The sequence below is a fragment of the Staurois parvus genome, unplaced genomic scaffold, assembly GCF_062004578.1.
Source record: "Staurois parvus isolate SC_StPar_1 unplaced genomic scaffold, SC_StPar_1.0 ptg001505l, whole genome shotgun sequence".
NCBI classification, from domain to species: Eukaryota; Metazoa; Chordata; class Amphibia; order Anura; family Ranidae; genus Staurois; species Staurois parvus.
This window is the reverse complement of record NW_028319301.1, coordinates 555-144,733: the sequence shown is the minus strand read 5'-3', so window position 1 is coordinate 144,733 and position 144,179 is coordinate 555. Positions and strand designations below refer to the sequence as shown.

The 144,179-nt window shown below is 44.6% G+C and overlaps 1 protein-coding gene across 1 annotated transcript; it reads right to left on the bottom strand.

The window, feature by feature from the left end:
• Positions 1-39,584: 39,584 nt before the first annotated feature.
• Positions 39,585-106,729, bottom strand: LOC149435475 (natural cytotoxicity triggering receptor 3 ligand 1-like). Its single transcript, XM_089662624.1, has 6 exons — positions 106,612-106,729; positions 84,577-84,939; positions 68,743-69,051; positions 55,279-55,368; positions 40,794-41,051; positions 39,585-39,652 (listed from the first exon to the last, which is right to left on the bottom strand). Exons 1-6 carry the CDS (start codon positions 106,667-106,669, stop codon positions 39,585-39,587), a joined length of 1,146 nt encoding a protein of 381 aa, XP_089518750.1. The 5' UTR covers positions 106,670-106,729.
• Between the last annotated feature and the right edge of the window lie 37,450 nt (positions 106,730-144,179).

Sequence of the window (144,179 nt, the reverse complement as noted above, 5' to 3'; positions counted from 1 at the left end):
AAGAGCAATCCAGCCCCCACCTTTTCCTAAAAATGGGCTGGTATACTTGTAGTCCCACAAAGATAATTGGAAACAGATGTGTGTATATAACAAACCTCCAGTCTACTTCTCCTAAAGTCTGAGCGTAACCTAAGAAGGCCTAGACATTCCATCAATCAGAGTAAATTAGATGTATTACACACACACATATATATATATATTCTCCAAAAGTAATCTTGCTAAGAGTTATCTTATATATAAATATCGTAATCTAGAAATATTACAGTATAAACCTAACATGTATGAAATATATTTTTACAATTCTCTAGTTAGTGAAACAATCTCTTACATAGATGGGGGAGGATGGATAGACCAATTGCTACCACATGTGTGGCTTGAATGTAAAGAAAACCCAAGATATATGTTCATATGTATATTCACAGACTATGAAGTCTAATTACTTACTTTTCCCAATCTAGAACAAATATAAATATAATAACTCAATTATTCTATTAAGATCCAACTCATTCATACATGTTAGTACTGTTAATAAGAAGATATTAGATATTAGGTTAAGGAAAGCTTCTAACATTTCCCTCTCAAAATGATCGATTTTATCGAATCTTAATCATTTTCCTTATCTTAATCCATTAATACACATTCTCGTCACTTTCGTATCCATTCATGCGTTTTTGGATCTTAAGATAATTGATCTGAACATATCTTTAATTTGATTCTATAATGGGAAAACAAATTCTTTGATAAACCTTTTGTTATGTATCACATAAAAATATTTTTACCCTTATTATTTTCCTTTTACCAAATAATTCATCCCCTTAATAAATGTATAACTGTAACATTATAGTACAATACTTTAAAATATGTCACTTAAAAAATAGATGTTTCATATTTTCCCTCCAAAATGTGTGTAGCACACAGTTCTATAATCCACTACATCTTTTCAAAATACCTTATTAACATTTAACCATAACATATGTTTCCTAGCTTCAATCCATACATGTATATCAAATGATTTTTTTTTTTAAAAAAACATACATATAACAATGTAAAGCTTGCCTAAGTTTTTCTATATGTACCTTAGAAAAACTTATCTCTAGCTTAATTAACAGCAGATGTTCTGACTAATTAGAGTGACTCTGTTGTAACAAAAGTTTAACCCTTTCACTTCTGAAAATACATAGTGTGTGATTGCAAATGTTCATGTGAAAACTGATCTCATCTTGATATGGTAAACATATCATGTCAAAATAAAATGTACACACAAAAAAACTAATATATCTGATGAATGAATTATTTCATCAGTAGTCAAAAGTCAATTGTTTTATAAGTTCTTCCTCTATGAGATGCCTTGAGATGTCTTGTCTTCTTCTAGCGCTCTGTAAAGTTAAAATAACTTTATTGAACATAAAAAGAACAACAAAAACTATGATGAATGAAATTCTTGTTGCAAAGCTTCTTCCAGAATAAATTTCCTTCTTGGAAAATGTATTATCATCTGAAAGGTTTAGAAATATTTGAGTTTTCTTCCTTTAACATTTACTCTTAGGTCATTTCCTGTAACAGAAATGCAGTATCGTTATTTTGGCATTGATAATTTTACATGGATTAATCCTCTTACATTTATCTGTTAATATTACATATCATAATCACAAACATTTCTAGTCATGACATGGAAGACATATTTTGATTATAACACTTCTTATTGACTTGTAGTGTTCTATTTTAGAATGCGGGCACTTCCGCCTAACAGTACTAGGGTCGCTTATTCAAATCCCAACCATGGCATCACCTGCCTGGAGTTTGTATGTTCTCCCTGTGCTTGCGTGGGTTTCCTCCGGATACTCCGGTTTCCTTCCACACTCCAAAGACATGTTGGTAGGAGAATTGGCTCCTATCTAAATTGGCCCTAGTATGTGTATGTATGACTGTGAGTTAGGGACCTCAGATTGTACACCTCTTGAGGGTTAGGGACTTATGTGAATGTACTATATATGTAAAAAGCACTACATAAATTGACAACGCTATATAAGTACCTGAAATAAACAAAAATAAATATAACAGGACGCTACATCTCCATTATTGGTCATGAGTCAAAACCTTGGTTTCAAAACCAAAGAAAGGTTTTGTATCAACCCAGAGATGACAAAGGATTATGCCTTTGATCTTATCTCTATAAAATTGGAAATATGCGTAACTGTTTGTTGTGTTGGCTTACTTCTTGTAGCGTAAGACTGATCTGCAGTAATACATACTGGTTTCAAACTTTTCTCAGTTCCTATGTTGAAAACATGAGGTACAAACTTCTCACCTACAGCTGTATAAACATGTGTTGGTATGTTTTCCTGAAAATGTCTTTTTGTTACATCTATCTGAATGTGTTTGGATGACAGTGTACCATATAAGATAATTTTCACAATAATTTTCTGTTGAACCATCTTCCTCTAGGAGTTTCAGTGATGAATCAGGTGTCTGTAATATAATCTTACTTGATCTAACAATGTGTTCAGTTACCTTGACTGCAAAGAAAACACTTAACAATTTTTTCATATGTGCATCAAAGTTTTTCTCCATATTTGTCAAAGTTCTTGAGAAGAAACCTATTATTTTCTGATTACCTTCTTTTAATTGTGACTAAGTTGCTGAGATTGCATTATTGGAAACATTGGTTTCTAAAACAAAAGGAATTTTACTACAAAACTCAACAGTATTTAATGTAGTAGCATTCTGCAAATCCCATTTCAATAGTTCAAAAGCTTCTTTCTCAGTTTGATCCCATTGATCGAACACACCATATTTTTGTTTTAAACGATCAAATAATGATCTAGACTTCTCTGCAAAATTGGGTATAAAATCTTTACAATGATTTACTTCACTCAAAAACTGATGCAAAGCCTTGCGATTTGTTGGAATTGAATAAGCAGAAATAGTTCTAACTTTTTCTTGCAACAACTGTCTCTGTCCATGACTAATTTGCATATGAAGGAATTCCACCTGTCTTTTCATCAACTGAACTTTCTCTGTATTCAATTTCAATCCTGCTGTTTGTAACAACGTAAATATTTCAGACAAAAGAGTGATATGCTCAGTTCTATTTTGTGTAGACAAGAGAAGCTTGTCTACATGCTGGACAATACATTCTGGCCTAGAGAATTTAGATAATATTTTTCCCAAATACTCATGAACAATTCCATCACTTATATCCATGCCTGGGGCTAATCTTGTGAATGTATACGTTTCTTTGTTGAAGCTAAAAGCAAGTTTATATTGACAACTCTTAGCTAAGGGTACTGACAAATGGCTATTGGCGATTTCAAGTACAGAGAATATTTTTGCCTTGGCATCCAGATGTGACATTATGTTACAATCAGGAACAATAGATTTGTTATTTGTGATGCATTTGTTCAATGTCCTGAAATCAACTGATAAAGAATATGAATTATCAACTTTGATAGGCCAAATAAAATTATTCACCACTGATTGTACTTTCTTTAAAATTCCTTGCTGTAAAAACTCATCTACAATGGAAGAAATTGGATTAATTGATTCTAATGGCAATTTGTATTGAGGTTGAGGCTTAGGGTCTCTACTAGAGATGAGCGAATCGAACCAGGCGAAGTGGAATTCGATACGAATTTCAGGAAAAATTCGATTCGCGTCGAATCCGAATATTAGCCTACTTCGGGTGCGTGAATCGGATTTTTCCCGATCAGCCGGCAAAAGTGTCCCTGCAGAGAGCTCCGCTATTTCTGACAGTTCTCTGACAGTTCCTTCGCATGTACAGCGGTTGAAACATTGTATCTATTTGTTTCCATTTAGGATACAGATGTTTTTATTCGGAAACAGATACAATGTTTCAACCGCTGTAAATGTGAAAGTCAGAGAACTGTCAGAAATAGAGGAGCTCTGCAGATACACTTAGCGGAGCTCTGCAGATACACTTTTTGCCGGTTTGGAATTCTTCTTATTTTCATCCTACTTCTTCTTCTTCATCCTCAGAAGAAGAAGAAGAGGATGAGGATGAGGATGAAGAAGAAGAAGAAGTAGGATGAAAATAAGAAGAATTCCAAGCCGGCAAAAAGTGTATCTGCAGAGCTCCTCTAAGTGTATCTGCAGAATAGAGGAGCTCTGCAGATACACTTTTTGCCGGCTTGGAATTCTTCTTATTTTCATCCTACTTCTTCTTCTTCTTCTTCTTCTTCCTCTTCATCCTCATCCTCTTCTTCTTCTTCTGAGGATGAGGATGAAGAAGAAGAAGAAGAAGAAGTAGGATGAAAATAAGAAGAATTCCAAGCCGGCAAAAAGTGTATCTGCAGAGCTCCTCTATTCTGCAGATACACTTAGAGGAGCTCTGCAGATACACTTTTTGCCGGCTTGGAATTCTTCTTATTTTCATCCTACTTCTTCTTCTTCTTCTTCTTCTTCTTCATCCTCATCCTCATCCTCAGAAGAAGAAGAGGATGAGAATGAGGATGAAGAAGAAGAAGAAGTAGGATGAAAATAAGAATTCCAAGCCGGCAAAAAGTGTATCTGCAGAGCTCCGCAAAGTGTATCTGCAGAGCTCCGCTATTTCTGACACTTCTCTGACATTCCCTCCATACAGCGGTTGAAACATTGTATCTATTTGTTTCCATTTATGGAAACAAATAGATACAATGTTTCAACCGCTGTATGGAGTGAATGTCACAGAACTGTCAGAAATAGGCTATTTCTGACAGTTCTGTGACATTCCCTCCATACAGCGGTTGAAACATTGTATCTATTTGTTTCCATTTATGGAAACAAATAGATACAATGTTTCAACCGCTGTATGGAGTGAATGTCACAGAACTGTCAGAAATAGCCTATTTCTGACAGTTCTGTGACATTCCCTCCATACAGCGGTTGAAACCACTGTATGGAGTGAATGTCACAGAACTGTCAGAAATAGCAGATACACTTTTTGCCGGCTTGGAATTCTCCTTCTTCTCATCCTTCTTCTTCTTCTCATCCTTCTCCTTCTTCTCATCCTTCTCCTTCTTCTCATCCTTCTTCTTCTTCTCATCCTTCTCCTTCTTCTCATCCTTCTTCTTCTCATCCTTCTCCTTCTTCTCATCCTTCTTCTCATCCTTCTCCTTCTTCTCATCCTTCTTCTCATCCTTCTCCTTCTTCTCATCCTTCTCCTTCTTCTCATCCTTCTTCTCATCCTTCTCCTTCTTCTCATCCTTCTCCTTCTCCTTCTCCTTCTTCTCATCCTTCTCCTTCTTCTCATCCTTCTCCTTCTTCTCATCCTTCTCCTTCTTCTCATCCTTCTCCTTCTTCTCATCCTTCTCCTTCTCCTTCTTCTCATCCTTCTCCTTCTCCTTCTTCTCATCCTTCTCATCCTTCTCCTTCTCCTTCTTCTCATCCTTCTCATCCTTCTCCTTCTCCTTCTTCTCATCCTTCTCCTTCTCCTTCTTCTCATCCTTCTCCTTCTCCATCTTCTCATCCTTCTCCTTCTCCTTCTTCTCATCCTTCTCCTTCTCCTTCTTCTCATCCTTCTCCTTCTTCTCATCCTCCTTCTTCTCATCCTTCTCCTTCTCCTTCTTCTCATCCTTCTCCTTCTCCATCTTCTCATCCTTCTCCTTCTCCTTCCTCTCATCCTTCTCCTTCCCCTTCTCCTTCTCCTCATCCTTCTCCTTCTTCTCATCCTTCTCCTTCTCCTTCTTCTCATCCTTCTCCTTCTCCTTCTTCTCATCCTTCTCCTTCTTCTCATCCTTCTCCTTCTTCTCATCCTTCTCCTTCTCCTTCTTCTCATCCTTCTCCTTCTCCTTCTTCTCATCCTTCTCCTTCTTCTCATCCTTCTCCTTCTCCTTCTCCTTCCTCATCTCCAAGGGCATTTAAATTAAAGGTACAGTGTTCTGCACTAATTTAAAGGCTCTCTGAAGCCTAGAAACCCTTTTTATAAGTTAACTTCGTAGCGAATAAATTTGCATCGAATCAAATTTCTTCCTGAAATTTGGCAAATCAGCCGAATTGAATTTTTGAATAATTCGCTCATCTCTAGTCTCTACCTTCAATGTCAACTTCAAAATCCTTAAACAAACCTACATCATTTTTGCTTTGACTCCAAAGATCTTTATGTGATCTAACCAATTGTTCCAATTCAAGATTGGTTCCTGTATGTGGCCATTTATGATCTGAAGACATGTCAGCAGTTGCTGTACAAATACTTCCAACATTACAGTACATGGAAGAATCAATTGATGTTGATTTGGGCCTTCCACTTTCATCCAATAAATGTGGAGCAACATATTCCAACGGTAAAGAAGAAGAATCTTGATTTGATCCTGATTTAAATTTCGGCAATGGCAATAAATCATTCCTATTAATGACAACAGCACTGTTTACCATATTGTTTAAGCTGTTGTTGACTCTCAGTGAACTGATCTTTTTAACTTCTGAGGCATAAGGCAACTCAGACAGACTATTGTTGGAACACGGAAGAGCAGATTGTTCAGAAATTATATTTTGGTCTTCTAATTCCAAAGCTTTTCTTTGTAAATCTAATTTATAATGAATACAATCTCTTTTCAAATGACCAAATCGTTTACAATAGAAACAAATAGTATTTCCTGTCTGCTCTGAGACTCTCGTCCTGCCTGTGACGTATTCATCATCATAACTGGGTGTGGCTAAGCACATGGTCTCTCTCTGTTCTCCATTTTGAACAATTAAACTTTCCTTCTTCTGATTGTTTAATTTAAGTTGCATTCTAACTGTATTTATAACTTTGGCTGCTTGATCTAAATAATTTTTTCCAGTAGCAATAATAAAAGATGCTGGATCAAGATACTTGAATTTTTTAACAAAAGCATTTACCATAGAAGGAGTCTCATTGTCTAAATTAAATATCATTTTGTATACTTTCGAAAATTTATTTTTAAAATCAAAAGGATCATCATTAATCGTAGTTCTTAAGGAGTCTAAGATTTCCAAAGAAGGAGTTTCCTCTCCAGTAGTAAATATCAATAATTGACGTAGTCGGTCTGATGTATTGCTATGCATTTCCTCATCATCTTCAATATATGGCGTTTTGATTAATCTACATGCCATAACGCTGGGGAGCCATAAACAGAATAGAAAATTTCTTTGCTCCTGATTTAAACAAAAAATATTACAAAAATTTTCATAAACTTCCATGTTATAGAAAGCATCAGAATCCTTATCATAGGCTGGCATATCCTTCAAAATTTTCATGAGCTGATCAAGGATTTTAAGATTAAGTTCTGCAGCTTTATCCCTTAATTTTCTCTTACACATTTCTTCCTGATCTATAGGGTCTCCTTCTATAGACTGGATCTCTGGTACAAAAGATTTTTGTTTCTCTGCCTTAGTATTCACACAAATTCTTTTTACATCATTCTGCAGGTCAGATAACTGAATGTCTTTAGTTTGAATTACACTTTGCAGATCATCTATGTGCTCAGTCAAAATCTGGCAATTAGCACATACACTGTTCTGATCTTGCTGCATTACACAAACAGCAGTCTTAGGAACATCAAAAATCATGGCGTTAAAAACATTAACTAACTTCATTACATTTCTAACTTGTTTGCTCAGTTTCTTAAAGGAAAACTTAGATTTTTCTATCTTAATATTAGCCTGTAAGCACTCATTATACATGTACCGCCAAAGTTCATCATCTTTAACAAATGTAGACAGATTCTTGAATTCTAACTTACTCTCTCTAGATAATTCAGCAATAAAATCCATTACTTACCGATTAAGAAGGTCTTTCTTTACATAACACGTCTTTTCTCTCTTGGCGGGAAATGACATCACCAAGGAACAGCGTTTCTTGCAATTGCGCAAAATTCTCACCAATTCTGCATTTAGGTTCTCGATTATGCCGACGATTCATCTGTTGAAGACTTTTACTTCTCCTGAAAGCTTGACTTCATATTTTGTTGACTTACAAACATCTTCCCTCTCATCAAGGTGAAAGAGAAAAAAGTCAAAAATAAGCGATCATCGGTGTTGTGGGCTTTTGAAATTATGTCTCAAAAACATGATTTTATCAAGACATAATCCTATATAACATCAAGTCAGCATAGCCGGATGTTAAGGGTTAATTTGTCTTGGTTGGAAAGTCGAATGACCATCTGGCTGGAGAGATGTAGATGGTGGGTGAAGGGATTTTTTTTTTTCATAGAGACAATACTATTTTGAAGTTCTACAGGTGGTCAAACACCATTATTCAGACTTCAATAAGCAGGTAAACATATACAAGGTCTGGACATGACAATAGAGGAACCAAACTGATTGTCTGAGAGCTTACCCAAACCTTGTAGAGTGTGATAAACCAACAGACCTCTGAAAGTATCACAATATACTATTGTCCACCAAGGGTGAAAGCATTAACAGTTGTTTACCGTGATTCCAATACAAGAGCCAGGCAAACAGAGAGTTTTTCCCTACACATAGAAAATGTTGGTTCTAAAACAAAGAAGTGAAATTCAGGACATTTAAGTCTAAAAATTGACTGTATATAATTACAAAGATATACTACAAAAACATATTATAAATGAGATGTTATAGGTTTTACACACCACTAAATATTCAGCAATGGGAACTATATATCACTAACTTGAGTATTGAGATGATGGAAAGTAAGATGTATTATAAACTAGCATTAGCTACATGTCTTATCAGGAAACAAACAGGATGGTATTTCAAGAAGGAATAACTGAATATACACCTATATTCCATGGTCCCTATTTAGAATATTATAGGTATGATCACTTATATCTGGAAAAAGACGTATATTTGATCCCTGAAATTACCTTAAGATTCCACCCAAGGTGAGTCATCTCAAATACTCAAATTGTTCTATGATACATGACCGCCACCTGGCGGGCAGGTGAGAAATAGCTTATGTACACACATTTCTCAACTAGCCAATCAAGAAGCCTGGTGGGAAGGTATCTTAGAACAATGGATTAGTTGGTATAAAAGCCCTTGTACCTTTATGAAGAAAAACCTCATCAAAAAAAAACCTCATCAAGAAAAAACTCATCAAAAGAAAAGACCTCAGCAAAAGAAAACCTGACTGAAGAAAGACCTGATTCTGAATAACTACTCTTCCATACTTTCAAACTTCCTAAAACTTTACTAAACTTCTAAACCTCTATCCTTATAACTTCCTACATTCTCCCATACTAAATATCTATCACTTGCCCTATAATATCATTTCTAAAGGCGTTCCACTGCCAGCTAAATCCACGGGAGAGTTGCCTAGTCTGAATGCCGAGTGCGGTGAGATTGTTTATTTGATTTTGTATTACCTATTTTCTCTGTTGTGTGGAATCATAAAATTACCTTAGTGTATCACAACAATATTGGGTAGTTAGATATATGTAGAGAGATCCTGTTTTACTGTTAAAAAATTGTTTGTTGCCATATTATAATTTTTTTTTCATATTTCATAATTTATTGAATATTAATAATCAGAGTATAAAATATCAAGGGCTAGCTTCTTGCAATCCTATGGCCACGGCTTGTGAGAATATAACCTTTGAGATACTCAAAATTATTAATTATTAATAAATTTAATAAATAATCAGATCATTTAAAAATTTGTGATATTGATGTAATTAGTTAGAAACCTTATTATTGTATATTACATTGGTAGGATATATTTTTGATTGTGTGTACCAATATTCATTTATCACCAGTCTTTTGCGTTTTGTGTTAATATACATATAATTTTTGTACATAAATAAATTTTTATATTTATCTATTATAAGGCAAATTTTGTGTGTATGGTACGAAATCATATTGGCTAAAAGAATTCAAGGTATAATAATAAGTGGTGATCAAATTATCAAGGTGTCCAAATTATTGGTTTACTAAATATTTGCCGTATTTTAACGGCTGGAGGCACTGTAATATTTCATCTAAGGGAAAGGGACACGCCCTTTATAATTAATATATATCCTTACATAAACCACCACATCGGAAACAAATCGAACTGGAGGCTTGCCACTGTAAAATATCGTATTGACTCGATATTTTATTAACTTGTATTGATGAGAAATGTTCAGATAGAAAGTCCTTCCACTTCTTGCATAAACTCAAAAAGATGATTTAATAATAATGTTGCATAAAATTAGAAATAAAATATTGGCATACAGAATGTTTAAATAATGTCCAAAAAATATAGTTAAGTTCTTGATTAGAGATGAGCGAATCGAAGTAGGCGAAGTGGAATTCGTTTCGAATATTGGAAAAATTTTGATTCGCGCCGAATCTGAAAAATAGCATACTTCGGATGCGCGAACCAAAATTTTTCCTAAAATGGCGGCGACATGTGCGGTGACGGAGCGGGGATGTCTGGGAAGGCGCGCAGACAAGGCGCGCTGACCCATAATGCATTCATTAATGACATGTGATCGCATTAGCCAATCAGCAGCCAGCCAGCCAGCACTGTGTAATGGTCGAGCTATAAATGGCGGCCATTTTAGAATTCTCCATTTGCCTCCAGTCATTCAAGAGAGGCAGATCTCTCTGTATTAGGGACAGAGTTAGGGCCACAGAAACGTTACTCGGACACAGAATTGTTACTGAGGGCCATAGAACCGTTACTTAGGACCACAGAAACTTTACTTAGGGACACAGAATTGTTACTCCGGGACAGACACAGAATTGTTACTCCGGGACACAGAGGGCCACAGAACCGTTACTCAGGGACACAGAATTGTTACTGAGGGCCACAGAACCGTTACTTAGGGCCACAGAAACATTACTCAGGGACACAGAATTGTTACTTAGGGCCACAGAATTGTTACTCAGGGACACAGAATTGTTACTGAGGGCCACAGAACCGTTACTTAGGGCCACAGAATTGTTACTCAGGGACAGACACAGAATTGTTACTGAGGGTCACAGAATTGTTACTGAGGGCCACAGAACCGTTACTTAGGGCCACAGAATTGTTACTCAGGGACACAGAATTGTTACTGAGGGCCACAGAACCGTTACTTAGGGCCACAGAATTGTTACTCAGGGACAGACACAGAATTGTTACTCAGGGACACAGAATTGTTACTGAGGGCCACAGAACCGTTACTTAGGGCCACAGAAACGTTACTCAGGGACACAGAATTGTTACTGAGGGCCACAGAACCGTTACTTAGGGCCACAGAATTGTTACTCAGGGACACAGAATTGTTACTGAGGGCCACAGAACCGTTACTTAGGGCCACAGAACCGTTACTCAGGGACAGACACAGAATTGTTACTGAGGGACACAGAATTGTTACTGAGGGCCACAGAACCGTTACTTAGGGCCACAGAATTGTTACTCAGGGACACAGAATTGTTACTGAGGGCCACAGAACCGTTACTTAGGGCCACAGAATTGTTACTCAGGGACAGACACAGAATTGTTACTCAGGGACACAGAATTGTTACTAAGGGCCACAGAACCGTTACTTAGGGCCACAGAAACGTTACTCAGGGACACAGAATTGTTACTGAGGGCCACAGAACCGTTACTAAGGGCCACAGAATTGTTACTCAGGGACACAGAATTGTTACTGAGGGCCACAGAACCGTTACTTAGGGCCACAGAATTGTTACTCAGGGACAGACACAGAATTGTTACTGAGGGACACAGAATTGTTACTGAGGGCCACAGAACTGTTACTTAGGGCCACAGAATTGTTACTCAGGGACACAGAATTGTTACTGAGGGCCACAGAACCGTTACTTAGGGCCACAGAATTGTTACTCAGGGACAGACACAGAATTGTTACTCAGGGCCACAGAATTGTTACTGAGGGCCACAGAACCGTTACTTAGGGCCACAGAAACGTTACTCAGGGACACAGAATTGTTACTGAGGGCCACAGAACCGTTACTTAGGGCCACAGAATTGTTCCTCAGGGACACAGAATTGTTACTGAGGGCCACAGAACCGTTACTTAGGGCCACAGAATTGTTACTCAGGGACAGACACAGAATTGTTACTGAGGGACACAGAATTGTTACTGAGGGCCACAGAACCGTTACTTAGGGCCACAGAATTGTTACTCAGGGACACAGAATTGTTACTGAGGGCCACAGAACCGTTACTTAGGGCCACAGAATTGTTACTCAGGGACAGACACAGAATTGTTACTGAGGGACACAGAATTGTTACTGAGGGCCACAGAACCGTTACTTAGGGCCACAGAAACGTTACTCAGGGACACAGAATTGTTACTGAGGGCCACAGAACCGTTACTTAGGGCCACAGAATTGTTACTCAGGGACACAGAATTGTTACTGAGGGCCACAGAACCGTTACTTAGGGCCTCAGAATTGTTACTCAGGGACAGACACAGAATTGTTACTGAGGGACACAGAATTGTTACTGAGGGCCACAGAACCGTTACTTAGGGCCACAGAATTGTTACTCAGGGACACAGAATTGTTACTGAGGGCCACAGAACCGTTACTTAGGGCCACAGAATTGTTACTCAGGGACAGACACAGAATTGTTACTCAGGGACACATAATTGTTACTAAGGGCCACAGAACCATTACTTAGGGCCACAGAAACGTTACTCAGGGACACAGAATTGTTACTGAGGGCCACAGAACCGTTACTTAGGGCCACAGAAACGTTACTCAGGGACACAGAATTGTTACTGAGGGCCACAGAACCGTTACTTAGGGCCACAGAATTGTTACTCAGGGACACAGAATTGTTACTGAGGGCCACAGAACCGTTACTTAGGGCCACAGAATTGTTACTCAGGGACAGACACAGAATTGTTACTCAGGGACACAGAATTGTTACTCAGGGACAGACACAGAATTGTTACTGAGGGCCACAGAATTGTTACTGAGGGCCACAGAACCGTTACTTAGGGCCACAGAATTGTTCCTCAGGGACACAGAATTGTTACTGAGGGCCACAGAACCGTTACTTAGGGCCACAGAATTGTTACTCAGGGACAGACACAGAATTGTTACTGAGGGACACAGAATTGTTACTGAGGGCCACAGAACCGTTACTTAGGGCCACAGAATTGTTACTCAGGGACAGACACAGAATTGTTACTGAGGGACACAGAATTGTTACTGAGGGCCACAGAACCGTTACTTAGGGCCACAGAATTGTTACTCAGGGACACAGAATTGTTACTGAGGGCCACAGAACCGTTACTTAGGGCCACAGAATTGTTACTCAGGGACAGACACAGAATTGTTACTGAGGGACACAAAATTGTTACTGAGGGACACAGAATTGTTACTGAGGGACACAGAATTGTTACTGAGGGACACAGAATTGTTACTCAGGGCCACAGAATTGTTACTCAGGGACAGACACAGAATTGTTACTCAGGGACACAGAATCGTTGAATTAAAGAGTATGTCAGACAACATGCAGAGGAGTGGCAGAGGAGGCAATGTTTTAGGAGCGAGCAGACATGGCAGCAGAGGAAGGGGTCGAGGCAGCACTAGTCGCAGCCAGAGGCCAGTGCTCCCGGTGTCATCCAGCGGTCGTGTCTCCACCGACAACCCTGCCGTCATCGATTGGTTGGCTCGGTCGTCTTCCTCTTCCCAGGTCACCTCTGACACCTACAGCCAACGGTCGGTGTGTACGTCAGACACAACCGTTAGTTGGCATGGCCCGGGAGCAAGCCCACTGAAATCATGTGTCCTCTACCTGCCCCTGTCCTTTGCTGTTCCCTCACCAAGCGAAGTATCGCATGCTGTGGGCTCAGCCCCACTGTACAGTGAGGAAGAGCTAACAGAGGGCGGTCAGGAACGGGGGGAGACATCCGCCTCTTCAGCAGCCAGGCGAAGAAGTACTGGCGAGGAGAGTGGCTCGGTAGCCGGTCTAGAGACAGGTCTGCCTCCTGACCCACACGCAGCCGAGGGGGCTAGTAGTGAGGCGGAGAGCCTACTTGATGATGAGGAGGTTGATCACACTTGGCAGCCTCGTCGTCATCAGGCAATTTCTTCCGCATCATCAGGAGAAGAGGGTGCCAGCTTGGCAGCGAGCGAAACAGTCGGTGGGTTGCCCAGGAGGCAGCAGGGTCGCAGCAGTGTCAGTGGAGCCAAACGGCCACGGAGTAGAGCACCAGCTCCACTGCAGCCTACCACCACGGCCAGTAGTGGTGCCGGTGTGCATGGAGGAAGTAGCAGTCAGCCAGTGAGGAGTAGCGGGGGCAAAGTTTCCTACTCGGCGGTGTGGCAATATTTCGTCAAGCCGCCCGAGGAAGTAAACGTAGCCGTATGTCGACTATGTGGCCAGAAAGTCAAGCGTGGCCAGGGGGCCCATGTTGGGACTACAGCGTTGCGTCAGCATATGCAGCGTCGCCATTTGGTGGCCTGGGAAAACCGTGATAAAGATACGGCGGTTCTGCCTGACCCAGCCCCAGCTCCATCACCCGCTCCGTTACTTGCTCCGTCACCCGACGTCAATCGCCCTCTATCAGCCAGTCAAGGCTCCAACACCTCTGCTGAGAGGGAGTTGTCGCTCGTTGGCATCTTCCGCTCGTTCAGATGCTCCTTCTCCTGCTACTCCTCTTCACGTATTCCGTCAGCAGTCTTTTTTGGAATCCGTTTCCAAGAGACAACAGTTTGCGAGCACGCACCCGACGGTGCAAAAGCTGAACGTCCTCCTGTCCAAGTTGCTGGTGCTGCAGTCCCTCCCTTTCCAACTGGTGGACTCAGCACCTTTCCGAGAAATGATGGCTTGTGCCGCGCCGCGGTGGAGAGTGCCAAGCCGGCATTTCTTCGCCAAAAAGGCAGTGCCAGCCCTGCATTCACATGTAGAAGAGATGGTGGGCCAGTCTTTGAGCATGTCGGTCTCTGCCAAAGTGCACGGCAGCACCGACGTGATGAGCTGTAACTACGGTCAGGGACAGTACATGTCATTTACGGCCCACTGGGTGAACGTGGTGCCGGCACAGCCGCACCAGCAACTTGGACAGGTCACAACGCTTTTACCTCCACGTTTGCACGTCCTTGGTCCAGCAAACATGTCCGCCTCTACCACCTCTTCTTCCGCCGTGTCCTCAGCCGCCACCCCCGTGCCAAGTCCCATTACCCGACCGGCATATCACATGTGCAGGGCGCAACGGTGTCACGCTGTGCTGCACCTGGTATGCCTTGGCGAACGTAGTCACACAGGGGAGGAACTTCTGAGTGTAATGAACAGAGAAATCGACAGATGGCTGTCTCCGCGCAAACTGAAAATCGGAACCATGTTGACCGACAACGGAAAGAACATGGTGTCTGCTCTGCGTCAAGGAAGGTTGTGCCATGCGCCATGCATGGCTCACGTGTTCAATCTGGTTGTCAAGCGGTTCCTAAAATCCACCATCCCACTGCAAGACATCCTTAAAATGTCACGTAAACTTTGCATGCATTTCAGCCATTCCTACAGCGCAAAGCACACCCTCCTTGAGCTGCAGCGGCAGAACGGAATTCCACAGCATCGCCTGATCTGCGACGTTGCAACAAGGTGCAATTCAACCCTACACATGTTAGACCGCCTTTACGAGCAGCGAAAGGCCATCACCGATTTCCTGATGTTACAAGCGGATAAAGGTACTCCCCTGTGTAACTTCAATGTCAGCCATTGGCAGCTCATGCGTGACACCTGCCGCTTGCTCAGGCCCTTTGAGGAGGCCACGCTATTCGTGAGTCGGCAGGACTATGGGATGAACGACGTCATTCCTCTGTTGCACGTCCTGGAACAAATGCTGTTAACAATGGCTGGTCAGGGTGCGGTAGACGTGGCGCACAGATCTCAACGCCACATGACCCCTGTGGGGGCAGGACAGGAAGAAGAGGAGGAGGTAGAGGAGGACATTTGTGCTCAGGAATTATTGAGTGAAATGGGTGGTTTTTCCACTCAGCGGACAGGAGTGGAGGAGCAGGAGCATCTGGGAGAGGAGGAGGAGGAGGAGACGACAGAGGACCCAGACGCACCGTGGCAGTATGCTGTGGAGATGGAGGCAGGGAGTCCCTCGCATTCCTTGGCACAAATGGCCCATAGCATGCTCGGTTGCTTGCGTAGCGACAGCCGAATAATAACCATCAGACAGAGGGATGACTTTTGGCTGTCCACCTTGTTGGACCCTCGCTACCGTTCCAAAATGGTGGCCTTTTTCACACCTGCTGAGAGGGAGGCCAAAATAACGTACTATAAAAACCACCTATGTAGTCAGTTGGTCTCTGCCTTTCTGCGCCAACGTCCATCCTCAGACACTGTGGGCCCTGTGCGCTCGCGTTCCGCTGCCATGGCAGCAGGGGAGGGGTGGGGTGGTAGGAGCAGTGGCAGCTCCACCAGCAGCGGCTGCCTCAGTCTGCAGTCGATGATGAGTAGCTTTCTTCACCAGCGCAGTGAGGAAACTACTAACTAGCCGCAGCAGCAGCAGCAGCATCGGGTGGACCTGGAGCAGGAGCTCAAACAACAGGCTTGGGCCTACTTGGACAGCACCCTGCCAACCGAGGTAGACAATCCCCTTGACTACTGGGCAACGAAACTTGACCTTTGGCCCCAACTAGCTGAATTTGCCCTTGAAAGGCTGTCATGCCCGGCCAGTAGCGTGGCATCGGAGCGCGTGTTTAGTGCGGCAGGAGGCATTGTAACTCCGCGGAGGACACGACTGTCCACCCAAAGTGTGGAGAGACTCACGTTTGTGAAAATGAATCAGGCGTGGATTAGTCTGGATTTCAAACCACCAGTTCCTGACACAACTGACTAAATCCGCCATGAATCATGCCACAAACATGTGCCACTTTCAGGTCTCCGCACACTGCTGCTGGGTTCCATTTTGTCATAGGATGCTGGCAGATTACGGGCCTCCCATTGCTGCTGCCAGGCCCTTAATCTGCCATGGGCCCCTGTACCGCCTCCTCACGCTGCTGCAAGGTCCACAGTGTGTCATGCCATGTGCCACTTTCAGGTCTCCTCACACTGCTGGTGTGTTTCATTTTGTCATAGGGTGCTGGCAGATTACGGGCCTCCCATAGCTGCTGCCAGGCCCCTAATCTGCCATGGGCCCCTATACCGCCTCCTCACGCTGCTGCAAGGTCCACAGTGTGTCATGCCATGTGCCACTTTCAGGTCTCCTCACACTGCTGGTGTGTTTCATTTTGTCATAGGGTGCTGGCAGATTACGGGCCTCCCATAGCTGCTGCCAGGCCCCTAATCTGCCATGGGCCCCTGTACCGCCTCCTCACGCTGTTGCAAGGTCCACAGTGTGTCATGCCATGTGCCACTTTCAGGTCTCCTCACACTGCTGCTGTGTTTCATTTTGTCTTAGGGTGCTGGCAGATTACGGGCCTCCCATAGCTGCTGCCAGGCCCCTAATCTGCCATGGGCCCCTGTACCGCCTCCTCACGCTGCTGCAAGGTCCACAGTGTGTCATGCCATATGCCACTTTCAGGTCTCCTCACACTGCTGGTGTGTTTCATTTTGTCATAGGATGCTGGCAGATTACGTGCCTCACATTGCTGCGGCCAGGCCCCTAATCTGCCATGGGCCCCTGTAACGCCTCCTCACGCTGCTGCAAGGTCCACAGTGTGTCATGCCATGTGCCACTTTCAGGTCTCCTCACACTGCTGGTGTGTTTCATTTTGTCATAGGGTGCTGGCAGATTACGGGCCTCCCATAGCTGCTGCCAGGCCCCTAATCTGCCATGGGCCCCTGTACCGCCTCCTCACGCTGCTGCAAGGTCCACAGTGTGTCATGCCATGTGCCACTTTCAGGTCTCCTCACACTGCTGGTGTGTTTCATTTTGTCATAGGATGCTGGCAGATTACGTGCCTCACATTGCTGCGGCCAGGCCCCTAATCTGCCATGGGCCCCTGTACCGCCTCCTCACGCTGCTGCAAGGTCCACAGTGTGTCATGCCATGTGCCACTTTCAGGTCTCCTCACACTGCTGGTGTGTTTCATTTTGTCATAGGATGCTGGCAGATTATGTGCCTCACATTGCTGCGGCCAGGCCCCTAATCTGCCATGGGCCCCTGTACCGCCTCCTCACGCTGCTGCAAGGTCCACAGTGTGTCATGCCATGTGCCACTTTCAGGTCTCCTCACACTGCTGGTGTGTTTCATTTTGTCATAGGGTGCTGGCAGATTACAGGCCTCCCATAGCTGCTGCCAGGCCCCTAATCTGCCATGGGCCCCTGTACCGCCTCCTCACGCTGCTGCAAGGTCCACAGTGTGTCATGCCATGTGCCACTTTCAGGTCTCCTCACACTGCTGGTGTGTTTCATTTTGTCATAGGATGCTGGCAGATTACGGGCCTCACATTGCTGCGGCCAGGCCCCCAATCTGCCATGGGCCCCCGGACCGCCTCGTCACGCTGCTGCTGGGTCCACAGTGTGTCATGGGTCCCTGTACCGCCTCCCATTGCTGCTGTTTCCATCGCCACACTCTGCCATGTGCCACTTTCAGGTCTCCTCACACTCCTGCTGGTTTCCATTTTGTCATAGGTTGCTGGCAGATTACAGGCCTCCCATAGGTGCTGCCAGGCCCCAAATCTGCCATGGGCCCCCGTACCGCCTGGTCACGCTGCTGCTGGGTCCACAGTGTGACATGGGTCCCTGTACCGCCTCCCATTGCTGCTGTTTCCATCACCACACTCTGCCATGTGCCACTTTCAGGTCTCCTCACACTCCTGCTGGTTTCCATTTTGTCATAGGTTGCTGGCAGATTACAGGCCTCCCATAGGTGCTGCCAGGCCCCAAATCTGCCATGGGCCCCCGTACCGCCTGGTCACACTGCTGCTGGGTCCGCAGTGTGACATGGGTCCCTGTACCGCCTCCCATTGCTGCTGTTTCCATCACCACACTCTGCCATGTGCCACTTTCAGGTCTCCTCACACTCCTGCTGGTTTCCATTTTGTCATAGATTGCTGGCAGATTACAGGCCTCCCATAGGTGCTGCCAGGCCCCAAATCTGCCATGGGCCCCCGTACCGCCTGGTCACGCTGCTGCTGGGTCCACAGTGTGACATGGGTCCCTGTACCGCCTCCCATTGCTGCTGTTTCCATCACCACACTCTGCCATGTGCCACTTTCAGGTCTCCTCACACTCCTGCTGGTTTCCATTTTGTCATAGGTTGCTGGCAGATTACAGGCCTCCCATAGGTGCTGCCAGGCCCCAAATCTGCCATGGGCCCCCGTACCGCCTGGTAACGCTGCTGCTGGGTCCACAGTGTGACATGGGTCCCTGTACCGCCTCCCATTGCTGCTGTTTCCATCACCACACTCTGCCATGTGCCACTTTCAGGTCTCCGCACACTCCTGCTGGTTTCCATTTTGTCATAGGTTGCTGGCAGATTACAGGCCTCCCATAGGTGCTGCCAGGCCCCAAATCTGCCATGGGCCCCCGTACCGCCTGGTCACGCTGCTGCTGGGTCCACAGTGTGACATGGGTCCCTGTACCGCCTCCCATTGCTCCCACTCTGCCATGTGCCACTTTCAGGTCTCCTCACACTCCTGCTGGTTTCCATTTTGTCATAGGTTGCTGGCAGATTACAGGCCTCCCATAGGTGCTGCCAGGCCCCAAATCTGCCATGGGCCCCCGTACCGCCTCGTCACGCTGCTGCTGGGTCCACAGTGTGACATGGGTCCCTGTACCGCCTCCCATTGCTGCTGTTTCCATCACCACACTCTGCCATGTGCCACTTTCAGGTCTCCTCACACTCCTGCTGGTTTCCATTTTGTCATAGGTTGCTGGCAGATTACAGGCCTCCCATAGGTGCTGCCAGGCCCCAAATCTGCCATGGGCCCCCGTACCGCCTGGTCACGCTGCTGCTGGGTCCACAGTGTGACATGGGTCCCTGTACCGCCTCCCATTGCTCCCACTCTGCCATGTGCCACTTTCAGGTCTCCTCACACTCCTGCTGGTTTCCATTTTGTCATAGGTTGCTGGCAGATTACAGGCCTCCCATAGGTGCTGCCAGGCCCCAAATCTGCCATGGGCCCCCGTACCGCCTGGTCACGCTGCTGCTGGGTCCACAGTGTGACATGGGTCCCTGTACCGCCTCCCATTGCTCCCACTCTGCCATGTGCCACTTTCAGGTCTCCTCACACTCCTGCTGGTTTCCATTTTGTCATAGGTTGCTGGCAGATTACAGGCCTCCCATAGGTGCTGCCAGGCCCCAAATCTGCCATGGGCCCCCGTACCGCCTGGTCACGCTGCTGCTGGGTCCACAGTGTGACATGGGTCCCTGTACCGCCTCCCATTGCTGCTGTTTCCATCACCACACTCTGCCATGTGCCACTTTCAGGTCTCCTCACACTCCTGCTGGTTTCCATTTTGTCATAGGTTGCTGGCAGATTACAGGCCTCCCATAGGTGCTGCCAGGCCCCAAATCTGCCATGGGCCCCCGTACCGCCTGGTCACGCTGCTGCTGGGTCCACAGTGTGACATGGGTCCCTGTACCGCCTCCCATTGCTGCTGTTTCCATCACCACACTCTGCCATGTGCCACTTTCAGGTCTCCTCACACTCCTGCTGGTTTCCATTTTGTCATAGGTTGCTGGCAGATTACAGGCCTCCCATAGGTGCTGCCAGGCCCCAAATCTGCCATGGGCCCCCGTACCGCCTCATCACGCTGCTGCTGGGTCCACAGTGTGACATGGGTCCCTGTACCGCCTCCCATTGCTGCTGTTTCCATCACCACACTCTGCCATGTGCCACTTTCAGGTCTCCTCACACTCCTGCTGGTTTCCATTTTGTCATAGGTTGCTGGCAGATTACAGGCCTCCCGTAGGTGCTGCCAGGCCCCAAATCTGCCATGGGCCCCCGTACCGCCTCGTCACGCTGCTGCTGGGTCCACAGTGTGACATGGGTCCCTGTACCGCCTCCCATTGCTCCCACTCTGTCATGTGCCACTTTCAGGTCTCCTCACACTCCTGCTGGTTTCCATTTTGTCATAGGTTGCTGGCAGATTACAGGCCTCCCATAGGTGCTGCCAGGCCCCAAATCTGCCATGGGCCCCCGTACCGCCTGGTCACGCTGCTGCTGGGTCCACAGTGTGTCATGGGTCCCTGTACCGCCTCCCATTGCTCCCACTCTGCCATGTGCCACTTTCAGGTCTCCTCACACTCCTGCTGGTTTCCATTTTGTCATAGGTTGCTGGCAGATTACAGGCCTCCCATAGGTGCTGCCACTCCCCAAATCTGCCATGGGCCCCCGTACCGCCTGGTCACGCTGCTGCTGGGTCCACAGTGTGACATGGGTCCCTGTACCGCCTCCCATTGCTCCCACTCTGCCATGTGCCACTTTCAGGTCTCCTCACACTCCTGCTGGTTTCCATTTTGTCATAGGTTGCTGGCAGATTACAGGCCTCCCATAGGTGCTGCCAGGCCCCAAATCTGCCATGGGCCCCCGTACCACCTGGTCACGCTGCTGCTGGGTCCACAGTGTGACATGGGTCCCTGTACCGCCTCCCATTGCTGCTGTTTCCATCACCACACTCTGCCATGTGCCACTTTCAGGTCTCCTCACACTCCTGCTGGTTTCCATTTTGTCATAGGTTGCTGGCAGATTACAGGCCTCCCATAGGTGCTGCCAGGCCCCAAATCTGCCATGGGCCCCCGTACCACCTCGTCACGCTGCTGCTGGGTCCACAGTGTGACATGGGTCCCTGTACCGCCTCCCATTGCTGCTGTTTCCATCACCACACTCTGCCATGTGCCACTTTCTGGTCTCCTCACACTCCTGCTGGTTTCCATTTTGTCATAGGTTGCTGGCAGATTACAGGCCTCCCATAGGTGCTGCCAGGCCCCAAATCTGCCATGGGCCCCCGTACCGCCTCGTCACGCTGCTGCTGGGTCCACAGTGTGACATGGGTCCCTGTTCCGCCTCCCATTGCTGCTGTTTCCATCACCACACTCTGCCATGTGCCACTTTCAGGTCTCCGCACACTCCTGCTGGTTTCCATTTTGTCATAGGTTGCTGGCAGATTACAGGCCTCCCATAGGTGCTGCCAGGCCCCAAATCTGCCATGGGCCCCCGTACGGCCTGGTCACGCTGCTGCTGGGTCCACAGTGTGACATGGGTCCCTGTACCGCCTCCCATTGCTGCTGTTTCCATCACCACACTCTGCCATGTGCCACTTTCAGGTCTCCGCACACTCCTGCTGGTTTCCATTTTGTCATAGGTTGCTGGCAGATTACAGGCCTCCCATAGGTGCTGCCAGGCCCCAAATCTGCCATGGGCCCCCGTACCGCCTCGTCACGCTTCTGCTGGGTCCACAGTGTGACATGGGTCCCTGTACCGCCTCCCATTGCTCCCACTCTGCAATGTGCCACTTTCAGGTCTCCTCACACTCCTGCTGGTTTCCATTTTGTCATAGTTTGCTGGCAGATTACAGGCCTCCCATAGGTGCTGCCAGGCCCCAAATCTGCTATGGGCCCCAGTACCGCCTGGTCACGCTGCTGCTGGGTCCACAGTGTGTCATGGGTCCCTGTACCGCCTCCCATTGCTCCCACTTTGCCATGTGCCACTTTCAGGTCTCCTCACACTCCTGCTGGTTTCCATTTTGTCATAGGTTGCTGTATGGCCTCCCATTGCTGCTGCCTCCACCGCCACACTGTGGCTCCAAACACTGGTTTTGGCCCCGTGACTGGCCAAATGAGTGAAGTGTGCGGTGATTCTAAGATCGACGGCACTCATCTGCATGTCATACTGACTGACAGTATTATTTCTCTTCCCCAGCAGACTCCAAGGGCATTTAAATTAAAGGTACAGTGTTCTGCACTAATATAAAGGCTCTCTGAAGCCTAGAAACACCCTTTTTTAAGTTAAATTCACAGCGAATATATTCGACTCGAATCGAATATTTTCCACGAATTCGCCGAATCAGTCGAATCGAATTTTTGAATACTTCGCTCATCTCTATTCTTGATAATAAGATTGTATATATGTGTGTATATGTGTGTGTGTAACGCAACAAGGCTTCTAGCAAAGTGTGTCCTTAAAAAGTCTTTGTTCTGCTCTTAAAAGAGCAATCCAGCCCCCACCTTTTCCTAAAAATGGGCTGGTATACTTGTAGTCCCACAAAGATAATTGGAAACAGATGTGTGTATATAACAAACCTCCAGTCTACTTCTCCTAAAGTCTGAGCGTAACCTAAGAAGGCCTAGACATTCCATCAATCAGAGTAAATTAGATGTATTACACACACATATATATATATATTCTCCAAAAGTAATCTTGCTAAGAGTTATCTTATATATAAATATCGTAATCTAGAAATATTACAGTATAAACCTAACATGTATGAAATATATTTTTACAATTCTCTAGTTAGTGAAACAATCTCTTACATAGATGGGGGAGGATGGATAGACCAATTGCTACCACATGTGTGGCTTGAATGTAAAGAAAACCCAAGATATATGTTCATATGTATATTCACAGACTATGAAGTCTAATTACTTACTTTTCCCAATCTAGAACAAATATAAATATAATAACTCAATTATTCTATTAAGATCCAACTCATTCATACATGTTAGTACTGTTAATAAGAAGATATTAGATATTAGGTTAAGGAAAGCTTCTAACAGTATGTCTGTGTGTGTGTCTGTGTGTGTGTATGTCTGTGTGTGTCTGTGTCTGTCTGTCTGTGTATGTCTGTGTGTCTGTGTGTGTGTGTATGTCTGTGTGTCTGTCTGGGTGTGTATGTCTGGGTGTCTGTGTGTGTGTGTGTATGTATGTATGTCTCTGTGTGTGTGTGTCTTTGTATGTTTTCATGCTGGGCGTTGTGCTTCCCCTGCGGTGTAAATACTCCTGCTTGCAGCATTTTTGGGGCATGTTTGTTCAGTTAATAAAAAAGCCACAAAAACTCCTCTTCCCATTGAAATCAATGGAAAACGCCCCGAGAAGTATTTTTGGCGCTGTTTTTAACCAGTTCTATGTCGCCCTTTAGCAGAAATACAGCTACAGGGCAGCACGGGTGCGCAAAATAACGTACTGTATATACACGTGATTTTGCAGTTCCAAGTTGCGGCATCGGCTGTCAATCATCAGGGCCCAGTCGGTGATTTCTCGCCAGCACCTGGTGATCGCCAATGGAGGGAGAGACCTGTGTATAAACAACAGATCTCTCCCCTGTCAGCTCCTGCGCACTGCTTTGTATGGCTCTGCAAAGCAGCATGCTTACAGTGAAAAAAAGTACACAGTAAAACACACACAGCACACAGTTAACCCTTTGATGGGCCCAGAGGTTAACCCCTTCCTGCCCACTGTCATTAGTACAGTGTCATTGCTTTTTATTCGCACTGATCACTGTATTGGTGTCATTGGGATGTCAGTGACACCAAGTCAGTTCCCCCCCCCAGTGTCAGAATGACCACAGCAGTCCGGTGATCGCCGCCATTACTAGTAAAATAAATAAATAATCCCAGTATATACTCTATACCGCCATTTGTAAATGCTATAACTTTCACGTAAACCAATTAATTTACACGTATTGGGATTTTGTTTTTAGCAAAGACACGGAGCAGAATACATTTTGGCCTAAATTTATGATAAAATTTGATTTTTATATTTTTTTTTGCTGTATCTATGTTTAATAGCAAAAAGTCAAAAACATTGCTTTTTTCTCAAAATGGTCAGTCTTTTTTTCTTTATGACGCAAACAATTATAAAACGCACAGACGATCAAATACCATTGAAAGAAAGCTCTATTTGTGGGAACAAAAGGACATAAATTTCATTTGGGGTGCAGCGTTGCATGACCGTGCAATTGTCAGTCAAAGTAACGCAGCGCTGTATCGCAAAAAATGGCCGGGTCAGGAAGAGGGGGGAAATCCTCAGGAAGCCAAGTGGGTAAGTCACGTGTCCTTTAAAAAATGCTCAGAAAGCATGGCAAAAACATATATACACTTTTGCTGTTTTTGTGGGGTTCAGTGTGAAAGAAGCCACACATCTTAAACCAGTCACAGGTTACGATCCAATTGAAAAAATGCATCAAAAATGCAACACACCTGTGGGAAATTCGCAAACCTCCATTTACATAATCGCATGAAAAGGGAAATCACATTATATTCAATGGTGCCCTTCTAATCAACCTGGCGTAGTGCGATTTTGGAAAAGGTTCCTGGTGAGAATTCAGTCCCATAGACTTTCATGTTATCTCACAGAAGTCGCATCAGCATAGATAAGAAGCATTCCTATACACTTCCTTCCGCTGATTAGCTTTCTATGGTTGATCTCTCCTTTGTTCCCTGAACCTGGAACACACTTGTTAGCATTTGGTAGACCTGCTATTCTCTTTGCTCCGAATTGAAACTGGGACTAAATTTTCATTATTCAGAGATTCAGATATTTCCAAATTACAATAGAAATGAATTTCAACTAATCCAAAATAACGAAACAAAATTTAGTCCGAAATAATGTGAAGTGAATTTGAAAACAAATTCGAACTGTAAACATATTGCTGATTTCCTTCAAAGACTGTGTATTAGTGTTTTTGAAAAGAATAGAATAGAGTAAAACAGAATACATAGCATACTAAAATAGAATAGCATAGGAAAGAAGAGAAAATAAAGTACAATAAAATAAAAAATAGAATAGAAAGAATATAACCTCCTTCCAAAAGAATTTTAAATAGAATAGAACCAGCTATTCTTCACAATGAATTTGGATTGATTTGTTATTTTATATTCAAATTCGGTTCAAATCAATTAGAAAAAATTAGAATTCGGTTGAAAACAAATAAACTAAACTAAATGAATTTCGTTACAAAATGCAACAGAACAAAAACTATTAACTTTCCCAATCGCTCCAAAACGAAACACATTTTTTTCGTTCTTCACATGTCTAGCATTTGGTAATTTTTACTTTTATATCTTTGATTTTGTTTGTTTATATGTTTGTATATTTGTATTTTTCTTACCCGCTTTCTGACCTCCCAACATTGCTGTCCGTATCCAGTTTTAGGGCACTAACTCCCGCTGTGATTGTATAAAGTGGATGTTTGCCAGCAAGTCCTGGCCAATGATTCTTTATTTTTTGCATATTTGTCTCACTTAAATTAATCAGAAAAAAGCGGTACAAATGTGAAAAGTAATTTCCCCTCCCTTGCTAAATCATGAATGAACTATGATTAACCGCATTTATTGGAAAGCTGAGTTACATTTCACTTGCCAGGCCCAATTACTGCCAGACCTGTTGAATCAAGAAATCAATGAAATAGAAACATTTTAAGGGACCCAGGATGCTCTAGGCTTACTTGATGAGCTACTGCTGAGCATGGAGTTTACCAACCCAAAAATGTTTTGCTTTTGGTTTTAGATCATCATAAGCATGCATGTTATCATTGCTATGATCGTTGGTGAAGTAACTGATATTTCGCTGTAAAAAAAACAATCAATCAGTTTCAAAAGAAATGAACAAAATAAATCTCATGTGACATCACTAAACACCCGCCCTGTTCTGCTTCGCGTTATTGAACTGTTGTATAACACTAGTCAGACAGTCTAACAATAATTCAGAAGTCAAGAAACGTGAGACATCAGAACTGTATGTATTCTTTCTTCTGAATAACTTTGTAAAACTACAACATAAACACAAACAAAACATATGTGTCAGTACATTAAACATTATACAACAGCTTCATCCCATCAGTGAGTGTACTCATGTATAATTCCATCATAAGTCCAGGAATAGTTTAGAGCTCCACTGTATGCTGCTTGTTAGATCCAGAAGCAGTCACGAAATGGAGGATAGGAAGTTCCAGGTTAACCACATGCCACCCAGCCACTGTATAAATACGGCGGCAGGGCGGCACGGCTGGGCAAAACCAAATTTTAAAACATGTGTTTTGTAAACAGGTAGGGGGCGCGCGCGAGGCACGCTGCTGCCCTACCTGTCCCGCCGATCACAGCCGCGGATGTCAGTCGCCGGGTCACAGCCGGTCCTTACCGGCTATGTCCCGGCGATCGGCGGCAATCACTGACAGAGAGCACAGCTGCAGTAGCTATGCTTTCTGTCAGTTCCCTGACAGCTCCAGGACAAGCTGATTGGGACAGAAGAGTTTCTCTCTCCCGATCAGCGATGTCCCACACAGTACACGCCCCGCCCCCTAGTAAAACACTCCCCTCACACAGATAACCCTTTCCCTAAAAAATAAACTTAACCCCTTCCTCCCTAGTGCCATTAGTACAGTGTCAGTGGGGTTTTTTTTGCACTGATCACTGGATTGGAGTCACTGGGGATGTCAGTGACCCCAAGTCAGTACCCCCCAATGTCAGAATGTCCGCCGCAGTCCCGCCATAAGTCGCTGATCGATGCCATTATTAGTATAAAAAAAAGCTAAAAATCCCAGTATCTTTCCCGCCATTTGTAAACGCTATAACTTTCACGTAAACCAATTAATTTACACGTATTGGGTTTTTTTTTTAGCAAAGACATGTTGCAGAATGCATTTTGGCAGAAGTTTAAGACTAAATTTGATTTTTACATTTTTTTTACTGGACATGTTTTATAGCAAAAAGTCCAAAATATTTTTTTTTTCCTCAAAATTGTCAGACTTTTTTTTTATAGCGCAAAAAATAAAAAACCGCACAGGCAATCAAATACCACCGAAAGAAAGCTCAATTTGTGGGAAAAAAATGATGTAAATTTTATTTATGTACCGTATTGCATGACCGCGCAATTGTCCGTTAAACTAGCGCAGCGCTGTATAGCAAAAAAATGGCGTAAATTGCAGTATCTATACCATAGTTTGTAGACGCTATAACTGTCACACAAAGCAATCAATATACACTTATTGGGATTTTTTTTACCAAAAACATGGAGCAGAATACATTTTGGCCTAAATTTATAACCAACTTTGAGTTTACTATATCATTTTTATAGCTGAAAGTAAAAAATATTGTTTTTCTTCAAAATTTGTGGCCTTTTTTTGTTTATAGTGTGAAAAATAAAAAGCGCACAGGTGATCAAATACCACCGAAAGAAAGCTCTATTTGTGTGAAAAAAAGGACGGAAATTTTGTTTGGGTGCAGCATTGCATGACCGCGCAATTATCGGTTGAATTAGTGCAGCGCCGAGTAGCAAAAAGAGGCGTGGTCATTAAGGGGGGTAAATCCTCAGGAGTGCAAGGGGTTAAAGGTTACTTTAGCTATGTGAAAATTACCACTTCCTGTCAAATCCTGATATAACTAGGCATAATAACTAACTGACCACTAGATGGCAGCAACATCACATAACATTGCAGTATAATCCATTACAGCACATTACCTACAGTTATTTTCAACAATATGGGCAGAACACTCCCTGCCTGGAATAATTTATTATGACACTACCTATGTAACAAATCCAACATGGCACACATTTTCTGCCACAATTACTTTCAAGTAAGCCACTGCACCTATCGCTATGGCAGATGCGTCTGAGAAACTGCACAGTTCTTTCCTGCGAGCTGTTGATAGAGATATGGGAACATAGCATCTGTCTATCTTTAGGTGTTCTAACGCTTGCAAGGATTCCGTCCATTGAACCCACTCACATAGTCTCCCTTCTGGAAGCAATGGGTCCCATTACTTTTCCCAGATGACACTTCCCGAACTAAGGCCTTACCTTTTATTGTCACAGGTGACACAAACCCTAGGGGATCATAGAGGCTATTTACGGTGGATAGAATTCCTTTACGTGTAAAGGGCTTTTCCTCTGAAGACACTCGGAAAACAAAACTATCTGTTTCTAGATCCCAACTCAGGCCTAGGCTTCTCTGCAGAGGAAGGGTGTCTGTACCTAGGCAAAGATCTTTAAGGTCCTTGGCTCTGTCTGCTACAGGCAAGGCTTCCATTACTCTTTGGCTGTTGGAAACGATTTTATGAAGACGCAGATTGGATTCTGCCAGCATTTGTTTTACTAAGGATCGAAATTGCATCTTCAGGCATGCTAGCAGAAGGCAGTCCATCATCCACATAGAAATGCCTCAATACAAAGTGTTTGGCTTTTTGTCCATAGAACTCCACATTTTTCTGGGAAGCCTTTTGCATGCAGTATATAGCAACAGCAGGAGAGGGCCTGTTGCCAAATACGTGCACTTTCATTCTGTACTTGACAATTTCCTTGTCTATGTCCTTGTCCTCATACCAGAGAAAACGTAGAAAGTCTCTATGGTCCTCTCTGACAAGAAAGCAATAAAACATTTTTTGCACATCTGCTGTGAAAGCAATGGGTTCTTTTCTGAAGCACATAAGGACCCCTAGCAAAGTATTGTCTAGGTCAGGGCCACTTAACAGTACGTCGTTTAAAGAAACTCCTTCATACTCTGCGCTGGAATCAAAAACTATCCTGACTTGGTTAGGTTTGTGTGGATGGTAAACACCAAACATGGGTAGATACCAGTGTTCCCTGTCTGTCTCAATTGGTCCTGCAACTTCAGCATGATCGTTGTCCAGCATCCTTTTAATAAATTCAGTGAAATCTCTTTTCACTTCTGGCTTTCTTTGTAATGTTTTGCTGAGTGAATGCAAATGCTTCATGGCTTGCTGTTTCATGTACAGGAATGCAGACAACACAAGCTGCTGGTGTGAGGAATCATGTTGTACAACAGAACTACATCCAGGTCAGCATAGAACAGGAAGCAGGAAGTATAAGGCAATGCAATATTACCGGATACAAGTCGGGTCACAGTATTTGCATACTGACTCTATAACATCTCCCTTTTTTACATTCAATTCAAACCTTGTAAACAATGAAACTAAAACAGATCCTGAACAGTCTTGAACAAGGCATACTGTGTTACTGGTAGATACACTACAGATTGAGTCTATCTGGTGGTCTTGAAACTCGACCACTACGCAAGACCACAGGGATTTTGCCTGGGGAAATCCGTTCAGCTCCAGAAGGTGTTGATAAGGAGCTACCCTCTTTCCTGGCTGGTGTGTTTGGCAAAGAAGAACTTGACGGGATATGTGGCTGCATCATTGTATCCCAATATGACAGCAGAGTTCTCTCTGCTTTGAGTATATGGTCCAGTAGGACTCGGGGCATTGAGCACCTCAGGAGTATCACATGCAGGATGCTCATAGGCTTGTGTGGTGAATCGTTCTGCCTTTTGCAGGTCCACTCGATTGCGGCGGTAAAGACTGCCTTCTACATCCACAAGATATGATCAAGGAGCAACCCTCTGAACACAGGAACCCAGTCTCCAGCAACCGATCCTGTCACCTGGAAGCAGCTTCATGCGGATTGGCTCTCCAATGCTTAGTTCAGGTAAGTCTTTAGCAGACACATCGTATGACAGCTTGGCAATCTGTTTCCTCCGCTGCAGTTTCGCCGGGACACCTGTAACCACACAAGGATCAAGTAATATGTTGGCCACAGGCAATGAAGTCTTCAGTCTCCTAGACATCAAGCGCTGTGCAGGACTACTGTCCATGCCTTCAGATGGGGTGTTCCTCCAATGTAGAATGGCCTTCCACGGATCAGTACCATCAAACTTGGCCTTCTTACAAAGATTCTTCACTATCTTGACAGCCGATTCCGCTTTGCCATTTGCTTGCGGGTGCCTCGAGGATGAGGTAACATGCTCGAATCCCCAATCTTTAGAGAACCGTCTGAATTACTCAAATGCTAATCAAGGTCCATTATCCGAGATTACTCTATCCGGCTCGCCATAACATGCAAACTGTGCTTTCCAACGCTTGATGGTAGTATCAGTAGACAGGTCAGGAAGTAGCTCAATCTCCCAAAAGTCAGAATAGTGATCAACAATTAGTAGAAAATCCTGGCCAGCATAATTCAGCAAGTCCATGCTTACAATTTGCCAAGGCCGGGTGGGCAGCACATGCGACATCATAGGTTCTTTCTGTTGTGCCTGCGCATATTCATTGCATGCCGAGCAACAGCTAACAAAGTCTCTAATCTCGTTCTGCATATTGGGCCAGTATAGGGTATCAAGTGCTTGCCTATAGCATGCTTCTCCGCCAATGTGACTGGCATGAATACGAGTCAGCATCTCCCATCTTAAAGATTTAGGAATGATGACCCTTGGCCCCTTGTACAGTATACCATCCTGAATGGCAATTTCATCTCTGAAAGTCCAATATTCTCTCACAAGTAATGGCACTTCCAACTTGGAATCAGGCCAACCATTCAGAACAACATATTTAAGAGCCTGCAAATTCTCATCGGTTTCAGTGTGCTGTTTTATCTGAAGCAATCGTTGGTCCGTGATGTTTAAATAGTCTGAATGATTAATCTGTGACAGGACCTCCAGGTCCCGCTGAACATTGCAAACTGTGTGTTGTGCATACTCCGGTGTACCACCTGCTACTGTATCTCTGCTAAGAGTGTCACTAATGTACATTTCAGGACCAGGTTTATAGACAACATTTAGGCAATAGTTTTGTAACGTGACAACATGCTCTGTAGACGTTTGTTTGCACACAAAAGGGGTTTCTTGAAAATAGACATCAGAGGTTTATGGTCAGTTTCTGCCGTGATCTCGTCACGCCCATAGAGGTAGTGGTGAAAGCGCTGGCAGGCAAACACTATACTCAGACACTCCTTTTCTATTTGTGCGTAGTTTTGTTCGGTAAGAGTCAGTGCCCTTGAAGCAAAAGCGATAGCCTGGCCAGCTTGCAATAGGCAACACCCAAGTCCAGTTTTGCTTGCATCACTTTGAATAGTTACAGGTTTTGTAATGTCATAGTACTTCAGGACAGGTGTGTCCGTGACCAAGCGTTTGATGTCCTGCACTGCATTATCATGCTTAGGAAGCCAATGCCAAACAGCGTCCTTGTCCAGAAGCCTTCTCAATGGCTCCCTGTTACAAGGCAAGACACGTCTGGGTGTGCGAAAGGGGAGAGAGGCCGCCCAACTGTGATTGTCATCTTGGTAGGCCTCTCTATCCATAATCTGTAAGAAGGTCTTATCCTCTATAGAGAGGGCCTGTTTATCATCATCTTTAGTTTTCTTGAACACTGTAATCCCTAGATTGTCTGTCTCAATGTAGGAATTGACTTCTTCTTTGCCATATAGTGTAGAAGAGTGCCAGTGTTGTGCTGACCTGCCAAAGCTTTCCTTGAAAACGAAGCTGTTGTGACAGGGACTGAGAAGAGATGTGCGTCCATTTGTTAACACAGATGTCTTCAAAATACTAATGTTGTCAGGCTGGTGCACTGTCCCCAGGCAAACATCTCCTACAATGACCCACCCCAGGTCCAGTCTCTGTGCATAGGGGGCATTGTAAGGTCCATTGATTTGCTGGCGCACCTTGTGTACCTGAAGGATTTCTCTTCCAAGAAGTAGAAGGATAGAAACATCTGGTTCAACAGCTGGGATAAGGTGAGCAATTGAACGGATGTGAGGGTGATGATGGGCTACTTCTGGAGAGGGAATCTCTGTTTCGTCATCAGGTATCATACCACACTCTATTAGGGTAGGAAGTGAGAACTGTACTTTCTTGTTGAAGGATTCAATGGTAAAGCCAGTAGCTCTTCTCCCTGCGGTTTCAATTGTCCCCGCACATGTCCTTAGGGTGTATGGAACTGCACTTGCCTTAAGGTTAACGGTATCAAAGAAGTCTGACTTTGCAAGGGATCTGTTGCTCTGTTCATCCAGCACTGCATACATTTTCACTGCCCTTTCTCTCTTGCCAGTGGGATATACAGTCACTAAACAGATTTTAGAGCATGAACGTGCACTCCTGCCTTGTCCACATACTTCAGTGCAATTTGACATTACTGAAGAGAGTGGGGTTTCTTGTTGCTCCCTGCCCTGATCTTTCATGGGTTCTACAGTCTATAATGGTGCAGGAGCAGGGCCAGGGTGCAAAGCTGCAATATGTCTCTTACTGCCACATTCTGTACATTCCACTGGTATTTTACAGTCTTTGGTAATGTGGTAAGTAGATCCGCAGCACTTAAAACAGATGCCATTTTGTTTAAGGAAGGACATCCGCTCTGCAATAGGTTTGCTTCTAAAGCCTTTGCATTTCTTTAGTGGATGTGGTTTTTGTGTATTGGGCAATGTCTATCTGGGTTTTCTATTGTATGTACCTTATGGGTGCTTTGATAGACTGTGACTTCTGAAGGTACAACTGTTTTGTGTGTGGATACAGAGGTCTTACCGTGAGGTCTGTGAGGTCTTTGCGATTGATTGCCGCTGGTAGTGAAGGCGAAACTGGGATCACTTCAGATTTACACTTGCTGTTGGACAAACCTAGAGAACACAGAGAAAGGGGTAAAAGCGATTCCATAATCTTCTTTGAATTTACTTCCCACAGACATCCCCTTGTCTTGCAGATTTGAAGGTAGTTTCTCTACAATGGGATTAGTGCCTCTGGCCGTATCTAGATATGAAAGCCCTGGCAAGTAGCCATCCTCTTTGGCATATTCTATCTCTAGCAGAAGATCACCCAGTTCTTGTAGCCGCACGTTGTCTCTGTAGCCCACCTTAGGGAAGACTTCAAGTTTTTTCAACAGTGCTCCTTCAATTACCTCTGGGGATCCATACGTTTCTTCTAGTCTTTTCCAGGTCATGTTGAGTCCTGCTGCAGGGTTGAACAGGTTTGCTCTTCTCATCCTCTTTGCATGCTCTGCTGACTCGGTACCAAGCCATTTTATCATTAAATCAAGCATTTCTGCTGGTGATAAGTTCAGACCTCTAGTGGCATTCAGAAATGAAGCTTTCCATGTCCAATAGTTTTAAGGACAGTCATCAAATTGGAGAAAGCCTGAGTTGACCATTTCTTTGCGGATGAGATATTTGGTGACATCCACTGCACATTGTTGTTCGCACATGTAATCTTTAGGTTGAGGTGGTGGGAACACTTGTTTTTTGTTCCTAGGGGATTCTGGTGCTTCATTTTTGGTTTGCTGGTGGCCACTGACCTCTTGTGGTTGATTGGGCCTGCCCAGGGGGTCTGTAGATCTTGGCCTGAATTTCTTTGCTTCAGGTTTAAGAGACTGTTGCTTTGCATGTACAGTTGTGTTCAAAATAATAGCAGTCAGACATCACTAACCGGATCAATCATTGTTTTTGGTAGAAATGATATTTCTACATGGCAAATAATTTCCTAGCAGGTGTAGTAGAGTAATAGAAATCCAACAGACCCAACAGTCATGACATGCATGCTGCTGATTCTGTGTCATTGAATCACTCATTGAAAGGGGCGTGTTCAAAATAATAGCCGTGTGGAGTTCTATTAGTGAGGTCATTCATTCTTTGAAAAACAGGTGGTAATTATTGCCCTTATTTAAGGAAGGAAGGCAGCAAATGTTGTACATGCTGGTTACAGTGCATTTCTCTCTGAAATTCTGAGGAAAATGGGTCATTCCAGACATTGTTCAGAAGAACAGCGAACCTTGATTAAAAAGTTGATTGGAGGGGAAAACATATAAAGAAGTGCAGAAAATGATCGGCTGCTCAGCTAAAATGATGGCAAATGCTTTAAAATGGCAACCAAAACCTGAAAGACGTGGAAGAAAGCGAAAAACTACCATTGGAATGGATAGAAGAATAGCCAAAATGGCGCGGACTCAGCCAACAATCAGCTCCAGGAAGATGAAAGAAGGTGTGACGTTCCCTGTGAGGACTGTTACAATTAGAAGACGCCGATGTGAAGCCAAGCTATCTGCAAGAAGTCCCCGCAAAGTCCCACTGTTGGGAAAAAGACGTGTGCTGAAGAGGTTACAATCTGCCAAAGAGCACATTGACCGGCCTAAAGAGAAATGGCGCAACATTTTGTGGACTGATGAAAGTAAGATTGTTCTTTTTGGGTCTAGTGGGTGGAGACAGTTTGTCAGATGACCCCCAAACACTGAATTCAAGCCACAGTACACTGTGAAGACCGTGAAGCATGGTGGTGCAAGCATCATGATATGGGGATGTTTCTCATACTATGGTGTTGGGCCTATTTATCGCATACCAGGGATCATGGATCAGTTTGAATCCATCAGAATACTTGAAGAGGTCATGCTGCCTTATGCTGAAGAGGAAATGCCCTTGAAATGGGTGTTCCAACAAGACAACGACCCCAAACACACCAGTAAACGTGCAACATCTTGGTTCCAGACCAACAAGATGGACGTTATGGAGTGGCCAGCCCAATCCCCGGATCTTCATCCAATAGAAAACTTGTGGGGTGACATCAAAAATGCCGTTTCTGAGGCCAAACCAAGAAATAGAGAAGAACTGTGGAATGTGGTCCAATCATCCTGGGCTGGAATACCTGATCACAGGGGCCAGAAGTTGGGGGACTCCATGCAACACAGATGTACAGCAGTTCTCAGAAACAGTGCGACTACAACCAAATATTCATGAAGTCATTCAAAGGAAAGCAAAATCTTCAAACATTTCTCAGTTTATATAGTGAATGTTGGAGTTTGTAAAGAAGAATACAAACACTGAGATTTTTTTGAACCGTCTAATATTCACTTTTCTTCCATTTTTTTAGAGGAAGAACACAAATTTGATGTATTTTTCTTCATGTTTTGATTTGAAATAGAATGTGTCGTGTTCCCAATGCATTTGTGTGGATGGAAATAAAAGCTATTAGAAGGATTTTGAGCTTTATTCACTTTTTTCAACACACTGCTATTATTTTGAACACAACTGTACATCAGTAAGGTTCTGGATGAGTAACAAGAATGGTGTGAACCTCTTGTGCTAATATATAACACAAAAATTAAAAAACTAAAATTAAAACTAACAGGGATGGTGTGAACCTCTCACACTATTATACACCAAAAAATTAACTAAAAAGAGGAGCTGCCAACATTAAATCATATACCCATGATATAAATAGAAAACAAAATCTAAAAGAATGTGGCGCTACCAATATATCCCAAAAACACTAAAGTGAAAAAGGTCCCGCTCTATAACATCCTTCATAGAAAAATAGTATATGTAATAAACCACGTGAATCAACAATAAATATAATAGTCATCAAGTGGTCTAGGTGATCAAAAATAAAAATAATACATATATACCATAACAAAACATAGTATATAAATTCAGTGTATTAATAATAAAGTGAATAATTCTTAATGATAAAACTCATACATGAATATAATTATAATGATAAAAAACTGTGGTAATACGTGCAAATACAGTGCAAATACCACACTAAACAACAACCAAATAAATATAATGTGTACAAAATGTCCGATAAGTGGGTGACACCACTACTGCAATTCCAAACACACGTGACCACGTTTTTTATTACTATTACCGTATATACTCGAGTATAAGCCGAGTTTTTCAGCACATTTTTTGTGCTGAAAAACGGCCCCCTCGGCTTATACTCGAGTCAACGTCAGGGAGCACTTTTTAGGGGGGCGGCGCGGTGCTGCCGCCGTCCCCCCCTTCCGACGGAAGGGACATCAAGTACAGGGGTTGGCAGAGGGCTGCAGTCTCTTACCTGGCTCCGACGATCCATCCAGGAAGCGCTGCTCCTTCAGTCACTCCAGCCACTCCCTCCCTCCTGCCGCTCGGCTCCGCCTCCTCACCGGTGATTGGCCGCCAGAACTGTAGCTCAGGAAAGGCACACAGGCGGCCAATCACGGGTGAGGAGGCGGAGCCGAGCGGACCCGCGAAAATCGAGTGAGGGTAAGTGTGCAGTGCAGAGGTGCTGCTGCAACCACATATGCTGGCTGCAGCAGTACCGTACTAGAACAGGAGTCAGCAAGTGTCATTGGTGTCAGTGGGAGGAATAGTGCCCCATCATTGGTGTCACTGATACTAATGATGGGGCATTATTCCTCCCACTGACACCAATGATGGGGCACTATTCCTCCCACTGACACCAATGATGGGGCACTCTTCCTCCCCCCCACTGACACCAACGATGGGGCACTATTCCTCTCCCCACTGACGGAGTACTATTCCTCCCACTGACACCAATGTTGGGACACTATTCCTCTCACTGACACCAATGATGGGGCGCTATTCCTCCCACTGACACCAATGTTGGGGCGCTATTCCTCCCACTGACACCAATGATGGGGCGCTATTCCTCCCACTGACACCAATAATGGGGCGCTATTCCTCCCACTGACACCAATGATGGGGCGCTATTCCTCCCACTGACACCAATGATGGGGCATTATTCCTCCCACTGACACCAATGATGGGGCACTATTCCTCCCACTGACACCAACGATGGGGCACTCTTCCTCCCCCCCACTGACACCAACGATGGGGCACTATTCCTCTCCCCACTGACGGAGTACTATTCCTCCCACTGACACCAATGTTGGGACACTATTCCTCCCACTGACACCAATGATGGGGCGCTATTCCTCCCACTGACACCAATGTTGGGGCGTTATTCCTCCCACTGACACCAATGATGGGGCGCTATTCCTCCCACTGACACCAATGATGGGGCGCTATTCCTCCCACTGACACCAATGATGGGGCGCTATTCCTCCCACTGACACCAATGATGGGGCGCTATTCCTCCCACTGACACCAATGATGGGGCGCTATTCCTTCCACTGACACCAATGATGGGGCCCTATTCCTCCCACTGACACCAATGATGGGGTGCTATTCCTCCCACTGATACCAATGATGGGGCACTATTCTTCCCACTGATACCAATGATGGGGTGCTATTCCTCCCACTGACACCAATGATGGGGCACGATTCGTTGCTCTGACACCAATGATGGGGCACGATTCCTCCCACTGACACCAATGATGGGGCGCTATTCCTCCCATGGACACCAATGATGGGGTGCTATTCCTGCTAGTAGGTGCCTCATTTCCCACCCTCGGCTTATACTCGAGTCAATAGTTTTTCCCAGTTTTTTGTGGTAAAATTAGGTACCTCGGCTTATATTCGGGTCGGCTTATACTCGAGTATATACGGACGGTAACTATTAAAATGTATTTAAATTTATTTTTAATTTATTTTAATTTTTATTTATTTTTAATTATATGTTTTTGGTAATATGTTAATATATATAGATATACATATATTTATCAATAAAACATTTTTTTGGGGGCCTCTATATGAGATCAGGGTTTAAAGTATATGATTTTAATAGCATTTGTAAGATGTTTTTGCCTAGAGTTTTTATATCTAGTTCTTACTGGTCATTATAGTTCCTCGAGATAGTTTAGGGGCCGGATAGCGAGTTGCTCCCTGTGGTCTCCAGTAATATGGCCGCGGGAGACCAGGGTGTGTCTATGGGCGAGTGCATGATCCGCCTTGGGTGGAGCATATCACATCACACCTTGCATTTAAGAGAAGTTTGTCACTATGAGTGCCAGCCCCGAGGAACTCACATGACATTTTGACGCAACGCGTCGGCCTGACGTGGTGACGCACTTCCGGCGTGGTGGCCATCTTGGTGCACCTTTGATTCCTGTACACCCATGCAGAGTACATTTTAAAGCATTGGGTTGTGAAGCTGTGATTTTCGAGGATCTATGTGAGTTGCTCTTTTATGTACATTGTTGGATCTTCATTAAATCAACCTACTACACTATGGGAGATTGTGTTTATGTCTTTATTGGCACATACCCATATCCCATAAGAGGAGCCACTGCTTGATTGTCGACCCCTTGAGAAGGAGATCTGAGTATGGGGAGAGCGGACCAGTGGACACCAGTATATGCTGAAAGGATCTGAGGGTTTGATCCCACTATACGCTTTGACCCTTTCGGGTCGAAGCCTGGAGGTGAGAGGCTAATCTAGCCGTGTGTTGGAGTTTCTGCACCTGTAGTCACTTTATTATATGGTCACGTGTGTTTGGAATTGCAGTAGTGGTGTCACCCACTTATCAGACATTTTGTACACATTATATTTATTTGGTTGTTGTTTAGTGTGGTATTTGCACTGTATTTGCACGTATTACCACAGTTTTTTTATCATTATAATTATATTCATGTATGGGTTTTATCATTAAGAATTATTCACTTTATTATTAATACACTGAATTTATATACTATGTTTTGTTATGGTATATATGTATTATTTTTATTTTTGATCACCTAGACCACTTGATGACTATTATATTTATTGTTGATTCACGTGGTTTATTACATATACTATTTTTCTATGAAGGTTGTTATAGAGCGGCACTTTTTTCACTTTAGTGTTTTTGGGATATATTGGTAGCACCACATTCTTTTAGATTTTGTTTTCTATTTATATCAAAGGTTCTGGACGAACTCATTTGTACAATCTGCAGAGGATAGAGGTTATTCTGTAACCTTTGGGTCTTTATATGCTTTTTCACTTCCTGACCAGCTTGTTCCCATGTAGGCAGCGGCCTCTGCTTCAGCAACTTCAGCTGCAGTCTGTCGCTGCAGGATAATCAATTTTGATTCTAATTCCACCACTTCTTGTGCTATGACAGCTGCTGTGGCAGCTTTCATAGCTCCTATCTCCTGCATCATCATGGCTTCTTTTTCTGCGTACTGTAGCTGGACACGGGCAGCTTCTGCCTTGGCACGAGCTCTAACTGCTGAGGAACTTGCTGAGGACATCTTGACCGTGCATCATCTTGCTGGGCACTGGGGATGTTGTCCCTACCTTGCTGTGTTGGCGGTAGTGTGTCATCAGCCTGATACTTTGTTCCTGATCTTAGACTCATGCTGCAGTAATGGCGTCTCCGTTTATTCCAGACCGCCATGTGGGTGTCCTTTTACTGTTCTGCTTCGCCTTATTGAACTGTTGTATAACACTAGTCAGACAGTCTAACAATAATTCAGAAGTCAAGAAACGTGAGACATCAGATCTGTATGTATTCTTTGTTCTGAATACCTTTGTAAAACTACAACATAAGCACAAACAAAACATATGTGTCAGTACATTAAACATTATACAACAGCTTCATCCCATCAGTGAGTGTACTCAAGGACAATGCCATCATAAGTCCAGGAATAGCTCAGAGCTCTACTGTATGCTGCTTGTTAGATCCAGAAGCAGTCACGAAATGGAGGATAGGAAGTTCCAGGTTAAAGGTTACTTTAGCTATGTGAAAATTACCACTTCCTGTCAAATCCTGATATAACTAGGCATAATAACTAACTGACCACTAGATGGCAGCAACATCACATAACATTGCAGTATAATCCATTACAGCACATTACTGTTATAAACCACCTAGCGGGGCCCCTAGCAGTCCACAGGACAGGATTCCCCAGGGCGCGGAGTCTAAGTCCCAGTCTTCTTGTTCACCAGAGCCCCTGATGGTGGGGATGGGCTTGGAGCAGACAAGGACCAGGTCGCGACCCCTGAGTACCCCCGTCTGTGGCAGCGGGACCCGCCAGAGGTATGTGCAGGTAGAGAGCCTGATGTGAAGAGGTGGAAGACTGGATCCGAGCGGGATGGATGGATGGCAGAGTAGTAAGCGTGGTCAACGAGCCGGGTCAGTAACAGTGGGGTCAGCGTAGTACAAGGCGGCAGGCGGAAGAATAGTCAGGTCACTTGCAGGGGTCGGTAACAGGGGTTCAGATCAGGTACAGAGTATGCAGAAGAGAAGTCAGACTAGCCAGGGGATCAGAGCAGGAGAAGTCAGCGGAGGTCAGGTTCGGGCAGGGTCAGCAACAAATCTAGGATCACAGGAACACAGGAACACAGAGAAGAGACCATACGGCAATGGGTGTTAGTGCAGGGCAGGTTTAAATAGTGCGCCCTGCTATTGGTGCCAGGTGAGCGGCCGTGATTGCGAGTGCGCATGCGCGGCCGCCGCCGTACAGGTGTCAGAGTCCGTCGGATCGGATGGATCGGTGCTCCGCGCATGCGCAGAGTCACTTGCCGCTGCGATCCCTGACATTTACATACATTTATTTTCAACAATATGGGCAGAACACGCCCCCTACATGCTTTTAGGACTTCCTGCAGAAGGTCCACCAACATTCTGGTGTTACACCCAACTCTACTACCTGGGGCTGTACAAGAGGCCTGTTGGCTGATGCATGGCTTACATTGTATACCAGATTGTGGACATATCTGGACTTTCACAAACTTACCACCAAAATTCCTCAGGAAGTGTAATGATAAACCCAACAAGACCAATGCTGTGATGGATGATACCGTAAAGATTACCCCCAAAACAACTTTCATCCTTGGATCCAATACTGTAAAACAAAAGCACAATAAGTGTAATTGTATTCCTGAATGTCTGGAAAACAATCCAACAACATTTCTGCTTTTCCCGACTATAAACCGATGTCTACGATGTTTCTTTCACTTTAACAGCTCCGCATCTTAACCTTGTTGCAAACGTGCGCATCAGAGATGGACGCGGTTCAACCATTTTGTTAGGCATCTCCATTTTCTCCCTTCATCTTTCCCCCCTCCCTCCCTGAGAGGCCCAGCTACATGTTTTGCGCTCTCCATCTTTAGTAAATAAACCCCAGTGTTTTTACTGAGACATCTGCTTGTACATGTCCAACATAAGATGTGTGAAGGCTTTGTTTTACTCCACTTCAGATTTGGCAGTCAAGTTACTCAGAAGATCAGAGTTTAAGCTAAGCAGTAATTTTGTATTAATTTTAAAGTAGGATTTGACATTTTCACAAATGAGCGAAGAATACAACTTGTATCCACCACTGTAAGAAAGCAAGACCTTTACTACTAGTTAAATGACCCTAGATACCCTACAATCGCCTAAGCGCCCACCTCACTGACAACAAGCTCCTTGATCCACTACAGTCTGGCTTCCGTCCCCTACACTCCACCGAAACCGCCCTACTTAAAATCACTAACAACCTGCTAACCGCCAAAGCTAATGGCCACTACTCAGTCCTCCCACTCCTCGACCTCTCCGCGGCCTTCGACACAGTCGACCACCCCCTCCTCCTTACTAAACTACACTCCCTCGGCATCAGGGACTCTGCTCTATCCTGATTCTCCTCTTACCTATCCCAACGCTCTTTCAGCGTTACCTATAACGCTGTCACCTCCCCCTCTCTCCCCCTCTCTGTTGGGGCCCCCAAGGCTCTGTCCTCGGACCCCTTCTCTTCTCCATCTACACCTCCTCCCTTGGCAAACTGATACACTCCCACAGCTTCAACTATCACCTCTATGCCGATGACACAAATTTACCTCTCTACCCCTCACCTCACCCCCTCACTCTCCGCCCGCATCACCCACCTCCTAAACGACATATCAGACTGGATGTCGATCCATTTCCTCAAGTTAAACCTCTCCAAAACCGAGCTCCTAGTTTTTCCCCCAGCCCGCCCCCCCCCCATCCTCTCCATCACGACAAACAACGCCACCATCAATCCCACACGCCAAAGTCCTAGGTGTCACCCTGGACTCAAACCTTTCCTTTCAACCTCATGTCTAATCACTATAAAATGCATGCAGGCTCCGCCTCCGCAACATCTCCAAGATACGTATGTTCCTCACCCCAGACACCCCTAAACAACTCATACACTCCCTTATTATCTCACGCCTAGACTACTGCAACTTCCTTCTCACCGGCCTACCCCAACACATGCTATCCCCGCTCCAGTCTATCCTGAACTCAGCGGCAAGACTCATCCACCTCACCAACAGCTCCACTTCTGCCACTCCCCTCTGCCAATCCCTTCACTGGCTCCCGATTGCCCAACGCATTAAATTCAAATTACTAACTCTGACATACAAAGCTATTCATAACGCTGCCCCAAACTACCTCACTGACCTGATACGCAAATACCACCCTACCCGTGCCCTTCGCTCCTCACAAGACCTCCTACTCTCTAGCTCCCTGGTCTCCTCCAACGCCCAACTGCAGGACTTCTCCAGGACTTCCCCCATCCTCTGGAACTCCCTACCCCAATCCATCAGACTGTCACCTACCCTCCTCACCTTCAGGCGCACCCCGAAAACCCATCTCTTCAGGCAAACCTACCCCACTCTCACCTAACAGCTGTTCTCCACTCCTCCTACCACTCCATCCCCCTCAGCCACTTCCTCCTGTACCTCTACCCCCTCCCTCCTAGATTGTAAGCTCAAAAGAGCAGGGCCCTCGAACCCCTCGTGTATTGTATTGTCACCGTATTGTCTCATGTACTGTCCCCCCACTTTAACATACAGCGCTGAGCAAACCTTTTGGCGCTATATAAACACTGTATAATAATAATAATGTGGCCAATATGTTTGTGAGTTAGGAAGGTCACAGGAGGGTCATCGGAGCTGTAAAAGCCCCAAGAGAGTTGGAGTCTCACTGCCCAAAGAACCTGTGTAATTTCACACCTTATAAAAAAGATAACGGAGCCTTCCCAGGAGTTCAAGGCATTCCCAAGAAGCACACACCAAATAACATTTTTAAAAAGATTCATTTTTCCCCTATGTCTGATATCTTGGAATATGAGAGCCATACATAAAAGCCGGACATATCATTCGATGGACGATGAGCAGGCGAACAGTTTGATGGGTCACTTGCCTTGTCTCGGGCGCAGGGGAAAGCAGAGAAATAGATCTCATGAACCGTTTAGCATACAACTTCATAATTCATACCTGGTCAATCCTCAGAATTGTCTGCATAATAATCTACCCACGGGTGGGAGGTCCCTGGTGCAGATGGAAGGTTATGGACCAGAATATGAGTTATGAAAGATGTTGGCTCCAGTCTAGGGCTCGGCCTGACGATTCCTCCCTAAACAGGGGATTGGTCCTTGACTTCAGAACCACCCCCTGCTGGGGAACACAAAAGAGGTTGTCAGGCCTAAGAAAGTTAAATTGAAGACATCTCCCATTTTTTCCATCTTAACATAGGGAGATCAAAGCCCTTCTGCTTAATGGCTTGATGGCAAGTATCTTAACCCTTTACCACTCCCTGATATCTCTTTGCTGTGCTGCTAGTCTCTGTATGTTAATATATATATATATATATATATATCTTAGTTACATCTTTTTCTGTATGTTTATATATATATCTTAGTTACATCTTCTTCTGTAAATATTTTTATTGTACCCGTTTGACCTTTTAGTAATAAATCTTTCTGAAAGTGTTGAACTGTTTCTAAAGCACTGTATTGCAATTTATGGATCCCTGCCTCTAAAGAGAACGCTACTGTTTGTTTTAACCTCTGTATAACCGGCCTGCGGACCGTTTTATACAGATGATTATTTCAATCATTATAGTGTTATAGCTGAACGCCGAGTTTCCTCTTTCTCTGTACAAAAAGGAGGTGGTGGCAGTGTGGAGGGTTAGTTGCGTAATTAAACCGACCCAGTAACAATCGCTCAGGCTGCGGTACATCGATCTGTATCCATTAGCTGGAAAATCGTTGTGCAGGGTGCAGCTGGGTTTGGTATTGTTACGCACATCACATCGTGGTTTTAGATCGGCTAGCCCTTTGGTCACGAGTTTGGGTGAGAGGGTCTGGGGTCTGACGCCGCGGTCGTGACATATTGGTGGCAGCAGTCATGCGATCGTCACATATTGAGGGTGGCGATCGTGCGATCGTGCCAAACCTCACCAAATGTAAGGATTGGATTGTACAACTCTATATTCTCCTCAACCAAGAGGTTGTTTGGTTTTTTTTCACTTTCTGCCCCAGGATGCTTCCTGACTGGTGATGAATGAACTGGTCTGGGTTCAGATTAGACATCTGCAGAATGAAAACATTTGTTTTGTGTAGATTGTTAATTTACTAATTTTGTTTTGTTGCATTTTGTAACAAATTTCGTTTCAATTTGTATTGTTGATTTGTTTTCGGCCGAATTCAATTCAATCCAAATTCATTGTGAAGAGAAGCTGGTCCTATTAAAAATCAAATTTCAGAGGATCCTTTCCCTTTCCTTTCCTCTGAAACATGATGGATCTACAGCTACATCCTATTCTTTCATATTGGGCTGTGCAGAACCACCTGGCCACCTCTGATTGGGTGCTGCTATGAGCCTAGTGGAAATGGAAAACTTTTCTGGATTTCTCCTTCCAGTGCAACAAACTGCTCTTTTGACCCTCCTGGTTTGAGAAATCATTTTGTTCCCACATTTAGGTACTGAAAATGTGATTGCTTTCGCTTTGTGACTATAATAAGCATACATTATTCCTCATGATAATTTGTGATGTCATCAATGTCTCTTATATTTGTTTGTTGAAAGCAATCCGTCTGATAACAGGAGGCTGATGTGTGTCAGTATCGAAAGGAACAGACAAATGTGAACAGACGATTATCACTTTTTTGAATATCAATCTGTTGTGTATGTCCGGCATCACAGGATATTCTCAGCACTTTCTGGAGCCCGGGGTTGGTGGTCTGGAGGATCTTCTGGTCCTCAAACAATCTGATATCAGATGTTCTAGTATCTGAGACAGAGAAGTTCAAATCGTTTTGTTCCAAAACGAAATTTGGATGACATTTTTGTTATTCAGAGATTCAGATGTATCCGAATTTCAAAATTACCCTAGAGACAGAGATAAACATCTTGGGACACTAGCAGACTCCTTCCATAAGAAAGGTTACAAGGACAAAACTATCAAAGTACAAAGAAAAAACTGGTCACCTGCCCAGGTCTATAACTGGCTTTTTAAACATTGACCATGGAAGGCGTCACAAAGTAAAAAATAGAACTATCTAGTTCAACTTACCAGCCTACCCCAGTCTAATAATGGCTTTTGTCGGCAAGGAACACAGGGGTTTAGTTAGCACACATTTGCAAATACATACGCAAGCCACAGAGCCACATCACGTGCATTGGGCACCCTGGCTGCCGTTGTGCTACATGCTGGGTGTCAGGTGCGCTCCCATGACCTTAATGAGGGTGGGCTCCCTCAGGTTCACCTGCCCTTGTTTCTATCCATTTAAATGCATGTGCCTCCATTGTGAGGACTCTCAAGATTTATAGAGTTAGGACCACAGATACTCAGGGTGCCGTGATGTGGCTCTGTGGCTTACGTATGTATTTGCAAATGTGTGCTAACTAAACCCCTGTTTTTAAACGCATGTTCTTAGACAGGTTAATTTGGTTTTTGATAGTTGGCTAACTGGCTGGCAGTTTGAACTGGTTTTCTTAACCCCCTTTTTTGATAAGTTATACTTATCCGTGTTCCTTGCCGACAAAAGCCATTATTAGACTGGGGTAGCCTGGCAAGTTGAACTGGATAGTTCTATCTTTTACAAAACTATCAACACCAGCATAAACACAGCCTTGAGAACCCGAAGAGAAAATCTACTTCAGTACAAAGAGAAAAAAAAACAAACAACTGTGTACCTCTAGTAACCACATACAACCCAGCACTAGAAGGGGAGAAATTGGTGTAAAGAGGCAGAGGTGCTGAACATGGCGGCTGTGGGGAGCGAACGGCACTAGCTTTCGGCTAGGTCCCGCTTCCCGACCTCCCTAGTGACCCGTAGGAACCGACTCACCGGAGTCCGGAGGGCTGTGGAGTAGAGCCCGGAGAGCCGGAGATGGGAGCTGGACGCAGGCTGCAGTGACGCGCCGGCGCTTCGTGAGACAGAGATCCAAGCGGCTGGGAGGCGAGGTGACGTAGCGGGAGCATGTGACCAGCCGCGGAGGATCTCTGGGGGAAGGAGGAAGCCGGCCGGCCTCCTGATGAGACAGGGAGATGCCGGCTTACTGTTACCGGCTCCCTGTTGCCCATAACCCCCGGCTTACTGCTGCCTATAACCCCCGGCTTACTGCTGCCTATAACCCCAGGTCAGCTGACTGATCGATCCTGGGTCAGGGAGACCCGGGAGTACTAGGAGACCCACCCTGCATCCCTGGGTTTGATAATAGCAGGAGATTTAAATCTCTGTATGGACCCACAAAAGGATGCAACCTCCCTTGTGCAGAGAGAGGGGGGTAGGTCTCTGAGAGCTTTGAAAAAGGTGATCCACAAGTACCAACTGGTGGACACCTGGAGAATAATGCATATGAAAGACAGAGACTATACCTTCTTCTCTAATGCACATGAGATATACTCGAGACTGGATTACATTTTAATAGATCATCAACTCATTGAACTGTTGGTTAAAATAGAAATAGAGACAAGAACATTCTCGGATCATGCCCCTGTCATAATGAAAATAGGATGGGGAAGACGGTGGACGGGAGGCTTAGGATAGAGGTTAAATGAGGCTCTTCTCTTGGATGAGGATATTGCCCAGAAGATCGGGGAAGAGATTAAGGTATATTTTAAGGAGAATGAGACAGAGGAAGTATCGACAGCTACAGTATGGGAAAGCCATAAGGTATATATAAGAGGAATCTTGATTGTGATGGGAGCAAGGAAGAAAAAAGAAAGAAGAGAGAGGGTTAGTGGACTCCTAAAAGAAATCCTGGACTTGGAGCAGATACATAAGAAGAAAATAACAATAGAAACAAGACAGAAGTTAATGGATAAAAAAGATGAGTTAGAGAGATTGATGGAAGAGGAGAGGAGAAGAGTATATAACAAAGTATTAAGTGAAAGATATAGATGGGGAGATAGACTAGGAAAATACTTAATGAGAGCTCTGAATAAAAAGAAAAACAGGAATTATATAGAAAAGATAAAAAGTCCTAAGGGGGAGTTGGTCCACTCAACTAAAGAAATTATTAAAGTATTCACGGAGTATTATAGAAAGTTGTATAATATTAGTCCCCAAGGTTCACCAAAAGAAATTAGAGAAGGTATCAACAAAAAAAGGATATATATTTAAAAAATGCGGGATTACCAAAGCTAAGTGAAGCACAATTGAACTCCTTGGATGCGGAAATTTCCCAGGAAGAAATAGAAGTAGCATTAAGAAGTACAGGGGGTGGAAAAAGCCCAGGACCGGATGGTTATACAGTTAAGTACTATAAAAAATTTAGTTAATTATTGTTACCGAAGTTGAAGAAGTATATGAATGATTTGGGAGGTGGGATGGAGGGGAGGAGAGAATCCCTTCAGGCCCATGTCGTACTCATTCATAAGGAGGGAAAAGATCCTTCTCAGTGCTCTAGCTATAGACCAATTTCATTATTGAACACTGATACCAAGTTGTACGCAAAGGTTCTAGCAAACAGGCTGAAAGACCTAATGCCTGAATGGATCCGTGGAGATCAGGTGGGCTTTGTTCCAGGGAGAGAGGGTAGAGATAATGGGTTGAGAACTTTAATGCTTATTCAGAAAAGTAGAAAAGGGAAAGCCCCGGTGGTGCTCTTGTCAATTGATGCCGAGAAGGGGTTTGATAGAGTGGACTGGGGCTTTATGATGGACAACTTGGAAGTGTTGGGGATTGGAGAGAGAATGCGTGAGTGGATAGGTAAATTATATAGGGAGCCCACCGCAATCATCACGGTAAATGGGGAGAGGTCGGAATCCATTGGGATGTCCAATGGAACAAGACAAGGCTGCCCATTGTCCCCCTTGTTGTATGTTTTGACATTGGAACCCCTGTTGTCAATAATAAGGAATAGTGGAGCAGTAAAGGGAATCCAGATAGAAAATATAGAACATAAAGTAGCGACCTTTGCGGACGACCTATTGTTTTATGTAGGCAACCCCCGAATAACACTACCAAGTATAATGAAGACCCTGAAGGAATATGGTGAATTATCAAATCTGAAAATTAACCCAACAAAAACAGAGATTCTGAACATCAATATACCAAAGAGCGAAAAAGAAAAGCTACAGAAAGAATTCCCCTTTATATGGAGAGAAAAAGATATAAAATACCTAGGAATAAAACTTGCCATCTCATATAAACAATTGTATAGATTAAACTATATTTCTCTGATAAATGAGACCAAGGAAGAATTAAAAAGATTAGAAGGAGGAAATCCATCATGGATAGGACGTATAAACTTAGTTAAAATGGTAATTATACCTAAAATACTTTATAGATTTCAAATGGTCCCAATCAAACTCCCAGAGGCGTTTTTTAAGATAATGAGAAGAATGTTAACAAGATATATATGGAGGAATAAAAAACCAAGAATATCATACGAAACACTAAGTAGGACTAAAGAGAAAGGGGGAATGGGCCTACCTGATGTCAAGAGATACTATAAAGCAGTAATTTTAGCAAGAATTTATGATTGGACATTTAACCATAAGGGAAAAAGTTGGGTAAAAATAGAAAACGAATTGAGTGGAATTAGTTTGAGTAAGATGATATGGGTTCCAGCACATTATAGAAGAATTAAAGAAAACACAAGCACTTTCACTTTAAATGTTTTAAGGACATGGGATAATTTACATAAACACATGAAATGGGAATTCAAATCTATATTAATGCCTCTTGCAAACACAGAGTATTTCCCTCCAGGAAAGGAAGAGATTAGAGATGAGCGAAGAAATGAAAAATTCGATTCGGCTGATTCGGCGAATTCCAGTGTGAAATTCGAATCGATGCGAATTTCTCCGCTACGAAGATGACTTATTTAAAGGGTTTCTAGGCTTCAGAGAGCCTTTAAATTAGTGCAGAACACTGTACCTTTAATTTAAATGCCCTTGGAGATGAGGAAGGAGAAGGAGAAGGAGAAGGATGAGAAGAAGGAGAAGGAGAAGGATGAGAAGAAGGAGAAGGATGAGAAGAAGGAGAAGGATGAGAAGAAGGAGAAGGAGAAGGATGAGAAGAAGGAGAAGGATGAGAAGAAGGAGAAGGATGAGAAGAAGGAGAAGGATGAGAAGAAGGAGAAGGAGAAGGAGAAGGATGAGAAGAAGGAGAAGGAGAAGGATGAGAAGAAGGAGAAGGATGAGAAGAAGAAGGATGAGAAGAAGGAGAAGGAGAAGGATGAGAAGAAGAAGGATGAGAAGAAGGAGAAGGATGAGAAGAAGGAGAAGGATGAGAAGAAGGAGAAGGATGAGAAGAAGGAGAAGGATGAGAAGAAGGAGAAGGATGAGAAGAAGGAGAAGGAGAAGGAGAAGGATGAGAAGAAGGAGAAGGATGAGAAGAAGGAGAAGGATGAGAAGAAGGAGAAGGATGAGAAGAAGGAGAAGGATGAGAAGAAGGAGAAGGATGAGAAGAAGAAGGATGAGAAGAAGGAGAAGGATGAGAAGAAGAAGGATGAGAAGAAGGAGAAGGAGAAGGATGAGAAGAAGGAGAAGGATGAGAAGAAGGAGAAGGAGAAGGAGAAGGATGAGAAGAAGGAGAAGGATGAGAAGAAGGAGAAGGAGAAGGATGAGAAGAAGGAGAAGGATGAGAAGAAGGAGAAGGATGAGAAGAAGAAGGATGAGAAGAAGGAGAAGGAGAAGGATGAGAAGAAGAAGGATGAGAAGGGATGGATCCATTTATGGAAACAAATACATACAATGTTTCAACCGCTGCATGGAAGGACAGTCCCAGAACTGTCATTAATAGTCTATTTCTGACAGTTCCATGACATTCCCTCCATACAGCGGTTAAAACAGCTGTATGGAGTGAATGTCCCAGAACTGTCATAAATAGTCTATTTCTGACAGATCTGGGACATTCACTCCATACAGCTGTTTTAACCGCTGTATGGAGGGAATGTCATGGAACTGTCAGAAATAGACTATTAATGACAGTTCTGGGACTGTCCTTCCATGCAGCGGTTGAAACATTGTATGTATTTGTTTCCATAAATGGATCCATTTATGGAAACAAATACATACAATGTTTCAACCGCTGCATGGAAGGACAGTCCCAGAACTGTCATTAATAGTCTATTTCTGACAGTTCCATGACATTCCCTCCATACAGCGGTTGAAACACCTGTATGGAGTGAATGTCCCAGAACTGTCAGAAATAGTCTATTTTTGACAGTTCTGGGACATTCCCTCCATACAGCGGTTTCCGGCAAAAAGTGTATGTGCAGAGTTCCTCTATTCTGCAGATACACTTAGAGGAGCTCTGCAGATACACTTAGAAGAGCTCTGCACATACACTTTTTTCCGGCTTGGAATTATTCTTATTTTCATCCTACTTCTTCTTCTTCTTCTTCATCCTCATCCTCATCCTCTTCTTCTTCTGAGGATGAGGATGAGGATGAAGAAGAAGAAGAAGAAGAAGTAGGATGAAAATAAGATTAATTCCAAGCCGGCAAAAAGTGTATGTGCAGAGCTCCTCTAAGTGTATCTGCAGAGCTCCTCTAAGTGTATCTGCAGAATAGAGGAACTCTGCACATACACTTTTTGCCGGCTTGCAATTATTCTTATTTTCATCCTACTTCTTCTTCTTCTTCTTCTTCTTCATCCTCTTCTTCTTCTTCTGAGGATGAGGATAAAGAAGAAGAAGAAGTAGGATGAAAATAAGATTAATTCCAAACAGGCAAAAAGTGTATGTGCAGAGCTCCTCTAAGTGTATCTGCAGAGCTCCTCTAAGTGTATCTGCAGAATAGAGGAACTCTGCACATACACTTTTTGCCGGCTTGGAATTATTCTTCTTTTCATCCTACTTCTTCTTCTTCTTCTTCTTCTTCTTCTTCTTCTTCTTCATCCTCATCCTCATCCTCTTCTTCTGAGGATGAGGATGAAGAAGAAGTAGGATGAAAAGAAGAATAATTCCAAGCCGGCAAAAAGTGTATGTGCAGAGTTCCTCTATTTCTGACAGTTCTCTCACAGCTTCTTCACATGTACAGTGGTTGAAACATCTGTATCCTAAATGTAAACTAATAGATACAATGTTTCAACCGCTAAACATGTGTTCCTTCTGTCAGAGAACTGTCAGAAATAGCGGAGCTCACTGCAGGGACACTTTTGCCGGCTGATCGGGAAATGTTCGATTCGCGCACCCGAAGTAGGCAAAATTTCGGTTTCGACGCGAATCGAATATTTCCTGAAATTCGACTCGAATTCCGGTTCGCCTAGTTCGATTCGCTCATCTCTAGAAGAGATATCAGGGAGATGGTTTAAAAAGGAAGATATCCAATTGAGAGACGTATTGGTAGAGGGGGAATTGAGAACATTTAAAGAATTAAAAGAGAAGAAGGGAGATATGTTTACTAGAATAGATGAGTGGAAATATCATCAATTAAAATGTTTCATTGGAAATCTCCCAAAACCCTTGAGATTAAAAAAGGAGTGGAATATGTTTGAAAGGGTGTTAGAAACACGTAGAGATGGGAAACATGGTATTGCAAAAATTTATAGAATACTCACAGAATTAGACACAGACACAAAGTTAATTTTTATAACGAAATGGGAAAGAGATATGGATGTGGTGTTGGATGAGGACAAACAGAAAAAGATATTTAGATTGATACACGAGAATGTTAGCATGAGAGAGGTTGAGATTAATTATAAGTGTTTGACACAATGGCATATTACACCGAGTACTGAGTATAAGATGAGTGGGGAAAATTCAAAAGTGTGTTGGAGAGGATGTGGTGAGATAGGCACGGTGATTCACATATGGTGGGAATGTCCGAAAATTCAAGCTTTTTGGAAGACAATAGTTAAATTGATAGAAATAATAACCGGAAATGACATAGGGTTAGACCCAACAATGTGTCTCCTACATAATGTTGAGACATCAGTAAATAAATATAAAGAATCAGGCGTATGGTATTATTTGAACGCTGCAAAAGGTCTGATACCCAAGTTTTGGCAGAAAACAGAGGTGCCGAAGGAGGAAGATTGGATCAATAGAGTAAACCAGATTAGCAGAATGGAAAAACTCTACCATATGCAGGAAGATAGGATGGGAATATACTATATGAGATGGGAAAAATGGGAAAAATCAGGATTGAAATTAAAATATAGAAAACTATAAACTAGGATGGTATTTTAAGTTATTAAGCCTCAAGAGATAAGAGAGGGGGAGAATCTGCAGAAGGGAGGGAGGGGGAAGAGGGGGAAAGAAAGGAGTTATAAGAAGGGGCAAATTAGAAATGTAATGAATATTTATATGTATTGTGTCCCTTTTTATGGATCTTTTTTGTAATAATATGAAAAATTAATAAATATTTAAATTAAAAAAAAACAAAAAACCCAGCACTAGAAGGAATAGGAAAAATAATCAAAGAATTACAACCCATCATAACAGAGGATGGAACTCTGAAAGAAATATTCCAGCATCCCCCAATACCGGCCTTCAGACAACCCCCCAATACTGGCCTTCAGACAACCCCCCAACCTCAGAAATAAACTAATCAGTAGGAAACTTCCTTTGATTATGATGTCACAAATAATGGAAGCACACCCTTTAATAAAAAACACTACAAACTGTGCAACCAAATCAACAAATTAAAAAGTGTCCGACACTCAAAAGGGATCTTCAATATCTCCGGATCATACAGCTGCACCTCCAGTAATATTGTATACCTTATCCAATGCAGAAAAGGATCCTACGTTGGTGAAACAGAACAGAAGTTGCAAACAAGGATGAATTTGCACAGACGTACCATCAAGGAACATAAAGAAGAGGACTTCTGCACACCTTTGGGACACCATTTCGCACAACTGGACCACACTATGGAATACCTCAATATTTTAGTTCTTAAAGGAAATTTCAAAACTATACAGGAAAGGAAAACTTTTGAACCAAGAATGATAATTCTATTTGACACAAGAGATAATGGCCTTAATTTGGACATGGGATTCCTCAATCATTATCCGACAGTTTTACGACCCCCTCTGTGAGTGTTGCCCCCCCCTTCTTTGCATTTGCTGTGTCTTATCTCTAGTCTAATCCTAGTTTTATAACCATTGCTTAAAGAGAAAACAGGTGGCGCACACACCTAGTGCATTATCCAAGGTTTATTGTAAAGAGTAAAAAATAAAAACATACTCACAAAGCAAGCATGTATCTAAAAAGGCATCACCAGCAAGGCTCCCACTTTCCATTTATTACACATCTGCATCAGAGGCTGGTCCTTAGCTCTGAGGAAAGGGATTCATCCCCGAAATGCGTCAGCAATTTGAACGCACTGACAGTGAGGACACCTTGCCTGCCGCTGTGGCCATCGTCATTTTTCTATGCTTTTTAGATACATGCTTCCTTTGTGAGTATGTTTTTATTTTTTACTCTTTACAATAAACCTTGGATAATGCACTAGGTGTGTGCGCCACCTGTTTTCTCTTTATCCAGTGGCTGATTTCCCCGTCTGAAGAGGGCTGCACCCCTGAAGCATTTCCTTTGGTTTTTGCTGTCCTGATACCCTTGGCTTCCCTTTTGGCTGTGCATATCCTGAGGCGCTGGAGAGTACATATTATAACCATTGCTGTGTACATTTGTTTGTGTTTCTGGTTTTTTTTTTCCTCCCCCTTTCAACATTTCTTTTAACATTCTGCTAAAACTTTGTGAAGTAGTACTGCCTGGACCTTGAAGAAGGGAACATACCCCGAAAGCTTGTCCTCAAAATTGTATATTAGTGCAAATAAAAAAAGTATCACGTCAGTACTCAATTGTTTCTAATGAAAATAAACAAACCCAAAATAACAAAACAAAATTTTGTCTGAAATAAATTCTAATGAAATTTGAAAACAAATTCAAACTGTAATCATATTGTAATCATATTGCCAACTATTGCTGATTTTCCTTTAAAAACTGTGTGCATTGGTGCTAAAATATAGCCATCTTTCAAAATTCGAATTTTGAAAGGAATAGAATAGAAAATAAAATAAAAGAATAGAAAATAAAAGATTATGAAAAGAATAGGATAGTATACAGTAGAAAGAATATAGCCATCTTTTGAAATTTTACATTTTTTATAGAATATAGCTGTCTTCCGAAATTCACATTTTAAAAAAGAATAGAATAGAAAAAAATATAATAAATCAGAATAAAATAGAAACAAATAGAATAGAAAATTAAGGAATAAAAAAGAAAATAAGACTAGAATAGAAAACAAAAGAAAATTATAGAAAAGAATAGTATAGAAAAGAGAATATAGCCATCTTTTGAAATTTGAATTTCGAATAGAATAGATTAAAATAAAATAGAATAGAAATGTCTTCTGAAATTCACATTTCAAAGAATAGAATAAAGCAGACTAAAATAGAAACAAATAGAATAAAAAATAAAAGAATAGAAAATAAAGGAAATGATAGAAAAGAATAGAATAGTATAGAAAAGAGAATATTCCGATCTTTTGAAATTTGAATTTCAAATAGAATAGAAGAAAATAGAATATAGCTGTCTTGCGAAACAAAATTCACATTTCAAAGAGAATAGAATAAAACAAAACAGAAACAAATAGAATAGAATGAATATAGCCATCTTCCAAAATTCTAATTTTTGTTTTTGATTCAAATTAATTTCCAATTCATTTCACATTTGACTCAATTCGAATACATTGTAAAAAAAAAATGTAATCTGGTTAAACACAAATAAACAAAACTAAATGAAATGAATTTCGTTACAAATGCAATAAAACAAATGAATGTTTTTGTTCTGCACGTCTAATCTGAGGTTATATAACATTTCTAATGACATATACACACCTTGCGGCATTTATTTACTTCCAGATAAAATAGAAAAAACTTACTTTTATTAAAAAAGATCCTCAAACAGTATGTTACACATGAGATTATGAATGCAACTGAAGTAAGAGAACTACTGATCGCTGGATTCTGTCCTATAAAAGAAAAACACAACAGATATTATCTCAGTCCTGCATGTCTGGAGAACCCAACACTTCTATATATACTGACTGTACATTTATCATTGCAGGTGAAGCATTTATTTTACTGGATTTAGGCAGGCCATAGACAGGCCGTTTTTCGGCCGAATTGTCAGCTGCTAAACGAAAAATCAGTTGCCAATGCTGACACCATCGTCCACAAAAAAACGGCAGTTTTTTGTGGATTTTCCAGCATGACCGATAAAAATAAATGAGAAGATCCACGAAAAACATCCGACGGGCTGGCCCCACTAACGGCGTGAATATCGGCCAATTTTTCGTGCGGGCGAAAATTCGGCCGATAAACGACCCGTCTATGGCCTGCATAAAATAGGTAGAATAGGACGCTACTAGTGTTCAAGGTATCCGCTCACTAAATATACACTATACTGCCTGAAGTATTGGCCCCACCCTCCAAATTATTGGATTCAGGTGTTCCAATCCCCTCCATGGACACAGGTGTATACAATCAAGCCCCTAGGCATGCAGACTGCTTCTACAAACATTGGTGAAAGAATGGGTCGCTCTCAGGAGCTCAGTGACTCCAAGCGTGGTCCCATGATAGGTGGCCACCTCGGCAATAAGTCCATCCGTGACATTTCCTGGCTACTAAATATTCCACGCTCAACTGTTAGTAGTATTATAACAAAGTGGAAGCAACTGGGAACAACAGCCACTCAGCAACCAAGTGGTAGGCCACGTCACATGACAGGGCGGGGTCAGCGCATGCTGAAGCGCACAGTGCGCAGAAGTCACCAACTGTCTGCAGAGTCAATAGCTAAAGACCTCCAAACTTGGTGTGGCCTTCAGATGAGCCCAACAACAGTGTGTAGAGAGCTTCATGGAATGGGTTTCCATGCCCGAGCAGCTGCATCCAAGCCTTCCATCACCAAGTGCAATGCAAAGCGTCGGATGCCGTGGTGTAAAGCACGCCGCCACTGGACTCTAGAGCAGGGGAGACGTGTTCTCTGGAGTGACCAATCACGCTTCTCTGTCTGGCAATCCGATGGATCTGTCTGGGTTTGGCAGTTGCCAGGAGAACGGTACTTGCCTGACTGCATTGTGCCAAGTGTAAAGTTTGGTGGAGGGGGGATTATGGTGTGGGGTTGTTTTTCAGGGGTTGGGCTTGGCCCCCTAGTTCCAGTGAAAGGAACTCTTAAGACAACATTTTGGACAATTTCATGCTCCCACCTTTGTGGGAGGAGTTTGGGGATGGCCCCTTCCTGTTTCAACATGACTGCGCACCAGTGCACAAAGCAAGGTCCATAAAGACATGGAGGAGTCAGTTTGGGGTGGAGGAACTTGACTGGCCTGCACAGAGTCCTGACCTCAACCCCAAAGAACACCATAATGAATTAAAGTGGAGACTGCGAGCCAGGCCTCCTCCCCCGACATCAGTGCCTGACCTGACAAATGTGCTTCTGGAAGAATGGTCCAACCTTCCCATAGACACCCTCCTAAACCTTGTGGACGGCCTTCCCAGAAGAGTTGAAGCTGTTATAGCTGCAAAGGGCGGGGCCAACTCAATATTGAACCCTACGGACTAAGAATGGGAGGCCATTAAAATTCATGTGCGTGGAAAGGCCGGCGGCCCAATACTTTTTGCAATATAGTGTAGGTGTGGTCCCAGTAACCAAGCACTACTTATCAACAAAGAGAAGTTTTTGTGAACTAGATGTCCACCAGAAAGCGGTTACATTAGGGGACCAATGTGGTAAACCATATGTGAGTATTTTACAAAACTGCATTTATTGATTACAATATTAAATATATGTGCATATAGATGTTGTTATATGAAACCATGATTCATTTATAATAAAAAGAGATTAATATAGTCCCAGATAAGGAGTCTTCCAAAAACAAAATTAGTATATATCAGAAATACTCCATAAGGTGATAAAGAAGTCCACCAAGTAGCCAAACTGGTCAGGTGAGAAAATAGCAAATTCCTTGTAGTAATGGTGCGCCGCCAGTCAATCTTAATCTGCTGTTATGCAACCTCCGCACATCTCGCGTGTGCGGCTGAAAACAGTAAAACCCCACTACAGGACAATTTTACAATATCCAATAATGGATTGTAGAACTGTAAAAAAGAAAAAACATCACGTTTCCTATGCACTATTACATTCTGTCTAGAATATGTAAAAAACTAGGAGATAAGAGTCCATAAGTCCCCATTTTCTTGAAGCCTAAAGACCTCAATAGGTTATTGTTTCCAAAACCTTACTATTACAATTTGCTGTATGATCCATTTTCAGGTAAGTATTTGAACAGAAATCACACAAAATAAACTCTATATATAAACGACCTACACACATATATATATATATATATATATATATATATATATATATACAAGCCTCAGGTGAATAATGGATAATAAGACAACACATATATCTTGAGTAAAAATGCTTAATAATAAAATCATAAAATATGGACATTAAAATCAAACATGTCAGGTGGCTCATTAGGGGGTCATCATCCCCCTCAAGAGATTATACTCTATTATTATTGACATGTACAATCGTATATACCTTAATGGGTCCGACTATAAAACAAATAAAAATACCCATACATGGTAAAACCACTCTAAAAAGACTAATTCTGTAGGTTAGGATATATGTAAAAAAAATTTTTTTAAAATATGTAAAGTAAATTTATATTATCCTTGATGCATTAAAAATTTCAGGCGGTTCCCCACTAGCTGATGGTTATTATCTATCCCAGGCATCAGGAAGGTAAAAATATGTAAAATACTTTATAGATATTCTATCAGCTGTTGTCTATAAAGCAGTTTATATCGAGGTCTACATTAAGGCCCCGAGGAGACAGCGATTTCAGGTCCACTATCCACTTTGTTTCAAGTTGGGATATGGCTCTCCTCTTATGTCCCCCTCTCCAATGCTGTGTAATAGAGTCAATAGCTACAAATTTCAATGTTGTAGGATCCCTATCATGGTGATCCCTGAAATGCCTTGAAAGGGAATGGTATTTGAACCCCTTTTTTATGTTGTTAAAATGCTCTCTCAGGCGGTCCCTCAGACGTCTTGTAGTCCGCCCTACATATTGAAGCCCACAGGAGCATTCTAAAAGGTAAACAGTATCTGTGCTGTTACATGTGATCAGTGGTTTGATGGTATAACCTTTCCCCGTTACATTAGACTTAAATTCCTTCATCTTACTTTTATGGATGCCATTAAAACGATAAGCAACACACTTGTTGCACGGGTAAAAGCCTACTAATCCAAATGTTGAAGACATGCCCTTAGGCGGGTCCACCACATTAGGGGCTATTGTCAGTCTTAGTGGTGTAGATTTTCTAAAGGAAATTTCAGGGAAGGCTGGGATCACATCCCCCAGAACAGGGTCACTTTTCAAGACAGACCAATTTCTCTTAATAATTTTTGTTACGTCTCTGTATTGTATAGAAAAGTCGGTAATAAACGGGCAGAATCTCTCAGGTCTAACTTTTCTATTTGTTGTCAATAGATCCGCCCTATTTAAATGTACGACTTCACAAATGGCCTGGTCAAGGGCCTTTGTGTCATACCCCTTTTCCACAAATCTGCCTTTGAGTATATTGGCCTGACACAAATAATCAGACAGGTTTGTGCAATTTCTCCTTATTCTGAGAAATTGACCCTTTGGAATGTTACTTAGCCACGTAGGGTGGTGGCAACTGTCCGTGGGAATAAAGGTGTTTCTATCCGTTGCTTTAAAAAATGTTTTCGTAGTGATATTGTTGCCATTATTAATTAAAACCAAATCTAAAAAATTAATCTCTTTGAGATTATAATTGTAAGATAATTTAATATTTAATTTATTGTCATTTAGAGTGGTAAAAAAATTTTTTAAAGAAAATTCGTCTCCTTGCCATAAAAGAAATACATCGTCTATGTATCTCCTATAAAAAATAAGGGAGGGCCATTCACGAGAGTATATCAGCTCTTCCTCCCACCTGGCCATAAACAGGTTGGCCAGGCTGGGGGCAAATTTTGCCCCCATAGCGACACCCGTAATCTGTAAGTAATAAAATATGATCGAACCAGAAATAGTTCCGGTGCATGGCAAATGCTAATAGTTCTAAGATAAATTCTTTCTGGTGCCTGGGTATAGAATCTGTAGTGTCTAAATAAAATTGTGCCGCCTCCATACCATCTTTGTGATTTATGTTACTATATAAAGAAGACACATCGGCTGTAACCAGATATGTGTCCTCATTTATTACCACATTACTTAGATCTAAGAGAGTTTGTTTGGTATCTCTTAAGTACGCTGGCGTAGTTTTAACTAACGGTTGCAAAAATATATCGATATATTCACCAATGCGTGAATTAAGAGATCCGATACCGCTAATGATCGGTCTCCCTGGGGGACAGACCGGATCCTTATGGATCTTAGGGAGACAGTACATTATCGGAAGTCTAGGTGCAGCTGGGCAGAGAAAAGCCTTCTCTTTATTATTAATGATTCCTCTGTCAAAACCCTTTTTTATTATCCCTTTGAGATCTGTCTTATTGGGCAGTGGGTTATTTGGGAGTGACTTGTATGTTTCGCGATCATTGAGTAATTTATATACCTGAGTCATATAGTCCTCCTTGTCCATAATGACCACGCCACCCCCTTTGTCAGCTGGTCTTATAACCAGATCTTTGTTGGCCAGAAGGGATTTGATACTGGTATTCATTTTCTGCTGATGATATATATTCCTTACTCTCAATTTATCCAAGTCCTTTAACACCATATTCTTAAAGGTGTTATTGTGTGCATGCGCAGGCGGGTTGAAAAGAGATGCGTTTTTTAAACCCGAATTATTAGTGCTGGCTTGTGTGCAATTAATCACCTCCCTTGCAGGTGGAGTCATCAAAAAATATCTTTTAAGTGACAGTCTACGGATAAATCTATGTACATCAATATATGTGTTAAATTTATCTAATCTTTTCTTAGGGGCAAATTTCAACCCTTTATTCAATAGTTCTATCTCTTCCTCTGCAAGGGACCTCTTACTCAGATTAAAAATACCATCCTTCTTTACACTTTCCTTTTTTTGTGATCTATTGTTCCTTTTTCCTCCTCGTTTTCCTCTGTGCGTATGCTTCTTTTCCGGGTTGGGCCTGCCCCTAAAAAATGATTCGGTTGAGGAATAGGAGTGGTAGGTGCCGGATTGGTTTGGAAACTGGAAGTACGTTGTCTTTGATTATCAACCTGGTAATTAGGTGGGTAATGTGGGTTCCGATTACCATGATTATATGGTTTGTTATTATACGGCCTTGTCATGTGATCCTGAGGGCCGACATAACCCTTATTTCCTGGGGATCTCCAATTAGATTGGTTAGGACCCTTATAGTAGTCTGGATAGTAATTATATTCATTTCTTGGGTGGTCTCTCCATGAAACCCTTCTTTGTCTCATCTGTCTATTATCTGAATTTTCATAACTAGGGTAGTAAGGTCTATCATTAGGGTAATGATCTAAGGGATGGGATCTATAATCCCTATTCCCAATCTCATTATCATCATAATCATACAGACTATCGTATTTGTTATAGGTGGTGACATTGTAGTCATAATTGATTTTTTTATGTTTCTGTTTATCCTGTTTTTGTTTATGAAATCGAGGTTTAGAAGTGTTAGGGGTTCTATTCGGGGTATATGTTGGTTTAATCCAGTGTTTCTCAACTCCAGTCCTCATGGACCCCCAACAGGTCATGTTTTCAGGATTTCCCTCAGATGAAACAGCTGTGGTAATTACTAAGGCAGTGAAACTGATCAAATCACCTGTGCAAAATAATGGAAATCCTGAAAACATGACCTGTTGGGGGTCCATGAGGACTGGAGTTGAGAAACACTGCTTTAATCTCAATATTTGTATTACTATTATTCTCTATTGTATCGTGTGGGTCATTTTTGTTCAATTCCTCATTACTTTGCCACCTGAACACTGTATTATTTTTATAATCTGTAACATCTCTGTTGTACTTTTTCTTTTTCTTGTATCTTTGTTCCTTTTCGGTTTTATCTAATAGATTTTTTAATCTATCAGATTCAGTTTTATAATCACTCTTATCCATAATTGGTAATAGTTTTTCCCGGGTTTTGTTTATCTCATTGTCTAAATATGCAAGTTTCTTTTTTTTCCTTATAACCAGAAACTTGAGTAAATCCAACCCCATGTTATTGAAAAAAGTGAACCATTCTGTTGCACTATTGATATCCCCATTCTCAGGAGGGATATCCCATCTGAGGGATCTTGGTACTAATCCCTCCTTGATATATTTCTCAAGGAGGGTAATGTCCCATAAGGTTCTTACTTCTGCAGTAGCATGGTTAGTTAAATGCACAAAAATTCCATGAAGATCACTATCCATGGTGTCCTCGACAAAGACATCATCAGTGATAATTGATCTCTTGGATCTCATCTCAAATACATCCATTATGGAAAGCAGTGCAGCTCAATTCTATAATCAAGGTGAATGCAATGTAAATAAAACAAAATGAATGAGCGCAACTGGATTAGTTAGGTAGAAAAAATGAAATAAAATGACAAGCTGCTAGCATAAAAGGTATACCTCAGCACCTCAGTAACAGATTTAAAACATAGAATATGCAGCGCTAGATGTTGTTATATGAAACCATGATTCATTTATAATAAAAAGAGATTAATATAGTCCCAGATAAGGAGTCCTCCAAAAACAAAATTAGTATATATCAGAAATACTCCATAAGGTGATAAAGAAGTCCACCAAGTAGCCAAACTGGTCAGGTGAGAAAATAGCAAATTCCTTGTAGTAATGGTTTTATAATGTGCTTACCAGAACTACATACAAACTGCGCGTTGTATGTATATAATCTGTAGAAAACATCAGGGTCTGGTCACCGGTATGATGTCATCAGAACGCCTTGGCGGACTCTCAGAGATGATATTTAGTCACGCTCCCGGTCCACCTCAGGACTCACCAATGGGTCCACCGTCGCTCAGACACTAGATGTCGATCCACCTTAAGGAGGCTCGTGTAATAACAAGCCAGGGAAGCAAGATGGTGCTAATAGTGTGATATAGCCTTTATTAAGTAAAATCCAAAAATATTCAAAAAGAAGCACTCACATCAGAGCATAATATCCTGTAGGTAATCCATAAGCATCAAAAAGCAAGGTCAGCGTCGCATTGAGGGATTCCCCTGACATGTTTCGTGTAAATCACACGTTTTCAAAGGGGTGAATCCACTCAATGGGACGCCATGTAATAAAGACAACACATATATCTTGAGTAAAAAAATTAGAAGAATAAGAATATGGTGTTAAAGGACTTGGATAAATTGAGAGTAAGGAATATATATCATCAGCAGAAAATTAATACCAGTATCAAATCCCTTCTGGCCAACAAAGATCTGGTTATAAGACCAGCTGACAAAGGGGGTGGCGTGGTCATTATGGACAAGGAGGACTATATGACTCAGGTATATAAATTACTCAATGATCGCGAAACATACAAGTCACTCCCAAATAACCCACTGCCCAATTATAAGACAGAGCTCAAAGGGATAATAAAAAAGGGTTTTGACAGAGGAATCATTAATAAGAAAGAGAAGGCTTTTCTCTGCCCAGCTGCACCTAGACTTCCGATAATGTACTGTCTCCCTAAGATCCATAAGGATCCGGTCTGTCCCCCAGGGAGACCGATCATTAGCGGTATCGGATCTCTTAATTCACGCATTGGTGAATATATCGATATATTTTTGCAACCGTTAGTTAAAACTACGCCAGCGTACTTAAGAGATACCAAACAAACTCTCTTAGATCTAAGTAATGTGGTAATAAATGAGGACACATATCTGGTTACAGCCGATGTGTCTTCTTTATATAGTAACATAAATCACAAAGATGGTATGGAGGCGGCACAATTTTATTTAGACACTACAGATTCTATACCCAGGCACCAGAAAGAATTTATCTTAGAACTATTGGCATTTGCCATGCACCGGAACTATTTCTGGTTCGATCATATTTATTACTTACAGATTACGGGTGTCGCTATGGGGGCAAAATTTGCCCCCAGCCTGGCCAACCTGTTTATGGCCAGGTGGGAGGAAGAGCTGATATACTCTCGTGAATGGCCCTCCCTTATTTTTTATAGGAGATACATAGACGATGTATTTCTTTTATGGCAAGGAGACAAATTTTCTTTAAAAAATGTTTTTACCACTCTTAATGACAATAAATTAAATATTAAATTATCTTACGATTATAATCTCAAAGAGATTAATTTTTTAGATTTGGTTTTAATTAATAATGGCAACAATATCACTACGAAAACATTTTTTAAAGCAACGGATAGAAACGCCTTTATTCCCACGGACAGTTGCCACCACCCTACGTGGCTAAGTAACATTCCAAAGGGTCAATTTCTCAGAATAAGGAGATCTTAGCCTACAGAATTAGTCTTTTTAGAGTGGTTTTACCATGTATGGGTATTTTTATTTGTTTTATAGTCGGACCCATTAAGGTATATACGATTGTACATGTCAATAATAATAGAGTATAATCTCTTGAGGGGGATGATGACCCCCTAATGAGCCACCTGACATGTTTGATTTTAATGTCCATATTTTATGATTTTATTATTAAGCATTTTTACTCAAGATATATGTGTTGTCTTATTATCCATTATTCACCTGAGGCTTGTATATATATATATATATGTGTAGGTCGTTTATATATAGAGTTTATTTTGTGTGATTTCTGTTCAAATACTTACCTGAAAATGGATCATACAGCAAATTGTAATAGTAAGGTTTTGGAAACAATAACCTGTTGAGGTCTTTAGGCTTCAAGAAAATGGGGACTTATGGACTCTTATCTCCTAGTTTTTTACATATTCTAGACAGAATGTAATAGTGCATAGGAAACGTGATGTTTTTTCTTTTTTACAGTTCTACAATCCATTATTGGATATTGCAAAATTGTCCTGTAGTGGGGTTTTACTGTTTTCAGCCGCACACTCGAGATGTGCGGAGGTTGCATGACAGCAGATTAAGATTGACTGGCGGCGCACTTCCGGGTACACGCTGAGCCAATGGAGATCGTGGCGTGTGACGTCAGTTGCGCACGCGCGATCGTGGCGTGTGACGTCATTCGCGCACGCACTATCGCGGCGTGTGACATCATTTGCGCACGCGCGATCGTAAACGGCGGCGCGAGGCGCGTACTGCGCAGGTGCCACTGTCTCTTTATTACATGGCGTCCCATTGAGTGGATTCACCCCTTTGAAAACGTGTGATTTACACGAAACATGTCAGGGGAATCCCTCAATGCGACGCTGACCTTGCTTTTTGATGCTTATGGATTACCTACAGGATATTATGCTCTGATGTGAGTGCTTCTTTTTGAATATTTTTGGATTTTACTTAATAAAGGCTATATCACACTATTAGCACCATCTTGCTTCCCTGGCTTGTTATTACACGAGCCTCCTTAAGGTGGATCGACATCTAGTGTCTGAGCGACGGTGGACCCATTGGTGAGTCCTGAGGTGGACCGGGAGCGTGACTAAATATCATCTCTGAGAGTCCGCCAAGGCGTTCTGATGACATCATACCGGTGACCAGACCCTGATGTTTTCTACAGATTATATACATACAACGCGCAGTTTGTATGTAGTTCTGGTAAGCACATTATAAAACCATTACTACAAGGAATTTGCTATTTTCTCACCTGACCAGTTTGGCTACTTGGTGGACTTCTTTATCACCTTATGGAGTATTTCTGATATATACTAATTTTGTTTTTGGAGGACTCCTTATCTGGGACTATATTAATCTCTTTTTATTATAAATGAATCATGGTTTCATATAACAACATCTAGCGCTGCATATTCTATGTTTTAAATCTGTTACTGAGGTGCTGAGGTATACCTTTTATGCTAGCAGCTTGTCATTTTATTTCATTTTTTCTACCTAACTAATCCAGTTGCGCTCATTCTTATGTTTTATTATATGTGCATATAGAGTTCAAAATATGAATCTAAAAACAATAAACCAAAGCCAATATCCATCACCTCACCCCAGACAACGTTTTCTGTCCCCCTTAAAATGAACTTAAACATGACGTCACAGAATGGCCATATAGATAAGAGTATAGGAGACCAGACAACGGCTTACACCGGTCATCTGTCCGGTCACTACTCAGAGTATTATGGGATAGTCCCCCTATTTTGGATAGTCAAAGATGGGAGTGGTGCAAAGTATTTAGGGAATGGTAGGCAGTCGAGTGGCTGTGTGAATGCAGCTTGCACCAGGTGGATGCCCTGCTGTGAAGAGTCCTCAACTGTAATGAATTCGTTCTCCAGAAAGCTCATTTGTTGTTACAAGTCCCACGACTTCTATCACTGGATTCATTGTACAGTCTTATGGTGGGAGACTGAAGAGACATCTAGTGGTAGGCAGTTCAGAACAGGTGAAGTTCTCAGCGAGGCAGTAACGGCAGTAGTTCATGAGCAGAGTACAACCCCCCCTCCAAACCCCCCTCCTAGCACAATGCCCCCTAATCCTCACTTTTAGCACAAGTTCCCCATATCACAAATTCCCCCCTCTTAACACAATCCCCCCAAACCTCCTCCGTAGTACAAATCCCCCCTCCTATCACAAATCCCCTCTCCTAGCACAAATTCCCCCCCAATCTCCTGTCCTATCACAAATCACACACACACACACATTCCCCCACCCCTAATCCCCTTTTCTAATACAAATCCCCCCAATCCCCCCTCCCAGCACCAATCCTCTTCCTTGAATCCCCCCACCTAGGACAAATTCCCCCATATCCCTCCTCTAGCAAAACCCCCTCCAATTTCCCCTTCCCAGCATTAAATCATCCAACCTTACCAACCCCCTTCGCCTTTTAACACTCAGCAGCCAGGCACAGTGCCCATGGAAAGACCGGCTTGGGGGGACCACATCTAAAATCTGGGGGGGGGGTTCCTACCCCAGCACCCCCCTAGATCCAGCCATGGCGGTGAGTATGGAAACCAGCAGCGTTGGCTGCTTCCCTAGGAGGTTGTGTGCCCTAGGTGGCTGCCTAGTTTGCTTAGTGGTATCACCGGCCCTGCTTGTTGTCCCCATCAACCTAGAGGCAATCTGTCTTGTGGGGGAGGAGGCAATATTGCCAGATATGGTTCAGGAGGAGGGAGGGGACATATGCACACTGCCAGTCCCCTCCATTGCTGGCCAGCCTGGATAAGGGTCTGATATAAGGTCAGTGTGGGGTACTCCTCAAAATTAATGCCAGATACTTAAACAGGGGATAAAGGTTTTCAACAGCAATAAAGTGCCGCGCTTCACCTATGATTTAAACCAAATCAAACCATATAAACATCTCTTAATAAGTGTCCATGTGCTGATAGTCCTATATAGTTGTATATCTTCTCAGATGCTTAAATTCCAAATGACTTCTTGGAACACCCCGTGCTTCTGTACACTGCTAACCAATAAACGTGTCTGTACACCTTCACCGGATGTGCTCTCACCGGAGTCTTGTAAAGTAACTCCAATATGATACTTCGAACACGGATCCTCCAACCCCTTGTGTGTAGCCAGCTGTCTTATGAATGTTGTGACATCAAAGCCCCTCTCCTACGCTAACTTTCTCTGTTGTCCATGGGCCTCCCAATACAGCTGTACTTCCCCTGATAGCAGAATCCTCCTCGTTCCTCTTCCAGTTCCCTCGTAGGACAGGAGAGTGTGATACAGCTGGCTGCACAGTAGTGGTTGGACGATCCGTACCATTCGGAGTATCATATTGGAGTTACTTTACAAGACGCACTTTAATACAACACACACGTGAGTGGAAAACTGGATATTGTTTATCAATAAATGTCTTATAAGGATAAAGCTCTATGTTTTGGTCATGTCTTTTCAGTGCATATTTGAAAGAGGAGGAGAGCTGAGAGGAGGAGATTCATGCCCATTGGACATCAGTCCATATAAGGGACATGGGCCATTTATGACCTCACCTAGTGGTTTGGTCATATACATCAGGAGAGAGCACATCCGGTGAAGGTGTACAGACATGCTTATGGTTAGCAGTGTATAGAAGCACGAGGTGTTCCAAGAAGTCATTTGGAATTTAAGCATCTGAAGATATACTATATTTCCCCAAGTATTGGGCCGCTGGCCTTTTTATGCACATGACCTTTAATGGCCCCCCAGTCTTAGTCCGTAGGGTTCAATATTGAGTTGGCCCCGCCCTTTGCAGCTATAACAGTTTCAGCTCTTCTGGGAAGGCCGTCCACAAGGTTTAGGAGGGTGTCTATGGGAAGGTTGGACCATTCTTCCAGAAGCACATTTGTCAGGTCAGGCACTGATGTCGGGGGAGGAGGCCTGGCTCGCAGTCTCCGCTCTAATTCATCCCAAAGGTGTTCTGTGGGGTTGAGGTCAGGACTCTGTTCAGTCCTGTCAAGTTCCTCCACCCCAAACTTGCTCATCTATGTTTTTATGGATCAGTGGTGGCATGCTTTACACCACTGCATCCAACAAAAAGAATAGACTAAAATAGAATAGAAAATAAAGGAAGAGTATAGACTAGAATAGAGAATAATAGAATGGTAAAAAATTTAATAGAATATAGCTGTCTTCCAAAATTCTAATTTAAAAAAATAGAATAGAATAAACTAGAACAGAATATAGCTGTATTTCAAATTTCAGAAAGAATATAATCATATAGAATAGAACTAAACAAAATAGAAAATAAAAGAATAGAATAGAAAAAATCTAGCAATCTTCTGAAATTTGAATTTTGAATAGAATCAGCTATTCTTCACAATGAATTTGGATCGATTAAATATTTTCGATTATGAATTTTATTCCAATTTTAATTCAGTTTGAATCCATTGGAAAAATGTGAATCTGGTTGAAAGCAAATAAACAAAACAAATTTTGTTATGAATGCAACAAAATGAAATTAGTAACTTAATAAAATGATCCGAAACTAAACAAAACTAATGATTTTGTTCTGCACATGTCTAGACTTTAGTGGGAGTGCCTGAAAATGATTTTTTTAAAACATAAATAACTCTCTCCTCCTGCTAGTAACTAGCTTTCCATTGGCTGAAAAAAAAATGCCCAAGCCTGAACACATCTGAAAAAAAAAAACATACAGGAAAAAAAAACACTCCAAAATTGCTTGTAAACGCTTTTCCTGGGGAGTGAATGCAGCCCAAGTATTTTGTGTTTTGGAAACATCACACTGAGAAATCTCTGGATCTAATCTGAAAGATCTGGGATTTGTGGAAGGCAGTCGGAGCCGAATTCTGCTGATATCCTATTCTAAGGCTACTTACTTGGCATGGTAACATTGAGAGTCATTTCCTCCTCCAGGGATCTGTGGCTGACAACACAGAATAATACATCTCCGGGTTCAACATCGGTAGACAGCCTCACAATCAGCACACTGGTCTCATTAAATGTCCCATCGCTGTTCCTGCATAGCGCAGACACATCTCTATCCAAAGATGAGTTCCAGCTGGTACTGGATTTAACCCATCGGATCTTCACAGCTTCTGGGTAAAAATTGCTGACTTCACAACGGACAGATCCCTTAATTCCATCTTCAATCTGTTTATCATGGCTCAGAGCCATCTGCGGTTTAACTGTACAAGGAAAGACACAATTATTCATTATTTCTATACTAAAGGCTGATTTTTGCTGGTTCATAAATCTGCATTTATTGGATCAGTGGATCGCGGGTGCAATGTCAGGCTCCTGCACATGCTGCCTACAGCTCTCTGCCTGTACCCCTGTATGATGGACAGACAGTTCCCGAAACTGTAGGCAGTGTGAATGCCACCATAGTATCAGCATATCTATAGTTCAGACAGGACTTGTAGTTTATTTATTCAGTGTCAGAGCTTTTACCTAGTTACTGGCAGTGACTCTACCATTCAAGCTGACGATGGGGCCTGCAGAACACGAAGATACGGCTGACCAAACCATGACTGTGCTGCCACCATGCTTTACCCAGGGTCATATTTACCAAAAGGCAAACAAGGCATTTGGCTCGGGCAGCATTTTTCAGGGGGGCATTGGCATTCTTCAGGGGGGCAGCGCCCCCCACTTTGCTTCCTGTGTGTGTCCCTGTCCAGCTCCTCCCGCCCCCTACTCTGCTGATAGAATGATGAGGTGTAGAATGAAGGAGGTGGGCAGGGATGTCTACACCCCTGATGAAGGAGGAGGTCGGGGATGTCTATATCCCTGATGAAGGAGGTGGTCAGGGAATGTCATTACCCCTGATGAAGGAGGTGGTCAGGGATGTCTATACCCCTGATGAAGGAGGTGGTCAGGGATGTCTATACCCCTGATGAAGGAGGTGGTCAGGGATGTCTATACCCCTGATGAAGGAGGTGGTCAGGAATGTCTATATCAGTGGTTGTCGGGGATTTTTATATCCCTGAACAAGGATCAAGCATCTCAGGAAGAACTGATGACAGTGTTGTCTTCCACATCAGACCTTCAAGGTGAGTCCAGTATGGCGCTCTGACATCAAACTATACACAATGTGTAAACAAATATAATTAAATAATGTAAAAAAGTTAATAAAAAACACATGTGCAGACAAATGCTGAGCTGTGCACACCTTTATCCCCAGGAAGATCATCCCAGATCACACACACACACACTGCTGTGCTCTCACCTGGAGGAGAAGATCCACCTCCATCATACAGCTCATTGCTCAGTGACTGCCAATGACAGATGCCCGCCCGGGCCACCATCCCACCACGATCAGCTGTGTAGGATGCATGAGATAGCTGCCAGATTCCTCTTCTCTATCCAGCACACAGCCTATCATCAATCAGCTCTTGCGGATTACACAGAGGTGTCAATGACTATTGGAAGGGTGGGACGTCAATCTGGAGCTTCAGGTGGTATATCCACCCCCACCCACCTGCTGGTCCCAAATTAAATCTCGGTGGGGAGGGAGAGCCGGGAAAGGCACAGCTGCATAGCTTCTGCTTTACAGCCCGGTGATCGACAGGCCACGCACCGGGCAGCCCCAGTGCTACGGTGTGCCCTATGGCCAGTCCAGGCCTGGATGTCCCCATGTGAAGGTGTCAGGGACCACCGCGATGCATGAGTCTGCACATGCGTAGGTGTCCGACAAGACACGCAGGCAGGTGGGCACTAGGACCTAGGCGCGCCTTTCACCTATGACGGCGCTGGGCAGGCACTAGGACCCAGGCGCGCCTGTCAGCACTGGGCGGGCTACTTAAACCAGCTCTGCACAGACACAAGTTGCCTGATGGTCTTCTCCCTGTTCCTGTGTTCCTGCTCTTCCTGTATGCTGATTGCCTTGTTGCTGACCCTGCCTGGACCTGATTCCGCTGTCTTCTCCTGCCCTGACCTTTGGCTCGCCCTGACCATCCTCTGCCTGCACCTTTTGTCTGACCTGCTGTTACCAAACCCGGCTTGTGACCCGATTACTCTTTGTCTACCGATCTGTACCGTCTGCCTCGCTGTTACCTACGCGGCTTGCCTGACCACGTCACACCTCTTTACATCTGGCTTCTACCCGCTACACGCCATTGGTGGTTGCCTTTACCACGGTTGGTGTCACTCAGGGGTCGCGACCTGGTCCTGGTCTGTTTCAAGTCCATCCCCACCATCAGGGGCTCTGGTGAACCAGCAGACCTGGGCTTAGACTCCGCGCCCTGGGGGACTCCGGCCAGTGGGCCACTAGAGGTCGCCATCAGTGTTCGTGACAGAAGGTTTCCACTCAGCCCAGCCCCTCCCTCCATCCTCCACACCAATAGCAGAAGAGGGGAGAGAGGCTGGATCTGCTCTGCCTCCCCCAGTTCACACCCACACTCCAGTCCATACAGCTTCAGAGGAGGTGTGGGCGGGAAACTGAACACAGTAGGTGACAGCTCTGATGCATCTGAATGAGCATGTGAGTCCAATCTACCTTCCTTCCACCCCTCCCTTCCATCCATCCATCCATCCACCCCTCCCTCCCTTCCTTCTTTCCACCCACCCACCCACCCCGTCCTTCCTTCCACCCCTTCCTCCCTCCCTTCCACCCACCCCTCCTTTCCTTCCTTCTTCCCACCCCTCCCTCCCTTCCTTCTTTCCACCCACCCCGTCCTTACTTCCACCCCTTCCTCCCTCCCTTCCACCCACCCCTCCTTTCCTTCCTTCTTCCCACCCCTCCTTTCCTTCCTTCCTTCCACCCACCCCTCCTTTCCTTCCTTCCACCCACCCCTCCTTTCCTTCCTTCCACCCACCCCGTCCTTCTTTCCTTCCTTCCACCCACCCCGTCCTCCTTTCCTTCCTTTCACCCACCCCGTCCTTCTTTCCTTCCTTCCTTCCACCCCTCCCTCCCTTCCTTCCACCCACCCTTCCTACCTTCATTCCTCCCACCTCCTTTCCTTCCTTCAACCAACCCTCCCTAACCCCATTCCACTCACTTCCTCTCACCCCTCCCTTCCTTCCACCCACCCATCCCTTCCTTCCTTCCACCCCTCCTACCTTCTTTCCTTCTTTACACCGACCCACCCCTCCCTTCCTTCCACCCTCCCTCCCTTCCACCCACCCCTCCCTTCTTTCCACCCTCCCTTCCTTCCATCCACCCCTTTGCTCATGCCTTCCACCCTCCCTTCCTTCCTTCCACCTACCCCCCTTTCTTCCACCCATCCCTCCCTTCCACCGCTTCGTTCCTTCCTTCTCCCCCTCCCTCCCTTTCTTCCACCCACCCACCCCTCCCTTCCTCCTATTCCTTCCTTCCACCCACCCCTTTGTTCCTGCCTTCCACCCACCCATCCTTCCTTCCACCCCTCCCTCCCTTCCTTCCACCCACCCCTCCTTTCCTTCCTTCCACCCACCCCTCCTTTCCTTCTTTCCAACCACCCCTCCTTTCCTTTCTTCCATCCACCCCTCCTTTCCTTTCTTCCATCCACTCCTTCCTTCCACCTACTCTCCCTTCCTTGCTTCCTTCCATCCACCCCTTTGTTCCTTCCTTCTACCCAACCCTCACATCATTGACCCCTTCCCCCCATAATGGCCTGGCGGGGCACTCTCATAGACTTCCTCTCAGGTGCACTTTGCTGCAGACCTCAGCCAGATGCTCCTTCCCAGGCTCCAGCTTGGCAGCTCTGGTTTAATTCTATACTTCTCCACAGTCCACACAGGTCTGACTCATCCCGTGAGGCTAGCCGAGTTTGAACAATGTCCGCGCCCCACAATGCAATGCGCTCTGGCGGCGCATGGTAATTGGCCAAAGCATTGCACCTGACCACAGGTCAGCCTTGTGCAGTGTTAGCATCAGTCTTCTGCACTGTTATAGCATCAGCCTTGTGCAGTGTTATATAAACAAAGAAATAATAAAACAGTTTATAGTGCACCAAGCACAAACAAATTGCACCCAAGAAACAAAAATCCCATCCTACACAGAAAAATAAAGTGATATAAATCTCCCTAAAAAAATCCCCATCATGTCCAAAAGGCCACGAAGGAGAGGCAGATGCTCACAAGCAGTGAAGAGAGGGCAAGCAGCCTCTGTGTCCACAGTGAAAAGTGGTGGTCGTGGACATGGTGTATCCTCTGCAGGCAGAGCGCGCGTGTCCTTTTTTTCTGATGCTGGGCGTATTTATTATTGAGCCACAACATTCAGAAGAGGTGTTGGAGTGGATAACTAAGCCATCCTCATCCTCCTCATCCTCGGTCACCCAGGCTCATACTATTTTGTCTTCCACCACAGCTGCCAAAGTGGCCTATTCCTCAGGCTCCTTGTCCACCACAGCTGCTCCTTTCGTAGCCCCACCATCATGCATGGAGGAGTCACCAGAATTATTTGATCGTAGTGTCAGTTACATGCTGCTGGAGGATGCTCAGCAATTTGAATGCTCCCATGTTGGTTCTCAGGTTGAGGAAAGGAGTGACGTGAGCCTAGAGACAGGGGGGTGCAAGTGAGGGAAAAGAAATTGGCAGTCATGTTCCCCCAGCTGCAGCACACTGCCAAGTTGGCCCCAGTGAGGAGGAAGGGGATGTTGAGTTCAGTGACTATACTTGGGAACCTGAGAGAACAGAGGAGGAAAGTGAGAAGAAGGCAGAATTCCAATGAGGCAGGATGTCCTCCAGGGGCAGGCGTAAGGGCAGCCAACCGATGACATCACACAACAGCACTCCACAGGTGCAGGGTGCTGCTAACTCCGGACAGACTTCCAAAAGTTCTCTGGTGTGGGCTTTCTCCAACACTTGCAGCAGACTGCAGCATTGTTGTTTGCAGTCTCTGTTTGTAGCAGATCAAGCGTGGCCAAAACACCAGCCATTTGGGTACTACATGCTTGAAAAGCTTTATGATGAGCTGCCATGCAGCCCCTTGGCAACAGCACCTGAAAGACCCTCATTGGAAAAAAGTTCAGACTTCTTCTTGCTCCTCATCTGGGATCTCTACTCTATAATGTCAGATCTTCTCAACAGCCTCCACTGAGAGGAGTGATGGTACAGTAGTGAATGTCACAGGTCCTGGCACCCCATCTAATGGCAGTACACCACCTATTGATTTCAGCAGGCAAATTTCGCTACCCCAGTTGCTGAGCCGTAAAAAAAAAATATTGTCCCACCCATCCACATGCTCAGTGTCTAAATGCTAGCCTGGCCAAATTGCTAGCGTTACAACTGCTACCTTTCCATCTGGTGGACTCTGCCTCCTTCCATGAATTTGCAGAATGTGCTGTACCACAGTGGCAGGTTCGGAAAAGACAATTCTTTTCACGTAAGGCCATTCCAGCTCTGTACCATCATGTGGAAGGCAATCTTTTGACCTTGTTGGACAGCAGCAAGGTCCATATTACTGCTACCATGTGGTCCAACAGGCACGGTCAGGGACATTACATATCCTTTACGGCGCACTGCGTAACTCTGCTAGCAGCTGGGAAGGACGCAGGACAGGGTTCAGTCCTGGAGCTTGTTCTGCCACCACGCCTCCAAAAAGTTAGTGGTAATTCTGCCACATCTGTTTGCTCCACCCCCTCCTCTTCCTATGTCTCTATGGCCTCTTCTGCTGAATTGTCGTCTGAACCAGCAGTGCCCTGTAAGCGTTCAAGGGGCTACGCAAGTAGTCAGGCTAAAAGATGCTTCAGCTTGTCTATCTAGGGGACAGGAGCCACACTCTGCAGGGGCAAGCTCAGAGATGGTTGACGCCACGGCAGCTTGATCCAGGAATGGTTGTATGCAACCATGGCACAAGCCTTCTCTCCCCCCTCAAACTGGGACACTTGACACATAGTCCATGCTTGGCACACATCCTGAATTTGGTGGTGTAGCGTTTCTTGAACAGGTACCCAGGCTATTCAGATCTTCTGAAAAAGGCCAGAAAAGTCTGTGGCCATTTCCAGTGGTCATACATGGGCAGTGTTCAGCTGGCCAAAATTCAAAGGGAATTCAACCTGCCCACCAACCAACTTATTTGTGACATGCCCACTCAGTGGAACTCAACTTTGGCAATGTGGCAGCACATGCAGCTGAGGGCCATCAATGAGCACCTGTCTGAATATGGCATAAGGACACACCAGTGGATGCTAATAAAGGATGCATGTTCTGTCACCATTTGAGGAGGCCACAAAGATGGTGAGCCACGACACTGCATGCATCAGTGACACTATCCCTCTAGTCTTCCTGCTGGAGCACACACTGCGTAGAATCATGGATAGGGCACTTAAGGCAGAACAGCGGGAGGAAGAGGAGGATTTCCTGTCCTCTCAAGGTCCCCTTTATGCAGAAACCACAGAACACATGGTAGGAGGAAGGGGAAGATTAAGAGGAGGATTGTAGCAGCATGGAATTAGAGGATCACATAAAGCAATCTTCAAGGGGCGGTTTTCAGTCTCCAGAAACCCAGCCAGGAGTAGTACGTGGCTGTGAGGAGGTAGTTCCTGACAATGTTATCCTCAGTGACCCGGAGGGACCAGAATTTGCTACCTCCTCAAATTTATGGGCTCCCTGATCTGCAAAGCCTGCATAAGGACCTGAGGATTCGTGTTATCTAGGAGTGGGATCAATACTTTTTGACAACCCTTCTTGATTCACGTTACAAGAGTTTATCCAGTCTTCGCAGAGGGAGCAGAGGATGAATCATCTCCGGACAGACTTCCAAAAGTTCTCTCCAGCAGCAAGGTCCATATTACTGCTACCATGTGGTCCAACAGGCACGGTCAGGGACATTACATATCCTTTACGGCGCACTGCGTAACTCTGCTAGCAGCTGGGAAGGACGCAGGAATGGAATTAGAGGATCACATAAAGCAATCTTCAAGGGGCGGTTTTCAGTCTCCAGAAACCCAGCCAGGAGTAGTACGTGGCTGTGAGGAGGTAGTTCCTGACAATGTTATCCTCAGTGACCCGGAGGGACCAGAATTTGCTACCTCCTCAAATTTATGGGCTCCCTGATCTGCAAAGCCTGCATAAGGACCTGAGGATTCGTGTTATCTAGGAGTGGGATCAATACTTTTTGACAACCCTTCTTGATTCACGTTACAAGAGTTTATCCAGTCTTCGCAGAGGGAGCAGAGGATGAATCATCTTGAGGACCCCTTAAAATAAATTGTGTAATACCTTTCCAGACAATGAGAGGATACCATTTGCTGGACAATGTGTTTCTAAGGCTTTGTTCTGTCAAAGGAAGAGCGGTGGAGAAGGTGGCTGGCTGACTGATGCCTTTAAACAGTTCTTTAGTCCTCAGCACCCAGGGCTGTTTAAGCACCCATCAGCAGCGTCTGCATCATCTGGTGCAGGATCATCTAGGGGCAAGAGTAGACTTGGAGACCTTTCCAACTGAGTATCCACTGAGTTACTGGGTCTTGAGGATGGATCATGGATGCCCTCCCAGAACTGGACAACCGCGCTGGAGCTGTCTTTCAGCTATAGCACGGTTGGCAAGTGGTTAAATCAGAGTTCCACCCAAAAGGGGAAGTTCCGCTTTAATACTTTGTCCCCCGCTCCCCATTAAAGATAGGCACCTTTGGGGAATTTGGCAGGTACCCGCTCCCACTTCCGCTGCGATCGCCTAGGCAATTGGAAACAGAAGTTGTCCTCCCTGTAGTCTTCTGGGAAACGTGACAGGTCCCAGAAGACTACAGGGCCATTCACAAAGTACAGTGCTTCTCGCACATGTGCAGTGGGCACCCCGCTGTGGAGCTACAAGCTGTCACAGCAGGGTGCCCACACTAAAGATGGCGGCACCAGGGAGAGAAGACAGCCGGTGAGGACACCGCTGGACTGAGGGAAAGGTATGTGGCTGTATTTTAAAAGTCAGCAGCTACAGTTTTCGTAGCTTCTGACTTTTATTTATTTTTTTTCAGCTGGAACTTCGCTTTTAGCAATGAAAAATTACTGCCCTTTTTAAAAAATGGTACTTTTTGAAATAATTTTCTTCAGGGCAGTCCCTAAGTCTCCATACCACTTTTATGGCCAATACCTTGCATATAAGCCTGGGCACTTTTGAATTTGCAGCGGAGGGGCACGTTCTGGGAGGATGTCCTATGACATCCTCCCAGAACTGGACAACCGTGCTGTAGCTGTCATTCGGCCATAGCACGGTAAAGAAGTGGTTAGATTAAGGGTGCCAATAATTTTGTCAGGTCCATTTTTGGGGTTTTGCATGGAATGATTTGCCTTTTTGCTTCTCCAATTTTTTTGTGTCATCAATACAAACATAAGAAATAAAAATGGGAATGCCGAAACATTTCTCATTGCAACAAATTTCTGGGTGAAGTGGTGCATCATCTGACAAAAATGCAGGAGGGGGGGGGGAAGATTTTCGGCCATGGCTGTATGGGGCATTCATTGTACAAAAAAAACCTGACTACTAGCCGGCATTTGGAGATGAATAGTCAGGGCTGCAACCTGGACAGCCGTGCAATGAAGCCAAGACCTTACTAAGTACACAGACACCCCATGAACATGTACAAGCTCCACGTTTCCTCTGGCAATAAGATGTTTTGGGGCTTCTTCTTGGACTCCACCATTACTCAGAGAGAAAACATATCAGTGGCTTCTCTGCCACACAAATCACAAGAGATTTGTATGATGGAAAAATGTGTTTCATTTTGGATTTTTATTTTGTCATATTCGTTTCATTAGAATGATTCATTTTTCAGAACGGAATTTGTTTCATATAATTGTTATAAGTCGATTCAAAATTCAAATTTATTCAAAATTCACATTTTGGAAGACGCCTATATTTGCACTATTTTATTCTATTCAATTCTATTCTGGTCTATTCTATTTTATTTTCTATTCTATTCACGGGTTTATTTTCTATTCTATTGCTAAGTAGTGATAGGCCGAACACCCCCATGTTTGGTTCGCAGTCGAACCTACAGAATGTGCGACTGCGAACTTCGAACACGAACTGAACAACCGAGTGGTAGCTTATTACATCTGAGTATGTGGTAAGATTCCGCTCACTTACTAAAATCCGGCATGAGTTATATTATTATGAAGTCATGCTGTATTTTAGCAGTGAGACATTCATTCATGTTTCTGCTGTCAGTGGGGTTCCCCGCTGACAGCTGAATGTCAAAAGAATTGTCGTCATCGCCCGACAAGTTAAAAAAAAAAAAAAAAACACAACAACATGGGGTCCCCCCTATCCATACCAAGCCCTTCGGGTCTCGTATGGATTTTGAGGGGAACCCCACACCAAAATGGCATGGGGGTCCCCCCAAAATCCATACCAGGACCTTATCCGAGCATGCAGCCCAGCAAGTCATCAAAGGGGGGAGACCCATACCAGGCCACATGCCCTCAACATGGGGGGGTGCTTTGGGGCGGGGGGGCTCCCCCCCAAAGCACCTTGTCCCTATGTTGATGGGGACAAGGGCCTCTTTCCCACAACCATGGCCTGTGGTTGTGAGGGTCTGCGGGTGAGGGGCTTATCGGAAACTGGAAGCCCCCTTTAACAAGGGGGCCCCGAGATCCCGCCCTGCCCCCCGTGAATGAGTATGCGGTAGATAGTACTGCTACCATTTCACAAAAAAAAAAGTGTAGTGTAAAAAAGACAGGAGACAGTCTTTGACAAGTCCTTTATTAAAAGTAAAAATTAAAAAAAATGTCCCCCAAAGTAGACCCAACATCAATCATGATGCCCGCCTCCACCGCCACCCGAAAAAGAAATAAAACTCTCCGCTCACAACACTGGCTCCCGCCAGTTGTGCCTGATAGGACAGTTCTTGTATACTGTCACAACGTCACAAGGGGGCTGGGTGTTTACCCCGCCCCCTTGTGATGTCATCACACTCTGTGCTTGGTCAAAGCATTGCACCTGACCTATGGTCAGGTGCATTGCTTTGATCAATCACAATGCACTGTCAGGGCACAGTGCACTGTGGGGGTGAGGTGCGGGCGAAATGTCTGTAATGCCCATACCATTCGTGTGTTCGTCAAACACACGAATGGCCATGTTCAAGTCGAACTTAGGTCCCACATCTGCTGCGATCATCTATGCGATTGGAAGGGGGGGGGGGGTTGGCCATTTCCTTACATTCAGGTCCGTTATTACCACAGCCATAACCTGGAAGTCTCAGTCTCGTCTTCAGAGCTTGCACTCATGCATGCGTCTGTGGTCACCTATGCCATGCCATCATGGGGGGGGGACTCCGCGGCGAACAGCATCTTTAGTTAAAGTGGCGTACCAGTCACACTGTAAAAAAATAAAGTCAGCGGCTACAAAAACTGTAACTGCTGACTTTTAAAAAAACAGCCACTTACCTGTCCCACGATCCCGCGGTATTCCCCCCCCCCCTGCAGCCCATTTCACCAGCCAACCGGTGTTCCCGGCACCAGCATCTTCAGTGTGGGCACCCGGCTAGGATAGCTTGCAGGTTCACAAAGAAAACTCCTCCTACCAAGCTTTAACTAGTGTTCTGCTGGACACTGATAGAAGTCACAAGACTGCTATATACTGCTGATGAGAAAAGGGATTTAGCAGGCTATATTTATTAAAATAATTGCATTTTCATGTTCTGTGTACTGTAGGAGAGCAGATATAGTGAATGCGGGGTCCGGGGAGAGCGGATATAGTGAATGCGGGGTCCGGGGAGACCGAATATAGTGAATGCAGGGTCAGGGGAGAGCGGATATAGTGAATGCGGGGTCCGGGGAGAGCGGATATAGTGAATGCGGGGTCCGGGGAGAGCGGATATAGTGAATGCGGGGTCCGGGGAGAGCGGATATAGTGAATGCAGGGTCCGGGGAGAGAGGATATAGTGAATGCGGGGTCCGGGGAGAGCGGATATAGTGAATGCAGGGTCCGGGGAGAGAGGATATAGTGAATGCGGGGTCCGGGGAGAGCGGATATAGTGAATGCGGGGTCCGGGGAGAGCGGATATAGAGAATGCAGGGTCCGGGGAGAGCGGATATAGTGAATGCAGGGTCCAGGGAGAGCGGATATAGTGAATGCAGGGTCCAGGGAAACCGGATATAGTGAATGCAGGGTCCAGGAAGAGCAGATATAGTGAATGCGGGGTCCGGGGAGAGCGGATATAGTGAATGCGGGGTCCGGGGAGAGCGGATATAGTGAATGCGGGATAAAGAAAAAACAGCGCAAACATAGACCTCTAAATAAAATCAATATACAAAGTGCAAACATAAATGAAAAATTAGATCAATAGTGAAGTCCATCAAGATAAACCAAAGTTCAAAAAATCTCAAAAATATTTGTGCAAAAAGAAATATTTTCAAATTCTTCTTGTAAAGAAACTTCCACCTTCCACCCGTGAAAACCAATATCAAATGCACTCACCAGATATAGGTGAATAAAACGCCTTTTAGGAATTTTATGGGATCCTAAACCCTCTTTCGTATCCACTCTATAGGAATCCTCCCCTCCAGCATAGGCTCCACCATCCGACCAGGGAGAAAAAAATCTCAGATAGTGTAATATTGTAAGACACCATTCATAAGTGAAATCAAGGATTAAGGCCACTCACATTCAATTCACTTTAAAAAGGCATATTTATTAGGACCAGCTTCTTTCAGATGAACAGTAGATGCAAGGCAACCTCCCACGGAATCTCACATCACAGCTCCAGGTTACAGCAGAAGCTCCACAGAGACCACACATATACAGATCCCAAAAGATGGCCGCTGGAACGCACCGCTCAGCGTGCGCTCCACTCACCGGAAGTGAACTGGCTTTTATTACGGGTTACTCAAATCAACATAAGGTTATTGAAAATATCATAAGGAAACACTGGTCGATTCTGAAGAGGTATTCCATGATGTAATACCTGAGAAACCTTCATTCATTTACAGAAAACCACCCACATTGAGAATGAAGTTAGCAAAAAATATCCCAGATATTCCAAAGAAAAAGGCAACTTTTTTGGATACTGTGGGGTTTTACAAATGTAATAGGTGTATGGCATGTAGAAATATGAATGGAGATACTAAGAGGAGATATGATTCGTTTCATTCTTGCTCTACGGGTTCCTCTTATAAAATAAATAATTTTATATCTTGTGACAGTTCCTTTGTTACGTATTTGTTGGAATGCTCTTGTCACCTTCAATACGTAGGTAGAACTTCCAGGAAATTGTCGGTGAGATTAGGTGAACACATTAGAAATATTAAAAAAGGATATAAACATCACAGTCTTTCCTATCATTTCAGAATGTGTCATAATAGGGATCCATCGTGTTTGAAATTCTGCGGGATTGATCGGATTTTTTCCCATTGGAGGGGAGGAGATATGGTTAAGAGCATCTCGCAGAATGAAACAAAATGGATCTTTCAATTGGGATCTTTGTACCCTAAAGGGTTCAATTCGGACATAGACATTAATTGTTTTTTGTCTAATTGGTAAGAGCATAGTTTTTTTTCCATGAAAAATTCCTCAGTTTTTTTATATATTTTAATGCAATTGTATTTTTATATATTTTTTTATTTTTTCATTACATTTTTTTTATTTTTATTTATTTTCATTTTTATTTTTATTTTTTTATTTTTTCATTCTTATTTTTATTTTTATTTTTATTTATATTTTTATATTTATTTTTATTTTTATTTTTATTTGTATTATTTTTATTTTTATTATTTATATTTATTTTTATTTATTTATTTTTCATTTTTAATTAACAATTTTTATTTTTCACTACTTTATATTTTATTGCTATCTAGTAGTGATGTTATTCATTGCTCATGTATTAAAGAAAGTTTTTTTGTAATAGTGAGGCATTGTTTAAAACTTTATTCGTGTTTTTCCCACTAGGGACATGTGGTAATATACATGTCGCTTCTGGGAGATAAGTTAACAGTGTCAGGAATACCTTAAAAAGGATTTCTAATTGTGTAGGCATATACCTCATTTGTAAAGGACTCTCACGTCACATTACAGGAGGAGTGGTTTGTTTGATAATCCCGGGGAGGGTTTTGACCAATTGGAACGGAGGGGTGGGTCCCTGCTGGGTATATAAGGGAGCTTTAGACAGGAAATGAACGTCTTGAGAACGCCCGATGGGAGGGGCGAAACGCGTTGACGCATTTCCGGTTTTTACTCCGTACGTCTGACGTCACTTCCGGTGAGTGGAGCGCACGCTGAGTGGTGCGTTCCAGCGGCCATCTTTTGGGATCTGTATATGTGTGGTCTCTGTGGAGCTTCTGCTGTAACCTGGAGCTGTGATGTGAGATTCCGTGGGAGGTTGCCTTGCATCTACTGTTCATCTGAAAGAAGCTGGTCCTAATAAATATGCCTTTTTAAAGTGAATTGAATGTGAGTGGCCTTAATCCTTGATTTCACTTATGAATGGTGTCTTACAATATTACACTATCTGAGATTTTTTTCTCCCTGGTCGGATGGTGGAGCCTATGCTGGAGAGGAGGATTCCTATAGAGTGGATACGAAAGAGGGTTTAGGATCCCATAAAATTCCTAAAAGGCGTTTTATTCACCTATATCTGGTGAGTGCATTTGATATTGGTTTTCACGGGTGGAAGGTAGAAGTTTCTTTACAAGAAGAATTTGAAAATATTTCTTTTTGCACAAATATTTTTGAGATTTTTTGAACTTTGGTTTATCTTGATGGACTTCACTATTGATCTAATTTTTCATTTATGTTTGCACTTTGTATATTGATTTTATTTAGAGGTCTATGTTTGCGCTGTTTTTTCTTTATTTTTCATTATTTGTGTTGATCACACTGCACAGCAGCAGGATAGAACCTGTAGTAGAGTGTTTCACTGGGCGCAGGAAGAAATTTTAATAGTGAATGCGGGGTCCAGGGAAACCGGATATAGTGAATGCAGGGTCCAGGAAGAGCAGATATAGTGAATGCGGGGTCCGGGGAGAGCAGATATAGTGAATGCGGGGTCCAGGGAGAGCGGATATAGTGAATGCGGGGTCCAGGAAGAGCAGATATAGTGAATGCGGGGTCCGGGGAGAGCGGATATAGTGAATGCAGGGTCCGGGGAGAGTGGATATAGTGAATGCGGGGTCCAGGGAGAGCGGATATAGTGAATGCGGGGTCCGGGGAGAGCAGATATAGTGAATGCGGGGTCCAGGGAGAGCGGATATAGTGAATGCGGGGTCCAGGAAGAGCAGATATAGTGAATGCGGGGTCCGGGGAGAGCGGATATAGTGAATGCAGGGTCCGGGGAGAGTGGATATAGTGAATGCGGGGTCCAGGGAAACCAGATATAGTGAATGCAGGGTCCAGGAAGAGCAGATATAGTAAATGCGGGGTCCGGGGAGAGCAGATATAGTGAATGCGGGGTCCAGGGAGAGCAGATAGTGAATGCAGGGTCCAGGGAGACCAGATATAGTGAATGCAAGGTCCAGGGAAAGCCCGAATATAGTGAATGTAGGGTCTGGGGGAGAAGGATATAGTGAATGCGGGGTCCGGGGGGAGCGGATATAGTGAATGCGGGGTCCAGGGAGAGCGGAAATAGTGAATGCAGGGTCCGGGGGAGAGTGGATATAGTAAATGCGGGGTCCGGGGAGAGCGGATATAGTGAATGCAGGGTCCGGGGAGAGCGGATATAATGAATGCGGGGTCCGGGGAGAGCGGATATAGTGAATGCGGGGTCCGGGGAGAGCGGATATAATGAATGCGGGGTCCGGGGAGAGCGGATATAGTGAATGCGGGGTCCGTGGAGAACGGATATAGTGAATGCGGGGTCTGGAGAGAGCGCAGATATAGTGAATGCAGGGTCTGGGGAGAGAGCGGAAATAGTGAATGTGGGGTCCGTGGAGAACAAATAAAGTGAATGCGGGGTCCGTAGAGAACAGATATAGTGAATGCGGGGTCTGGAGAGAGCGGATATAGTGAATGCGTGGTCTGGGGAGAGAGCGGATATAGTGAATGCGGGGTCCGGGTAGAATGGATATAGTGAATGCGGGGTCTGGAGAGAATGGATATAGTGAATGCGGGGTCCGTGGAGAATGGATATAGTGAATGCAGGGTCCGGGAGAGCGGATATAGTGAATGCAGGGTCCGGGGAGAATGGATATAGTGAATGCGGGGTCTGGAGAGAGCGGAAATAGTGAATGCAGGGTCCGGGGAGAGCGGATATAGTGAATGCGAGGTCCGGGGAGACCAGGTATAATTTTGATTTGAAACAAATCGCATGTGCCTAGAGTAGATGTGGAGCCTGTACATGGTCATAGGATGTCTGTTTTCCTTTTGAGGTCTTGGCTGGATTATATGGCTGCTCGGGTTGCAGTCTGGACTCCTCATCCCCACATACTACAGAGTAGTGAGGGAGTCCAGATTTTTTTTACAATTTTACACCTGGTGAAGACAGCTCTTTGTGAATGGCCCATGCACTATTGGGATGATTTACTAAAGGCAAATAGACTGTGCACTTTGCAAGAGCAGTTGCTCCAGAGCTTAATAAATGAGCAAAAGCTCTGCTGACTTCCATTGTCCAATCATGTGCAAGCAAAAGAGCTTTTATTTTCAATTTTCCTTGCACATGATTGGGTATTCCTTGCAAAGTGAATCTTTATCTCATTTACAAAGCTCTGGAGCAATTGCACCTTGTATGGTGCACAGCCTATTTGCCTTTAATAAGTCATCCCCCATGTGTGAGAATAATTATTTTTATTCCTTTCATTATCAATAAATGAAATATCGGCACTGTCTAGTGCACCTCATTTTTCTCTTTTCTTGCGATCTCACTGTGTACCTGATACTTGCAGAGTAGATGTAGCGGAGGTGGAATCCGGAGTGAAGATAACAAAGCAGCGATAGTTCCCTTCATCTGTGATCTGAATGTTGGGTATGGAAAGACTGGCATTGCCTTGTTGAAGGTCTTTGTCATTCATGTGAGATCTGATCCTCGATGACTTATGGTGGGAACTACGAAAACCATAAACCTCACGTTCAGTTCCATTTTGTAATCTGAGAGTCCAGACAACTGATAGTTTCTCTAGATTCAGCGGTATTGGGACCCCAGACAGCAGACAAGGGATGGTGACATCTTCTCCTCTAAGAGCTTCAGTAGGAACATATTTCCCAGTAACTCTCAGCCCCCGAACCTGAAAATCACCTAAAAATTAGAACAAAAAAGAGTGAATACAATTGTACAGGATCACTTGTGACAGAGGAAACGAAACTGCTAACGTAATCCAGAATAACACTGCAACGGCACCAAAACCACTTATGGACCACCAGCCCGCAATGTACTGTGGACAGGAGGGCCGTGCAGGCAAAGCAACATACTGGTCTGTCATTGCCTGCTTTTGGGTTTAGGGCGCACGCATGCGAGACCCCACCACCGACACCTGCTGTGATTGTACACAACGGGAGTCTGTTAGCAAGTCCGACTGGTTCCACAAAACGATTCAGGACTGGGACCTGCTGATCAGCTGTGTCCAATCACAGCCCAGAGCTCTGTGTTGAACTGTGGTTCTTATTCCTGCAAAGCAGGGATGAGAAACAAAGAGATCTGTTAGTAAAAGCAGCACATAATACACACATTTAAAAAGCGGAAATATGAGCGCTATCAGAAATAGAATGTAGCGGCTAGGACACAAAAGGTAATCAAACAGCACCTGAGTGTTTTTTAACCTTACGCTTTTGCAACACGTTTTAACCAATCTGTATGCACTTATTTGTGAATAAATATCCCTACGGTATCACGCTATGTGGTGTCCCTTACTTGGTTCTCTTTACTGAGAGCCTTCACCCACAGAACCTGCTTCCTAAAGGGACCTTCCAACGTGTTACGCATCTGAGTGCCATTCCTGAGACGTGACCAGAAAGTGCAGAGAATCCTTACCCTTGTACGTTTACTGATGACCCCATGTATACCTGCTGAGACAGGCATATCTCAAAAGCGTAATATTTACGCACTTCTGGTGAGTGCGCAAGTCATCCATTCACTCTACTTGTTTCTACCACTACGGATCAAGTCACCCATGGATTTATATGATCACATTTGACCCTCACGTGGGCTTTTATGTATTTTGGGACTATTATCTATCCAACTAGTCACATTTAGTGACAGGAACTTCATAGTATATTTAATTCATATACACTACATTTCTTTCACCCAGTTTGTCACTTTGTTTTTAGCGCTTACATAATACACACATTACACATTGTTGGGTAGGTATTTAAGCCCTTGATCGCACCTAGATATTAACCCCTTCCCAATTTTTGTCTTTTTTGTATCGCAAAAATTAAAAAACCCAGTGATAATCAAATACCACCAAAAGAAAGAGCTATATGTGTGAAAAAAAATTATATAAATTTCATTTGGGTATAGCGTTACATGACCTTTCAATTACCAGTCAAAATAGCAAGTGGCAAATAGCATGAAATGCCCTGGACATGAAGGGGGTAAAACCTTCCAGAGATCAAGTGGTTAAACCGGGATCCAACAAGGTGCTTTGACAATGGAATCAGTAATGGTAACCCTCCAGTATGCTTCAACCTGAGGTTCTACACTCCTATAACCCCTCTGAATCCAAGATGTGGTGCAGATGCAGACAATCAGTTGGCGTTTTCTTTCATATATTCTGACTAGAGATGAGCGAAGTATTCAAAAATTCGATTCGGCTGATTCGGCGAATTCCAGGAAGAAATTTGATTCGATGCAAATTTATTCGCTACGAAGATGACTTATAAAAAGGGTTTCTAGGCTTCAGAGAGCCTTTAAATTAGTGCAGAACACTGTACCTTTAATTTAAATGCCCTTGGAGATGAGGAAGGAGAAGGATGAGAAGAAGGAGAAGGAGAAGGATGAGAAGAAGGAGAAGGAGAAGGATGAGAAGAAGGAGAAGGAGAAGGATGAGAAGAAGGAGAAGGAGAAGGAGAAGGATGAGAAGAAGGAGAAGGAGAAGGATGAGAAGATGGAGAAGGAGAAGGATTAGAAGAAGGAGAAGGAGAAGGATGAGAAGAAGGAGAAGGAGAAGGATGAGAAGAAGGAGAAGAAGGAGAAGGATGAGAAGAAGGAGAAGGATGAGAAGAAGGAGAAGGATGAGAAGAAGGAGAAGGATGAGAAGAAGGATGAGAAGAAGGATGAGAAGAAGGAGAAGGATGAGAAGAAGGAGAAGGATGAGAAGAAGGAGAAGGATGAGAAGAAGGAGAAGGAGAAGGATGAGAAGAAGGATGAGAAGAAGGATGAGAAGAAGGAGAAGGATGAGAAGAAGGATGAGAAGAAGGAGAAGGATAAGAAGAAGGAGAAGGATGAGAAGAAGGATGAGAAGAAGGAGAAGGATGAGAAGAAGGATGAGAAGAAGGAGAAGGATGAGAAGAAGGAGAAGGATGAGAAGAAGGAGAAGGATGAGAAGAAGGAGAAGGAGAAGCAGAAGGAGAAGGATGAGAAGAAGGAGAAGGAGAAGGATGAGAAGATGGAGAAGGAGAAGGATGAGAAGAAGGAGAAGGATGAGAAGAAGGAGAAGGAGAAGGATGAGAAGAAGGAGAAGGAGAAGGATGAGAAGAAGGAGAAGGATGAGAAGAAGGAGAAGGATGAGAAGAAGGAGAAGGATGAGAAGAAGGATGAGAAGAAGAAGAAGGATGAGAAGAAGGAGAAGGAGAAGGATGAGAAGAAGGAGAAGGATGAGAAGAAGAAGGATGAGAAGAAGGATGAGAAGAAGGATGAGAAGAAGGAGAAGGATGAGAAGATGGACAGTTCTGTGACAGTTTCTGTCTATTTCTGACAGTTCTGGGACATTCACTCCATACAGCGGTTTCAACCGCTGTATGGAGGGAATGTCATAGAACTGTCAGAAATAGACTATTTCTGACAGTTCTGGGACATTCACTCCATACAGCGGTTGAAACATTGTATCTATTTTTTTCCATAAATGACATTCTGCAAATACACTTAGAGGAGCTCTGCAGATACACTTTTTGCCGGCTTGGAATTAATCTTATTTTCATCCTACTTCTTCTTCTTCTTCTTCATCCTCATCCTCATAAGAAGAAGAAGAGGATGAGGATGAAGAAGAAGAAGAAGAAGAAGAAGTAGGATGAAAATAAGAATAATTCCAAGCTGGCAAAAAGTGTATCTGCAGAGCTCCTCTAAGTGTATCTGCAGAATGTCATTTATGGAAAAAAATAGATACAATGTTTCAACCGCTGTATGGAGTGAATGTCCCAGAACTGTCAGAAATAGTCTATTTCTGACAGTTCTGGGACACTCACTCCATACAGCGGTTGAAACATCTGTATCCTAAATGGAAACTAATAGATACAATGTTTCAACCGCTGTACATGTGAAGGAACTGTCAGAGAAATGTCAGAAATAGCGGAGCTCTCTGCAGGGACACTTTTGCCGGCTGATCGGGAAAATTTCGATTCGCGCACCCAAAGTAGGCAAAATTTCGGATTCGCCGCGAATCGAAATTTTCCTGAAATTCGTATCGAATTCTGGTTCGCCTGGTTCGATTCGCTCATCTCTAATTCTGACTATTCAGCCTTTTTGGGAGGAGATAGAATGTTTACTGTGTCAAGTCTAGGGAGGGTTACTCCATTTGGACCGTGTCCTTAACCTTCTTAGCCTCCCTTTCATAGATATACCCAAAACCTCTAAAACATTGACCACCCATATTCTAACAGCAGGTAGAAGACCTATCCCTCTCCACTGGATGACAACTGTTGTCCTGTCTCAGACAGACCTACTGGACACAGTTATGGAAATTAGGAGGATAGAACACCTGATGGCTAACATTTGGGATAGACTGGAGACATCCTCTCAGATATGGGCACTGTGGGATCAGTTATCTTTTAGAGCTTTCTTTTGGTGGTATTTAACCACTTGCCCTCCTGAGGATTTACCCCCCTTCCTGACCAGGCCTCTTTTTGCTACTCGGCGCTGCACTAATTCAACTGATAATTGCGCGATCATGCAATGCTGTACCCAAAGAAAATTTACGTCCTTTTTTTTCACACAAATAGAGCTTTCTTTTGGTGGTATTTAATCACCTGTGCACTTTTTATTTTCCGCGCTATAAACATATAAAAATATAAAAATTATATTTTTTACTTTTGGCGATAAAAAATATATAGTAAACTCAAAGTTAGTTATAAATTTAGGCCAAAATGCATTCTGCTCCATGTGCTAGTTTAACTGACAATTGCACGGTCATGCAATACGGTACATAAATGAAATTTATGTCCTTTTTTTCCACACAGATAGAGCTTTATTTTGGTGGTATTTTATCACCTGTGCGCTTTTTATTTTTGGCGCTATCAACAAAAAAATTTTGAGAAAAAAAAATGTTTTTGAAAAAAACATTTTTTTCATTTTTGTCATAAAAAATATCCAAAAAAACTAAAATTGCGTCATAACTTTAGGCCAAAATGTATTCTGCTACATGTTTTTGGTTAAAAAAATCCCAGTAAGTGTATATTTATTGCTTTGTGTGAAAGTTATAGCGTCTACAAACTATGGTATAGTTAATGGAATTTACACAGCTTTTCCTTTCTGACTGCCCATCACATTTCTTGAGATGCTAAAATACCAGGACTGTACAAACATCCCCAAATGACCCCTTTTCAGAAAGTAGGCACCCTAAGATATCTGCTGAGAGGCATATTGAGTCCATGGAAGATTTATTTTTTTTCCACAAGTTTCTGGAAAATGACAAAAACACTTTTTTTTTTTTACACAAAGTTGTCATTTAAATTATATATTTCTCGCACAAGCCATGGGTATATGTAGAATTACACCCCAAAATACATTCTGCTACTTCTACCGAGTATGGGGATACCACATGTTTGAGACTTTTTGGGAACCTAGCCACATACAGGAGCCTGTAATCCAATGACCACTTTGAAAGCCTGAAGGTGCGTAACTTCCTGATTTCACTTCCTCACTACCTATCACAGTTTTGGAGGTACTGAAATGCTAGGATAGCACCAACCCCCCCCCCCCCAATTACCTCTTTTTGGAAAGTAGACACCCCACGGAATTTAAAACGAGGCATGATGAGTAATTTGCAGATCTCATTTTTTCTCACAAGGTTTTGAAATATAAAAAAAGAAATAATATGGTTTTATTTTTTTTCTTTAATTTTTAAAAACTTGTGGCAACAAACGAGATCTGCAAAATACTCACCATGCTTCTGATCAAATTCCTTGGGGTGCCTACTTTCCAAAAAGTGGTCATTTGGGTGGGTTTGGTGCTATTGTGGCATTTCAGGGCCTCCAAAACTGTGATAGGTAGTGAGGAAATGAAATGAGGAAGTTGCGCACCTTCAGGCTTTCAAAGTGGTAATGAGGAATGAGTGTGATGAGGAAATAAAGTCCTTTAAAAGCCTGAAGGTGCTTAATGGATTTTGGGGTCCTGTACATGGCTAGACTGCCAAAACGTCTCTCACACGTGGTACCCCCATATGCGGGAGAAGTAGCAGAATGTATTTTGGGGAGTAATTCCACATATAACCATGACATGTGTGAGCAATAAATCATTTAAGTGACAATTTTGTGTAAAGAAAAGAAAAAATGTTTTGTTTGTCATTTTCCAAAAATTTGTGGTAAAAAAATAAATTCTTCTATTGATTCAACATGCCTCTCAGAAAATAGTTTGGGGTGTCTACTTTCCAAAAAGGGGTCGTTTTGGGGGGTGGGGGCATTTTATGGCCAGTATTAGAAGTTTATGCCACACATCATTCACTCTTCTAACCACCTGAAGACCAAGCCTTTTTTGACACTTTTTTGTTCACATGAAAAAAATCTGTATTTTTTGCTAGGAAATTAATTTAAACCCCAAATATTATATATTGTTTTAAAGCAGACACCCTAGTGAATAAAATGGTGGGTGCTGCAATTTTTTATGTCACGTAGTACACGCGCAGCAATTTTTCAAATGCAATTTTTTAAAAAAAAATACACTTTTTTTACTTTTAATGCACAAAAACACCACGTATTGGCCAATTATTTGGTAAGCTATAAAAGATGATGGTATGCCAAGTAAATATATACCAAACATGACATGCTTTAAAACATGCTTTTACACTGTCCCTTCATTATTATTTTTTTATCACTTTTAATGCTATCACAGGGAATGCAAATATCCCCTATAACTTCAATGGGCATTGTCTTATATTCTTTTTTGGAGGAATCTGGAGTCTATCAGACTCTGGATATCTCCTCTGCCCTTACATTATCTAATCTCACCAAGATCGGTGTGATCAGATGCTTTCCCAATTTACAAATGGCGCTGTTTATATCCTGCAAAACTGAAGTGATGAAATGCTCGTAGCTTCCAATTTTTTAGGCTATAGAGATAATTGGCCCCATTCTGGTCTTCAATCAGCCCTATGGTCAGCTGACAGAAACACCGGCTGCATTCTCAGGTTGCCCCGATGGCACGGGACTGCCCGAGAAGGCCGTGGAAGGCAGTGGGGGAGGAGGGCATCAACTTCTGCTGCTTGTAAAAGCAATCCTGCAGCTAATTAGCCACTAGGATTGCTTTTATGTGAAAGCCGATCGCCGGCTGAAAAAAACAATACCAGGGTGATGTCTGCAGCTGTAGGCATCATCCTGGTATAACCATTCAAAGTCCAGTGATGTACAAGTACCTTGGTTTACGAATTTCATAAGGACATTTCATATAGCGAAAAATTCGTAAACCCATAGGAATGCATTGAAAACCAATTAATCAAGAAGGTCAGAAAAACAGTAAACGCTATTAAAATACTGCATGAGTTATTTTATTAACTCATGCAGTATTTTAGTAGTGACAACCATGTGTTAATATTGCAATGTAAAAAAAATTTTTAATTTAATTTAAATTAAATTTTAATTGCAGGTAATTCACTCAGCTGTCAGGTGCCAGTTTTTAAATATAATTACCGTTTTTTTTTCCCTTCACTATACAGTAGTTCAGAGATTCAGTAGTTACTTTCCCCCTCCAGCTGAAAGAGAGAAAGTTTTTTTTAGTTTATTTCCCCAAGTTAAAAGATACAATGTTTACTTTCAGTTTCCTAAAAGATACAAAGTATCCTTTAGCTCTGGGAAACTGACAGCTAATGTTGTGAGCTATACTGAAGAAAAAAAAAAAGATGGCAATTGCATTTAAAAATCAGCACTGACATACACTTCGTATTGTGAAAAAAATTAGAAAACATTTATAAACCGAGGCATTATTTTCAATGGATTTTCATTCATAAACCGAAAATTATGTTAACAGAGGCATTCATAAGCCGAGGTATTACTGTATATGCTATGTTCTTTTTTTTTGTATGCAACCTGCGGACTGAATGAAAAAATGAGAAGAAATCTCTGCCATAAAAAGTGTGTGTTATGCCCACCATTAGAATATACCGCCCTGCATCCACCCACTTCTAATGGTGGGCACACATTAAGTCACACTTTGCCACAAGTGCCAGTTCCAAGATTGTACAAATGTCTAAAAAGTGGCACGCATGAATAAAAATTGTCCACATATAAGTGGTACCCCATATGGAAAAAGATGACACCAAGTTCCAAACTATCTCCTCACTGCTCCCCATGTAGTCTGGGCATCCGGGGGGCTCCACGTGACTATCTTTTCCCTCATAAATTTGAACAATACTTGTGCTCGCCACTGCACCAGCTTGTACTACACTTATGGGACTCGCTATGTCACCAAGTGATACTGCAGTGCTGGTATTATTATTATTATACAGGATTTATGGCGCCAACAGTTTGCTCAGCGCTTTACAGTATAATAGGAGACAATACAGCAACAATACAGTTCAATACAAGAGGGTTAGGAGGGCCTGATCCTGGGAGCTTACAATCTAAGAGGTATGTGAAAGACCAGGATGTACTAGACCGCTGGTGTCGCCAGTTCACCAAAAGGTAGCGTGGCACTAGTACTAGCACTCTGCTGCATATGAGAGTCATGAAAATTTACCGACAAGTGCTATCAGAGATCAGGCCTGATTCTGCCAACACTGCAGTTTTGTGTGCAATGTATCAAGTGACAGTGACCTACTGACACTTCACTTGCTGGGGGAGAAGGGGGGGTAAGTGTAGGGGCTAAACGCAGGTGTTGGCAGGTGCCGGGGCTGATCCCGCTAACGCTGCGTTTTTGGGGACACTATACTAATGTGAACGCTGGTATAGTGCTGATCTGATCAATGATATTGATCCACTCAGACACTATACTAGCAATGGAGGTTTTTTGTGTATGAGTGTCTTCCTGGCAATCAAGGGGTTACATGTGATGACTGGTGTACTGACGGGCAATCTGACGCCATCTGAGAGGGGCATGAAAATCACGGGAGTGCCAATCATGTATATATATATATATATGTGATTTTGTGCACCCTTGCCGCCCTGTAGTAGTATTTCTGCTATAGGGCAGACAGGAAGCGGTTACATAAGCGGTTTGTGTTACAGCGCTGCGTTACTTTAACTGACAATTGCACTGTCATGCAACGCTGCACCAAAATTACATTTACATCTTTTTTTCCCCACAAATTGAGCTTTCTTTCGGTAGTATTTATTCGCCTGTGCGTTTTTTATTTTTCATGCTATAAAAAAAAAGACAATTTTGCGAAAAAAAAAAAATTTGGGGACTTTTTGATATAAAACATGTCCAGTAAAAAAAATTTAAATCAAATTTTGTCATAAATTTCAGCCAAAATGTATTCTGCAATATGTCTTTGCTAAAAAAAATCCCAATACGTGTAAATTAATTGGTTTACGTGAAAGGGAACTAACAGGGAGCAGAGCTGCATTGAAAACAATGCAGCTGTGCTCTGTGTCACTGTTTGCCGGCAATCACCGGTACCCGGCGGGTAATGACTGGCCAGGACCCGGTGATTGACACCCGCGGCTGCGATCAGCGGCGTAGGTAGGGTGGTCGAGCTCCTCGTGCGCGCCCCCTACCTGTTTTGCAAAATCACGTTTTAAAACAAGATTTTGCGCAGTGGTGCTGCCCTGTGGCCGTTTTTATACAGTGGCTGGTCGGCAAGCAGTTAATCACCACTGAGTTTTTGTTTAATTTAATGCTATATAAACAAAAAAAATACAAAATTTTGAAAACAAAAATCCATTTTTCTTCATTTCTGTTATAAAATTTTCCAAGCAGAAAATCTTTCGTCATAAATTTAGATCAAAATGTATTCTGTTACAGCTCTTTGGTAAAGATACCCCAAATCAGTGTTTATTATTTAGTCTGTACCAAAGTTATAGACTCTACAAACTATTAGATATACAGTATATTTGAAAATCAATCTATCCTGCTGTCCTGACATTCGGTCTCAAATCTTGAGGTCCTAAAATGTCAGAACAGTACAAATACCCCGCAAATGTCAGGATAGTACAAATACCCCCAAAGTGTAAGGACAGTACAAATACCCCCCAAGTGTCAGGACAGTACCAATACCACCCAAGTGTCAGGATGGTACAAATCCCCCCCAAATGTCAGGATGGTACAAATACTCCCCAAATGTCAGGACAGTAAAAATCCCCCCAAATGCCAGGACAGTACAAATATCCCCCAAATGCCAGGACGGTACAAATCACCCCCAAATGCCAGGACAGCACAAATACCCTCCTGTATGTCAGGACAGTACAAGTACTGTACCCCCAAATGTTAGGACAGTACAATACCCCCAAATGTCAGGACGGTACAAATACCTCCCAAATGACCTAGTTTTTGGAAACTAGACAGTCTTAGGTATTTAATCATGTGATTGCTATGATTGGCCATAACACTCACATGATACCCCAGCTCACATCAGCTGGGTATTGAGCTCCGTGATCCACTGCATCCATCGGATGGCAGATGAGTTCCTACTTACCATTCGAAGGGAAAATTCTGACATCCTGGGTCACATTACGTGGAATTACAAGAGTTTTTTTGACCTTCCAAGATCTAGGGTTCATATCATACACATAATCTGCTTTCCATGGTGGTGGGTTGGAATACACAGATGTATTTTTGAACATGAGCGGCGGTGACGCAAGATTAAAATGACTTCCATTATGACCGACACTGATTATACATGTTACTTGTTATAAAAAAATAACAGGCATCAAGTATTGTTGATATGAGGTATAATCACTTGGGAGCACTTCCTATTTTGGGGGGAGGTGTCCATGCTGTACGTAAGAAACATCTTATTAAAAAAAGACAACTTCGAAGTAGGTAGTTTTTGCCAAAAAAAAAAATCATTGATTTTTTTTGTGTAGCAGCAATAATTGATGTGTTGGAAGCAGTAGAGGCAATACAGCCAAAATCTAACAAAGTATACACTTTAAAACAAGAAAGCTAAAGCTATTAACATAATTTAAATTGCCAAACCGGGACAAAGAAAGTCACAGCGCATCGCTTGTTGGGATCTTCTATTCAGTACCACAATGTACTGTGTACAAACCACAAACCGTAATCCTCGAACCCACATTGCAGAGATGATGCAGGTAAAAAAAAATGAGGCAAGAACAAAAAAAAACAAAAAACAATGCCATGTTTCAGAGGCAAAAGCAAAAGTTTTAAAACACGGCTGGAGAGCATGCAAACAATTGGAATGGGGCCCAAGGCAGCAATGTAGGAGATAGAAATTATTTTTTTTCTCTATAGAAAAAAAACGATTAAATATTGGCCATTAAGCAAGCATCTCTACTTGGACATTATGTCAGAAGAATAGATGAGGCATATTTTATTTAGATAAAACAAATTTCAGCTTATTATGTCACAGTCAAGAGCCAGAAATATTGTACAGACACCATGTAAGTGTTCTTACTAGGCTGCAATGCAAGACAAAGAAATTAAGTACAGTTGTGCTCAAAAGTTTACATACCCTGGCAGAAACTGTGAAATTTTGGCATTGATATTGAAAATATGACTGATCATGCCAAAAAATGCTCTTTTATTGAAGAATAATGATCATATGAAGCCATTTATCAAATAGTTGTTTTTTTTACTCCTTTTTAAATCTTAATTATAATAGTCAGATTCTTTGAATCCCGGACAATTCTTCTGTCAGTTATGACTGCAATCTTTCTTGGCCTACTTAACCTTGGCTTGGTATCAAGAGATCCCCGAACTTTCCACTTCTTCATAGGTGATTTATCAGTACTGATTGGCATATTCAAGGTTTTGGACATCTTTTTATGTCCTTTTCCATCTTTAAAAAGTTCCATTACCTTGCTACGCAGGACTTTTGACAGTTCTTTTCTGATCTCCATGGCTCAGTATCTAGACTAGTCAGTGCTTCCATGTAAGAGCTAACAAACTCATTGACTATTTATACACTGATACTAATGGCAATTTAAAAAGCCACAGATGTGGGATATTAACCTTGAATTGGCATTTTAACCTCTGTGTGTCACCTTGTGTATCTGTACCAAGGCCAAACATTCCAGGGTATGTAAACCTTTGATCATGGACATTTGGGTGATTGTTGTTATCATTATGATTTAAAAAGGAGCCAAACAACTATCTGATAATAAATGGCTTCATATGATCATCATCCTTCAATAAAAGAGCATTTTCTGGCATGATCAGTTATATTTTCAATATCAATGCCAAAATTTCACAATTTCTGCCAGGGGATGCAAACTCTTGAGCACAACTGTATGTTTGATCCTCCTACAATATAAATTAGAGTGTATAGCATACAAGTACCACCGCACGCTGTTTCACCTCCAATGTGAAAGAGACTTTTGCACAAGTCCCTGCCCATCAAACATGCAACTGGGTGCACAGCACAGCCTTGAAGAAATCTAAGACCCTCAAGAAGGCACACAGTGAATGCCTCCCCTGGGCCCAAAGAGTCCAGGCGGGAAGATTTTGGACAAAACTCATCCAGAGTCAAGCCTGGGTACAGCAGACTGTGATCCAACTGAAGCCCTGCAGAGTCATTTTATAGGCGATCAGTCAATTAAACAACACTGCTCAAAAAAATGAAAGGAAGACTTTGAAAACCCATCAGATCTCAATGGGGAAAAATCTCCTGCTGGATCTCTATACTGACATGGAGGGGTAATGTGTTAGGAATGTAAGGACGCCCCATCATTTGATGGAAATGAAAATTATCAACCTACAGAGGACTGGATTCAAAATTCAAAAACACCCCAAATAAAAAGTTAAAAAATTATGTAGCAGGCGACTCCATTTCATTGCAGCAACTCAGAATGGTCCTCAGTAGTTCGTATGGCCCCCATGTGCTTCAAGGCATGCCTGACAACGTCGGGGGAGGCTCCTAATGAGACCACAGATGGTGTCCTGGGGGATTTCCTCCCAGATCTGGACCAGGGCATCACTGACCTCCTGGAGAGTCTGAGGGACAACCTGGCAGAGCCGGATGGACTGAAACATGATATCCCAGAGGGGTTCTATTGGATTTAGGTCAGGTGAGCATGGGGGCCATTCAATGGTATCAATTCCTTCATCCTCCAGGAACTGCCTGCATACTGTCACCACATGAGTCCACCAGTCCTCCTGTAGGGGGCCTCAGGACATTAGGGGGGCCCAAGCAGCTGGGTGAATCGAATGTTGACAGGGAGGGTGATCAGCGCTGGGGGGAGACAATTACTGGAACTGATCCCCTATATGGCTCTCTATGCAGCAACTTCTCTTCTCCCTCCTGTTGGCTTTCAGCTGCTGTGAAGAGAGCCATACAGGGGATCGATTCCAGTAATTTTCCCCCATCGCAACCATCATCCTCCCTGTGCACCATATGTTTCCCTCTGCTGCCCAGGCCCCTTGTGTGCTCCCACCCCTGCAGTGCTGCCAGCTTCCCTCCTCTCCTTCCACCCGGCAGCTGCAAGCACACAATAGGATCCTTCAGGACAGAGGAAAGGATCCAGTAAATATGTTACATTTACTAGCCCCTTCCTTTCCTGAATGAACGCAATGAGTGATTGGTACCAATCACTAAATGTGTTCAACCATAACTGAAGCATAGTAAACTGTGTTTTTTTTTGGAGGGTGGGGACCCTGTCAGGTTGGTTGTATGGGGCCCCATGGTTTCTCTGCTTCTTTTATTCCTTCTGTTGTGTAGGCATCCTGGGCATTTATCATATTTTCCAACTCCTCCAACCTGGATCAAAATGGCCAATAATATCCTGACAAGAGAAAAATTGATGTACAGTATAGCAGCCACATAAAGTAAATTATGGAGTTATTGGATTAAAATGATACTAAAGTCTTGGGGTTTTATTTATTTATTTATTTATTTTTAAATAACAAACATGTCTATACCTACCTACTCTGTAATAGTTTTGCACAGAGCAGCCCCGATTCTCTTCTTCTCATGTCCCCCAACAGCGTTCCTGGCCCCTCCCTCCTGTCGGGTGCCCCCAGAGTAAACAGCTTGCTATGGGGGCACCCGAGCAGGTGTACTCCTAAGCCGCTGCACCGTGCGTCCATTCACTCGCAAAACCACAACTTGGCCCCACTCCCTTGTGATTGACTCACTGGCTGTGATTGACAGCAGAGGGAGCCAATAGCTTCCACTGCTGTCTCCGCCAATGAGGAGGGAAAGTCCCTGGAGAACGGAGGCTCTGGTTGACATCGCTGGATTGAGAGAGGGGCTCAGGTAAGTATTAATGGGGTTTGGGGGGGGGGGCTGCTGCACACAGAAGGATTTTTACCTTCATACATAGAATGCCTTTAGAACCACTTTAATACTCTTCCAGTCATAGCTCCAATAGCTTTGAAAATGGATAGATTGCTCTCTTAATACTAAAAATCCATATTGAATATACAACAGAGCTGATCCTCCTACACATAAGGATGAGATTGAAAAATCAAAGAAGAGTGGTGTGCTGATGATGGATAAATGTCAGGTCTTTGGCACTTCCAATGGCAGCACAGACTTTGCTGCCCTCTAAGGGTCGGGGAAACCCAGAAGAATCTCTGTAAAATAAGGGAAGAAGGGCGCACCAGCCTAGTGCATTACCTGAGACAAAAACTTTAATAGTACAAGAATAAGTACATACTCACAAGCAACTGTGATAACAATAGTCCAAAGCGAACCGGTCACCAAGTCAACTCCCAAACTGCGAGAGGACCCTCCAGATCCTCCAGCATTGACTCCAAGGAAGAGAGGAGCACCCCTTGAAATGCGTCAGCCATCCAGATCCTTGTACTATTAAAGTTTTTGTCTCAGATAATGCACTAGGCTGGTGCGCCCTTCTTCCCCCATTTTACATGAAGATGAGACCCATATTTTGGGATATTTATCACTTTCCCTATTTCTAATTCTTTTGACATTAGACGATGGGAACAGCTTCTTGATCCATCTCCTTATTTCTACATAAATGTCATCTTATCAATAACTGATGTCTATTGGGTGTTGCATTTCTCTATCATGTGTATCTTCTTGGTTTCTGAATGATATGTAAAAGACACACATTGTATTGCACATTGCTCCAATTGGTTATGATAAGCCCTACCAGCAAATGTTTCTTTTGTGTACGCCCGATGTTGGGGCTATTGTTGGATTGTAAGGTGGGGGCTTTATTCTTTTGGGGAAAAAAAATGATGGTAATTTACCTGTAAACATGTTAAACTTTCAACAAAAAAAATCTTGTCCAGTTAGCATTAATTACATTTTGATCTTTTTATTGTAAGTACCGGTGCTTTTCTATAAATGCAGTTTGACTTACTGGAAAGCAAGGGGCCCAAAATGTTATCTCCCAATAAAATCAGCCAATAATACATTATTGCACCTTTCTATCTGTCTATGTTAACATTAAAATCACAAATAAAACTAAAACCTTTTTGTTTCGCTAAAAGTCAATTTCTAGTTTGATGTTTTATTAATTCCATTCTTTCCTTAAGTTCTACTTTGTAAATCTTCTTTTCTTTTATTACCGTTTCTGCCTAAACCTTCCTGTTAGTAAGTTTTGTTTCCGATAAATAATTTTCTTGTTTTACTTGCTTTGACCTTTACAAATCTTGTCGAAACTCGTGAGTTGTTGGCAGATAGAGAAGAATGTAACCATTCCTGATTGTTTCTTTAAAATTTGTATTTTCAGGAATTTTATCTTCCTGTACACATATCTTCCTATACACATCTTTATATCACATCTTCTCTCATTTTTGATAATGTAAAGCAAAAGCTAAAAAAACAAATTCATTTTTATTCACTTCTTCTAAAGATAATAAAAGGGATCTCTAATCTCTTCACTAAATTATAAATATGTAATCTATGAAACGTTTGTCTTGTAACGTATACTTGTGCCTATTTTTTCGGTAGATGATTTTTCTCTCCCATTTATCCATATAAAAAATTGGAAGACTTGGTGAAAATGTGGCTCCCACTGCTGCTCAGACATTCTGTGAATTATACTGTCCACCAAATCAGAGATGATGTTCTAAACAAAAACACAAGTATTCCATAACATATTCTTTCTGTGCTGGAGGTCTCGGTCTCTCTCTCTCCCACTTCAATGCCTTCCTTATGTTGGATAAAAGAAGAAGGAAACATCTGCTGTAGAAAGTATACAGCGAATCCCTTCTCATAATTAACTTTCTGTAAATATTTAATAAATGTTTTGTATGCCTAAGATATTTATATAAACATATAAATAATTGAGCGTTATCACAAATAAAATGTGCCATCTTGATATCACGCTGCTGCAAACACCAAATGTGTGTTCCTCACATAAACAGAAACCAAAAAAATAAAATACAACTATTGTGCTGCCATAATAATATCATATACCCAATGATTAATAAATATTCTTGTGCAAATTGTAAACACCTTCACTTTCAATCATATAAGCCAGGGGTGTCAAACCCAATTTCTTCAAGGGCCGCATCAGCATTATAGTTGCCCTCAAAAGGCCGGTTGAATCTGTAAGACCATATAAATGCTCCTTCAGCGTTACCTATAAGGCTACGTTCACACTAGCTTTGTCAGCAGGCGTCAGACAGGCGTTTGGGAAGCATTTTTCATGCTTCTGAACTGCATATGAAAATTCTGCACATGGCAGCACATAGTGCTGTTCACATTGAAGCGTTAGCAACGCGTCGTGGCAAAACTGATGCCTCATGTCGAGTCAGGAGGAGTTGAAGCCTCCCATTCAAGTCTATGGTGACACTCCTGAAGCACCTGGCAGGCGTTTGCGGAGCGTTAATACCATTAAACTTCATTATAGGTGTTTCTGGTGCAAACGCCTATCAAATGCCCCACAAATGCGCATAGGGCGTTTGGGGAGCGTTAAAATGCTTCCCAAAGCCTGTCTGATGCCTGTCAAATGCTACAGTGAGGAACAGAAGTATTTGAGCACCCTGTGATTTTGATTTCTAAGTTCTCCCACTTAGAAATCATGGAGGGTCTGACATTCACATTGTAGGTGCATTCCCACTCTGAGAGACAGAATTTAAAAAACAAATTCAGGAAATCACATTGTATGATTTGTAAAGAATGTATTTGTCTTGCACTGCTGAACAGAAGTATTTGAACACCTGAGAAGATCCGTGTTAATATTTGGTACAGAAGCCTTTGTCTGCAATTACAGAGGTCAGACGTTTCCTGTAGTTCCTGACCAGGTTTGCACTGCAACAGGGAGTTTGGCCGACTCCTCCACACAGATCTCCTCTAGATCTGTCAGGTTTCGGGGCTGTCGCTGAGCAACACGGAGTTTCAACTCCCTCCAAAGATGTTCTGTTGGATTTACATCTGGAGACTGGCTAGGCCACTCCAGAACCTTGATATGCTTCTTACGGAGCCACTCCTTGGTTGTCCTGGCTGTGTGCTTCGGGTCGTTGTCATGTTGGAAGACCCAGCCACGACCCATCTTCAATGCTCTGACTGAGGGAAGGAGGTTGTTGCTGAAAATCTCACAATAAATGGCCCTATTTATCCTCTCCTTAATACAGTGCAGTCGTCCTGTCCCCTTCGCAGAAAATCACCCCCAAAGCATGATGTTACCACCCCCATGCTTCACAGTAGGGATGGTGTTCTTGGGATGCAACTCATCCTTTTTCCTCCAAACACGACGAATGAAGTTTAGACCAAAAAGTTCTACTTTGGTCTCATCTGACCACATGACTTTCTCCCATGCCTCCTCTGGATTATCCAGATGGTCATTGGCAAACTTTAGATGGGCCTGGACATGTGATGACTTGAGCAGGGGAACCTTCCGTGCAATGCATGATTTGAAACCATGACGGCGTAGTGTTCTACCGACAGCGACCTTTGAAACTGTGGTCCCAGCTCTCTTCATGTCATTGACCAGCTCCTCCCTTGTAGTTCTGGGCTGATTCCTCACCTTTCTTATCATCAGTGATACCCCACTAGGTGAGATCTTGAATGGAGCCCCAGTCCGAGGGAGACTGACAGTCGTCTTTAGCCTCTTCCATTTTCTAACAATTGCTCCAACAGTTGATCTATTTTCACCAAGCTGCTTGGCAATTGCCCCGTAGCCCTTTCCAGCCTTGTAGAGGTCCACAATTTTGTCTCTGTTGTCTTTTGACAGCCCATGGTAGTAGTTGGCGTCTGACTGACTGTGGGGTGGACAGGTGTCTTTAAAGAGCTCAGACAGGTGCTACTAAGTTAGATTAATGAGTGGAGTAGAGGTGGCCTTTTTGAAGGCACAGTAACAGGTCTTTGAGAGCCAGAATTCTTGCTGTTTCTTAGGTGTTCAAATACTTCTGTTCAGCAGTCCAAGACAAATTCTTTAAAAATCATACAATGTGATTTCCTGAATTTTTTTTTTAAATTCTGTCTCTCAGAGTGGGAATGCACCTACAATGTGAATTTCAGACCCCTCCATGATTTCTAAGTGGGAGTACTTGCAAAATCGCAGGGGGTTCAAATACGTCTGTTCATCACTGTATAGTGGCGTTTGGCAGGAGTTAGAAATAAAGTCAACTGTGAACATAGCCTAACCCTGTCTCCTCTTTCTGTAGGGGTCCCCAAGGTTCTGTCCTTGGACCCCTTCTCTTCTCCATCTACACCTCCTCTCTAGGTCACTTGATAAACTACCATGGCTTTAAGTACCATCTCTATGCTGATGACGCACAAATCTATTACTCCTCACCCTTTCAGTCTCCGTTCGCATTATTAACCTACTAAGTGACATATCATAATGGATGTCACTCCACTTCCTCAAACTAAATATTTCCAAAACTGAGCTCATACTATTCCCTCCAGCCCGTACCCCCTCCCCTGACTTCTCCATCAAGAGCAATAATACAACCATCAGTCCCTACCTCATGCCAGGGTACTAGGTGTAATTCTAGACTCCCATCTGTCCTTTCATCCCCAAATCCAATCACTGTCCAAATCATGTAGACTTCACCTCCGCAACATTATTATTATTATTATACAGTATTTATAAAGCACCAATGGTTCATTACAAAGTGGGACAGAACATGCGACAGAACAATACCAATACAATACAATACACAAGGGGTTCGAGGGCCCTGCTCTTTCGAGCTTACAATCTAGGAGGGAGGGGATGGTGGCACAGGAGGAGATAGCTGTGGGGGATGGAGTGGTAGGAAGAGTGGAGGAGGTCGGCAAATTAGCAGGGGGTGGGGTAGGCTTCCCTGAAGAGATGGGTTTTCAGGGTGTGCCTAAAGGAGAGGAGAGTAGGTGATAGTCTGATGGGTTGGGGCAGGGAGTTCCAGAGGAAGGGTGACACCCTGGAGAAGTCCGGGAGGCGGGCATGGGAGGAGGAGACCAGGGAACTAGAGAGAAGGAGGTCTTGTGAGGAGCGGAGTGTGCGTGTTGGGTGGTAATTGGATATTAGGTCGGTAATGTAATTTGGGGCAGTATGGTGGACAGCTTTGTACATCAGTGTTAGGATTTTGAATTTCATCCCTTGCGCAATCGGAAGCCAGTGGAGGGATTGGCAGAGGGGGGTGGCGGAAACAGAGCGGTTGGTAAGGTGAATGAGTCTGGCTGCCGTATTCAGGATGGACTGAAGCGGGGATAGCCTGTGGCAAGGCAGGCCAGTGAGGAGGGAGTTGCAGTAATTGAGACGTGATATGATGAGGGAGTGGATGAGCTGTTTAGTGGTTTCTGGGGTTAGGAACGTGCGTATTTTTGCGATGTTGCGGAGGTGGAGTCTGCATGAGTTTGTTAATGATTGGACTTGGGGCTGGAAGGATAGGTTGGAGTCCAGAATGACACCAAGTACTCTTGCCTGCGGGGCCGGGTCTTGGGCGGGTCTCCAAGATACGGCCGCTCTTAACCTCAGAAACCACTAAGCAACTTATTCACTCCCTGGTTATCTCTCACTTTGACTATAGTAACTCCCTCCTCATTGGCTAACCTCATCGCAGGCTATCCCCTCTTCAGTCTATCATGAATGCTGCTGCTAGACTCATCCACCTTACTAACCGTTCCATATCTGCCACCCCTCTCTGCCAATCCCTCCACTGGCTTCCCTTTGCCCAACAAATAAAATTCAAAACATTAACAACAACATATAAACCCATTTTTTAACTCTGCCCCAAATTACATCAGCAATCTTTTCTCCAAATATCACCAAACCGTCCTCTCCGCTCCTCGCACGACCTCCTGCTCTCTAGCTCCCTTGTCTCCTCCTCCCATGATCATCTCCAAGACATCTCCAGAGCCTCCCCCATCCTCTAGAACACTCTACCCCAATCTATCCGACTATCGCCTACTCTGCCCACTTTTAGGCGATCTCTGAAAAACAATCTCTTCAGGGAAGCCTATCCTGCCTTCAGCTAATAACGGAATCTTCTACTCCTCCTACCAGTCCATCCCCCACAGTTATTACCTTTTGTACCACCGGCCCCTCCCTCTTAGATTGTAAGCTCCAAGGAGCAGGGCCCTCCTAACCCTCTTGTATTGAACTTTACAGTTGCTGTATCGTCTTCCTTTATATTGTAAAGCGCTGAACAAACTGTTGCCACTATATAAATCCTGTATAATAATAATAATATCTACTCTTTATCATATTAAATAATTGCCTCTGCAATTGATAATTACTTGTTGTAGTAATAACTTAAAAGAGAAGTGCGAGCTTTTAAAAAAAACAAACTCACATTCTCACCTAGGTGGATGCAGCATCAGTCCGAGGCTGGGCTAGCTGCGGGTCAGGCATCTGGGTAAGTCCGGACAATAAATGCGGGATCCCTCCAGAGTCTGGACCGGCTGAATGATGTTAGCTGATAGAAGACTTTAGCCTGCTGTCGGCTTAATATTAGTCGCAGGAGTGCAGAATAAAGTGCAAGTGGTTACTCATTAGACAAATATTACAAGCCCTGTTTATTACATTAACTAGGGGAGGCAGAGAGGTGGGGGTGCTGTGGTTGCACAAAATCCCCAGAATCTGTAGGAAGAGTTGCGGGGAACACATGAAATGGCCACATTTGGCCTGTGGGCCTTGTGTTTGACACATGTGATATAAGCAATAAAGTCTCTCAAAACATATATACAGCACGAAGAGTTCCAAGAATCAAAGTTTTTAAATTTGTTTTTCTTGTTAATGAGGATCTATGTGGACTCCTGTTGGTGAAGTACTCCCACAATCCCAGTGCTGTCACAAATGCAGTGTGCACCACCACCAGTGCTGAATAGGTGGACTCTCACCTTATGACATTACCCTACAAATTATAATAAGTCAATGTACACGTTTCTTAGTCTTTCCTCTCTGGGCAGCTCTCGCACCAATCTCAGGTTCCCTCCTTCTCTGTATCATCCTGGGCTCTCAATATCCTGTACCGCTGTAGCACCGCAGTCACTCGAAATGTAGACTCAGAACCACAGAAAGGCAACCATATTGTAGTACATTAAAATCGTCACAATTATTAAAAATTACACTGATATGAGCACACTGACGATACGCGAGGGGAGGAGCCAGGTGAGAAAGAAGCCGGATGAGAGAGGACGCTGATTACAATCTGTGAGCCCTAATTTTCTATTTTGCGAATGACTAATTTTATTTATGAGACTTTATTGCTTATATGATTGAAAGAGAACGGGTTTACAATTTGCACAAGAATATTTCTCCATCATTGGGTATATGATATCATTATAGCAGCACAACACTTGTATTTTATTTAATGTTTGGGTAAATGCCAACAATGGCTGGAGATAGAGGTCCACATACTCCACCAACCTCTCCATTATGGAGTTTCTGGAGTTTATTATCAGCCTCCTTGGTGGATGTTCAGTTTAAATGTATTTTTTCATGCGTAATAAATCACCACTGGGGATAGCAGTAGCCTGTGCCTGTGGGGCTGGGCCACTAGCTGGATGAGGACAGCTGCTTGCTCCAGTCTTCTCCAACCTGCCCCTTCCCCTACACAAAATATTCCGGACCTCAGACTTTTTTTTGTTTTTGTTGGTGAATTTCCCCTTTAAAATCCACAATAGATCCAAGTTCAGGTGATGTCATTAACTGGCAATTAAAACAGCTTTTTTTTTAAATGTCAGTTGCGTTCATTATACTGATGTGCCCCTTTACAGGCATGTTAAAGGCACCCCCCAGGCATGTTATTTCAAGGAATTTCGCAATTTTAATGTTTTGCTCAAAGCATTATTACAATCTCTGCATCCCACCCCCCATAGGGTATTTAAAACTTTTTTTTTCCTGCGTTGGTAAATGATCTCCAGGGCAATGCCATGCCTCCTCATGCTAGTTGTTTGACAATCTCTTGTCTACTTACTTAGAAAATGGCCATTTGCTGATTTCTACAATTTGCACCCAGAATGGAACCCGGGTGTGTTGTGTTCATCAATAATAGTAGCATTGCATTGCCAGGGAACCTCCATTGTCCGGCTCTGTAATGTATCCTCAGGTACAATGACATTATACACAGAAGAGTGACACTGACCTGATCCCAGGAGGAGAAGAGAGGAGATCACATGTGCAATTTTCAGCCTGCTCCTCATTGTTCCATCCGTGCCGGATCCAGTCCAAGAGAACTGTGAAAGACGTCTGAGCTGCACAAAGTAACGAGTCTTGTCTGAACCTTGTTTCACTTTTACCTTTTTAGACAGAACAGACTCTGATCACATGATGTCATCATAACCTCTTACACTGTACATGTACCAAAAGGAAGAGCACAGAGACAAAAGGTATAGAAGAGAACATACCAATTGTACAAAGTAAAAAAAACAAAACTGTAACAATTTGATACATACTTTTTGCAACAGGGTCCTTATTTTAAGCTTTAAGATGTTGCCTCTCCTTCTGTTTCTCAGTGAAAGCTCTTTAAATTGATATTAAACCCAAAATCAAACGTGTGTTATGTTGTAGCTTACCAGCGCATTCGTTTTCTTCTTTAGGCTTTCTTTCTTCTATTTCCATCTGGTAAGCCAGAGGGCCAGTCTGATGTTTTTCAAAGCACAAGGCCTCTAGCAGAATGGATCAGTTTACAGGAATTAGGCAAACCATTTACCACTGGCAGGGGCTATTAAAGTGATTATCAAGGCTTACTTTTTTTCTTTTTTAAAATGACAAACATGTCTACACTTACCTGCTCTGTGTAGTGGTTTTGCACAGAACAGCCCGGATCCTCCTCTTCTTGTGCTCCTGGCCACTCCCTCCTGTTGGGTACCCCCACAGCGAACAACTTGCTATGGAGGGGCACCCAAGCATGCACACTCTCCAGCCTCTGCTCCGTGTGTCCAATCACCCCCCCCCCTTCTCATTGGATCACTGGCTGTGATTTACAGCAGCAGGAACCAATGGCTCCCACTGCTGTCTTAGCCAATGAGGAGCGGGAGTCTCAGGATAACCAAGACTCCAATGCACATCGCTGGACCGAGAGGGGGTTAGTGTCAGGGCAGGGCTGTGGAACGGACAGGTAGGCCTAGTGGCAGGGTAACGCACTGACTGACGACAACCACCACCCACAGACCGGAGTCCCTCAGGGCGCGGAGTCTAAGTCCCAGGCTGCCCTTCACCAGGGCCCCTGATGGTGGGGATGGACTTGACGCAGCCAGGAACCAGGTCGCGGCCCCCGAGACACCCCGGCTGCGGTAATGGCCGCCGCCAATGGCGTGTAGCTTTTAGGAATGACAATAGCGTAGTCAGGCAGGCCGGGTCGACAACAACGGGACAAAACGGTACAGAACAGTAGACGAGAATCACAGGTCACGGGCTGGAAGATGCCGTGGAGATTTATTCTGGGCACAGATCGAACATGCCGCTACATAAGAGGCGATGTCGGCATGGAGAGTTGGCCACCAGAATAAACGAGAGACGACCCAAGACAACTGGTTCCTCCCCGGATGCCCGGCAGTTTTGGAGTTATGGTAGGTACGCAGCAGACGGGTGCGCAACCCCTCGGGTACGAAACATCTACCCTCCGGTCTCTCAGGAGGAGCGTCAGTTTGAGCCGCCAAAATCTGCTCCCCAAGGGGAGAAGTCAGACTGGTGCGAATGGCAGCCAGGATCTGATCCAGAGGTATGACCGAGGTTGGCTCAGAGTCCTCCCTGGACAACTCAGAGTATTGCCGCTATAATGCATCAGCCCTGACATTCTTGGAACCCGGCAAATAGGAGACCACATAGTTGAACCGCGACAAGAACAAGGCCCATCTGGCCTGACGGGGTGTCAATCTCTTGGCCTCCGAAAGATAAGTCAGGTTCTTATGATCAGTAAGAATGAGGACCGGAACCGCGGAGCCCTCGAGCAGGTGCCATTCCTTGAGAGCCAGAATGATTGCCAACAACTCCCTATCTCCAATCTGGTAGTTGCAGAGGAAAGCTTCCTGGAGTAGAACCCACAGGGAAGTAGTGGTCCATCGGGCGACCGACGTTGAGACAGGAGAGCGCCTACTCCCGTCTCGGATGCATCAACCTCGAGGACGAAGGGCAATCCAGGATTGGGATGAGACAGTATCGGAGCTGAAGCGAAGGCAGATTTCAGAGCCTCGAAAGCTACGATGGCCTCGGATGGCCACTCGTGAGTATTACTGCCCTTCTTGGTTAGGTCTGAGAGAGGCTTTGCCAGCATGGGGAAGCTCCTGATGAACTTCCGATAGTAGTTGGCGAAACCCAAAAAGCGCTGAATGGGCCGAAGATCATTGGGACGAGACCACTGCAGAACCGCCGCAACCTTCTGAGGGTCCATGGAGAATCCCTCCGCAGAAATGATGTAGCCCAAAAAGGCAACTTGGGATCTATGGAATTCGCACTTCTCGAGTTTACAAAAAAGTTTGTTCTCATGTAATCGTTGCAGCACCCGCTTGACATCCTGGATATGGGACTCCATGGAGGCAGAGTAAACCAGGATGTCATCCAAGTAAACTACCACGCACTGCTGCAACAAGTCACAAAGGACATCATTTATGAATTCCTGAAAAACCGCGGGCGTGTTACACAACCCGAAGGGCATCACCAGGTATTCATAGTGACCGGTTCTGGTGTTAAACGTGGTCTTCCACTCATCCCCCTGTTTGATCCGTACGAGGTTGTACGCCGCCCTAAGGTCGAGTTTGGTAAAGACTGTTGCTCCCTTAAGGCGGTCGAACAACTCAGTAATCAAGGGAATTGGGTAGGCATTCTTAATGGTGATTCGATTGAGACCCCTATAATCGATGCAAGGCCTCAATTCACCACCCTTCTTCTTTACAAAGAAAAAGCCCACTCCTGCTGGGGAAGTAGACTTACAAATGTGCCCCCGGGAAAGCGCATCCGCAACGTACTCCTCCATGGCCTTATTCTCCGCAACCGAGAGAGGATACACCCTGCCACGCGGAGGAGTGGCACCGGGTTGCAAGGATATGGCGCAGTCGTAAGGACGATGAGGAGGTAAGGTACCAGCGTGTACCTTATCAAACACGTCCAGGTACTCCCCATAATCGGTGGGCAACGCAGAGTCTGAGGAGGCACACAACACCTTAACCGGCCCACAGATGCACCCGGCCCCACACTGTGGAGACCACGAGAGAATCTCGGCCGTTCGCCAATTAAAGGTTGGATTGTGCCTCTGGAGCCAGGGATACCCCAAAACCACCGAATAGTGCGGGGAAAAAATTACCTGAAAACAGGCCAACTCCCTGTGAATAGCCCCAATAGCTACTTCAACTGGCCTAGTCTCGTGGGTAACCTGCGGTGGTTGCAGGGGCCTACCATCTATCGCCTCGAGAACCAATGGGGTAACTCGAGCCTGCAGAGGAATGGAGTGCTGGGCAGCAAACGAGCTGTCCATAAACAACCCGCCGGTCCCAGAATCTACCAACGCCTGGGACGTCACCGAACCCTCCACCCAAGAGAGGACAACGGTGATCAGTGGTTTATCTTTGTGGAACGCCGGGGACGAGGAGACTCCACCCAAGATCTGTCCCCGACAGGATCTCAGGTGCGAGCGTTTCCCAGACAGGACTGCCGAAAGTGCCCACCAAGGCCACAGTACAGGCAGCGACCCTCCCGACGCCGAGCGGCCCGCTCTCCCTCAAAAAGGTGAGCAAACCCCAGCTGCATGGGCTCACCACCAGACAATCTATCCCCAGGAGGCGTGGGAGAGGAGGGAGGAACGGGTGGGACAGAAAATACAGGTGCTAGTCGATTGGAAGGCCTCCGCAGGCGTTCTTTGAGTGAAGGCCTCTCCCTGAGCCTGGTGTCAATCAGGATCAGGAAGGAAATGAGTGCTTCCAGCTCCACAGGCAGTTCCTTGGCTGCAATCTCGTCCTTCAATGCATCAGAAAGACCCTGAGAAAACGCAGCCACCAGGGCCTCATTGTTCCAACCCACCTCTGCCGCCAGGGTACGAAACTCTATGGCATACTCGGCAACGGTCCGTGAACCCTGATGCATGGACATGAGCAGCTTGGCAGCCGAGGCGGAGCGAGCCGGTACGTCGAATACCCTATGGAAGGCGTCGACAAAACCGGAAAACTCGTGAATCACCTGGTCATTCCTCTCCCATAAGGGATTTGCCCAGGCCAAGGCCTTGTCTGAGAGTAGCGATATTAGGAAACCCACCTTAGACCTCTCAGTCGGAAAAGCGTGGGGTATTAATTCAAAATAAATCCCCACCTGGTTGAGGAACCCACGACACTGACTCGGCTCACCCCCAAAGCACTGTGGAAGAGGGGCTGAACCAGTCATACCTCTGGGCGCCGCGGGTGCCGCAGCAGCCACAGCGGTAGGCTCAACAAGCGGAACAGCAGCGGGAGCGACCACCGGAGTGACAACCGGCCTAATAGCACCAGGAGTAAGGTGCGCGGTGCGTGCAAGCAGAGTTTGCAACGCCTGAGCGAACTGAACCAACAGGAGATCCTGTTGATCCAGTCTGGCGACCAACATTGGAAGCGAAGACGTACCTGCACCGTCAGGATTCATGGCACTTGTGTAATGTCAGAGCAGGGCTGTGGAACGGACAGGTAGGCCTAGTGGCAGGGTAATGCACTGACTGACGACAACTACCACCAACAGACCGAAGTCCCTCAGGGCACGGAGTCTAAGTCCCAGGCTGCTCTTCACCAGGGCCCCTGATGGTGGGGATGGACTTGACGCAGCCAGAAACCAGGTCGCGGCCCCGAGACACCCCGGCTGCGGTAATGGCCGCCGCCAATGGCGTGTAGCTGGTAGGAATGACAATAGTGTAGTAAGGCAGGCCGGGTCGACAACAACGGGACAAAACGGTACAGAACAGTAGACGAGAATCACAGGTCACGGGCTGGGATCAGCAACGGAGGGTCAGATCAAAGGAAAACACAGAGAATGGTCTAGTCACAAGCCGAGTCAGATTCCAGAAGAGTCACGAGAGTATGAACAGAGCTGTAGCTACACAAAGACACAAGACACAAGTGCAAAGAGCATGTGCGGATCACAGGCTTATATGTGCTCAGCCACACCCCTCTGGGGGATGGACCTCAGAGACCTGAAGGCATAAAAGACTCCCACCATGCTCTGCAGAAACCCAAGATGGACGCCAGCACATGGAGCCGCACAATCTCTGGGAAAAGGTAGGACCTTGACAGTTAGGTGAGTATTGGGGAGGCTGGGGAGAATGCTGCACACAGAAGGTTTTCTTTACCATCATGCATAGAACTCATGAAGGTAAATAACCTTGAGTCTTTACAACCAGTTTAAATGGATGAGACAGAAGGTAGCAGAAGTGCCACCAACACCCTGCAAAAACATCAACACCGGATAGGATATGAAAAGTATACCTTATGGCACCGCTCCAAGCTATAGATAGAAGGGTAAAGATCACCTCACCGGCAAGTGAGAAGAGGGGAGCATAAGTCTGAGCGATTCCAGTGTCAGCCAGTACAAGTGAAGGGATGGATGCTACTCAACCAATCCCAGGAGTCCAATGTTGAGGAATGGACTCAGCCAGCATGCTTGCCACGCCCTCTGACACGTTTCACCTCACCCACGGGGGCTTGGTCACCTCTGTGACCAAGCCCTGGTGGAGATGGAAACGCGTCAAATGATGTGACCAGGCCATTCCTCAACATTGGACTCTTGGGGTCGGTTGAGCAGCGTCCCTTCACTTGGATAGGATATGCAGTTACAGTGGGTGATATCATGAAAACCTGCTTCCTGCTGAGTGTGGCACGTTTTTCTATAGCAGTTCTGCATATGACCTTTATGTATTGGAGACTCAAAACAGCCAAGTTGCCTTGGAGTTCTTTTTCAAAAGTACAGGAGTTCCTCTCGGTACTTTACATTATTATCACCAATCAGCCTCTAAAACACAGTTTATTATTACAGACAGAGGCTGCTCCATACAAAATGTTTACGCGTGCTGCAGAATTATTTTGAGTAATCTGGACTAGTTATGGAGTATATATTTGAAGGTGATGGATTTCCTTTTGCTAATTGGATGTTTTGGAACACCTTTGGGAGTTTGGTGGTGTACTGTAGGTGTCAGCTGCAGCAGGCGGAATCACCATCCACCGGTTGAACTGCCTACGCTTTCTGATTACCAACCAGCCTCTGTTGATGGGCTCCAAAGAATTCACATTAGGATTTATGAAAAATGACTAAAGCTTCCAGTCAGTGTTGATATGTAGCAGTGGGCTGTGTTTGGTGAATGATAAATATTTTGGGTGCTCTTGTGATTCTGGAAGTGTTTTCGGGATTAATCCCAATCCATGGCCATGTGGTGAAGATCGTTTTGGGGAACCTGACGTACCTCCTCCATAGACTCACTACTGACCCATTAATGTACAGGGTAGCTTCACTTGTGAATATTTAGGTAAAGGAGGCGGATCAGGCAGTCAGTCATAGGAGATGGTTAACATTTGGACTTCAGGTTTGGGGGTTTCTGGTGCACTCAGTATAACAGCTGGAGCTGTCATCTTTGGCATAGCATTGGAGTTCATGCAACATTTAGGTGACTAGAAGAATGCTTTAAATCTCATCAGTGCTTTTTGGGTAACGCCAACAGTTTGTGAAGACACATTTAATAAATGAGGTCCCAACTTTTCTTGTTGGGACACAATTAGTTGCAGCTCATCCTTTCAGTTGACCTAAAGGCTCAGCAAACCTTGCTAAGGTTGTTCCAGTCCTGGCAGTTTATATTACAAGAATGCTTGTTCCCAGTGAGTCCAGATAAGGGTCTGGTGTGGATTTTGAGGAGGACACCATGCAACCTCCCTCCATCAAAATGCATACCAGACCTTTGGGTCTGGTATGTATTTTAAGGGGAACCCCATGCCAACATTCTTTACAAAATGGCATGGGGTCCACCCCCCCCCCCCCAAAATCCATACCAGAGCCTTATTCAAGCATACAGCCCAGCAAGCCAGGACCCCAAGGTATTTTTTTTAAACATTTTGTGGTTTCTGTTAAAATCCATACCAGACCTACAGGTCCAACTTTTCAATTTCTGTTAAACAACATTTTTTACAATGCATACCAATGATTTTGCTGTTCAAATAACTGTCCATAACCTGAAAAAAGGAAACAGGTGGAAATATCAGGAATGTGAATGGCAGGACCTGGAAACGTAGACCTTGTTCACATGGGCATATGCCTGTGCAAGGATCATGTTTGCCCACACAGGATGCACAGGCTGCCAGGACCTGGCTCTGAGAACCTGTGACCTCTGTGGTGTCTGTCTTTGGCTCTTCTCGCTGTGCCACCAGGGATGCTGCTTCCTGCCTCTTGTTTCTCTTGAACCTTGAATCCTTTGCTTCTCCCATGAACTTCCTATTGAAGCCATGCCTTTGCACATCCTGTTTGCCAGATTATTGTGCTCTCTCCAGCCAATATCTTGCTCCTTGTGTACCTGTTGCTGTCCTTATCTTTCCTACCACTTGTTATTGACCCTTGGTTTGTTCATTGGCTACACTTTCATCTGATCCCATCCAGCTACTACTTGTTGGCTTGTATACTGACAATGCTGCTGCTTGAGCCCTACCTGCTATATCTGCTACTGGACCCCCATGCTGGAAAGGACCCAGGCGAAGTGCAGTTGGTATCAGTCCACCGGGGACAGGAGCCAGCTCTACAGAGGAAGCATCAGCTTATGTGGCTCCTGCTCTTTTTGTGGCTGCCTACTTCCTCTGCTGCCGGCACGATACACTCTGATTCTCTAGGATGCTGGGTCAGCAAGCCCAGATCGTGGTCAATGGGTTGTCAACCACCCCCTCCTGGGGTGTGCCCTTCCCTGGTTGGATCTCAAGGGCCATGGGCCACAGGTTGAGCTCTACAGAGGAAGCATCAGCTTATGTGGCTCCTGCTCTTTTTGTGGCTGCCTACTTCCTCTGCTGCCGGCACGATACACTCTGATTCTCTAGGATGCTGGGTCAGCAAGCCCAGATCGTGGTCAATGGGTTGTCAACCACCCCCTCCTGGGGTGTGCCCTTCCCTGGTTGGATCTCAAGGGCCATGGGCCACAGGTTGAGCACCCTTGCGCTAGAGGGATCTGCTTGTGCATTTCCAGCTGACTACATGTGAATCTCTCTACTGCTACAACCACTGGTCTCTGAGTCTGACCCCAGACCGTGGCACAGTTGGTCCATGCATCCAGTCTCCTTCATGTCTATTTGGATGCAGTGGCTGCATAGACACAGCAGCTGTTCCCAATTTGACATCCATGTGGGTGCTGGTCGTGTCCCCAGATTCACACCGTCTGCATTTGGGGACACTCATCCGCAGTCGCTCGGATGTTAACTGTAACGGAACCGGTACCCGACCGCACTTGGGTATATTCCATTATACCGCAGCTTCCCCTGTCCGAACACCATCCACGGACCACACCCTTGAAATCCCTCGGGAAATAGACAGCACCCAGCTCTTCTTAAACAGAAAGCCAACTCTTTATTTTAACACAAAACACAGAATATATACAGAGGGCGGGGAAACACAACCAGGAACAGGAAATACATCATCAGCCCGCCCTATCAGTGGGAAGGGCTACAGGGAACCACCCCAACCAACCCAAGACACAGAACAATGGGATGAAACACATGGCAAAGGACATTGACCAACCCCCACACCAATACACAAACAGTACATCCCATAATAGTTGGCTGGACAGGAAGACACAGCACAATGGGGGGTAGCACATGGCAAACAAACAATAGACAGCCATGTGGCCTAGACAAAGGACAACACACAAATGCACAATACTGGGACATTCACATGTACACCCTGTACCCTTAAACAGGCACAGGGTGGGTTAAACATAATGATTTGGGGAGATGATACAGAGGTCCCCCCACCCCCAAAAGTCACTCCCGTCACATTAACCCCTTCATGTCTAAGGGTAAAACAAATCTTAATGCCTAAGCATAATTTTGCAACATTGACATGTGTTAGTAAAACCGTACATTTCATCACAACTACTTCGTACATCCGGGTGGATTATACCGTGTTTTTTTTCAGGACAAATTGGGCTTTCATTTGGTGGTAAATGGTAATGGATATCATCCTGATTATTTTTATTATCAAAGGAAAACTGGCCCAAAATAATTAAAAAAAATGTTTAATTTAGCTGTGTGTTTCTTGTTACTACCATAACCTAACATCAAAGAAAAACCCAAAATACATTTTCCAGCTCTTGACGATTGCAGCGATACCATATATGTGGATGTTATTTATTGTTTGTACCCTCAGTACAGCCCAGAAACAATAGTGCACATTTTTTTTTTTTTTTTACCTAAAACACACGGACACTGATACCAATTTAAAAAAAAAAATCCTGACCTTGACCCAAATACTTATCCTGGCACTGAACTAGATCAAACCTTAATCTAGGTATTTTTTCTTTATTTTTTATTTTATTTTTTAATATTTAATTTATTTATTTATCTCTTTTTTTTTTTCCTCTATGCCAGGAGTTAAAGAAATACAATGTATCTCTCTCCTCCGTTCATAGAGAGAGAAGAAAAAACAAGGGGCTGGGCTGTACAGTGACTGATCACTGTGATAGCCAATCAGAGGCTATCACAGCGATCATGTGACCCGGAATCAGTGACTCTGGTCTTTGTGCTGGGAGTGCACTGTGCGGCGAGCTCCCAGCACAACGACAGGTACACAAATATGCGGCCCCACGGTAAAAAACCCCAGTTCTGTGAGGCCGCATATTTGTGTGACATCGGCATGAAGGGGATGAATTAGAAGATCGCATTGCATCCCAATAAACATGAATGGGACTACTTGCCCATGGGATGCACAGAACACCCATTCATCCTGTGCAGCCAAAACGGCCCGTGCATGAGTGTACCCTTAAATCAGGTGTAAAGGCTGAAGGATTTTTTACCTTCATGTGTTTCTTTGCATAAAGGTAAAACACCTTATGTGTGCAGCATCCCCCCCACCCCCAATACTCACCTAAGACCTGTCTTGATCCAGCGATGTGCACTGGAGTCTCGGTTATCCTGAGACTCCCTATCCCTATCCTATCCCTATCCCCATTGGCTGATACAGCAGTGGGAGCAATTGACTCTTGTCGCTGTCAATCAGAGCCAGTGAGCCAACAAAGAGAGAGAGCGGGCGAGGCCAAGCCATGGCTCTGTGCATGAATGGACATATGGAGCAGTGGGTGCCCCCATAGCAAGCTTCTAGCTGTGGGGCACCCGACAGAAAGGTAGAGCCAGGAGAGCCTGCGGGGGACCCGAAAAGAGGAGGATAAAGGCTGCTCTGTGTAAAAACAATGCACACAGCAGGTAAGTATAGACATGTTTGTTATTTTACAAAAAAAAAAAGAACTTTTAGTATTGCTTTGTGTGTGAATGAGACCTCCAAGCGCACCCATTCCTAGACTATGGACATTCAAATCTTTACATATTCTTAGCCAACACTAAACTAACTTTAAAATGAGTACAAAGAAGAAATCTATAACCCCCAAGCTGAGCATTCCTGCACTTGTTCTGGCAGAGCAGATTGTTTACATTTTTATGATCAGTTGCCCGAAGCTTGAAAAAGTACAAGAAAGTTTTGGTCCCGCAGCCTTCAGTGGAATGTGTGAACAAGTATAATAAAACCTACAGTACAATGTCCTTCAAAAATACATATGAAAATGCATGAAAAAAAAAGCACAAAAATAGCTGTATGTGTGCTTCTATAAGTACTCATTTGGTGTGAATGGAGGCTCATAGCTCAGCCTCAGAAGATTGTCACATTCTTCTCAAGCTCTAAATAGCAAAGTGAGAAAAAACGACTTCTAACAACTCTCACTTCAAGAATTTTCCGTCTTCTGTTACAGTTCACTCACCTGAGGTATGTCTGTCAAGGTTTGGCACGCGCCTTCCTACTGTCAGTGTAACCAGTTCCACTCCAGGCCAATTCTGACATTTCTCTCCTACAAGTAGAAAATCACCATTTTTTTTAATTTTTAGAAAATGACTTAGAATCCCCAAATATTATGTATATTGTTTTTTAAGCAGTGACTTTGGAGAATAAAATGGTGCAATTTTTTTTATGTGGCACGATATTTGTTCAGCAGTTTATCAAATACACATTTTCAGGCCAAAATACACTTGAATACCTTTTAGTGAGCACAATATAATACCCTTTTTTGGTAAAACATAAAAAGATGGTGTTACGCCGAGTAACTAGATACCTAACATGGCACACTTTGTGATCTAAAATTGTGTTCGCCCGTGGAACAGCACCAGACTACAGTACCTAAAAATCTCCTTAGGCATCTCTTTAAAAGCCTTTACAGGTTACCAGTTTGGAGTTACACAGGAGGCCTGGTGCTAGAATTACTGCTCTCGCTCTGACTTTCGTGGCGATACTTCACATGTGTTCTGAGATCACCATTTACATGAGTGAGGGATCTACATGCGCATTTGCATACATATAAAATACACCAAATCACCCGCACTACCCATATGGATGAAAAATATATTTTAAATATATTTTAAAAATATTCTTCCCAAATATATTGACATATATTTGAAATACTACAATTTTGATCGTATTCAATATATTTAAAAAATATATATATATATACATATACACTGTATGTTGAAATGCGTCTTTTTATATATTACAAAATATATGAAAAATATTTTTAAAAATACATTTTCAAATATACTGTATGTCTTTAAAAATGCATTTAATCTCCATTTTTGGAATGCATTTACAAATACAGGTGTACCTCAATTTACGAATTTAATGCGTTCTCCAGGACGTTTCGTATTGCGAAAAATTTGTAAATTGATATTTGGTTTCCCATAGGAATGCACTGAAAACCAATTAATCCGTTCCGGGGGTCAAAAAGAAGTTTTTAAAAAGTCGCTGTCACTATAGGTCAGTGCCGGTTTTTAAATGTAATTACCGGCTTTTTTTTATCTTCACTAATAGCTCAGAGAATCAGCTGTCACTTTCCCCCCAACTAAAAGAAAGAAAGTTTCCTTTCAGTTTATTTCCCCAAGTTAAAAGAAAAAAGTTTCCTTTAGCTCCAGGAAGCTATAGTGAAGAAAAAAAAATCTGGCAATTGCATTTAAAAATCGGCACCAACAGACACTTCGTATTGTGAAAACAATTCATAAAACATTTGTAAACCGAGGCTTTATTTTCAATGAATTTTCATTCGTAAACCAAAAATGACGTTAACAGAGGCGTTCTTAAATCGAGGTACACCTGTATATATGTAAAAATATGTTAAAATAACTTTTTTATATGTTAAAAAAATCTGAAGAATATATTAAAAAAATATATTTTTTTTTCAACTTTCAGTGCTATCACCCTTTGAATGACAATTGCGTGGTCATGCAACACTGTACCCGTATTAAATTTTTTAGAATTTTTTTGAGACAGATACTGGGATTTTTTTTTTTTTTGCTATATAAATGAAAAAGTCCAAAACATTTTTTAAAAAGTATTTTTCTTATAAATTTTTGCAAATAAATAATCTTTCTTTATAAATCTTGGCAAAACATTATTCGGTTATCTTTTTAGTAAAAAAAAAAAAAAAAAACCAAATTAGTTTATAACCAAAAATGATAATTTACATTTTTTTTACATTTATATTTTATTTTTTTATATTATTATTTATATGTTTTTTTTACATACTGTCACCTTAGCAGTACAGTGACACTGTACTACTTGTGGGGGGTGATGAAGATTTTTTTTTTTTTTTACACTGATTGCTTTTACACCCATTAAGTATTTAGGAAGTGAGTCACGTATGTAGGGTATATTAACCTCTTCCTGTCCGGCCCATTACATAAACAGCGCCCGCATATTCAGGTTGTGTGCGCTCCCTGGGAACGTGTGGCACCGCTATCCGGTGCCCCTGGGACCAGACACCGATCGCTGTATGGGACCTCTGTGTGAGGTCCCAATCATGTGATCGCTGATTGGCCAATCAGTGATCACATGAAGAGTAGTAAGCAAAATGTCACTTCTGACATCATTACTTACTACTAGTGAAATCTGTGAATGATCACAGAGATCTCATGGTACAGGGCTATTAAAAACAGCCTTGTACCATGTGACAAGCTGTGACCAATCACAGCTCTCACAGTATTTCTCAATGGCTGCAAGAATGCAGACAGAGAGAAGGAGAAATGATTGCTTTTACAGCCTTTATGGGTGTAAACCCAGTGTTGATAAAAAAAAAACTCCAAAAGAAAGCTGTATTTGTTTGAAAAAAAGGATATAAATTTTGTTTGGGTACAGATTTGCATGACCGTGCAATTGTCAGTTAAAGTAACACAGTGCTGAATAGCAAAAAATGGCCTGGTCAGGAAGGGGGTAAATCTTCTGAAGGGCAAGTGGTTAGTTAAGCCTGATCTTTGTATTCTACAGGTGAAACTCGAAAAATGAGAATATTGTGCAAAAGTTCATTTATTTCAGTGCAGCAACTTAAAAGGTGACACTAATATATGAGACTCATTCCATGCAAAGCAAGATAGTTCAAGCCGTGATTTGTCATCATTGTGATGATTATGGCTTACAGCTCATGAAAACCCCAAATCCACAATCTCAGAAAATGAGAATATTCCATGCAATCAATAAAACACGGATTGTACATAGAACAATATGGGACCTCTGAAAAGTAGAAGCTGCATATGTACTCAGTACTTGGTTTGGGCCCCTTTTGCAGCAATTACTGCCTCAATGCGGCGTGGTATGGAAGCTATCAGCCTGTGGCACTGCTGAGGTGTTATGGAAGACCAGGATGCTTCAATAGCGGCCTTCAGCTCTTCTGCATTGTTCGGTCTCATGTCTCTCATCTTTCTCTTGGCAATGCCCCATAGGTTCTTTATGGGGTTCAGGTCAGGCGAGTTTGCTGGCCAATCAAGCACAGTAATCCCACGGTCATTGAACCAGGTTTTGGTGCTTTTGGCAGTGTGGGAGATGCCAAGTCCTGCTGGAAAATGAAGTCAGCATCCCCATAAAGCTGGTCTGCGGAAGGAAGCATGAAGTGCTCCAAAATCTCCTGGTAGATGGCTGCGGTGACCCTGGACTTAATGAAGCACAGTGGGCCAACACCAGCAGATGACATGGCTCCCCAAATCAACACAGACTGTGGAAAATTCACACTGGACTTCAAGCATCTTGCAGTGTGTGCCTCTCCATTCTTCCTCCATACTCGGGGTCCTTGTGCCTCTCCATTCTTCCTCCATACTTGGGGTCCTTGTGCCTCTCCATTCTTCCTCCATACTCGGGGTCCTTGGGCCTCTCCATTCTTCCTCCATACTCGGGGTCCTTGGGCCTCTCCATTCTTCCTCCATACTCGGGGTCCTTGTGCCTCTCCATTCTTCCTCCATACTCAGGGTCCTTGTGCCTCTCCATTCTTCCTCCATACTCGGGGTCCTTGGGCCTCTCCATTCTTCCTCCATACTCGGGGGCCTTGTGCCTCTCCATTCTTCCTCCATACTCGGGGTCCTTGGGCCTCTCCATTCTTCCTCCATACTCCGGGCCCTTGTGCCTCTCCATTCTTCCTCCATACTCGGGGTCCTTGGGCCTCTCCATTCTTCCTCCATACTCGGGGCCCTTGTGCCTCTCCATTCTTCCTCCATACTCGGGGTCCTTGGGCCTCTCCATTCTTCCTCCATACTCGGGGTCCTTGTGCCTCTCCATTCTTCCTCCATACTCGGGGTCCTTGTGCCTCTCCATTCTTCCTCCATACTCGTGGTCCTTGTGCCTCTCCATTCTTCCTCCATACTCGGGGTCCTTGGGCCTCTCCATTCTTCCTCCATATTCGGGGTCCTTGTGCCTCTCCATTCTTCCTCCATACTCAGGGTCCTTGTGCCTCTGCATTCTTCCTCCATACTCAGGGTCCTTGTGCCTCTCCATTCTTCCTCCATACTCGGGGTCCTTGGGCCTCTCCATTCTTCCTCCATACTCGGGGTCCTTGGGCCTCTCCATTCTTCCTCCATACTCGGGGTCCTTGGTTTCCAAATGAGATGCAAAAGTTGCTCTCATCAGAAAAGAGGACTTTGGACCACTGAGCAACAGACCAGGTCTGTTTTTCTTTAGCCCAGGTAAGACGCTTCTGACATTGTTTGTTGTTCAGGAGCGGCTTGACAAGAGGAATATGACATTTGAAGCCCATGTCCAGGATCTGTCTGTGTGTGGTGGCTCTTGATGCACTGACTCCAGCCTCAGTCCACTCCTTGCGAAAGTCCCCAACACTTTTGAATGGCCTTTTCCTGACAATCCTCTCCAGGCTGCGGTCATCCCTGCTGCTTGTGCACCTTTTTCTTCCACACTTTTCCCTTCCACATAACTTTCTATTAATGTGCTTTGATACGGCACTTTGGAAACATCCAACTTCTTTTGCAATTACATTTTGAGGCTTTCCCTCCTTATGGAGGGTGTCAGTGATGGTGTCAGGTCAGCAGTCTTTCCCATGATTGTGATTGCTACTGAACCAGACTGAGAGACCATTTAAAGGCTCAGAAACCCTTTGCAGGTGTTATGGCTGAATGAGCTGATTAGAGTGGGACACTTTGAGCCGAGAATATTCCACCTTTCACAATATTCTCACCCCCTTCCAGTCTGGACACTTTCACCCCCTTCCAGTCTGGACACTTTCACCCCCTTCCAGTCTGGACACTTTCACCCCCTTCCAGTCCGGACACTTTCCCCCCCTTCCAGTCGAGGCCAATTTTCAGCTTTCAGCGCTATCACACTTTGAATGACAATTGCGCGGTCATGCAGCACTGTATCCATATGAATTTTTTATCATTTTTTTGAGACAGATAAAACTTTATTTTGGTGGTATTTATTCACCAATGGGATTTTTATTTTTTTTGCTATATAAATGAAAATGTCCAAAAATTTAAAAAAAAAAGTGTTTTTCTTATAAAATTTTGCAAATAAATAATATTTCATCATAAATCTCGGCCAAAATGTATTCCGTTATCTTTTTAGTAAAAAAAAAAATAACCCAAATTGGTTTATAACCAAAAATTATAATTTAAAAAAAATTTTTTTTACATTTTTATTTAATTTTTTTATATTATTATTTATTTATTTTTTGTTTTTTTACATACCTGTCACCCTAGCAGTACAGTGCCACCATGGTGACACTGTACTACTTGTGGGGGGTGATGAAGATTTATTTTTTTTTGTACACTGATTGCTTTTACACCCATATAGGATGTAAAAGCAATCATTTCTCCTTCTCTGCATTCTTGCAGCCATTGAGAAATACTGTGTGAGCTGTGATTGGTCACAGCTTGTCACATGGTACAAGGCTGTTGTGAATAGCCCTGTACCATGGGATCTCTGTGATCATTCACAGATTTCACATGTAGTAAGCAATGATGTCAGAAGTAACATCTTGCTTACTACTCTGCGTGTGATCACTGATTGGCCAATCAGTGATCACATGATCGGGTCCTCACACGGAGGTCCCGTATGACGATCGGTGTTCCTCTGGACACAGCAGGCACCGGATCGCGGTGCTGTGCGCTCCCAGGGAGCGTGCACAGTCCAAAATGGAGGGCGTGGTTTATGAACGGCAACCCGCCTCTGGACTGCCACCGTCTGGCCGTTTATATACAGCGGCCGGACGGGAAGTGGTTAATAAAAAAATGAAATGCCCTCTGCAATGCTCCGGTTGCACAGTAAGGCTGTCTATTATCTAGTCCTAATACACCACCTGAGCAGCTGCTAAGGTCACCACCTCATCCCTTTAAAACCGAACACCAGGGGCGAACTGACAACTCATGGGGCCCTCAGGCAGTGCCCAAGTTTCCAAATGGTCAGTCCACCCCTGCTGATCACATATCATTTACACGGCTTTTGTGGCTAATTTAATGCCGATAAGTTACTAAGTGAGTCCAACGAGCACCTTCACCATCCACAGAGCCGGTGTCACTCATATGTGTTCGGTGGTAAAGGGATGAGATGCAGTCCTAGCCGGTGCACAGAGCACATTATTGTGGTAAGCAATGCACTTCAGAAAATTCCTTATGATACACAATTTTTAAAAAGTAAAATAAAATCAGTGATAGCGCTGCCTGCCGTAATATGATGCCATTTGTGCCGGCTCAGTTGGCACATTTACACTGAATAAGAGCCGACCTTGCTGACCAGCTGCAACCAACACACAGCCATGTACAGTAAGATGCTCAGATCCAGTCTTGGATTTCATTCATACCTCCTAAATGACTGGTGCTGCAAGTGTGCTGCAAATACCCCGAGGCGTCCCTAGGGTTGGTGTCACTCGGTGCCGTAACAGTGACACCCCCTCTGACGATCCCCTCAGGATGGATTGGATCTGAGGATTGAGCATAATGGATCGGACTCCGATCCATTATACTCCCCAATCCGCAGATCCGATCCATCCTGCGGGGATCGTCGGCTTTTTTTCCAACTTACCTTTTCGTGTAGCGGGGCCGGTGTAACCCCGTATAGGTTGCATGCCGACGATCCCCGCAGGATGGATTGGATCTGCGGATTGGGGAGCATAATGGATCAGACTCCGATCCATTATGTTCAATCTACAGATCCAATCCATCCTGCGGGGATTGTCGGCTTGCTTTACAACTTATTTTTTTGTGGAGTGGGAACGGTGTCACCCCGTGCGGTCGGTGTCAGCAATGCGGCACGAACCCCCCGCACCTGCCTCGGGACGCCACTGCAAATACCTCCATCTGGGTTCCCAGGTGCTCCATTCATCGGCAGCTGCTCAGCCTGTACACCTAGGTGATGGGCTGAACAGAGCCAAGTCTGTGTGTTGCTGTAAACACGTATCCGCCTGTATCTGCACATCCATTGGTTACCTGCAGGTAGGGATGCATGTCTGCCATTGGACAAAATCTCACATATCACTGCCACGTATCAGTGCCTACCAGTGCATATCACTGCCACATATCAGTGCCTACCAGTGCATATCACTGCCACATATCAGTGCCTACCAGTGCATATCACTGCCACATATCAGTGCCTGCCAGTGCATATCACTGCCACATATCAGTGCCTACCAGTGCATATCACTGCCACATATCAGTGACTACCAGTGCATATCAGTGCCACATATCAGTGCCTACCAGTGCATATCACTGCCACATATCAGTGCCTACCAGTGCATATCACTGCCACATATCAGTGCTCATCTGAGCGGCCTTTCAATTCCAGTCAGTACCACTTAGTACCCGTCAGTGCCACCTAACAGTACCAGTCAGTGCTGCCTATCAGTGCCATATATGAGTGCTGCCTTTCAGTGCCCATCAGTGATGCCTGTCAATGCCCATCAGTGCCGCCTGTCAGTGCCCATGACTGCAGCCTCATTAGCGCACATCAATGAAGGAGAAAAATTACTCATTTACAAAATTTTATAACAGAAACTAAGAAAAAACTTTTTTTTTTTAATTTTCAGCTGTTTTTGGTTTGTTTATCACCCCCCCCCCCCCCCAGAGGTGATTAAATACCACCAAAGAAAGCTCTCTGTGTCCCACACGAAGGGGGTGAAAGTTCCCGGAAGGCAAGGGGTGATAAACCTCAGGATTTCAGCTACATAAACAGTCAGGGCCGGTTGTCACTCGTGTCGCCCTCTGAAGAGGATCTGTATTCAGGTTGCTGTTCAGAGAACAATTGGCAGGCAGAGAGGAGGGGCTGTGTTGCTTCTTCATCACCAGTTTCAACCACATTAACCTCTTCACGCCGGCTGAACGCAAATGTGCGACCCCCCCCCCCCTCCCGGAGTCTGGGCCGAGACGATGAGCGGCCGCACATTTGCGTTCTATTAAAAAAGAGCATACGTGGCGAGAGCGTGCACCCTGCCCCCTCCCAACACACGTGTCCGGTACTCACGGCAAGGGCCCGATCTCCTCTTTCATGCGGGACCTTTCCCGATCATGTGACCGCCGTGACGGCGTGTCACGTAGGTCACATGACCTTAAACCTCACCCCGCCTCCCGGCTTCTGAAACCCTTAAAGGGCCGGGAGGCTCCAAGGGGTTGAACCCTGAACCAGGGGCGGACTGACAACTCATGGGGCCCCCCGGGCAATAGGGGATCATGGGGCCCCTGCGTCCTTGCCCAAACTCAAAAAAGCCTATGAAAAAGGTACCAGGGGCATCTCATGGGGCCCCCTACTGACCCCGGGCCCTCGGGCAGTTTCCAAATGGTCAGTTCGCCCCTGCCCTGAACTAGCGGGCCACAATCACTCCTGTAGGGGCCCCTATTCAGTTGAATGGATTGCGCTCAGCAGGAGGTACGGCCCGCTGAACTCTACAGGGGGATCATTTTTGCAGTGCAAAGTTTAGTGGCACCACTTTGCTGCCACACGTTTTTACCCCCCCCCCCCCCATCACAAGTGTAAACAATGCCTTAGAGTTTGAGAAGAGCTGAACCCCCCCAGGAAACAAAAATGATCTGTGGCCCTGGAATGTCATGAAAGGTTTCCTCTATGGATTAGAGCAGGGGTGGGCAACTGTGGCCCTCCAGCTGTTGGTGAACTACAAGTCCCATCATGTATCTGCCTTTGGGGGTCATGCTTGTAACTGTCAGTTTTGTAATGCCTCATGGGACTTGTAGTTCTACAACAGCTGGAGGGCCGCAGTTGCCCACCCCTGGATTAGAGCATTGTCAGCCCAACACATTGAGATGGATGGAACAGGCAAACATGTTCAGGAAGACACACGCACACGTATGTAGAGCTGTATCAGAGAAGACCTTACCTCACATTTTCAGCACAAGGACTGAGGAAGGTGCTGAGCCGGTATTATTACTGCACCACAGGCTGACACTACAATGGAAGGAAGGGGGAGGCTGTTTTCAGGCCCCCCGCACTCATGGATTGTGACGTCTGAGGTAGGGGCAGTTTCAAGGCCCCCCTTCCCCTGCTTTCTCCTCAGGAGTTCAGATCACACCTGGTCCAGCTGTGGAAAATCTGCCCGGCAACATCCCCTGTCAGGTGACACAGGTGTGATCCGCCCGGGGATAAGAGAAGTCAGCTGACCCCTGGGAACATTCTGGAAGGTCACATGACCTTTATCCTGGGGTCAGCTGACCTTTTGGAACCTTCCAGAAGGGTGTTAACCCGTATAAAGAGGGGCTCCGTGATTGGCTCTGAGCCGGTCTGCAGACCCCTGGCTATAATAGAGGAGCTGTCAGCAGGGATCGGGGACATGAGGAGCCGGATGTGCCGCCTGACAGAGAGAGCCGGGGATGAAGATGGAGAAGAATGGATGCAGAGGTGCCGCTCCTCTCTCCACTCCCTCCACACAAGGATGGTGAGTCTACTCCAATACAATGACGGGAGCGGTGCAGGGGCGGGGGGGGGGGGCGTTTATAAATGTCCTCCCCACTTCCCTGCCTGTGTGCGCTCCCTAGGTAGGAGGACACAGCAGAACACCAATCACTGTACGGGAGCTCTGTGTGAGGTCCCGATCATGTGATCACTGATTGGCCAATCAGTGATCACATGAACAGTAGTAAATAAGATGTCACTTCCTGACATCATTGCTTACTACGTGTGAATTCTGTGAATGATCACCGAGATCACATGGTACAGGGCCATTCACAACAGCCTTGTACCATGTGACAAGCTGTGACCAATCACAGCTCACACAGTATTTCTCAATGGCTGCAGGAATGCAGCCAGAGAGAAGGAGAAATGATTGCTTTTACATCCTATATGGGTGTAAAAGCAATCAGTGCAAAAAAAAAAAAAATCTTCATCACCCCCCACAAGTAGTACAGTGTCACCATGGTAACATTGTACTGCTAGGGTGACAGTATGTTAAAATAATAATACAAAAATTAAATAAAAATGTAAAAACTATTTTTTTTAAATTATAATTTTTGATTATAAACTAATTTGGATTATTTTTTTTTACTGAAAAGATAACGGAATATATTTTGGCCAAGATTTATGAAGAAATATTATTTATTTGCAAAATTGTATAAGAAAAACACTTTTTTCCAAATTTTTGGACTTTTTCATTTATATAGCAAAAAAAAATAAAAATCCCAGCGGTGAATAAATACCACCAAAATAAAGTTTTATCTGTCTAAAAAAATGCTAAAAACTTCATCTGGGTACAGTGTTGCATGACCGCGCAAAAATTGGCCTGGACAGGAAGGGGGTGAAAGTGTCCGGACTGGAAGGGGGTTAAAGTGTCCGGACTGGAAGGGGGGGAAAGTGTCCAGACTGGAAGGGGGGGAAAGTGTCCGGACTGGAAGGGGGTGAAAGTGTCCGGACTGGAAGGGGGGGGTGAAAGTGTCCGGACAGGAAGGGGGGGGGGAAGTGCCCGGACTGGAAGGGGGTGAAATTGTCCGGAATAGAAGGGGGGGAAAGTGTCCAGACTGGAAGGGGGTGAAAGTGTCCGGACTGGAAGGGGGGGGTGAAAGTGTCCGGACAGGAAGGGGGGGGGGAAGTGTCCGGACTGGAAGGGGGTGAAATTGTCCGGACTGGAAGGGGGGGAAAGTGTCCGGACTGGAAGGGGGGGGAAGTGTCTGGACCTGAAGTGGTTAAAGAAGCAATGCCTCGTGTCCTATCACCATCAGTAATTAAGGAAAACATTTGCTAGTCACATTGTACTACTCTGGGGGAGGGATCAGGATATTTTCCCACACATTAGGATTGCTGATACCGATGTATTTCATTGATATTAGCAACCATTGTTACTGAATGAAACGGATTCATTCAGTCTTTTGTTGTGATTAGCTGTGATTGGGCAAAGCTCATCACATGGTACAGATGGGCTGTGATTGACCCTGTCTGTACCATGTGACCGCTCTGACCAATCGCAGCTAACAACACAATTGTATACAAGGATGGCATGATAGGAAGCCATCCATTGTATACAATTATCATGTGATCTGTTGTGATTGGTCACATGACACTGGCAGTGGGTCAGTTTAGTGATCTGTCATCGGCTGTGTCCCTTGGAAACAGCCGGTGACAAATCACGCCACTTTCCTGCCCCCGCGACCGTGTGAGCGGCACCTTCTAACAGGACGCCATATGACGTCCACTCAGAAGGAGGAGCCTCCCGCCCGCCCATCAATCTGCTCTAGACCGGGCCTGAAGGTGTTCAGTAATGAAGTAATAAGGAATATCTTTGTGTGTGGACTGATTGCTGATTCTCGTCTCACGGGATCTTCTCTTGAAGCAGTTGTATTGAGGTGACAATAGGATCTGTTGCTAGTGAGGCCGTAGTGGGTTGGATGGAGCATGGGGTTCAGGTCAGGTACGGCTGGATTACTCTGAGGGTCTCCCAAGGGGGTGAAATCTGAACAAAGCTTTAACTGGGATCCCTGGGGGCCCCATGCAAGAGAGGCTTTGTGGTTGGCTGCTCCAGCCCTGCAAGGAAACTGTCCCTCCAGCTGAGGCCGAACCCGCCGCCATGTTGTGCCCTGCCATAGGCCTCCACACAACATTCCAGGCCATAGACCTTTATATCCAAAGGAAGGAATGTCCACACAAGAAATAGGTTTGCTGCACTTTATTAATGGCATTCAGGAAGCCGCATTACAGTCACATTACAGGACATACATTCCGGAATCACTTGGCATTACCCAGTCAGTCACATTTAGCGGACGGTCCGCAGTAGTCACAAAGGAAAGCATGTGCAGCACTTCAGCAGTTATCTACCTACAGTCTCTCCTCTGCCCAGGGTCATAGTACTCATAGTCAGGGCCGTGGATAAGTGGGTACCACCAGTCCTTCTGTACGGGGCCCAGGCCAGCAGGGGGGCCCAGGCAGGCAGCTGGGTGAATCAGTTGTGGATAGGGAGGGTGATCTGCGGGGGGCGGCAGTTACTGGAACTGATCCCCTGTATGGCTCTCTCTGCAGCAGCTGAAAGCCAGCTCTTCTCTTCTCCCTCCCGCTGGCCCCATCTCCTCTGATTGGCTCCCTCATGAACCAGAGAACTTTGATTAATGGATATTTGGCCTTCGGATGACATATCCATATATCCGCTCTCCCCGGACCCCGCATTCACTATATCCGCTCTCCCCGGACCCTGCATTCACTATATCCGCTCTCCCCGGACCCTGCATTCACTATATCCACTCTCCCCGGACCCCGCATTCACTATATCCGCTCTCCCCGGACCCCGCATTCACTATATCTGCTCCCCCCGGACCCTGCATTCACTATATCTGCTCCCCCCGGACCCCGCATTCACTATATCCGCTCTCCCTGGACCCCGCATTCGCTATATCCGCTCTCCCCGGACCCCGCATTCGTTATATCCGCTCTCCCCGGACCCCGCATTCACTATATCCGCTCTCCCCGGACCCCGCCTTCGCTATATCCGCTCTCCCCGGACCCCGCCTTCGCTATATCCGCTCTCCCCGGACCCCGCATTCGTTATATCCGCTCTCCCCGGACCCCGTATTCACTATATCTGCTCTCCCTGGTCCCCCCATTCACTATATCTGCTCTCCCCGGACCCTGCATTCAATATATCCGCTCTCCCCGGACCCTGCATTCAATATATCTGCTCTCCCCAGACCCCGCATTCACTATATCCACTCTCCCCAGACCCTGCATTCACTATATCCGCTCTCCCCGGACCCTGCATTCACTATATCCGCTCTCCCCGGACCCCGCATTCACTATATCCGCTCTCCCCGGACCCCGCATTTGTGAGATGGGGAAACAGCTTTTATTGTTTGAACACTGATTGAAGTAAATTAAAAATGTTCTGACTGACATTCTGCAGTTTAGCCACAAGATGTCACTTATACCACGTCCACAGCCACCCCTCTGTCCAAGGTTTTGCTCACCTCCTCATAAAAAGAAATCAGATTAGTTAGACAACTTCTGTCTTTCATGACTCCATGCTGTCTGTTGCTTAAAATATTTTTATCCAGCAAGAACTCATCTATGTGGTCTGTTATTAAACTCTCCAGTATCTTCCCAACTATACATTTTTTTAAATTTATTTATATATTTTTTAAATATTTTTTAAAGATAGGCACCACATTGGCCTTACGCCAATCCAGTGGTACTATGCCAGTCATTAAAGAGTGGGTGTATGCCATCCGGTCCAGGGGCTTTATTCATCTTTATTCTGTCTAAGTATTTTTGGATCATATCAGTTGTGAGCCAATGTGGATCATCTGGAGCTGTGTCAGTACCACCCCCCATTATGGACAAGAGCTCCTTTGTATACACAGAGCTGAAGAAGGGATTTAATAAATTTGCCTTCTCTTTGGCCCCAGTCACCCCCTCTAGATGATTTTGTAATATATATTTGAAGAATTTATAGGGTTGGTTCTGCTATCCTTTGCAATATATCATTCATTTTTAATTGTTGCGGCCTTGACTTCCTTTTTATATATTCTGTTATATTCTTTGTAATGTGTAAATGATGATGGCGTTCCTTCATTTTTATATTTAATGAAAGCTCTTTTGTTATTATTTATAGCTTTTTTAACTTTGGCCGTAAGCCACATAGGTTTGATTTTTAGCCTTTTAAACGTGTTGCCCGTAGGAACATACTTTACAGTGTGTTCACATACAGGTTTATATAAGAACTCCCATTTCTGTGTTGTGTTCATTGATGCCAATATTCCCTCCCAGTGTAAGTCTTGGAGAGCAGCTCTCAGCCTTGGAAAATTAGCTCTCTTAAAATTGAGCGTTTTTATTTTTCCCATATATGCTTGATGTGCACAGCTAACAATAAATGAAATCCTGTTATGGCCACTGCTATCCTGATGTTCTTTTATATGGATATTCGTAATAAGCTCTGCATGGTTTGAGATTACAAAAAATGGCCGCTGCCCCAGTCTATAACTGGCCTTCACAGCAAGAAGCACATGGAAATGCGACGCATGTCAAGCAACAGAAGAGAAAAATTCCCGGCTCAACTTGCCAAGCAGCCTTCAAACAAACCGAATTAACATGTCTAACAGTATGTGCTAAAAACGTGGGTTTAGTTAGCACAGATTTGCAAATACATGTGTAAGCTACAGAGCCTTGTCATGGCAACCCGATATTCTGTAGTTCCTAAGGCTGGCCATGCATTATACTATTTTTTTGAGAATTTTGTTTTAGATTTACCAAAAACCATATAATATGAGGTCAAACCTGAACAACACTATCAATTATATCCAATTAGGCAAGCCCTTACAGTACATAGTTGAAGGTAAATCTAAAGGAAATTGGACAGAAAATTGTATAGTGTATGGCCAGCCTAACTCTGCAAATTTTCAGAGCCTACAAAGTACAGGTACAGGAGTGCACTGGACACCCAGCATGCAGCACAATGGCAGCTAAGGTGTCCAGAGCGCCCCCTAACCAACAATTCAGCAGTACAAATAATGGCCACTGCCCCAAGCTATAACTGGCCTTAAAATCAAGGAGCACATGGAAGGGCGATGCATGTCAACAAAAGAGAAAAATTTGAAGCTCAACTTGCCAAACAGCCTGCAAACAAACCGAATGCTATAGTCCAGTATATACGGCAGTGTAAAGTGCAGTGGGGGGAGTGCTCCTATAGTCCAGTATATACGGCAGTGTATAGGATAGTGGTGGGAGTGCTCCTATACTCCAGTATATAAGGCAGTGTATAGGATAGTGGTGGGAGTGCTCCTATACTCCAGTATATAAGGCAGTGTATAGGATAGTGGTGGGAGTGCTCCTATAGTCCAGTATATATGGCAGTGTATAGTATAGTGGTGGGAGTGCTCCTATACTCCAGTATATAAGGCAGTGTACAGGACAGTGGTGGGAGTGCTAATCTACTCCACTATATACATGGGTGTGTAATGTAAAGTGGTGGGAGTGCTCCTATAGTCCAATATATATGGCAGGGTACTGTACAGTGGTGGGAGTGCTCCCGTAGTCTACTATATCAGGCAGCATACAGTACAGTTTTGGGAGTGCTCCTATATCCCAGTATATACGGCAGTATAGCGTACCATGGTGAGAGTGCTCCTATAGTCCAGTAAATAGGGTAGTGTAAAGGACAGTGGAGGGAGTGCTACTATACTCCAGTTTATACAGCAGTGTAAAGTATAGTGGTGGCAGTGCTCCTATAGTCCAGTATATACGGCAGTGTACAGGACAATGGTGGGAGTGCTCCTATAGTCCAGTATATACAGCAGCGTACAAGACAGTGGTGGGGGTGCTCCTATACTCCAATATATATGGTAGTGTACAAGACAGAGGTGGGAGTGCTGCTATACTCCAGTATACACAGCAGTGTAAAGGACAGTGGTGGGAGTGCTCCTATAGTCCAGTATATATGGCAGTGTATAGGTCAGTGGTGGGAATGCTCCTCTACTCCAGTATATACGGCAGTGTACAATACAGTGGTGGGAGTGCTCCTATAGTCCAGTATATACGGCAGTGTACAGGACAGTGGTGGGAGTGCTCCTATACTCCAGTATATACAGCAGTGTACAGGACAGTGGTGGGAGTGCTCCTATAGTCCAGTATATATGGCAGTGTACAGGACAGTGGTGGGTGTGCTCCTATATTCCAGTATATACGGCAGTGTACAGGACAGTGGTGGGTGTGCTCCTATATTCCAGTATATACGGCAGTGTACAGGACAGAGGTGGGAGTGCTCCTATATTCCAGTATATACGGCAGTGTACAGGACAGTGGTGGGAGTGCTCCTATAGTCCAGTATATACGGCAGTGTACAGGACAGTGGTGGGAGTGCTCCTATATTCCAGTATATACGGCAGTGTACAGGACAGAGGTGGGAGTGCTCCTATAGTCCAGTGTACAATACAGGCTCTCGGTGGTGTCTCTGGTACTGGCACAATGGTTATATCTGCCTTGAGAATCTCACAAGGAGAAGGAAGTTTCTCATTCTAGCCCTTAACAATGTCATTAGTTGGTGGTAAAGCAGCACAAAGCACTTTGACTTTCCTCATCACGGCGTTTGGTTGTTGTATTTTGTTGCCTTTTACTTGCGAGTGACTTTATTTGGAGAGCAGCCTTCAGGATTTGTTCCTTTGTTCAGCAGGTTTGCACCCAAGCGGTAGTTGTGTGGAAGTGTCACAGCGGAACGTCCCGGGACGACACATGTATGGTTTACAGCACAGGAGTCATTCCTATGAATTATGAATGTATTCAGTATAGCGAGTGATTGTGATATGCAGAGTGAGGTCACAGATAATGTTTGGGTAGAAATCTTTCTTCCGTAATCTGATATTCTGGATGTAAAGGGGTAATACAATCCAATTATCGCCCCGTATATTTTATAACCTTTAATTTGGTCAGATGTGACATTGCTGCATTGTACGGACTTTCACAGATTTCCATTGACAGATACGTGTCCACATCTGCAAAAGATGCAAAGACTGGAGAACCTTGTGTAGATGTTGACACGTTGTATCTGTGAATGTAAAAGACTGGAGAACCTTGTGTAGATGTTGACACGTTGTATCTGTGAATGTAAAAGACTGGAGAACCTTGTGTAGATGTGGACACGTTGTATCTGTGAATGTAAAAGACTGGAGAACCTTGTGTAGATGTGGACACTTTGTATCTGTGAATGTAAAAGACTGGAGAACCTGCTGAAGATGTGGACACGTTATATCTGTCAATGTAAAAGACTGAAGAAGCTTGTGTAGATGTGGACACATTGTATCTGTGAATGTAAAAGACTGGAGAACCTTGTGTAGATGTGGACACGTTGTATCTGTGAATGCAGAAGACTGGAGAACCTTGTGTAGATGTGGACACGTTGTATCTGTGAAAGCAGAAAACTGGAGAACCTTGTGTAGATGTGGACACGTTGTATCTGTGAATGTAAAAGACTGGAGAACCTTCTGAAGATGTGGACACGTTATATCTGTCAATGTAAAAGACTGGAGAACCTTGTGTAGATGTTGACACGTTGTATCTGTGAATGTAGAAGACTGGAGAACCTTGTGTATATGTGGACACGTTGTATCTGTCAATGTAAAAGACTGGAGAACCTTGTGTAGATGTGGACACGTTGTATCTGTGAATGTAGAAGACTGGAGAACCTTGTGTAGATGTTGACACGTTGTATCTGTCAATGTAAAAGACTGGAGAACCTTGTGTAGATGTTGACACGTTGTATCTGTCAATGTAAAAGACTGGAGAACCTTGTGTAGATGTTGACACGTTGTATCTGTGAATGTAGAAGACTGGAGAACCTTGTGTAGAAGTGGAAATGTTGTATCTGTCAATGTAAAAGACTGGAGAACCTTCTGAAGATGTGGACATGTTGGATCTGTGAATGTAAAAGACTGGAGAACCTCATGTTAATGTGACCATGTTGTATCTGTCTATGTAAAAGACTGGAGAAGCTTGTGTGTAGATGTGGACACGTTGTATCTGTGAATGTAGAAGACTGGAGAACCTTGTGTAGATGTTGACACGTTGTATCTGTGATTGTAAAAGACTGGAGAACCTTGTGTAGATGTGGACACGTTGTATCTGTGAATGTAAAAGACTGGAGCACCTTGTGTAGATGTGGACACGTTGTATCTGTGAATGTAAAAGACTGGATAACCTTGTGTAGAAGTGGACACGTTGTATCTGTGAATGTAAAAGACTGGAGAACCTTGTGTACATGTGGACATATCGTATCTGTCAGTGTAAAAGACTGGACAACCTTGTGTAGATGTGGACACGTTATATCTGTGAATTTAAAAGACTGAAGAACCTTGTGTAGATGTGGACACGTATCTGTGAATGTAAAAGACTGCAGAACCTCACGTTGATGTGACCATGTTGTATCTGTCAATGGAAAAGACTGGAGAAGCTTGTGTAGATGTGGATACGTTGTATCTGTCAATGGAAAAGACTGGAGAAGCTTGTGTAGATGTGGACACATTGTATCTGTCAATGTAAAAGACTGGAGGACCTTGTGTAGATGTGGACACATTGTATCTGTCAATGTAAAAGACTGGAGGACCTTGTGTAGATGTGGACACGTATCTGTGAATGGAAAAGACTGAAGAACCTTGTGTAGATGTTGACACGTTGTATCTGTCAATGTAAAAGACCGGAGAACCTTGTGTAGATGTTGACACGTTGTATCTGTCAATGTAAAAGACTGGAGAACCTTGTGTAGATGTTGACACGTTGTATCTGTGAATGTAGAAGACTGGAGAACCTTGTGTAGAAGTGGAAATGTTGTATCTGTCAATGTAAAAGACTGGAGAACCTTCTGAAGATGTGGACATGTTGGATCTGTGAATGTAAAAGACTGGAGAACCTCATGTTAATGTGACCATGTTGTATCTGTCTATGTAAAAGACTGGAGAAGCTTGTGTAGATGTGGACACGTTGTATCTGTGAATGTAGAAGACTGGAGAACCTTGTGTAGATGTTGACACGTTGTATCTGTCAATGTAAAAGACTGGAGAACCTTGTGTAGATGTTGACACGTTGTATCTGTCAATGTAAAAGACTGGAGAACCTTGTGTAGATGTTGACACGTTGTATCTGTGAATGTAGAAGACTGGAGAACCTTGTGTAGATGTGGACACGTTGTATCTGTGAATGTAAAAGACTGGAGAACCTTGTGTAGATGTGGACACGTTGTATCTGTGAATGTAAAAGACTGGAGAACCTTGTGTACATGTGGACATATCGTATCTGAACCTCACGTTGATGTGACCATGTTGTATCTGTCAATGGAAAAGACTGGAGAAGCTTGTGTAGATGTGGATACGTTGTATCTGTCAATGGAAAAAGACTGGAGAAGCTTGTGTAGATGTGGACACATTGTTTCTGTCAATGTAAAAGACTGGAGGACCTTGTGTAGATGTGGACACATATCTGTGAATGGAAAAGACTGAAGAACCCTTGTGTAGAAGTTGACACGTTGTATCTGTCAATGGAAAAAGACTGGAGAACCTTGTGTAGATGTGGACACGTTGTATCTGTGAATTTAAAAGACTGGAGAACCTTGTGTAGATGTGGACAAGTTGTGCCCAGACTAGTCCAGCCATATGGGAGAAGACTGGCTGACAGCTACCCATGTAACTGCATCCTCCAGCACACTATCTGCCCGGAGGGGCTCTGCTCAGCTTCGGTTACCTTCTCTGTTATCTGCCATCACTGCAGATGCCTGCCATGAGGGTTCTGCCAATATGTCTGGGGCTGCTGAGCCCTGTGGTCCCACAACACACAGCCTGCTGCATGGCTAGGAATGACACAGACAGCTAGCAAGGTGTGGGAGAGTGCTTCTGTCCTGATGCCAGTAATACTGCTACAAACCTGTGTCCTGGAACCTTCCTCATGTGGGGAAATTGCTGGGGCTTTCAATCATCCCTGAAGACACCATCCAGGGACTCGGCCAAGAATGGACTCTTTCCTGTTCAGGTGTGTTGGGCAGCCACAACCCTGTAGTTAGGGACTAGGAATGTTAGGAAAAGACTGCACTTTATGCTGAACAGTTATCTTACATTACTCATGTAAAAGGTTTAAAGCTTTGTCATGCCTGGTCTGAAGTTACTTAAAGGGGTGCATGGTGGTAATGGAATGCAGAAGAACACGGCTTTGATGCACACAAGGGGTGAAATGGTAATATGACATTTCAGCCAGACAGTGGGAGAGAGGTACCGGCAGGGTTGATGGGTCTCATGTGTAGTGAGGGAATGGTTTAGAGCAGCAATGGGCAAACTACGGCCCGGCGGACCTTTTAATCCAGCCCGCGGAGCTAGGCTCCCGCTAGGCTCCTCTCACAGTCCGCCGTGTAGCATGAAAATCGGTCTCCTATGAGGATCTGTCCCCCTCGACGTATCTGCGCATGTGCCAGAGATCGCCGATCGGCTGCTAATGCCTGAAACTGGCACATGCGCAGATACGTCGAGGGGGACAGATCCTCATAGGAGACAGATTTTCATGCTACACCTGAACGGCGCGGGAACATGGCTAGAGGAACGCGCGGAGCAAAGGTAAGTGAATTGACACAGGGGGGACTTGGGGACTTAATATGGGGAATGAATTACTATATGGGGGATGAATTACTATGCTTACTATGGGGGAATATTACTATACTTACTATGGATGACACATACAATTCATTCATCTACTCTTGGTCCGGCCCCCGGGTCCAATACATGAAACCATTGCGGCACTCAAGTCAAAAAGTTTGCCCACCCCTGGTTTAGAGCCTACCCCCTGAGCGGTTGTTGCCCCAGCAGCCAGGACTGGACCTGCATGACGGAGTTATTTATGCGTGCTCATGGGTGCACGCTGGTTCCCGGCGGGACCCGCTCTGTCAATGGCTTGCATGGCAGAGGATGTTGAATGGAACTAGTAAGTGGAAGAAAGGAAAACCATTGATTGCATGGCAGAGGATGGTGAATGGAACTCGATGAATTCCCCGTAGTGTCTGGGGCTAATGTGCGTGAGGCGGGAGTGGTGGTGTTAATGTAAGCGCCGACCGCCGTGTCCAGCAGCTGGCGCAGTGGCGGTTTGTCCGTTGACATCAGTTTCCCGGAGTTCCGCCTGCCCGGAATCCCAGCCAATCCCGGCGTGGTCAGCGTGCATCGCCTGAGGATGTCTGACAGTACAGTAGCCGCAGTGCACACTTTTCACCACCAGGGGCACCAACGCCGCCAGTTCGTTTTTCCCCAGAGATGGCTGAGAGAGCAGGCCCATAGGACGTCGTTAATGGCGGGGTGCGTGTCCTGGTTGTACGCCAGGTTCAGGTGGCTCATTTCCAGGGAACAGAGTTTGAACGTTCGCAGCGGGTAGCCTCTGTGCTCCATGTAGCGGGCGATGGTGAACAGCTGGGAGTAGGTCATCCCCCCGACGCGGCATCCACGGCGATCTGGTAGGCCGTCTCAAAAGCGGTGTGATCTTTCTCGCACAAGGTGAGCGCGGACAGAGCACAGTTCTGAGGGTCCTTCATGGCGCACTGCAGAGCCAAGGTCCGGGCGCAGCTGGCTAGCTCCTCCCGCTGGGCGTAGTCCAGGTTCAGCCGCAGCACCGTGGTATGAGACGTGGCGGCCACAGCGACAATGCTCGTGGCTTCTGTAGGGCGTGAAGAGCGTGTACCAACTCTGCAGGATACTGACGAGAGCGCGGACTCCTGCGGAGGAAGAACACAAAACCACATTCAGTACCATCACCAGGGTGGGGGGGGTGGGGCGAAATTCGGGGCATAGTCTCTGCAGGGATCTATATTGTACCCCTGTGGTCTGCATCGCGTGTGCGCCATTCCCGTGTATGGTCCTCGTATGCTTTGTACATCGCCTCCGCTCAAGTGTGCGCCATTCCCCGTGTATAGTCCTCGTACGCTTTGTACATCGCTCCGCCCGTGTGTGCGCCATTCCCCGTGTATGGTCCTCGTACGCTTTGTACATCGCTCCGATCGTGTGTGCGCCATTCCCCGTGTATAGTCCTCGTATGCTTTGTACATCGCTCCGATCGCGTGTGCGCCATTCCCCGTGTAGGGTCCTCGTATGCTTTGTACATCGCTCCGATCGCGTGTGCGCCATTCCCCGTGTATAGTCCTCGTACGCTTTGCACATCGCTCCGATCGCGTGTGCGCCATTCCCCGTGTATAGTCCTCGTACGCTTTGCACATCGCTCCGATCGCGTGTGCGCCATTCCCCGTGTATAGTCCTCGTACACTTTGTACATCGCTTCGATCGCGTGTGCGCCATTCCCCGTGTATGGTCCTCGTATGCTTTGTACATCGCTTCGATCGCGTGTGCGCCATTCCCCGTGTATGGTCCTCGTACGCTTTGTACATCGCTCCGCCCGTGTGTGTGCCATTCCCCGTGTATAGTCCTCGTACGCTTTGTACATCGCTCCGATCGCGTGTGCGCCATTCCCCGTGTATAGTCCTCGTACGCTTTGTACATCGCTCCGCTCATGTGTGCGCCATTCCCCGTGTATGGTCCCTGTACGCTTTGTACATCGCTCCGATCGCGTGTGCGCCATTCCCCGTGTATAGTCCTCGTATGCTTTGTACATCGCTCCGATCGTGTGTGCGCCATTCCCCGTGTATAGTCCTCGTACGCTTTGTACATCGCTCCGATCGCGTGTGCGCCATTCCCCGTGTATAGTCCTCGTACGCTTTGTACATCGCTCCGCTCATGTGTGCGCCATTCCCCGTGTATGGTCCCTGTACGCTTTGTACATCGCTCCGATCGCGTGTGCGCCATTCCCCGTGTATAGTCCTCGTATGCTTTGTACATCGCTCCGATCGTGTGTGCGCCATTCCCCGTGTATAGTCCTCGTACGTTTTGTACATCGCTCCGCACGTGTGTGCACCATTCCCCGTGTATAGTCCTCGTACGCTTTGTACATCGCTCCGCCCGTGTGTGCGCCATTCCCCATGTATGGTCCTCGTACGCTTTGTACATCGCTCCGATCGTGTGTGCGCCATTCCCCGTGTATGGTCCTCGTATGCTTTGTACATCGCTCCGATCGCATGTGCGCCATTCCCCGTGTAGGGTCCTCGTACACTTTGTACATCGCTCCGATCGCGTGTGCGCCATTCCCCGTGTATAGTCCTCGTACGCTTTGTACATCGCTCCGATCGCGTGTGCGCCATTCCCCGTGTATGGTCCCTGTACGCTTTGTACATCGCTCCGATCGTGTGTGCGCCATTCCCCGTGTATGGTCCTCGTAAGCTTTGTACATCGCTCCGATCGCATGTGCGCCATTCCCCGTGTAGGGTCCTCGTACACTTTGTACATCGCTCCGATCGCGTGTGCGCCATTCCCCGTGTATAGTCCTCGTACGCTTTGTACATCGCTCCGATCGCGTGTGCGCCATTCCCCGTGTATAGTCCTCGTACGCTTTGTACATCGCTCCGATCGCGTGTGCGCCATTCCCCGTGTATAGTCCTCGTACGCTTTGTACATCACTCCGCTCATGTGTGCGCCATTCCCCGTGTATGGTCCCTGTACGCTTTGTACATCGCTCCGATCGCGTGTGCGCCATTCCCCGTGTATAGTCCTCGTATGCTTTGTACATCGCTCCGATCGCGTGTGCGCCATTCCCCGTGTATAGTCCTTGTACGTTTTGTACATCGCTCCGCACGTGTGTGCGCCATTCCCCGTGTATGGTCCTCGTACGCTTTGTACATCGCTCCGATCGCGTGTGCGCCATTCCCCGTGTATAGTCCTCGTACGCTTTGTACATCGCTCCGCTCATGTGTGCGCCATTCCCCGTGTATGGTCCCCTGTACGCTTTGTACATCGCTCCGATCGCGTGTGCGCCATTCCTCGTGTATAGTCCTCGTACGCTTTGTACATCGCTCCGCCCGTGTGTGCGCCATTCCCAGTGTATAGTCCTCGTACGTTTTGTACATCGCTCCGATCGCGTGTGCGCCATTCCCCGTGTATAGTCCTCGTACGCTTTGTACATCGCTCCGCTCATGTGTGCGCCATTCCCCGTGTATGGTCCCTGTACGCTTTGTACATCGCTCCGATCGCGTGTGCGCCATTCCCCGTGTATAGTCCTCGTACGCTTTGTACATCGCTCCGATCGCGTGTGCGCCATTCCCTGTGTATGGTCCTCGTACGCTTTGTACATCGCTCCGATCGTGTGTGCGCCATTCCCGTGTATAGTCCTCATATGCTTTGTACATCGCTCCGATCGCGTGTGCGCCATTCCCCGTGTATAGTCCTCGTACGCTTTGTACATCACTCCGCTCATGTGTGCGCCATTCCCCGTGTATGGTCCCTGTACGCTTTGTACATCGCTCCGATCGCGTGTGCGCCATTCCCCGTGTATAGTCCTCGTATGCTTTGTACATCGCTCCGATCGCGTGTGCGCCATTCCCCGTGTATAGTCCTCGTACGCTTTGTACATCGCTCCGCTCATGTGTGCGCCATTCCCCGTGTATGGTCCCTGTACGCTTTGTACATCGCTCCGATCGTGTGTGCGCCATTCCCCGTGTATAGTCCTCGTACGCTTTGTACATCGCTCCGATCGCGTGTGCGCCATTCCCCGTGTATAGTCCTCGTACGCTTTGTACATCGCTCCGCTCATGTGTGCGCCATTCCCCGTGTATGGTCCCTGTACGCTTTGTACATCGCTCCGATCGCGTGTGCGCCATTCCCCGTGTATAGTCCTCGTACGCTTTGTACATCGCTCCGATCGTGTGTGCGCCATTCCCCGTGTATAGTCCTCGTACGCTTTGTACATCGCTCCGCTCATGTGTGCGCCATTCCCCGTGTATGGTCCCTGTACGCTTTGTACATCGCTCCGATCGCGTGTGCGCCATTCCCCGTGTATAGTCCTCGTACGCTTTGTACATCGCTCCGATCGCGTGTGCGCCATTCCCCGTGTATAGTCCTCGTACGCTTTGTACATCGCTCCGATCGCGTGTGCGCCATTCCCCGTGTATAGTCCTCGTACGCTTTGTACATCGCTCCGATCGTGTGTGCGCCATTCCCCGTGTATGGTCCTCGTACGCTTTGTACATCGCTCCGATCGCGTGTGCGCCATTCCCCGTGTATAGACCTCGTATGCTTTGTACATCGCTCCGATCGTGTGTGCGCCATTCCCCGTGTATAGTCCTCGTATGCTTTGTACATCGCTCCGATCGCGTGTGCGCCATTCCCCGTGTATAGTCCTCGTATGCTTTGTACATCGCTCCGATCGTGTGTGCGCCATTCCCCGTGTAGGGTCCTCGTACGCTTTGTACATCGCTCCGCCCGTGTGTGCGCCATTCCCCGTGTATGGTCCTCGTACGCTTTGTACATCGCTCCGATCGCGTGTGCGCCATTCCCCGTGTATGGTCCTCGTACGCTTTGTATACTTTAGGGGCGGAAGGGGTTCTGAGAATACAGATATTTTACCGTCCTTTTCCAGTCATTATTGAACTGTGAGTGATTGGCCCCCGCTGAGGCAGGGTGAGGAGTTTGGTGACAGGGGGGAGGAGTTTGGTGACACATACCGACTTCAGTAGCACAAGTGACCAGCCAGCGCACCATCTCCCTCCGCCTCCAGTTCAGCGTGCTGAGCGTCATTCTCATCACCTGGAGAAGTAGAATCATCGATCACATTTTAGGATCCATATATTTTTCCGCACAAATGAAAACTAAAGCAGACACCTTACAATGGAACTTCGCACCCAATCAACACTCATTAACCCTTTCTCTGCCGGCATTAGTGAAGGAGGCGGGGATTATATTTACTTGGTTTAGATTTCTTCAGTTGCTTCCTGGTTTCTGGCCTAGGCAAACGATGGCCTACATTCCAGGAGTCTTCATGGGAGAAGGGGCTTTGTCAGCCAAGCACATCCTCCTGCCTGCATGTTTGAGCTAAGGGCAGATGGATTCCAGAAACTGCTATAGGAATCATTTGCCCTTACTCAAAATGGCCACGGCTAAAAATGCTGGGGGGGGTGTTCTTCAAAGTGATTTCTCAGCTAAAGCACGGAGACATGAAAGGATGGAAGGAGACGGGGGGGGGGGGGGAGGGATGGACGGATACATGGGGGGGAGGGATGGACGGAGACATGGGGGGAGGGATGGACAGAGACATGGCGGGGATGGATGGACGGAGACATGGGGGGGGGGAGGGATGGACGGAGACATGGGGGGGGGATGGACGGAGACAATGGGGGGAGGGATGGACGGAGACATGGGGGGAGGGATGGACGGAGACATGGCGGGGATGGATGGACGGAGACATGGGGGGGGATGGATGGACGGAGACATGGGGGGGGAGGGATGGACGGAGACATGGGGGGAGGGATGGACGGAGACATGGGGGTGTGGGATGGACGGAGACATGGGGGGAGGGATGGACGGAGACATGGGGGGAGGGATGGACGGAGACATGGCGGGGATGGATGGACTCAGACATGGGGGGGGTGGATGGACGCAGACATGGGGGGGATGGATGGACGGAGACATGGGGGGGATGGATGGACGGAGACATGGGGGGGAGGGATGGACGGAGACATGGGGGGAGGGATGGACGGAGACATGGGGGTGGTGGGGTGGGATGGACGGAGACATGGGGGGATGGATGGACGGAGACATGGGGGGATGGATGGAGACATGGGGGTAGGGATGGACGGAGACATGGGGGGATGGATGGATGGGATGGAGACATGGGGGGATGGCTGGACAGAGACATGGGGGGATGGATGGACGGAGACATGGGGGGATGGATGGATGGACGGAGACATGGGGGGATGGATGGACGCAGACATGGGGGGGATGGATGGACAGAGACATGGGGGGATAGATGGATGGGATGGAGACATGGGGGGATGGATGGATGGGATGGAGACATGGGGGGATGGATGGACAGAGACATGGGGGGATGGATGGATGGAGACATGGGGGGATGGATGGAGACATGGGGGGATGGATGGAGACATGGGGGTAGGGATGGACGGAGACATGGGGGGATGGATGGGATGGAGACATGGGGGGATGGATGGATGGGATGGAGACATGGGGGGATGGCTGGACAGAGACATGGGGGATGGATGGACAGAGACATGGGGGGATGGATGGACAGAGACATGGGGGGATGGATGGAGACATGGGGGTGGAATGGACGGAGGGGATGGATGGACGGAGACATGGGGGGATGGACGGAGACATGGGGGGGATGCATGGATGGGATGGATGGACGGAGACATGGGGGGATGGATGGACGGAGACATGGGGGGATGGATGGACGGAGACATGG

Coding starts and splice junctions, on each gene's coding strand:
- LOC149435475 (XM_089662624.1), bottom strand. CDS start 106,669: ATGAGGAGCAGGCTGAAAATTGCACATGTGATCTCCTCTCTTCTCCTC. Junction 84,940..106,611: donor TCTTCTCCTCCTGGGATCAG/GTCAGTGTCACT, acceptor TCTAATTTTTAG/GTGATTTTCAGGTTCGGGGG. Junction 55,369..68,742: donor TCTCAATGTTACCATGCCAA/GTAAGTAGCCTT, acceptor TTTCTTTTATAG/GACAGAATCCAGCGATCAGT.